Below are 144,179 nucleotides of genomic sequence, written 5' to 3' on the forward strand. Positions count from 1 at the left end.
CGCGATGGTGTTTCTGTGGTGACTCAGCCTTTCCCTATGAAAACTCAAGTGTGTCCTTGTAGGTAACCTTTTCTCTGTCAGGGCTGTGTTTAATAAGGGCCATACTTGGAAAGTCTCATTCTTCATTTACGCTTGACTTGTCCTAATGTCTCCCACCTCCTTGACTCTCATCATGAGGGGGGCGAATGTCATTCTCCCTCTGCCTCCTACACATTCCCAGGCCTTGGCAGCAGCCACTGTAGTGGAGTGACCTCCCTCACTAGTATTTTTACCACCCATTGATCGGTGACTAAAAGTGTCTTATGTAAAAATACAACTTCTCGTGTTAAGGGAGGTTAGACACAAGGGAGCCTTCCCATGCTTTCAACACAAGACAACTCAACTGAATTTAGAGTCAAGCTCAGATAACATGACCTACCTGACCTTGGAAAACTTGCTTAGTCTCTGTGAAATTCAGTTTTCTAGTCCAAAGAATAATAGTAGTGCTTCCTGCCCTGTTTCTCTTATGATGCTCAAGTTATAAGCCAAAAATAAAAGATTATCATCCCTAAACACAGCCACTGTGATGCCCATATGGCTGGTCCATGTAAAGTTGGGAGGCAAACAGAAGTTATTATAATTAAAGGAGAAATGTTCAAAAGCAAGAATGTATCACACCTCAACTATTTAGGTGGATTCCTAAAAGCAATCTGGAAAAACAGATGTGGTACATAGTGCCTAGAGAGTCAGGACCTACCGGCATTTCTTTTATGAGGTCTGTCTAGTTGGCCTCTGTCTTTGCATATTGTCTCACTCAACTGTCTCACCAAACTTGTGAGAGGAAAGTTTTATCTTTATAAGTGAAAAGGGCGAAGGAAGGAAAGAAGGAGGGAAGGAAGGAAGGAAGGAAAAAAGGAAAGAATGGAAAGGAAAGGAAAGAAAAAGAAAGAAAGACCAATTGGGTGCTTCAGAAGTCTAAAACAAAGACTTGTCTTCATGTATGAGTTTGGGCAAATGAATGTCTATGTGTCTCTAAGAAGTGGTGAGAAAATAAAGCTGTTACCATGAACAAATGAACAACCCAAATTTCTATTGTTATGGAATCAGAGAGACATACTAAAAACCTCATACTCAAGCAAAGGGTCCTGTGTTGAGGAAGTAGCCCACTGTCTTTTTATTAAATTCAGCAAAATCATTCATGTGACAATAAAAGTGAGTCCTAGTGCCTTTCCTTGACTGCTACCTGACCAAATCATCAATGCATATCGATTGAGGTTTTCAGTACTACTTTATTAATTAAGGAATGTTCACCAAATGTGTATCATATAGCAGATACAGTGAAAGTCTTTCCATTCTTCCTTCGATTATGTAATTCAAAAGTATCTATTGAGCTGATTTATTTGATACACTTATTCCATACATGTTTATCAGATGTCTACTAGGTACAAGGTATCAAGTTGGGACTGGGGAAACACATGGTTCAGATAATCTCCCTTTTCTGTTATAACCCAAAGCACTATTTCTTTTATTTTCTATAAACCTACTTATCTTGCAATGCTTAACCTCTAGATTCTAAGCCAACAACATACACACACACACACACACACACACACACACACACACACACACAGTTTCAATGGCATTCTCTAGGTTTCTTGGAAAAGAATCTAAACAAAACACTGGTTTTTGTCGACATAAAACATTTAGAAGCTACTATGCTCCATGAATGTTTATTCTCTCTACTATAAAAGAAGTAAATAACAGGGAAAACATAATACAAATATTGAAACACATAGAAAGAAATATGGAAGAATTGGAAGGTCAGTGGATGCAATCTCTTCATCAATATTCATAATTAAATGGAGCAGATTGCAGATGCATAACTTTAGGAGTTTACTGTTCTGGGTTTTGTGTCTATGTGTTAAGTGTGTGCAGTTCCAGAAACAGCTGTGACTTGATTTAGAAATGTGTGTGTGTGTGTGTGTGTGTGTGTGTGTGTGTGTGTGTGAGAGAGAGAGAGAGAGAGAGAGAGAGAGAGAGAGAGAGAGAGAGAGAGAGAGAGATCATCATCATCTTCTTCTCCATCTTCATCAAAATGTCAATTATTTTCCATGAAAGCTGTGGAGTCTATGTAATTTTCTAAACCTGCAGTTATTCATACTTCCTAGTTCTTAAGCCAGGTTCTTGACAGTCCACACAGCCCTTTCTTCTAGGGTAGAAGATGGGATCTATTAAGGTCAGCTTGGGCCAATACCTCTGCATAGAAGCTGAAAGAGCATCTACCTTCCATTTTTGAGGGCTTCCTTGATGTCAGGACCCACAATTCATCATTTCCAAATGTAGAAACTTGGCATTTGTTTCAGAAAATACCAAATGTGTTTTCCTTGCATATCTGCTGCCACATCAGTGATCTGCCCTTAGTTAGATCTTCTCGGAAAAAAAAAAAAAAAGGCAAGCAATGAGCAAGGAAACAGATTTTTTTTCTGACTCTTGCTTCCTGGATGATCTTGAATGAATTATTTAACTGAACCCTGCTAAATTTACATAAACAATAGAAACATTAATACCCATGGAAGCAAAATTTTTATTATAAAAATACATACAGCATCATAATAAATAACCATTATAGATACTATTCATGCTTTTTATTCAGTGACTGCAATATGATATTAGATAATCAATATTAGTTCTTCACATGAAGTTTGAAACAGATTACCTTTCTTATTATTCAATAAGCCTGATAATATTTTCCATGATGGTTTTAAGGTAAGAACTATAAAATATAATTCCCCAGAAAACTTTCTGAAATGTTTTTGATTGCTGGGGCCTACTCTCAGTAAACTTCTGTGATAGAAACTGAATTTCTAATCATTTCCTACATGTTATTGAGGCTAAAAATTTCAGGATATATATCAAGAACATCTATTATGAAGGTTAAATTTCTTGAGCATTTATTGAGTATACGAAGAGCTGTTCTAAGTTAAAAAGGAAAAGTAGTGAACAATACAAAGCCCATTCTTTCCTGGGCTAATTGGACAATAGGCAAAAATTAACCTATAGTAAACAATATTTCAGATTATAATGAACACATAAACAGCACAAGTTAGGGAGCTAGTGAGTGACTGTTTCATTGAAAATGTTATTTCAGTTATAGCAACCAGGTAAGTCATCATTGAGGAAGTTATACAGGATCAGAAACTGTTAATAGAGAGGAAGTAATATTTGATCTAAAGAAATGCCATTACAATTAGACAGATGTCAAGTGGAAGACCTTCCTCCCCACCCCCACACAAAAAAAGAGGAAAAGACCTGAAGATTGTCATGAAGATCTGAATGGCTAGGACCAAAGCTCAATGAACAATGATAGAGACGCTAGAGAGAGGCACACAGTGGAACCAAATTGTTTAGTGCCTCACAGCACACCTTAAGTACACTGTCTCTTAGTTAAAGTGACAGAAACCCCTAAAGGATCCGAAGTAGGGATATGATATAATCTGACCAGAATTTTCAAACATCACTCTGGCAGGCAGTAGAAATAGCTAGTACAGTTCAGAGATTGCTGAGCTGCTCCAGATGAGGGATGATAGGGGTTTGGCCTAAGGAAGAAGCAGAGGAGGTGGAAAAAAAAGTTCGCAGACTCACATCGTACAGATTAATAATGTTTGAGACCGGAACTGATGCAGACTTCCGGCAGTTTATTTTTCCTCTGTTTCAGTATTTGCATATAAGGAAATACCTTGGGGAGTTGGGATATTAGTCCCATACTTTAAAAAACTCAACATGTCATGACTTTAGTTGGAGGTAAAATGAGAAGAAAAGGGAAAAGAGTGACCCTGGAATTTATTAGCTAGTCTAATAAGGTAATATCATCTATAATTAAAAATATGTGGCACATAAGAAGGACTCACTTACTTGTTTGTGCTTTTAGAAATGGAAAATATTTCCACTTCAGGAATTCTAATGCTACCAGAATGACTGCATAGCCCATGCACAGCACAGCTCTAGGGGACCACCATAGTGAGATGGACAGAGTTGTATCGAGAGCTTCTTTGGGAAAATTCCAACGTTTACATGACTTTCTCACCATTTATAAATATTGCCCTTAAAAAACAAAATCCCCTCCCTACCTTTCTTCAACCAAATATAACTCTAACAAACTGATTTGATTGTCTAGGGTGAAAGTGACATGCCAGGAGCTTAGCATGTGTCATCCATTCAATAATTCAAGGGCTTAGCTTTGGAGTACAAGCTTATACCAAGAAAAAGTCTTCATGTCATCAGTGATCAATATTGATGCGGAGCCTTCTTGCGTGGTATTTCCTTGATTCATTGCTCAAGGATTTCAGGCAACTTGCACCCCTCTCTTGTGGGAGGTGTTATCAGAGTGCTTGTGATTTGTAACCTAGTCAAGGAAAACAGCCTGGATACCCACCCTCTCTCCAAGTGGAGCTGGCAAGCTTGCTTCTACACCAGCAGAGATAGAGGCGCATGCATTCTGTGGGAGCAATCACGTCTGGACCCTAGATCTCTCCAAATATCACCAAGAGAAAAAAAAATATGACTCATGGAAATTCAGTTGTATTTTTAAGAAATGTATTCTCATTGTTTATAGCTTAGGATATTCACTTTGTGTTATTCATGTACCAAAATTAGGAAGAAGACACCGTTTCTCGCCATCAGCCTTATCAGCCCACATTGCTTCCTGTGAATAGATGCTTGGATTTCCAAAGTCTACATGGATGTCTGCATCCATTTCCCACACTTCTCTTCCCTGTTCTTATCCAGCTGTCCATGCTCCAGACTTGAATTTATCAACCCCCATTAGCAGTTTTTCCCTTATAAAATATTAATAGAGCATGCTATATGTGTTTCACAAAGCACCCCTTCTAGGTCCTGCTCTAGTTTATAATAGCCAATAGTTATTGAGTGCTTATTATTCCTCAGGCATTGTGCCAAGTGCTTACAGTAAATTATCTCATTTAATCCTCCCGGCAATCTCATGGTTTTAGCTCTATTAATATCTCCATGTGCAAATGAAGAACCCATGAAAGGAGTGAAATAACAGCCATGGTCACCCAGGAAGCTTATAGCAAAACAGGACGCAAAACCAAACCATGAAAATTCACACTCCTGCTCTTAACCACCACCATATTGCCTTTCAAAACAGGAAAAGGAATGACTACTTTCTGGGGAGCACTTATGATGTGCCCTGCCTTTTACAAATACCACTTCATTTGATTCACTGGGCCCTTCTGAGATAGATACTATTGTCTTTATAGGTGATTATTTGGCCTCAGAGAGCCAGAGAATCATAGGATTATACTAATTGAGCTGAATACTAAACAAGATTGCCTGACTTCCTTTCTCCACAGGCTCTTGTCCAAAAAAAAACAATTTTGGGGTAGTGTTAAAGAGCTATGGCTTCTGAAGAGTCTGAAGGATCCTGTGAAACTCAAGTAGGATTACAGTGGATGGGTGGGGCGTGGGATCATTGCCTTTGGATGTAAAAAGAAACATGAATAGACATACCAGACAGAACAGCCAGGAGTGCACACAGGACCTACCACTGAGCTAGATTCTCTCCAGTGCTAAACCAAGGACAGGGATCCTTATTTTCTACATGCTTGTATATCTGTATCCTCTCAAACATTACCTCAAATCCCTCATTGTATGTTGCTTTATCTGTCCTTTCCTGCTTGTCTTTCTTCATGCATAGTCCTATTAAACCTCCTCTCTGGCCTCACTCATATTTCTCTGTATTTTCTCTGTACTCTGCCAGAGACTTTTTTTAACTTATATTTTTTATGACAGGGCTTAGCACAAGAGTTACCTCTTCAGAGTGATCTTCTCTCTGCCATCGTAAGTCATTATAACATTTTATGTGAATGTTTTTTGTGTGACTACATCCACAAACCCTTACCCTTGTTTTCAGTTTCAAAGAAAATAATTAAGTGCAGTTGTATTTTAAAATAGGATTTTACACAAAATTGTCTTAGTCCTGCATAAATACCAAGATCAACACTCAGCTCAATCTTGAGATACTTTACTTTCAAACTTTCATGACATTGAAGTTTGAGACAGAACAATTTCATTAAAAAAATATCCAGGGAAAAAACATTAATGGAAATAAAAGTGATTGTGGGAGTTCAGGCTATAAAATCTTGTCTTCACCAATTCCAATGATAAAAGAAATGTTACAGCCTACAATTTAACTTGTACCGCCAACCTAGAGCCATAGGCAGTAAATTGCAATGATTTCAAACTGCTCCCAGCAACTCTGTAAGGACAACTTTTATAAATGTATTTGCCAAGAGACTGAGTATATTGTTCATAGTTAATATACTTGGTTCACACTATAGCATTCTGTTAATATTTCCCAGACTTTCACTCATTATACCCCTCACTTTTGAACTATGGAAGGAGAGACCTATTAGTTACCTTCACAATTTTACAAGAAAATATTTATGAAGAAAAGGATTATTATCGAAATTGAAAATGAAGGCTCTTTGCCAAACTCATTCTACGAAGCCACTATAACCCCCATCCCAAAACCAGACAGAGATTTATCAAAGAAAGAGAACTATGAACTATAGACCCATTTCTTTGATGAATATTGATGCAAAACTTCTCAACAAAATACTGGCCAACCATCTTCAGCGACTCAGCAAAAAAATTATAACCTATGATCAAACAGGATTCATCACAGGGATGCAAAGCTGGTTCAAAATATGCAGATCAATTAAATAATTCAACACATCAACAAGAACAAGGACAAGAATCACATGATTGTCTCAATAGATGCAGAAAAGGCATTTGACAAGATCCAACACCGCTTTATGCTAAAAGCTCTGGAGAAACTAGGAATCCATGGAACATTCCTCAATATAATAAAGGCTGTGTGTGACAAACCCACACCTAGGATTTTACTTAATGGTGAAAAGCTAAAGCCATTTCCTCTAAAATTAGGAAGGAGAGAAGGATGCCCACTCTCTCCACTCCTCTTTAATATAGTATTAGAATTCCTAGCCAGAGCAATAAGGCAAGAAGCAAGCATAAAGGGGATCCAAACAGGGAGAGAGGAAGTGAAACTTTTCCTTTTTGAAGATGACATGATTCTGTATTTAAAGGACCCTATAGACTCCACTCCGAAGCTGTTTGAGCTGATTCAAAACTTTGGCAAGGTAGCAGGGTATAAAATTAGCCCTCAAAAATCAACTGCCTTCCTATATGCCAACAGTGAGAGGAATGAGGCAACAATCAGGAAAGCAACTCCTTTTGCAATAGCCCCAAAGAAAATAAAGTACCTAGGAATTCCCTTAACTAAGAATGTAAAGGACCTTTTTGATGAAAACTTTAAAACCCTGAAAAAGGAAATTAAAGCAGAACTGAGGAAATGGAAAAACCTCCCATGCTCCTGGATTGGAAGAATCAACATCGTGAAAATGGCAATATTGCCAACGGCTATCTACAAATTCAACGCAATACCCATCAATATCCTAATGGCATTCTTTAAAGAAATAGAAGGGGCAATCCATAATTTCATATGGAATAATAAAAGACCCCGTAAGGCAAAAACAGTTCTTAACAGAAAGAACAGCGCAGGAGGAATTTCAATACCAAACTTTAGACTCTATTACAGAGCTATAATTATCAAAACAGCTTGGTACTGGCACAAGAACAGGCCTGAAGACCAATGGAATAGAACTGACGACCCAGATATTAACCCACAGACCTATGGCCACCTAATCTTGATAGGGGAGCCAAAAAATAGAATGGAAGAAAGACAGCCTCTTCAAGGAGTGGTGCAGGCAGAACTGGTTAAGCACCTGCAGAAAACTAAGGGTTGGATCCTTCTTTGTCACCCTGCACCAGGATTAACTGCAAATGGATCAAAGACCTTGAGGTAAAAGCAAATACACTGAACACTTTACAAGAAGGAATAGGAGATACAGCTAGGTCTCCTTGGCACAGGTCAAAAGTTTCTTAGTAAGAAACACTACAGGAGCTGGGAGTTTGGCCTAGTGGTTAAAGTGCTTGCTTAGCATGCATGAAGACCTGGGTTCGATTCCTTGGTACCACATATGTAGAAAAAGCCAGAAGTGGTGCTAAGGCTCAAGTGGTAGAGCTCTAGCCTTGAGAAAATCCAAGGACAGTGCTCAGGCCCTGAGCTCAAGCCCAGGACTGGCAAAAAAGAAAGAAAGAAACACTACAAATCAGAGAAAGTCTGGAAAAGTGGGACTGCAATAAACTGCAGAGCTTTGGTATGGCAAAGGACATAGCTAGCAAATTAACTAGAAATCCTACAGAGTGGGAGAAAATCTTCACCAACCATACAACGGACAAAAGCCTCATATCTAAAATATACCAACAGCTCAAAAAAATTGAATCAATCCAAAACTAATCCCCAAAGAAACAACCATCCCATTAAAAGATGGGCCAAATACTTAAAGAGAGTCTTCTCTGAAGAAGCAATAAAAATGTCCTATAGACACATGAAGAAATGCTCGACATCTCTGGTCATAAAAGAAATGCAAATCAAAACAACTCTGAGATCCCACCTCACTCCAGTTAGAATGGCCATGATCAAGAAAATTAATAACAACAGATGCTGGAGGGGATGTGGACAAGAGGGATCACTACTACACTGTTGGTGGGAATGCAAACTCATTCAACCACTATGGAAAGCAGTATGGCAGTGCCTCAAAAGACTAAACATAGAGCTCCCCTATGACCCAGCAATTCCACTACTTGGCACTTACCCAATTGTCCAGAAACAAGGACATACTAAATCCACTAGCATAATGATGTTCATTGCAGCACTATTTACCATAGCAAAGATATGGAACCAACCCAGATGCCCCTCAGTTGATGAGTGGATCAACAAGATGTGGTATTTACACACAATGGAATTCTATGGGAACATCGCCCCATTTGTAAGGTAATGGAAAGACTTAGAAAAAAATCATATTAAGTGAAGTAAACCAGATTCAATGGAACATAGGCTCAATGGTTTCCCTCATTTGTCCTAATCAGTAGAATCCTTGCGCTCTCCTAGCAGAGATTTACAATAGAACAAAACCTAGATACATAAAGCCATATAGTATGAGGCTAAATGAAAGGACTTCCAGGATATAGAAACAAAAGACATATAACAAATGATTGTTGTCCTTGATGTACTTTGTTATCTCTCATCGCTTTGGCTGTCCCTTGGTTATCTCATATTGTTACAGTATTTCACCTTATTAACTGATATATTGGATATATGCGTATTTGGTTATGTGAAATTGGATATGGAAGGGGGGAAAACAAAATGAGGGTGGGGGGTGGGAAATGGGGACCAAGACATGAGAATGGGTATCAATGTTTGTGAAGTAATGCACCCTCTATCTGGTGAATATAATGCCACCCTTCTATTAATTACAATAAAATATATGGGAAAAAAAGAAAAGGGCTGGGAGGGAAACGGGTACCAAGACATGTGAAAGGGTATCAATGTATGTGAATTAATGCACCTTCTATCTGGCAAATATCATGTAACCCTTTTACTAATTACAATAAAAAAAAGGGCTATTATGACAAAGTTTCCAACATTTTAAGATCAAAGTAGGGTTGTCCCATAGCTTTGGGCCTCTGGCAAGAGGCCAGGCGGACAAATGGTAATTGTAGAAGATCATGAGAGGTCACTTTTTGAGCAGGAAGAACAAAGATACTGAGAGCCCAGGACCCCAGCTTTGAGAGCTTCCAACTAAGCTTCCCTTTTCTGTAGGTTCCATCACCATCCAATACCCCCTCTCCCTAGGGGATCCTTTCACCTTTGAGGTACATTCAACATTTGAACTATAACAAGGGGGAAATCTATTCCTACACCCCCCACCAGGAAAAACCTTATTATTGACAGAAAGGACATCTCCAACTTCTCAAGTAATGTGTAATTATTTTATCATAAATTCAAAGGTGAAATCACAACTTTTTTATTTGCAAGTATCAACTGAACATGAACTCTGGAAGCAATAAAAAAAACACAGAAATTCTTGGTTTATATTTCCATTCTAGAATCCCCTTGTATGCTTAAAAATATAAATGACACCAAAAAGCTGTTTATATAGGCTCTTTCTGTCAATCTTTATTATGCTATTAATTAATACTGACAATCATTTGAAAATATTCATATGCTCCTTTTAAGAGAAGAATTATAAAGTCAGGACAACTTTACATAATATCTTATTTTTACTTAGAAAGTGTATTCTCCAAGACAAAACAAGCTCTTAAGTATGCATCATTTTGTATTTTTTATTAAAGAATTTATTAACGTTGATTTTTACATCATATTTTAAATGACAAGTTTAACAAACAAGTGTTCAAGAAGGGAATCTCTATAATCACTGGGACTTAGTATTTAGAACTTAATCAAAATTAGGCTAAGGGTTTGTATGTCATAGAAACATATTAACTTATGAAATAAAACATTATGTCTAGAGTCACAGGATTTTATGTCTATATAGTTATGTTTATATTTCCATTACCATGTCCATAGCATTGGGTATGCAGTTATTGAGTCCTCACTCTTGTAGTCTTTGGATTTAATATTTTTGTGCTTTTTGTTTTGTTTTGTTTTGTCGGTCATGGGGCATGAACTCTGGGCCTAGGCACTGTTCCTGAGCTCTTCATTTCAAGGATAGTACTCTACCACTATGAGCCTCAGTGCCATGTTTCTGTGCTTTTTTAAAATTATTTTTCTTATTTAGTTGTACAAAGGGGTTTCAACTCAACATGTTGGTTTGTGAGTATATCTTGTTCAATGTTAGCCCTTTCACCTGTCTCCCCTACCTACCCAATCCCATCCATCCCCTCAGTGTTGCTAGTTTGTTTCATTTATACACACTGAAGAGGATGACTGCATTTCCCCACCCTTCCTCTTGCCATTCATCTTTCTTCCTCCCCTTGACCTCACCTCCCCAGCACACACATATTCTAGCTTCCTGGTACTCATTTTGTTAGACTGTAAGTTAGTTGTTCAAAGAAGTAACTTGTAACCATAATTTGGTTACATTTGTGTATATTCATATGAGCCCATATGCGTTTACAGAGACTTTTTACAATTTAGATCTAACTTCCACATCTGACAGGAAATATTCATCCTTTGTCTCTTTGAGACTTGCTTCACTTAACCTAATTTTTCCCCCAGGTTTATCCATGGCCCTGATTTCAACCCACTGCACTGTCACACACAGATGCCCCTTGTATCCTGAAAACTCACTGTATTTTGAGAATACAGCAAAATGAGTGTGAAAAAATACATGTAAGAGCTTATTATTGTGGAAATTTTTTTATAACCTTGCATCTGTTTGAAAGGATAGAGAAATCTCCAGGGTTTCTCTGGACCAGACTTTGAAGTCCCATTCTGATATAAAAGGTTGAGTGGTAAATATGGATTCAGCCCTTGCTAAACTAAGAGCTAAGCATCTCTAGCTATCTTTGGCTGTTTTACTCTTGGGCAGATTCCTTATCATGTCCACTAGCATCTCCAGATGTAACTCTGGATATCCCCATATGGCTCATCAGGAGTACCAGCAAAAGCTTTATATCTGTCTTCTAGGCCCAAGTTGTACTTATCTTCGAAGCACAACATCACAGCGAGCAGGAAATAGTATATATTGAGTGACACTGCTCATCTACGATTCAAAACTCAATCTCAGGACATCTTCTGAGGTAGAGTACTTTTGTCAAACCAGAAGCCAAATATTTTTTTTAAGTTGGTGGATTTATACTTTTAAACAATTCTAAAACTTAGAAAAACATATGACCCGAAGTTGATATACAAAAAAATACAAGAGCACCTGAAATCCTAACTCTACTGAAAAACCTAGAATCTGTTGAAGCTCACTAAACCTGGGAAATATGATTGGAGTCTTACATTTACAAAAAGTGTTTTCTCCCACCTATTCAATTTACTAGGGACAAAGTTGGTGAGAATACTCTATGATCACAATGACTCTCAAAAACTACATTCAGAAGTGGTAAAGAAAGAGTATCTTTGGTTTTTGACTAAAATTCATCTGAAAAATACCACCTCTCTACTTTTGTTTTCGGTTACTGACAAAAATGAAAGTTTAATTCTAGTCACAATGCAAATTCAGCATATAAGCCTGAAATGTTTTTGTGGTACACTGACCCAATAAGAAGGCTGTCATGGACAGCTAGGAAGGGACTATGAGTGATTCTTTCTTAAGGGATCACCAGGAAAGAGTGGAGGGAAGGGCTCCCCAGTTGTGGACTGGTTAACTGAGAAGTGAGGCAAGTTTGAACGTTATTGTAAAAACAATAGCAAGTCTCTAAGCAAGCTTTAGAAACGTGATGTGGGTTTTGATTACGCCGATCAAGGACACTATGGAAGCTCGCCATTGACCTGTCTGAATCAAGTGAGGAAATTATTGAAGGTACACAGAAAAAGCATGGCTGTGATGGGGCTGGGAGTTTAGCCTAGTTGTAGAGTGCTTGCCTAACATGCATGAAGACCTACGTTTTGTTCCTTGTTACCGAATACATAGGAAAAGCTGGAAGTGATGCTGTGGCTTAAGTGGTAGAGCACTTAGGCCTTGAGAAAGCCCAAGGAGAGTGCTCTGGCCCTGAGTTCAAGTCCCAGAACTGGCAAAAAAATAAAAAAGTGCAGCTGTGGTTGGAGGCAAAGGAGGAGAAGAGCTCATTGGTGAAGCTTGGCGGAGAAAATGTTAGTGAGAGCATTTGGAGGGCTCCATCATGGCCCAGGAGGTAATGGAGAGTGATACAATGAAAGAAGAAGTAAGTCATACTGTCAGTCAGGTTCCTCCTGCCTTGGAAACAGGTGGTCAAAGTTGAGGAATTAACAGAAGAGCATCAGAAATTCATCAAAGGGGACCAGCCCACTCAAATTCATAGACCCTTCTGGATTACAGAGTGAGGAATGAGTTCTTCAACTCTTATGCTTACACCAACAGGTTCATATACCCATGTATAGTTTATCTCTGGGTAAATTCACATAGTTGGGCAATTCTTCCTTTTCCCACTGGTTTTCTTGGATGGAATAGTAGAATGTGAGGTTAAAATAAGAGATTCCTAGAATTTACAAAGAAAAAAAATGATAGATTGTACTTGCCTAGAAGATTTAATCATTGGATCAGTCCATGCTAGATGAGAGTAGATACATGTTGACTAAAACTGAAAGTACTCTGGCCAGAGCAAGCACTCACCCAGATGCAAAAAAACAAGTTAAAAAGACAATTGATCATCCTTGTCCTATCCAACAAATGGAACAATTAAAGTAAGCCTTGGTGGTGTGGTTCTAGGCCTTAGCCTGATGGACTTGAAGAAATGTGGTGCTACTATAAGACCATTCCTACTAGAGATGTGTATCAGATCAAAAATCATGTAAGGTGTTTAAGAAAATGAAAATACAAACTCTTAGCCTTCATTTTAGATCTGAGATACGTTCTAAGCTTCTAAAGTGGTCCCAGAAATTTGGCCAGGGTAGAGAACTACTACTGTATCAGAAAATCTTGAAGTCTGAAATGTATGCAACATCCCATATGTGAATTCCAAGAGCCTCCTATAATCCTCCAGTTATAGTTTATTTTAACATTTAAGTCTCCACATAGAAAAAAACAAGTGATGGTTTTTACCGTATAAGCATTCCAAAGCAAAGACAAAATTGCAATTCTTTTATGAATTAATAAGCTGACATGACATTAGTAACATAATCATAGTATGTATAGTTTCTATAAATCTGTCTTTGAAAGAGTAGTGCTTCTCTCTGGTTTCTGGTTTTCAGGTTTCAGAGACTGAAAATCTTGATCCACATCCTGGACCATGTAACAAGATAATGTCACCATTTGAGACTGTATAGGGGTCATATATCAGATGTTACTGATTTTTTTATAACCTTACAAATAGTTTAACTCTCCCACCCCTCTCTTTTTCTCTCTTTATCTCTCTCCCCAAGCCTACCCCCCCCCAGAAATTCTCAAGGAAAATTATTTGAAACTCAGTCACAGTTTAGCAGTTGAGAAGTAAAGAAAAAAAAAATCAGGTACTAGGACAAAGAACACATTCCTTAACAAGTCCCCTGACTCTACTTAAACTAAAAGCCCCACTCACCTCAAAAATAGTTTTCACCATCAGGGAAAAGTATTCCTTGCAGTGTATTAAGCCTCTCCAGGGCAAGAGGGAAATATTAGAATTTAAACATGGACATGTATGTAAAAGACACATCATAAACTTTACTGACTTAGTCGCAGGTACAAAAAGAGGTCTCTATTTTATTAAAATATTAAAGGACTATTCAATTGACTAAATGGGCCTTAAGCTGAGCTTCAATGGGTATTGTTCTGGTTTTGTTCCAGCAGTCACTAATCCTTTTCAAATGTAAATGCAGGGTATCTTTTGTCATCAACAGAAGTTACAAGGAACCAATGCAGAATGGAAGAAATGTCCTAAAAGCAAATGGAAGAAGGCACAGAAGTGGATAGTTCAGCTACAACATCCTTGAAAACATGCCAAAAAAATCTTTATCTGTAGAAAAAGCTACAGTGGAGAAGGAGGGATCTCTTATCCCAGTGAGGAAGGCATCTTATTTTCCTGTAGAGATGGCATGGGGCCAGAGTAGCCATCTCGAAGAAAATGGAAGAATAGAGTTTACTAGAAGGAGATCCAGGTGAAAGCAGAGAGAGTTGTGAGTGAAAGGGAAGAAAACAATTGTTATCTGTTCAGCATCACCTCCTAAGGAAGGATAGTGCCAGATGCAGGCTGGGCGCCTGTAGGTCCCTGGGGCTTCTACAGGAGACATCCCCAGAAGATAAAAGAAAACCTGATGCCTTTGCACTGGATCCCTTACAAAGAAGAAGCCCGACTTCTTAACATTCCAGTAGTTCCTCTACCCTTAAACATTGCCAAGGTGGAAACCAAAGGAATTGTCACCACACAATACCAAATTATATATGACTCTATGTAACTTAGGTTAGAAATGCAGAAATAAAGTAAGGTGACTTTTATTTCTTAAAAAAAAAAAAAAAAACTTGGGGCTGGGAGTTTGGCCTAGTAGTAGAGTGCTTGCCTAGCATGCACGAAGACCCGGGATCGATTCCTCAGTACCACATACATAGAAAAAAGTCAGAAATGGTGCTGATGCTCAAGTGGTAGAGCTCTAGCCTTGAGAAAGTCCAAGGACAGTGCTCAGGTCCTGAGCTCAAGCTCAGGACTGGCAAAAAAAAAAAAAAAAAAAAAAAAAACTGCCATCTCTGAGCTGACAGTAGTGAGTTGAGTGGATTTGGATTTGGAAGTTAAAAAGCACTGGAGATTGAATGCCAGTTGTGCTGCTTAAGGAGTTGTATGGTCTTGAACACACGCTTCAGCTTCTTATATGTTCCTGACCTCATCTATTCAATCAGAAAATACCTTTTCCACACGGGGTGGTTATAAAAGTGACGTGATGTTGATAAAGCATTTGGCACAGTGTTTGACAAAGAATATCTGAACCAGCAATTGAAGAGATTATCTTGAGCAGTGGCCCAACCTCATCCCACTCCACATCCATCTCATTCCTCAGTTCATTTCTTTCCATAAACACTGAGAGCAATCTTTGGCCCTTGTGGCTACAAGGGAATCACACTCGCCTTAGATCTGCAAGGAAATAGCAAAGACAATTATGAGAATCTTCTTGAATTTCAAGAACTGTGATATAACTAATTCAGGAAAGTTTTATAAGAATAAATGATCAAGTTTTATGCTCTCAGTCTATACTTTAAGTGAAACTTCCAGGACTGAGGGATAGGCATGCTAGTAAATGCCTATAAGCCCAGTATTCAGGAGGTAGAGATAGGAAGATTATGAGTTGAGGCCATCCCAGACAGGAAAAGCTAGGAAGACACAGTATCAAACATTATCAGCATGTTGGTATATATTTATAGTTGTAGCTTCTCAAAGGCAGAGGTACTATCAGAGACAGAAGACTGTCTGGGCAAGAGTATAAGACCTTCTCTAAAAAACAAGAGAACATTTGCCAAGAAATGAGCAGAAACTGTCACACTCCCCACATACATTTTCTCTCCATTCCTGTGAACCCTGTTCACCACCTGATTTGAGTGGTTAGTTAACTCTCTTCTCATCAACTAGTGAGGCTTAACTAATCCTCAATAACTACTGCTTAATGACTTCACTCAATGACTGTCTGAAAGCTAACCCCATTTGTTTCCTCAAGTTTTGTTATAAACGTCTAACCCACTTGGCATCTCCCCTTCAGTGATCAGGACTCAATACCTCACATAGCTCATAAAGCTCAGAAGAGTAACAGTAGTTTAATAAAAGCCCTCCCAACACCAAGCTCAATGACTCAGGCTTGTATACTAGCTACTTGGGAGGCAGAAATTGGAGAACAGCAGTTGGAAGCCAACTTGGGCACAAAGAAGTTCAGGAGACTCTGTCTTAATTGACAAATAGGAATCACAAATAGGAAAAATCACAGCTGAGTCATAAAGCAAGACCTTATCTCAAAAACAACCAAGGCAAAAGGGGACTGGAGGCGTAACACAAATGGTAAATAAGATTCTGGGTCCAAAGTTCAATCCTCAGTACAGAAAGAAAGAAAGAAAGAAAGAAAGAAAGAAAGAAAGAAAGAAAGAAAGAAAAGAAAGAAAGAAAGAAAGAAAGAAAGAAAGAAAGAAAGAAAGAAAGAAAGAAAAGAAAGAAAGGACTTCCATATATTCCCTGGTAAAACTAGATGTCAAACTCTCAGTGAGCTAGAACAATGTGCCATAGTGGCACTTCTTATGTGTCAATATTTACTGTTATTGTAACTTGTATCCATGAAAATCTCCAGGCAAATTCTAGCCACTCTCATTCACTTGAAACAAAATAAGTATTTATGTATTCTGTGACTACGAGGAACTTCCAATAACTTAGAAAAAGGAAAAAAAATAGTATGTAGTTCTGTTTCTGAATCACAAAAGTAGGAACAAAAACACCTATTTCCACAGCAGCAAAGTAACCAATAATGGTCTTAAGCGTTCCTAAAATGTGGAAGAGCTATCAAGGAATGCTATAGGCTGCTTATGCTTATCTATCTGTAAAGGCTTCTACTAAAATCCTCTTAACACCTTAAAGAGGCTAGAGAAATGTCTGTAGAGTAAGAAAATAATCTACTATCCATAACCAAATCAACAAGAAAAAATGAAGAGGAGAAGCAAATCTGGTAGCTCATACTTATAATCCTAGGTGCTCAGGAAGTGGAGATAGAGAGGATATCTCAGTTTGAGGCCAGCCCAGCAAAAACAGGATCAACAGGATCTACTATATCAACCAACAAAGAGTTGGGTATGGTGGCCTAGGCATGTTAATCCCAGCCAGGTTGAGAAACAAACACAGGAGACTCTTGGTTTAGGCCAGCCCACACGTAAATGTGTTATTTGAAAAACAACTTAAATAAAAATAACTTAAACTGGCACCAATGAACAAGAGATTTGTACAGAACCTTAGTTCCTATTTCCTTCCATTTACTCTTAGCAGGTGCTTCAATTTTGCTTTTCTAATTTGAATTGGGTTTCTTGAAAAATCATTTCTTCTTACTTGTTCTTCTTTATCACATACTCTAGGGAAAGCAATTAACTTTGAAACCTATTTTCCTTCTTTGTTGATATTGTACACAAGGAAAGGTCAATACAGTTGATCTTATACTGATCAATTGGAAGATGGCATTTCACTTTCAAAATGATTCTTTGCTTTTCAAAGCAAGATCTAAGTAGGATTTCTTTAAGTAGGTGTGATCTGTAAGATATTCCAGCTACAATATATTACTGACAATTTGATTCAGCATATAGTATTTAAGAAATATCTATTTTATTAATGACCATAACCTTTCTGATTACCATAAATGTTTCTGTATATATCTGTCCCTTCTTTAAAGTCAAGTTGGCAAATAGACATTATTGTTCATTCCAAGTCAGAATGACTGGAAAGAGATATCTAGAACATTGAGTTTTAAAAGGCTTTGAGATTGACTCTAGATTTGTATAGAAAAAAAAGCCTCCACATTGATTTAAAATGTCTGACGTGAGAGTAGGAAGTACAGTGCCTGCAAATGTGTTTTCTAACTGCACCAGGAATAAATATCTTTGGGGAAGGAATAGCATCCATCTTTGAATTAGAGCACAGAGCACGACTGTGTAAACATAGTATATATTCATCCAGTTCAGCTTAATGATAGGAATGAGACTTTAAAGATTATTTGCAATGAATTTTTTTCTTTTATTTTTCTTTTATTATTTTTGTTGTTGTTGTTGGGTCCCAAGGGCTTGAACTTGGCCTGGATGCTGTCCCTGAGCTCTTCAGCTCAAGGCTACATCCCTACCCTCGAGCCAAGCTCCACTTCCCCTTTTCTAGAGGTTAATTGGAGATGAGTCTCAGGTCCTTTAGTGCTTGAGCTGGCTTTGAACCTTGATCCTCAGATCTCAGCCTCCTGAGTAGCTAGGATTACAGGTGTGAGCCATCGAGCTGGGCTATGAATTGTTTACTTACTTATTTATTTATTTATTTATTTATTTTGCCAGTCTTGGGCCTGAACTCAGGCCTGAGCACTGTTTTTAGACCTTCTCAAGGCCAGAGTTCCACCACTTGAGCCACAGCACTACTCCTGGCTTTTTTCTATATATGTAGTACTGAGGAATCGAACCCAGGTTTTCATGCATGCTAGGAAAGCACTCTACCACTAGGCCGAAGTCCCAGCCCCTGAATTGTTTCTTTATACATATATATCTAGTGCTTTTGTTACTCAGCTAGTACATTTATTGAGTGCCTATTAGCTAAAAAAGAAAAAATGAAAGAAAAAAAAAACTTTCCAAAAATGCTCTGTCAAATTCCCTTCCTTCCACTTTGAAGAGACCAAAGTCTTCACACACACACACACACACACACACACACACACACACACACAACTCATTCATGAGCATGCATGTCATTCAACCTATGCAGCAGGTTGAGATCCAGAAGATCATTTTTTTAAGCCAGACTAGGCAAAAAAAAAAAAAAAAAGTTTACAGGACCTCATTTCAACAGAAAAAACTAGATGTGGGATTGTATGTCTGTTATCTGAGCTATGGCAAGAAACATAAATGGAATATTGGTCCCGGTTAGCCTTGGGGGAAAAAATGGAACCCTCTCTCAAAAAATAACCAGACCACAAAGGGCTAGAGAAATGGCTTGATCAACAGATTATCTGCCTAGTAAACACAAACCCTGAGTTCAACACCCAGGGTTGCCAATCAAGATGATGATGATGATGATGATGATGATGATGATGATGGTGAAAAGAAGAGGCCTTTTATCATAATTTATGAGCACCAACTCCTTTCCAGTTCTCCATGTTCCATTTTCATTCATCATTTCTCCAGACAGAATTTATACATCTCCTCCTCCTCCACCCTCCACCCAAGGTATGTATTATCCATGTGAAGCAGGATAACCGGTAACACAGTTTCATCATCTGTATTCAGACAAAATAAGTATTCAGCAAATAACTGAGGAGAGAAGGAATTTAGCCATCTATTTATAACAATGGAGTCATTGAGATGTTAAACAAGATCATTATAGACCTCAGATTTTGGTTTGCTTTGGTGGTGTTGTGTTCACAACCTGACTTCCTTAAGACTTACAGATGAAGGAAGGAATTCATTCTCATTCTGAGTTTAAATATGACAATAGATAGCAATTAGCACAGACATCAAAGGAATGGAGACAATTTCATCCTTAAGAGGGTAAGGATGTTATTATCACCAAAGAAAAGATGATTAGATGCAAGCCTATTATAGCAGCTTCTAATAAAATAAAGCCTCATAAAATGCGTTAAATTACCTCCTTAATATTAAACAAATGCTTTTATAGAGGTATCTTGCAGGAGTTAACTATGAGGGCAAATCAGGGTACATTAGCTCCCCTGTTACTGTAGTCTATGACAAAGAAAATAATCAAAGACATGCAATCATGACTACATCACTGTTCAAGGAGCTCTCTCATTCTCAATACCCTTTTTCAAATAAGCTCATTAGATTGAAAAGTTCATCAACTCAGGTTTGAAATGTAGGAGTCTCAAATCCATGTTTGTTTTACTCATTAACTAATATGTGGACCCAACAACTTCTAGCACCAAGTCTGTTATCTATATAGGGGAAATCTGAATTCCTTTCTTCTTCATTCTCCTCTCATAAACACAGGAATCAATCAGTATGTCAGAAATTTTATGTCATTTAAAGTTACTGGTTTTAGCACTGGAGGGCAGAGGGCAAACAGTATATTTCTAAAAGTTAACTACCTGAAAACATATACTTTAACTGCTCACATCAGTGTTAAAACTTGGGAAAGGTACATAGTCCTTTAAAAGAAGGGAAAGAATGCCATATAAATGAGATGACATCTCTGCTTAAAAGCCAAGGACAGAGAACTTATCCAACTGAAGAGTACAAGAGAACTCAAAGTTGTGAGAATGTAATAATTCTTGCTGGAATTTGCTCAAGCCAGTATCTGATACTTCCAAGTAACGCTCTGGACCTTTGTCTTGAATACAAGGTCTTACGACTGAATTTCACCTCACTTCCATGTACAAACCTACACTTCAAGATATTTATTAGTTTACCACTATCAGGTACGGATTTTCTATCCTAGACATCATTGGGTATAATAACTTTTATTTCACAAAGGGCCACTAAGGCTGAGAAAGCATCACACCATAAAAGCATGATTTCCCTTCTGTGTTCCTGAATCTGCAGGCTCCTCAGTTCAACTTTATCTTTCAAGTATTTATTTGTTCTTATTTCATGCCAGATTATTTGCTGGACATATGAGAATTTAGAGGTGAAATTCCTGATTTCTGCTTTAATTAATGTTTATTTTATTTAGTGTATGTACGACTTGTACAGTGGTTGTACAGTGTATTTATGGCTTGTTCAGGGTTTGGAACTTGTTAGGAAGACATTGTATCCCCCAAGCTTGCCTTCATCTTCTTTCATTCTGTTTATTTTTAAGATAAGGTCTTGCTTCACCCTGAGCTAGCCTGGACTTATATCTTCACATCCGCACTTCCCACCATAGCTGGGATGGCAGGCACACACCACTGAAACAACTATTGATTGAGATGGGTAGTATTGATTGAGTAGGTAGTATTAGGCATTACCCAGCCTTCTAAAAGCTGTGGACCCAAGTAATTCAGAGGGCAGAGTATGTATTCATCAGCTTTCCATCACTAACACCAATATTTGAGATAACCAACTGATAAACTAATATTGAGATAATAAAAAAATGGCAAACACATCTGGCAGAGTAAAAACACTCACTTCACAGCTAAGAAGAGAAATAGAGAAAGATACCGGTGTTCCACAATATCCTTTAATAAAAATGGCCCCGGTGACTTGCCATTAAATTCCACTTCTGAAAGGTTCCAACACCTCCCACTCATGCCAGTTAGATCCAATTCTTTAACATATGGGCATTCAGGAGATTCTTCACTCCAAACTCGAACAGTGTGCTATGCACTGAAATACAGGATACAAAGCCATGGATATATGGCAGAGGGAAGCAATCCCTGCATTCGAGGAAACTAGGGGAGGAGAGAGAAAGACAGAGACAGAGACAGAGAGAGACAGAGAGACAGAGACAGAGACAGAAAGACAGAGAGACAGAGACAGAGAGAGACAGAGACAGAGAGAGACAGAGACAGAGAGAGACAGACAGAGACAGAGACAGAGGAAGGAGACACAGAGTCAGTTCCACCTTTGCCATTATCCAGACCTAAACTTTGATTCCAAACATCTCTCAAATTCATTCTTTTAGAGATTTACTAAAGTTTAGTCACGGAACACAAAAGTAGATCAAGGTACTGTGGAGCCATATCTATATCTATATAAACAGACATAGATAGATATGTATATATATTGGTATATTGGTGTACATATATATATCAATATAATAATACAGTCTTAGATCCAAAATATATATTTATGCAAATTTACAAATCACAAGAAACTGCTAGAGCAGTGGCAGTAAAGTCCTTTTTCCTTGGTTCTGTTTGGCCAGAAATCTTACATAAAATTTCTTCCTGCCTACTACTGTGCTTCTACCTCTATCCCACCCCCAAAACTGCAGCTACTGAAAATTCCTCTCCAGAAGAATATTAAGGTGATGATTTCATTCATTTCACAGCAAATCTGACTTTGTTTAGGAAAATGACTGCCTCAAAGTCACACAGTATAGAGACTGGACAAGCACGTACCGGACCCAGGACTGCGTAAATAGAAGGAGCAATCTCTGAAATTATATAGACATGAGTCTAAGGCTGACCAAGCCCTAACTAGCTCTATCACTTTGTTCAAGTTACTTCTCAGTTTTTCATTCCCTCTGTCTTAAATAGGGATAATAATAAGTGTATAAGGTGGACAAATATCCTAATTGTCCAGCACCTTTTCTGAAATTGTGTTCAAGAAAAGGTTGTCAGAAAGATTACATCTTTTTTTCCCAAAAATGTTTTTCCTTGGCAGTTTCTAACATTTTCCCAGGTATGCAGGTGTCTTGAATCTGGTATATGTTTCTCAGCTTAGGTATCAGTGAGATTTGGCCATGTGATTAATTCTTGGCCATGGTAGGATAAGCAAACTTCTAAAAAGTATCTTTAAAATGACAAAGCATGCTTTTGTCCAACCTTTAGTTGTTTGTTTTTTTTTTAATTTCTCTTCTCTTCTTCTTCTTCTTCTTCTTCTTCTTCTTCTTCTTCTTCTTCTTCTTCTTCTTCCTCTTTCTCTCCTTCTGCGTGTGTGTGTGTGTGTGTGTGTGTGTGTGTGTGTGTGTGTGTGTGAGAGAGAGAGAGAGAGAGAGAGAGAGAGGTGGATGATGTTTCTCCTTGACCCAGGGCCTCACATATACTAAGTGCTCAACCATTAAACTCTACCCCATCCTACACTGTTGTTTCCTATTTTCAGCCACTTGCAGCCAAAAATAATTCTAAAATTCATTAAATCTTGGGGGGGGGGTTCCACTTTGGTATACCACTTCCAGTTTGTGATGTCTTTGCATATATGTCTCTTGCCAAATGTAACTGGGAATTTAAAGGATTTTTTAATTCTTCAGCTGAAATGTCACATCTCAATAGGAAGATCTTGGCCCTTTGGCAGTATGGCCAGAGCAGCTTGTTTGGTGGGGGTATTTCATTCAACTCTACTGGCAGTCATAAGGCTGGCCTTATTTGCCTACTTGAAGCAGCACCAGTCTTATTGCAGTTGTAGTGGCCACTGTTTTGTTGACCTTCACCATTTGCTTAATAATATGGCAGCTAATTAACACATTCAATCCCCACAGAACTCCACACCACATGTACAATAGTTCCTCTTTTACCAATGAGTAAACTGAGACCTCGAGATGTCAAGTGACTTGTGTGAAATAAATCAAGTTACTTGCTAATGGCATTGTTTATCAAAATCTTTTCTCAGCCAGAGCCCTGAACAAAATCCTTCCTTCTTTACTAGACAATTATTTTTTAAAAAGTGCCTAGACAGAATTAATATAAGCATCAATCAGGTCATTCTTAAAATGTGTTTTGCATCATTGTAAAAATGGTGTTTTCTAAAACCTAGAGGTTTCTGTCAATAGCCATATGATATCTGATACTTTTATGGGCTCAGAATTCACAGAGGCTTAGGCTAGGTAACTCTCTAAAACGGTTTTGAAGGGATTGTCTACTGTCCTTCAGCTAGTGGCTGATCTAGTCTGCAGAGTCCAAGACAGCTTTGTCCACACACTCAGCATCTCAGCAGGGTAAACCAGAAGTCTAGCCTTCACCTTCTTCATGTTGACTCATGGCCTCTTCCTTACATGGCAACTTAGCACTTCTTCAAGATCAAGTATTTCACGAGAATGGGAAAGGAAAATTTGAAATTGTGGAGGCCCAGGACCCAGAAAGAGGCACAACAATACTTTACTATAGTCTGATGGTGAAAATGGTCAAAAAAAAACTCATCTAGATTTGGAGTAGAAACACATAAAACTCCCAGTCCCACCATAGAGAAAACTATCAAGGGATTTGCAATCAACGAATCCACCAATACTTATTAAACTTCCTGAAAGAAATTTTAAAGCCGTAAAAAGCCTGGTAATTTAGCTGTTTGAAACGTATATAAATTTGCTAGAGCTTCCAAAATAAGACGACATGCAGGGCGGGTGGTTGGGGGGTGGGAGAGGGGAGGTTCAGCAATAGAAATTTATTTTCTCCCAGTCCTAGATACTAGCAATTAAGACATAGGTGTTTGTGGGTTTGGTTTCTTCTGAGGCCTCTCTCTTCATGACTTGCACATAGCTGCCCTCTTTCTGTGTCCTCACACAGCCTTTTCTAGTGCATGTATGCTCCCTGGAGCCTGGTCTACTGATACGAATCCAGTCATATTGTATTATGGTCCCACAGTAACATCCACATTTTAAATTAAAAACCTCTTCAGGTCTAAACATAGTGACATTCTGAAATATTAGAGATTGGAACTTTAACATATCAATTTGGAGGGACACAATTCAGCTCATAATAAAATGACAACTCTAACACTATTCAGATAAATGGAAAAACTGAGGTCCAGAAAGAGAAAATGGCTTCCCAAGGTAAGACATCCTAACTTGACACAGCATCAGAATCAGAATGAGAATTCTTTCCAGTGTAATCCTCTTCACATGTATTGCACAGTTTTTCCAAGATTTACATTCCATCTTACAGCAAGTAGAAAACAGAGATAGACTCGATGTGGGGGCCTGAAATTACCCGCTTCACAAGCATCTCTATTATAGGTCATAGGATTTATGGTCTCTCAGTAAACCCAGATTTCTGTTCTGCTCATTCTCTTTCCCTTTTCTTGGCTGACATTTCTAGCGTTCAGGTCACTGTTTCGATTCTGAATCACAGTAGTATTGGAGAATATGATGTCCTTGTTTCTGCCTTAACATAGATCTGTCAAGACTTTGGGAACATCTCCACAGTCATTTTCAAGCTCAGACCCATTGTGGGACTCTGAGTCATCCCATTAATGCCCCCTAATTTGCAGCGTATGCCCCATCTATGATTTGCAGCTCATGGATTTCAACCTGCATCTTAGAAAAGAATTGGCTTCTATTCTGATTAGGCCACTTTCTAGGATAGAGGAGGTAAAGGGGGAGATTCCAGAAGTGGTTTAGCCCTTCCCAGATGCAGGACAACTGATGTTGACTACTCTTCATTCCCCTTTTCCTTTCACTACCATCTATGTTTCTATGTTGAAAGAGGTTAGAAAGCCTTACCAGGGACTTAAAAAAAGCAGCTTCATTCTAAGTCATGTAATAAAATTATATTAATTTTCTATTACATACCAGTTATAGTCTTGGAGGTGACAAGAAGACTGGCTTTTCTCAAGGATGCCTACACAAAATAACAACAATATGTAGAAACATTAAAGGAGAAGAAAAGCAGGAAAGAATTAACATAGTCTAGCAATTAGAAATTGTGGACATTGAAAATGTTGGGTTTTACCTCTCCCACCACCATTTACAAGCTGTGTGATTTTTAGTTAACTTCTCTATGCCCTAGTTATCAGAGTAACATTAAGAGGTTAAAATAGAAGGACACAGATAATGTCCTAAATACAGAGCTTCAATAGTTAATGCTCAGTGGATAGCAGCTATTACTTTAATCTCTCTCAATATGGCTATGAGAAATAAGTGACTTAGACTCTTGATTTCCCCTACCCCTCACCTAGACAAGTATGCATCATGTTTCTCCACTCTGTAAGTGATCTTTTGAACATTTCAGATGGACATGCCAGAAACCTTCTCTCTTCTTCATTGTCCACTAACTAAACCCTTATGATTCACTTCCAAAACATGTTTTACAAACATCCATTTCTTGAAAACTGAGCCTCTATCATTTGTCATCTATAGCAATCTCCTACCTAGACTCTAAACCCAAATAATTCTTCTCTTTTGGTCTTCACGAGATAGCCAGTCAAGTCTACTGATGATTGAAGTTCTCATTGGACTTTGACTTCAGCATCGTAAAAGGAAAACTTTTCTCCCTATACCAGAAATGTTAAGCTAAGTAGATTCACAATTCCCTTCCCATTTGGGTATGATTAATGTGAATTTTTATTTAAGCTACTAAGTTTTGAAGTAACTTTTTATACAGCAACATCTAAGCAGTACACCACCTTGGCAGCTTCACAGGGGCTTTTCTTTCCTCTTGGAGTATGCTTACCTACTTGCCTACTCAACCTGACCTTTATTTGTAAGCAGAGGAATACACTGTTTAGGAACAAAAGGGTCATAACCCCATGTCTTGGTGGAGGAGAGGGCAGAAAAAAATGCAAGGTATATAAGCACTGTATATTTATTGAAAAAATTACCAGAGAAAGGGAGATGCTTTGTTTCTCTGAATTATCCATCACTCACAACAATCTGTGACTAAATAAAGTAGTGGAATTCAAGCAATCTCATCCAAGGCTTGTCCTATGACAAAAATACAGGAAAGAATATGAATTTTGACAGAAGGCTAGCATCTTGCACTAATTTATAACATGATTGCCATTTTCCAGAGAGCTCATTGAGGGAACTTGCGAAGTTTCTGGAAAGCATACATATTTGAACCTACACAGATGAAATGCAATGATTATAAGTTCTATAATCTCTATATTCCCCTGATGTAAAATAATGAAATTGGTCAGGTCAACCTGCAGGCCCTGACATCTCTGAGTTCCACCGATCATATGGTGAAGTGGAGACCTCACATTCAAAGTCAGGAATAAGATTTTCCTATAAATTAAACAAACAGAGCTCCTCCCACCCCCAGGATTAATGTGGGAGAAAAAGTAACATAGAGCAATAAACATTGTCATATTACTTTGTAGAACTGATATAAAAGTGCCATTTTGAGTCAGCGATGCTCTGGTGTCTTCAGGACTTCAAATATGCCATTTGGGGAGCAAAAAGTGGCACAGATTTGATATGTTACAAAGCAGATCCCTGAGCCTGGAGAAGGTTTGGTAAAGTTCACCATATGTTAGAAGTTTGGGGCTTCTATTGAATTAATAAATGCCCATTTGAAAATGTTCTCCATGAACAAAGATATTTTCTTATTTCATACCTCTCACATATTTTCTGATCTCAATCCATTGTTTATGCCTCCCTTAGTGAATGATGGAGCTTTGCCAATAGGAGTATTTTAACCAAGAACCTTTAGAAAAGCTACAGCCATTCTTTTAGGCTTGATTTTTTGCCAGGATCCTTTAACTCCTGTTTCCATAAGGCACTCTTGTCGCATCCTATTACTTCCACTACTTTTAGAATGATATCACCTCAGTGAGGTACCATCTTTTCTCTCCTTACAAAAGAAAACAGACCTAGTTTCTTTAACCTTTCAGCAGAAGCAAATTCCCCAAATCCCTCTGTCATTCTGGTTGCCTTCTGCTATGCCTTCTCTAGTTCCAAATAGCCTATTTATAGAAAGGAACCCAGAATGAGCTCAGGACTCATAATATGACCTAACCAATCCTCTTTCCATGATGAGAATAATATTCCTTGACTTCGCTCTCACTTTGCAATGTGCTCAATGTATCCTAAAGTGAGTCTTTTCCCCCCTTCCTTTGCAAAGCATATGAAATGACAAATAATTACATTATGCTTAATGTTATTGACCATAAGAGGTGGACAACACTGGGTTCAGGAACATTCTAGAATTGATAGGTACCACAGCAGGTTAGAGTTTACAAATTGTATGACATTGGGGTTAAAAAAGGGAATCTTTGAATGATTGTTACTATTTTATTAGATGAACATTTACTTCAGTTACTAAAGGGATTAACTAGTCATAAATAAAGCAGGACCAAGAGTATCACACTTTAATGTTTAGCAAGGGCAATGTAAAAATCATCATTGAATATGCCAAATCTTCAAAGAACATAGCTAGAAAGCCCACAGAGTGGGAGGAGATCTTCACTAGCCACATAACAGACAAGGGACTCATATCTAAAAAATACCTACAGTTAAAAAATTGAATCTCTCAAAAACAAATCCTCAAAGAAACTACCATCCCATTGAAAGGTGGGCTAAAGACTTAAAGAGAGACTTGTCTGAAGAGGAAATAAGAATGGCCTGTAGACACATGAAGAAATGCTCAACATCTCTGGCCATAAAAAAAAAATGTGAATCAAAACAACTTTGTGATTCTACCTCACTCCAGTTAGAATGGCCATAATCTAGAAATCTAATAACAAGAGATGCTGGCAGGGTTGTGGCCAGGAGGGATCATTACTACATTGTTGGTGGGAGTGTAAACTCATTTAACCACTATGGAAAGCAGTATGGTGGTTCCTCAAAAGAGTAAACATAGAGTGTCCCTATGACCCAACAATTCCATTCCTTGGCATTTACCCAAATGTCCAGAAACAAGGACATACTAAAACCACTAGCACAATGATATTTATTGCAACATTATTTACCATAGTTAAGCTATAGAACCAACCCAGATGCCCATCAGTAGATGATTGGACCAGAAGATGTGGTACTTATACACAAAGTAATTTTATGCTGGCATCAGAAAGAATGACATTGCCCCATTTGTAAGGAAATGGAAAGACTTGGAAAAAATCATGTTAAGTCAGGTAAGGTAACAATAGCAAGACTATGGAAGTAAATAGACTCAAAGTGTTACCAGACCCAAGTTTTATCTACTCACTGCTCAAAAACAAACTCTCATGAGAAAAATTTGGTGGAAAGAAAATTGGTTTTACTAGATACATAAGGCCATATAGTATGATGTTAAATGAAAGGACCTCCAGGATATAGAAACAGAAGCCATATAATGAGTGATTGTTGTCCTTAATGTACTATGTTATCTCTCATCTTTTCTGCTGTCCCTTGGTTATCTCATATTGTTACAGTATTTTACCTTGTTATCTGATATATTGGATATATGTGTATTTGGTTATTTGAAATCGGATAGGGATGGAGAGAAAACAAGATGAGGGGCGGGGGTGGGGGGAGGGAAATGGGGATCAAGACATGAGAAATGTCTTGTGAAGTAATGTACCTTCTATCTGGTGAATATAATGTAACCCTTCTATTAATTACAATTATAAGAAAAATATATGGAAAAAATCATGTTAAGTGAAGTAAGCCATTTGTAAAGGAACATAATCTCAATGGTTTCCCTTATTTATAATAATTACTACACATTTAGTACTCTCCTAGCAGAAGATTACAATAGCTCAAAACCTATGTACATAAGATCATATAAGATGAGACTAAATGAAATCAACTCTAGGTTATGGAAACAAGAGGTTTATCTTTTTGTTTGTTGTTCTCAATGTACTATGTGAAGTTATTTCTTTTCTCCTTTTTTTTCTACTTATGGTTAATCATATGTGGTTACTGTGTCTGACTTTGTTACCATGTATACTGTAATATACTTATTTGTTTATTTGAAATAGGGAAAGGAAGGGGGAAAACAAGAGGATTGGGAGGAGATGGGGGGAAGGAAACGGACAAAAACATGTGCAAGGGCCGGGAGTTTGGCCTAGTGGTTAAAGTGCTTGCCTAGCATGCACGAAGACCCGGGTTCGATTCCTTGGTACCACATACATAGAAAAAAGCCAGAAGTGGTGCTGAGGCTCAAGTGGTAGAGCTCTAACCTTGAGAAAGTCCAAGGACAGTGCTCAGGCCCTGAGCTCAAGCCCAGGACTGGCAAAAAAAAAAAAAAAAAAAAAACATGTGCAAGAAGTAATGCACCTAGTACCTGATGAATGTAACTGTAACCCCTTTATACAATATCCCAACAATAGAAAAAAAATGCCAAATCTTGGTCCCCAGACTCAGAATCTGCTATTTCACAAGATGCCTGGAATATTTATGTGTATGTACATACATTTATGAGATGCACAACTTAGCAGCTGTTAATAGTCTTCTCCAGTTGCCACAGGCAGATTTGATCTCCTATATATTTTTCAAGGTCCACTACAATATTCTATTATTCCCACTGGGTTTCACCTGTCTTTCTGTGACTTTAGGTGACTTCTCAGAGATTATCTTATTTTATCTAATCCCTAAAATGATTTTACATTTAGTTAAATACATTTTACAATAAAACTCTTCTAATCAGACCTCACATTTAGTTAAGTATATTATCCAATATACTTAGTATACTAAATGTATGACCAATATATTGTACAATATTCTTAACTAAATACAACATACATGTAATTAGCAATTCTAATACTGTATAATATGTAATACATGTAACAAGTCTTGACTTGACATAGCCTTGACCTGTCTCAACCTCTTATCAACTTCTGATTTCAACATCACTTCCTTCTTACTTGTCACCCATATTTCTTCTGATTCATCATTTATCTATAAGATGGTTTAAGAAGAGCCATTCAGTTCTTCCTAAGTATTCCATGTGGTCTTGTTTCAGCCTCATTATGAGGTTGTCTGGTTTTCTGAAATCGAGTTAAGTCACGTCCAGATCTTCTGCCTCATGCTTACTTGTCAGGCTCAGGAATGCACAGGGGTTATTCTAAAGTAAATCCTGAGTTTCTCAAAGCTTTCTCTCACTTGCTTCATTTTGATGCTCTTAGATGGAAGATTCCTTGAGTTCTTTTTTAAATATGAGCTCAACACCAGGTTCTTGGCAATCATTGCCCATTCTTGTTTTTGGAAAGCTTTCCAAATTGTGCATCGTGATTCTTTGCTTCTCCTCCTATTGCCTGTGGAGAACCATTAGAGATCAGGAAATGACTAAGAGAGCCAATCTTTCTTTCTACCTGGTCAGAATCACTTCTTATATCAAAAACAGAAATCTTGCTACTTGATTTGTTTTTGTGTTGTTGTTGTTTTAGGCTCCTAGATCACAAACATACCACCATCTGATGACTCTCACATAAAGCATTCATCTTCACTCATTAGGGAACATTTAGAAATAGGTTAAGGGCCGGGAGTTTGACCCAGCATGCATGAAGACCTGGGTTGGATTTCTGGGTACCTTACATAGAAGAGGCCGGAAGTGGATCAAATGGGAGAGCTCTAGCCTTGAGAAAGCCCAAGGATAGTGCTCAGGCCCTGAGTTCAAGCCCCAGGACTGGCAAAGAAAGAAAGAAAGAAAGAAAGAAAGAAAGAAAGAAAGAAAGAAAGAAAGAAAGAAAGAAAGAAAGAAAGAAAAGGGGTTAAAGGTACTAAATATCTTGACAATAACTAGTCAAGTATTCAAATCTGATTTGGGTATGTTAGGAAATTGATATTTAGGGAATTGTTCACATACACATCTCTAGCCCTTTTCAGAGTACATTGGTTGGTGGCTCAGACCTGTAATCCTAGCTTCTTAGAGGCTGAGATTTGAGGAGCATGGTTCAAAAGGCAGTCAGAGCAAAAAGGTACATAAATTCTTAAACACAGTTAACTAGCAGAAACTGGAAGTGGAGCCATGACTTGTATGATAAAGTGCCAACAGTTGAGAAAAAAAAGCCAAGTGAGAGTCCCATAGGCCCTGAGTTCAAGCCCTAGTACTGGCATGTGCGCGCACGCTCACACACACACACACACACACACACACACACACACACACACACACCAAGTCCTTGGCATAGAAGAGGTACTATAAAGGAAGAAGAGGAAGTAGTAGGATGGAAGGAAGGAAGGTATCAAACACAAAGTGAGGTTAAGAATTTGTCAATAACTATAAGAAAATAGATTTAGTAAGAAGAATTGAGAGAAAAAATAGGAATATTTTATTCTGCCACATATGCCTTGATATACAGGAAATAGTTCCCAAGTCATCATGTTGAAAGTAATGTGCTCAGCTTCTCTTTAGAATAAGAGAGAGGAGACTTTATTTCAAAAAGTTATATTCTGAATATCTGTTAATTTCTAAGTAACCAGGAAGTCTTTTATTTCTGATTTTGTAGACTCCTGTTTGATTACCCCTCTCCCACTACTTTTAAGATGTTTGCCCATTATTTAATCATTTTTTGCTCCTGTACTCTTGATGAGCACTTTCCTTTTCATTTTGTTATCTTCATAAAAAATAGGCAGAAAATAAATCATTTATAACAGTGGTGTTGATAGAAAAGAGTAGGTGAACACCAAAGAAAGCAAAAATCATTCCTTCTGTATTAACAACTCATTTTGCTTTAAGTCTGGCTACTTTGTTAGGTAGTGATCTTTAAGAGAGAACATTCGTTTACCATCCGCTTTAAACATTCTTACCACAGCTGAAAATGAACAGGGTCAGATGAACTTGCAGAAGTGTGATATACATAACAGAGCTGACTAGAGTTGTGTGGGAAAAATAATATGACCTTAGAAATAAGTGCTCCCAAGATTAAAATTGTAGCAGGTACACCATTTGGCATCAATTTTTACAAATGAAATGATTGCAGCCTTTGCTTATATTAGAGACTGAATTTCTGCAGATGAAATTTTTAAAAAAAGAAACAAACAGAAATGTATGTGAGTTTGTGGAGATAAAAGGCTAGAGAGCTAATAATGTACTAAGAGAAGAAAGATTTCCTTCATGCCCCTGAGAAATAAGAGAGGAAATCTATATATATACATGTATGTATGTATTTGTCATATATACCTAGATAGTAGATATATGTGTGTGTGTGTGTATGTATGTATGTAATACCATCTCTTATCCTTAACTCACTTTAGCAAATCACATTGCATAAGCAACTTTGCTGTTCACCTTGGTCCAGAAATTTTAAGCTTTTAGTAACGTCTGTAAGAAATAAGGACAATATCCCTTGGGAAATATTGTTAGCATAAACGTGTATATTGTCCCTTAATGGCAATCTAATCAGCCATTTCTCAGACACCTAAGCCAACAATTTCTGGTCTTCTATAAAATATGGCATTAATTTTTAGATCCAGCAGAGAGGTAACTAATGGTCCCCATATAGAACACAAGTTGTTGACAAAGTCAGGTAAATATACGGTGAAGATGACAACAGGAAATCGAATGTTCATATAGTGATCAGTTCAAGATTGCAGGTCTAACTTAGAGTAACTGGACCTGTCAATGGGCCAGAGAGTTTATTAACAGTATTATGAATTGCATTCTCAGGAAACCAGTTGTGCCCACAGAACCTGTACCCCAAGACCTCTAAGAATGGTTTATGCCAGCTGTCTCAGTCTTAGGGCAGCATCTGCTGGTTAATTCATGGATGGACAAAAAAAAAAAGTGGCAGTTTGTGGACAATGTGAACCGTTCTTTTAGTTGGAGGAAACTGTTGCCTTGGTGATTATGAGGGTGTCTGGTATTCTTTTATGGTGACCTACCACAGATTTGCAAGTGCTTGGTGAATCTATAACTGTTTCTAATAAGGTCCAGAATACCTCTGTATATATTTTACCTTAGAGGAAGCCTAAGATTAGCTGAGTTGGAAGCATACATAGCGAGTGGGGGAACATATAGGTCTATAGAGACATGTATGAGATCAACACTGGACTAATTGCTATTAATTAATGATCTGGTACCAATGGAAGTTCCAAGAAACAGAGACCTGTATACAGAATTAGTTGCTTGAGCTTATCCTTCCATAAGGAATGCATTTCTAGGGTAGGAGGGGGAGGGGAGCTGGACCTTAAAGTAGCCACTGGATGCTAATGGTCTGCTGAGTGATGGCACTCTGGATGTGATAAATGAGGAAGCAAGAAAGGCATCCAAACCCAGCACTTCTGATTAGAATAAGGGAAGTGGAAATAGGAAAGGTCTGAAACTGAAGAGTTATCCACCATCTTCTGCAGCATCTCTCTGCTTCCTCCCAGCAGCCTACAGCGCCACGGCCAGGGCCTGTTGACACCGCTGGGTGGTTCCACCATGGGGGGCGGGGGGATAGGGAAGGGGACTCTAGATGGCAAATAAAATCGTGGTGTCCGTGCCAAAACGGACGAAACCTGAAAAGCGTCTGGGGACTTCCCCAGGGCACCCGCGCTCCTCAGAGCGACAGGCATCTCCATAACAACTGGTTTACATTCATCCTCAGTTCCCGTGCTCAGCGGTGCAGGAGATGGCTGATAGGCAAAAGGACAGCATCAGTGGAAAGATACCTTGGGCTGGCGCCTCCCTACGCTAATGGAGGGCCAGGGCGGGGAGTGTGGGGTGGGGGGAATGTTGTCAGCGCTTATTTCCTGAGTTATTGCTTATTTCCTGAGATTTCCAGAGTTCTCCCCAGGTCTCTCGCGGAGCCTTCCCCCTCCCCCTCCCCGCTCCAGCCCTCCGGCCACCCCCCACCTTTTACACATGGGAAGTAGGGATTGTTTAATGGGTGTTTGGTTCTTCTTCTTGAAGTTCATCATCTCCCTTCCAACTTACTTTCCGTCCACACGTGACCTCTTCCCAGCGTCCGCAGTGGGGAAGCGCAGTGTTAACCACGGGACTTCCTGGGACTGCCCCCCACCTCCCCACATCTCTTGCCTCAACTCCCTCCCCCACCATCATCACCACTACCCCCATTTCGAAAAATGAAGCCCTAGCTTCTTGGAGCGCGCAGGTCTGGTTCCTGACTGCTTTCCCTCGGGCACCCTGGCGGCGGGGGAGCCCCAGGGTGGTGCGGGGAAGAAGTCACCCCCCCCACACACACACACCCCACTCCTCCAGCACACGGAGCGCAGAGCCTGCAATCTCCGGTGGCTGGCTCTCGCCCCGGCCTGTGCTCTCCTTGGCCAACCTCGTTGCACGCAGGGGCTGTTAACTCCTCTTTGAGAAGCCATAACCCATTAGGAGCAAAACGCAGTCGTAACTTCATTCAACTCAGCCGCTCCAAGAGAGCTCGGCTTACACACACACACACACACACACACACACACACACACACACACACACACACACACACACACACACACACACACGGGTTCCTGTGGGCAACTAGTGGCTCGCCTCGGTGCCTCTCGCCTACTCATCCGTCCCTAAGGATGGGGGGGGGGAGAAATAAAATAAAATAAAGGAAAAGTTCTCGGGCTGATGCGCGCTTCGACGCATGCAGTCGTTCCCTAGGACAAGTGACTGGCTCCCCCCCCACACACTCCTCCCCTTCCTCCTCCCCCCCAACACACCCCAAGTCCCGCGCCCAACCCCCACTCTCCATTTGATCATCGCTCACGACCTCGTCGGCTGGAGACCCTTAGTCATGGTGGGGGGAGGGGGACCAACTTTTTTTTCTAAGAAGTTTCCTTCCTACCCAGGGAGTCACAGTGCGTGGGTCACGTAAACAGCACACACGGCCTCCCCCCCACCTCCACCCCTCTGTGGTCGGCGCCCCCCCCACCCGCTTCCCCCCCACACACACTTCCCCGCTGCGCTTTTCGGGTATTCTTATTAAAGCCGTAGCTGCCTGCCGGCGCTGTTCAGCAACAAGTTCCCCAGCGGTCTTCCCGCCCTAGCCTGACCAGGCGAGAAGAAGGCTTTCTTACCTGGAGACAGGGAACTCTCCCGAGCCGAGCTCAGCTTTGCCACAGCCCCAGGTGTGAATTGAGCACTGGGGAAGGGAATGGTGTGCAGATGGGGGTTGATTTTTTTTGGAGGGGTAGCACGGGGGTGGGGGAGGGGGGATTACCTAAAACTCCTTCCTCACTTTCTCTGGGAACTTTCTGTGCCAGGACCCAGGGAGGGATGGCAAGGAGGCTGCCTTGCTGTAGAGCAGGCCAGCGGGGGCTGTCACCGGTAACCTCGCTCATTCATTAGAATCACGTAAGAACTCAAGGGAAACGTATCGCTCACAGGGAAAGCGTTTTGCGTAAATCTATAGGTTCCCCCCACACCTCCCCCCAACGTCGATGCCAGTTGCTTTGTCTTCTGTAGTGCGCCAAGGTGGTTGAGAGTTTAAGCTTGCGGATATTGCAAAGGGTTATTAGATTCATAAGTCACACCAAGTGGTGGGCGATGCACTGAGCAAAGCCGAACTTCTCACATGATGACTTCAAACAAGACACATTACCTTCCAGCATCTGTTGGGGAGACGGGATTTTAAGACACTTGAGTCTCCAGGACAGCAAAGGCACAATGGTGAGTAGCAATAAGCCCTGAATTATAATAGAAAAATCTTGACATGTTGCTTAACAACAGGCATATCGTGGCTCTTTCTAGCACTTTTTTTTTTTTCACGCCAGAGAACAGCAGCTACTCAGGCTAGGGGAATCAGGTTTTTGTTGTTGTTGTTGTTGTCATGTTTTTATATAGTGCAACTTCAATAGGAATCATTTGAGATTTAACAGTGCAACGTGGAACTGCGTGGAACAAACTTGGAACTGAAGGGGGGTGTGTTATATTGGTTTGTCCAAAGCGGATGCTTGTCTGCCAAGCTGTCTTGTATTCCAGTCTTTGCCTTTATGTGTACGATTATATGATTGTAGGAGCCTGTTCTATGATTTATATGTGGGCATGTAATTGGCATCCACAAGGGGGTTAATTATACCATCCAAAACAATAATACTGTTAGAGGCTGGGGGTTAGGGTAAGGAGGGGGGATACAGATGGGGTATCAACACTGAGAGTTTAGGTAAGGATGGGGGTTGGGGACTGGGGGAGAGAGAGAAACAAAATCTGAAGTGCCTATCACCACTGTCATGGAATGGGTAATCATAGAAAAAGAAAAAAAAATAAAGGTCTTATCAACATGTGATCAACTGTTAACTGGATGGCTTTGGCAAAGCCATCCACACGTGACAAAACGTAAGGAAGTGGAAGAAACCGTGTTGAGCAATATCAAGTATCACTTAATTAGAGATTTTTTTTTTAGCCTTTTCCTCCTGCTGCGCGGAGTGTGTGAGTGTGTGTGATCTGGCGAGCAGAGTCCATTCAGTACCTTGGACAGAGCCAACGGATTTGTCCGAGGTGGTGGTACTCCAGGTAGCCTTTCCTCTCCGCTGACAAGCCAACGCTGTGTCGCCCTTCAAAAAAAAAAAAAAGCGTCTTTTCTGAGGTTGGGCTCACACTGAGATCGGGGCTGGAGAGAGAGTCAGATTTTTTGGAGCTGAGCGTTTGGAAAGCGAGTCCCAGTTTGGTCCCCTCATTGAGCTCGCTGAAGTTGGCTTCCTAGCGGTGTAGGCTGGAATAGACTCTTGGCAAGCTCCGGGTTGGTATACTGGGTTAACTTTGGGAAATGCAAGTGTTTGTCTCCAGGATCTAGCCACCGGGGTGGTGTAAGCCGCAAAGAAGGTAAGCAACGGGGCGGGGACCCCTGCATCCTCAGTTCTTCAGCTATTTTGATACTTGATCTTCCGGAAAAGACGCGTGATGGAGGGGAGGAAGTCGAGAGAGAGCATGAGAGAAGGTTGTTTCTTGATATTTGCTCAGTTTAAATTGCCCGAGGTGAGAACCCTGGGGCAAAGAGAGACGGTGTGTGTGGGGGGAGGTGGGTGGGCTCAGTCTTCCTGCGGATATAATGAGTTTAGTTAACTTGGATCTGCAAATGACTGATTTAAATGTAAGATTTCTCTCTCATTTTCTCCCTTTTCCCTCCCTCTTTTCCGTTCTTTTTGCTCGTGTGTGTGTGTGTGTGTGTGTGTGTAGTAATTCATTACTAATTATGAAGCATTGTCACAACATTCGATTTCCTAAAATTTGACTTCGTACCATATAGAATCAGGAGGTGGAGGTTTATTGGGAAAAGGGAGGTGAAGGTTGGGGAGAGGAAAAGAGGTAACGCGAAATTTCCAACATAAAATGAATCAAGGTAATTTCAGCTCTTCTAGTGAGAAGGATTCATTCTCTCAGTATCCCTCCCTCCCTCCCTTTCTCCCTCCCTCCCTCCTTCCCGCCCCCCTTCTTCCACCCCGCCCCCTCCTCCTGCCTCCATCCCTCCCTCATTCTATTTCTCCTTCTCCGTCACCCTCGTTTCCTCGCTGGATGTTTCTTTATGGCTACCCCCTACCCCTCCTCAACCCTGTCCTCCCTCCCCGCGAGTTTCGGGCGCTAGCTTGGAGGGCTCCCGCTTTCTCAAGGGAAGGGGAGCCGCTGAGACCGCGCTCCGCGTTCCCTGCCGGGTCGGATGCCTCACTGAGCACAGGTCCGAGTCAGTCGTGATAACTCCAGGAAAAGAGGGGGGAAGGCCTCCGCTTAAGGAGTGGAAAAGGCCCTTTCCGGACCCCAGTGCCTGGGAGCCGGCCCTGGAGAGGGGGACCGGGGCGACCGGACGAGGTGGAGAAGAACCCTCGTAGCTTGGTGCGGCGGCTGGACGGAGCCGCCAATCAGCTGGGCGCGCTGACCGCCCAGCCAGGGCGAGGTGGCGTCCGGAGGCGCGGGTGCCAAGTGCGGGCTCTCCGACCAGCTTCCGCCGCCATCCCGGTGGGCCTGGGGCCCAGCCCGGAGCGGAGATGGGGGGAGCTTGGCGGGTGAGGTGGAAGCAGGCTCGGTGGAGGTGTGGGGCGCCCAGCCCTTTCCTTTCTCCCCTCCCCTGCCCCTAGGGACCCCGGGCGGCTGGAGCGGAGACTGCGTTCTCCTCTGGTCTCTCCTCCCCGGAGTCCAGGGACTTGTGCGCCCCTGGGCGGGAGGGGGTGTGTGGGGGACCCACCAACCTTTCCTTACTCCGACAAGCTTCACCCCCATTCACTTCTCGGGGGTGGGGTGGGGTGGGGTGGGGGCTTTTTGTTCCGGCAATTGAGCTCGGTCCAGTGGCAGCTTGCGCCCCAGGCTTTGGTGGTTCTGGACTCCTCCCTGGATGGACTGAGTCTTCGCCATGAAGAGGCGAGGGCCTCTGGGTGTGATGGGCTAAGGGGAGTTAGGGCTAAAGTCATTTCCCCAAACTCAAGAGTGGAGATGGCAACGAAAGGAAGAAATTCCCAACTCTGCGCAGGTGGAAATGATGGGATTCATAGGCAACGCCAGGATATTGTGGAAATTGGAGGGGGGGAGGGAGGAAGAGAGAGAGAGAGAGAGAGAGAGAGAGAGAGAGAGAGAGAGAGAGAGAGAGAGAGAGAGAGAGAGAGAGAGAGAGAGAGAGAGAGAGAGAGAGAGAGAGAGAGAGAGAGAGAGAGAGAGAGAGAGAGAGAGAGAGAGAGAGAGAGAGAGAGAGAGAGAGAGAGAGAGAGAGAGAGAGAGAGAGAGCCAGGCACTAGGATCAGATGACGGTGATAGGCTGCTCAGCACACAAAGGGAGCGTAGGGCCGGGTTTACGGAGCCAGCCCGCAGCGAATGGGCACAGATTGTTCCGAGCTCCAGTCGTTTTCTCTGTCAGAGCTACGTGAAGGGAGCCGAGGGGAGGGCCGGGGAGGGGAGCGGGGCGGGAGGGGCCGGGCTTAGGGGTGGGGGGGATTTCTGATCCGTCTGATGCAATTTCAAGCGTGCTGCAGAGGAACTCCAAGGCAGCCCGCTTCACCGTCGCCACCCACCCTTCCCAGATGGTGCCGTTTTAAATACGGATCTGCAGGGCTGAACGCAGAACTGGGAGATTTTTATTGCAAAATCCTGAGAAGGAGAGGAAGGGTGGAGTGGAGTAGGGCGGAGTGTGGAGCGGGGAGGGGGGGGGGGACAGGGCAGAATTTAAAGGTGCAATGCCTGCTTTTCTCCCCAACCAAGCTGCAACCGGTTGGAATCCCCCCCCCCCCCCCCCGCCCATACACACACACTCCTGTCTACTTTTCTCTGGATTCTAATTCACCGAGGAAGAGGTGTAAATATTGTGACATTTTGAGGCGACTTGATGGATTGGGGGGGGGGGGATCATCTGTCATTCTAAATCGCAGACTTCCCTCTCCCTGCGCCGTGCCTAGCTAAAGAATACGCGCCGCTGCCTCATACAGTTGCTAGGGCTTCCAGTGAATGCACCGCGAAGGGAATATTATCCGTTTAGACGACTTGCCAATTTATGTGACAGTTGAACTGAGAAAATTGTAGATACCATATCTGGGTGACAAGGAGAGGGGGGGAAATGCTTAACAGCCTGGTTATCTTCACCCCGAGATGTTTAACAACTAAAATAAACCTCAAAAAATGCCCCCATCACACACACACACACACACACACACACACACACACACACACACACACACCACAGTCATCCTCAACTTGGAAGAGGAAATGGTTTTTCCCAAAATGTCACTTGAATGATGCACCTGGCATTCACTCTATTTGTGTATGAACATAAGCTCTTTCGGCATAAAGCACGAAATCTCAGTTGCTCTCTTTGGAATCCGCCTGAGGACTAAAAAGATAGATAGATAGATAGATAGATAGATAGATAGATAGATAGATAGATAGATAGATATTAAATGAGATATCATTTTCAACCTTAAGCATTTAACAGTAACTCTTTTTGCACTCCTTGGTCTTGCATATTAATGTTTCTGTATGTAAGGTTTTAGTTTAGTCTAGCTCCCCCAATAGGTTTTTATCAATACTTAGATGAGACTGTATGAATCTTCTCCATACTTTTTTCTGTGTCATTGATAACAAGACCTACAACACAGCAATTTTTAGAGGATGGAGGAGAATGTTTGAAATGGCTTTGCACTCTGGAAATGGGAGATATTACAGTGATGCTCTCCTTACACCCAGACTTTCTCTTTGATTAAACCGTCAAATCAAAAACATCATTTAGAACACCCTCTAATGTGTATGGACAAGGTAATGAGAGGAGATTTTTAAGCAACTTTAACAATTGCTTTAAAAGAAAAAAGCCTTCTTGGCTTTTTCAAAATATTGGCTTTTCAAACTATTGTCAGCTGTCTATCAGTGTACATTGAAAAGAAGGCTCTGAAAAAGTAAAAATCAAAGACTTAAGTGTCCTTTTTTGTGTGCTAGATTTCTATTTTTCTAGCTAATCTTTAACCTAAATTCTTAATAAGAAAAGAAGATGTTGAATCGTGTTTCTTTCCTTTTCCTGGCCTGTCCTCTAGGGGAAGCTTTAGTAAGAAACAACCTGCAAAAATTAATCAGTGAGAATGAGAAGGCAAAGCAGAGTGACACACAGCAGATAGTCACAAAACCCAACAGGAAAAATAGAGGGTATATTTGTCTTAAAGCATAACTTACAAAAGGGAGTTTATTTTATTTTAAATTCTGTGATCTTGGGAGCAGGCTCCAGCTTGCCCAAATAATATTCACTTGATCATATTGCTAAAAATCTGGCAGTTCAAATGATGTCTTCACTGAATATAGTTTTCACTAAATATATTTCTACCTCATTTTTGCTTTTAATTAGGACAAACTAAGCATTTAAGTGATTATAATGAATATGAACTGATATCATCTGATTTAAAAAAAACTCTGCTTAGAACTAAATTTGTTCTGAACATCTCTGACTTGCCAGAGAAATAGCTATTTTTGTAGCTTTCTTTTCACTCTATGGATAATTTAATGAGTTGCCTATTTTAATTTTACAACTGCTACCTCAGAAGTATCTCAAATTATCTTTCTTTTGCTGGTGCCTTTCCATGCTAATTCGCTACTGCCATGTGTGTGAATGTGTGTGTTTTCTAGAGAGAATTTAACCAGCATTCAGTCTCTTAAAATTGTATACCATATTCCATGTAAAGAACAGTGTGCAATATTTAGTAATACATACAGTTATTGGCATTTAGTGAAAGCTTATCCTTATTGAATACTATAGAATGGCTTAAGTGATGGAAGATTAAATTATTAAACAGTAATTTTCCCCTTTTGACTTCAATATAACAATACTTTAAAAAAAATATGAACCTTACCTGGCACCGGTGGCTCACATCATAATCCTAGCTACTCAGGAGGCTGTTGTCTGAGGATAGTAGTTCAAAGCCAGCCCAAGCACCAAAGTCCATGAGACTCTTATTTCCAGTTAACCATCAGAAAACTGGAAGGTTCCAGGGATAGGATTATAGCCTTGAGTTGAAGAGCCCAGGGACAGTGCACAGGCTCAGAGTTCAAGCCCCATGACTGACAAGAAAAAAAAGAAAGAAAGAAGAAAGGAAGGAAGAAAGAAAGAAAGAAACTTTCCAGGACTTTTTTTTTTTTTAAGTAAAACAGAATAGTGGCTTTAGTAATTTTTTTTTTGTCAGAGATACATGTTTTATAAACAACATGGCACTGCTCTCCCTGATCTGGTATTTGAATTTTTTATTTCTGTATCCATCATTGGCTGATTTCTTTTTTAAGTGTTTCAAAATAGGAAGAATTCCAAAATTTTAAAGTTTAGGTAAAGTCCTTTTCTCTCTTTTATTCTAATGTCTGAAATTAGTTCTGTATGGAAATATTTGTTACAGCAAAGATTTTACTTATTTTTCCCCTAGTAACAGTACTTCAAATCATACAGTGCTTTGTAAGCTCTTTACAGGTTTCTTAATTTGATTGCCTAACCAAGTGTGTAGGGTAAAAGTCATGAATTGAGCTGGACACCAGAGGCTCATGCCTGTAATCCTAGCTACTCAGAAGGCATTAGCCTTCTGAGGGTGGTGGTTCAAAAGCAGCCCAGGCAGAAAAGTTCCCATGAGACTTTTATCTTCAATTAACCACTCCAAAACTGAAAGTGGTGCTGTGGCTCAAAGTGGCAGGGGGCTATCCTTGTCCCTAAGGACAGAGTCCAGGCCCTGACTTCAAAACCCACAAAGGAAAAAAAAAAAGAAAGAAAGAAAAAAAAGAAAAAAAAAATCACAAATGGCCTTCAATGAATGAAACTACAGTGTAGCTTTGCCAAGACCTATGACCCACTAGCAATAAGAGGTAAAATGATTTGGAATCTGTTTCTTCAAATGCTGCTTTTTTTCTATAGATCAGGTTCTTCAAACCTTATTAAGGCCTCTAAAGGATTTTCATGTATGTATTTCTTCCTGCTTTGATTCTTTTTTTTAAATGAAAAACACATTCAAAAATTTGCAAGACTGCTAGAAAATTTTAACTAGTGATTTTCTTTGCCAGATTATTATTTTCCTCTCATCGTATAGTTGGGGGCTCAACAAAATTAGAATCTTCCTGTAGTTAATGCACTAATTTACCATTAGTAATACCCCCCCAAAAAAAAAAATCCCACAAAGAACAGAAGACATGACGGCCTAAAGCCAAGAAGTACACTACTTTTCCTGATGAGTCATAGAATCTGAGGGCTGGGAAGTTTCTCAGAGGTCACTTAACCCAGCCCATATCCAATGCATGAATTCATGCTGGCTTATTTTCTTTCAACCCTCTGGAATTTCATCCTAGTCTTAGATGCCTAGATACTCATTTACCTTAATAGATATTCTGCAGATGTCTTATGCGGATCATGAGTTTAACTTTTTCACTTTGCTACCCTTCCAAGTATATTGTCTAAAGACATTCTTAATATTCATAATTTATTCTGTAGGTAAATTGACAGTCTATTACATTCAGGGATCTGCTCTGGAATCTGGAGATTCGGACCCTAACAAGAATCAGTGTTTTCTATTTTTGAGGGGCTTTTAGGCTAGAGATGAAGACTGGTCCCTTTGTTAACTTGGACCTCTAGAAAGGCCCATAGGTCTGGAATTTTGTCTTTTTTAAGATGGAGATTTAAAACCCAGGCTCAATCTTTACCACCAAGTTATCAATGAGTAGGAAAATCAGTCACTTGATATCTATTTCATTATGCTTTGAACAAGAAAGGTATTCTCAGATTAAATCCTATATTCCATTTCAACTCCAAGTTTAAGTGATATAAAAGATATGGCCTGTTACTGTTGTAAACAGGTCCTAAATGACACCAAGCTTCAATGATTTACAATTTTAGACACTACTCATTTGTAATTTGCTGAGTATATCGTGAAACTTCAAACAATATTCTTTTTTTTTCTCCCTGCCAATCCTGGGCTTTGAACACAGGGCCTAAGCATAGTCCTTGGGCTTTCTCAAGGCTAGAGCTCTACCACTTGAGTCACAACACCAAAGCCCGGTCTTTGTGCATGCTAGACAAGCACTCTACCACTAGGCTCTCAAGCAATATTCTTGAGACCCAAATAAGAGAAATGTAAGTGATGAAACTACATCACCTAGGTGATGAAGGAGCAATGACTTTACAAAAATTTTAATTTGAACAATGATTACAAACTCCTGCTGATCTATTTTAAAAGGGAAGGATATGGTAGAAGACCCACTATCAAATTTACTTCATGCTGGGAGAATTCTAATTTTTCAGGTCAGTTCTTTTTTTAAAAAAATCAAAGATATTCCATGCTGAAGTTGTCTAGGTCTCATGAATAATGTATTATATGAACACAATAATAGATAATTAGGTGGACCAACCAGTAGAAACATAAAAAGGACCGGGTAGCCCAAGGATTGCAGAAGGTGTGTGGGCATTTAGACATCCAGGAAATGCTATAGATCTGTCCTGAGCTAACTCAGCCTGGTGGAGATAATTAAGAAAAAAAATGTGGGTGTAGAAAAAGACTGCAAGCCATTCCCCAGGATTGGCTAGATTGCTGCAGTAGTTCAAAAACAATTGGCACAGCCACCCACACTGGATACAATTGCCCTTTGATGAGGCAGCTATTGACTTTTATAAAGATGCCATGTTTAAAATAACTTCTGATGTACAAGGGCTGGATGACAGACATCATTCTTGAATTCTATTTTAGACATATGGCAAAATATATCTTGCACAGTATTATTTTGAAAAGGAAAAACTTTGGAGTGTTTTATTTTCTCAAAAAAATCAGTTCATCAATGTGTGCTATGGCCTATGAATTTATCATTCAGCCTGAAGCTGGTGGTTATACAGGTGTGAGCATTCTCTGGAACCTTGTAGGAAGTATTTTGCTCAAGTCTTATATCTCTGAGTGAATGTTAAATGCACTTTAAACCCATCAGAAACTGGGAGAAGAGATCTGACAACTACTGTGCACAGCAGAAGAAATTTCTGAAATTTCAATCTCAGAGTATGTGTTGGATAGTATCTAGAAATCCCTTCAGAATATGGTGAACCCCAGTACAGAATATGCCAAAATCCTCAGTGCCAGAGGGAGCTAAAATTGATTTCTCTCCAACCTCAATGAGGCTAATCAACTACTTACAATCCTTACCTATTCAAGCTATGGAAAGAAATACCTAAGTCAAGTGACTGTGCAAACATTCTAAAAATAAAGGTGAATAAATGGGGAGGGAGGGAAGGCGGGAGAGAGAGGGAGAATGTGTGTGTGTGTGTGTGTGTGTGTGTGTGTGTGTGTGTGTATGTGAGAGAGAGAGAGAAAGAGAGAGAGAGAGAGAGAGAGAGAGAGAGAGAGAGAGAGAGAGAGAGAGAGAGAGAGAGAGAGAGAGGACTGTAGGGAAATAAATATGGAAACCAGGAGCAGACTAGGAGTATACCGGAGCGCTTGAGTCCTCTGTATTTCCAGATCAGTTGACAATGAGACTGATCTCTTGACTTCCTTGCTTATTACTGCTCTGGATACTTTAGTAGGACACAATTTCCTCTTTTCATCTTTATTCTCCACTGAGGATTTCTTTCTCCTCCAGAACTTCCACAATCAATACTTAAGAATTATTCTTTTATTATTATTCTTTGCTGCAAGTTGAACCACCATGAGATTTGTAGTTACTTTTGTGGCACAGACTCTTGGTAGTCTAGTAAAAACCCACATAAACTCTCCTCAGAACAGTTTTTCCAGATGAATAAAATGAAAATTATAAGATGAAAAGGAAAGGCAATTACTCTGATATACAGTTATAAAAAGTACTAAAACAGAGATTGGGGATTTTGCTCAGTGGAAGAGTAGTTGCCTGGCAAGTGCAAGGCCCTGAGTTCAGTCCTCAGCTCTACAAAAAGAATGAAACTAAAACAAGACAGGTATTGGTGGCTTACACCTGTATTCCTAGCTTCTCAGGAGGTGAGACCTGAGGATTGAAGTTCAGAGCCAGACTGTGCATGAAAGTCTGTGAGGCTTTTATTTCCTATTAGCCACCAGAACAAAGTGAAGGTTTGGTTCAAGTGGTAGAGCACTAGCCTTGAATAAAAAAGCTTAGGAATAGCACTCAGGCCCTGAGTTCAAGTCTCAGGAGTAGCATCACACACACACACACACACACACACACACACACACACACACGCACACACACACGGACGTGGGAGGAGGGAGTTCAAACTAAAACAGTACCTTGTTTGACAGTATATGTGTTTTATGTATTTTTTTTTTCTGGTCCTGGGGCTTGATTGAATCCAGGGCCTGGGTGCTGTCCCTGAGTTTCTTTGTGCTTAAGACTGGCACTCCACCACTTGAGCCACAGCAGCACTTCTGGTGTTTTCTAAGTAGTTTATTGAAGATAAGAATCTCACAGACTTTCCTGCCCATGCTGGCTCTGAATCAAGATCTGCAGATCTCACCCTTCTGAGTAGTTAGGATTACAGGTGTGAGCCACTGGCACCTGGCTAATCTGTACTTTGATACATTAAATAAACACCAATTTATTTGGAAATACCTATTATTGACATGTGATATGAAAGTATCTTATTTCTATTGTAGTAAAGTCTAAAAGTACTACTGGATAATATTTCCCACAGGTAATGGAGAACAGAGCACTTTTAACCTAGAATAGATTCAAAAAACCATAATTCAGCCAATGCCAATATCAACTATTTTCCTCTCCTGGCATATATATATATATATATATATATATATATATATATGAAACACACACACATACACACAAACATATATATGGAAAATTTTTTTTTTGTCAGTCATGGGGCTTGAACTCTGCCTGGGGACTGTCCCTGAGCTCTTCAGTTCAAGAACTACTGCCCTGCCCCTGGGCCTGAGCGTTTTCCCTGAGCTCTTCATCAGCTCAAGGCTACTGCCCTACCATTGAGCCAAGCCCCACTTCCTGTTTTCAAGAGGTTAATTGCAGATAAGAGTCGTAGGTCCCTGGGCCTGGAGTTTAGCCTAGTGGTAGAGTGCTTGCCTAGCATGCACGAAGACTTGGGTTCAGTTCCTTGGTACCACATATATGTATATATGTATATATATATATATATATATATATATATATATATATATATATATATATATATATATATATATATAAAGCTAGAAATGGTGCTGTGGCTCAAGTGGCAGAGCTCTAGCCTTGAGAAAGCCCAAGGACAGTACTCAGGCCCTGAGTTCAAGGCCCAGGACTGGCAAAAAATAAAAAAAAGACTCTTAGGTCCTTTTGTGACCGGGTTGGCTTTGAACCGGGATCCTCAGATCTCAGCATCCTGGATAGCTAGGATTATAGGCATGAGCCACCACACCTGGCTAGAAAACTTTTAAAATAAGGAAAAGACCAAACAGTGAGCTGGATTAGGTTTGTCTCCATTGACAAATTGACTAAGTTTGCTATTACCAGAATGCTTATGCATATTGTCACAATAACTCTTAGAGAGAGATTGCATTCTAATTGTATAAACAAGGAAATAGAGCCGGAATAGGTAATTAATTTGTCCTAACACAGCAGATCTTTAAGTGGAGAAGCTGAATTTTTCAAACATCAACTTTTCTCATTTTCATATCCATTATAAAATCTTGCCTCCCTGTTGAGAGCCACGCCCAACTTGATTTTGGTATCTCAGTTTTAGGTGGCTTAGGCACATATTTTCTTGAGAGATCTTTGCCATCATTCTTTGAGATGACTAAGTCTCTCAAAATGAATGGCCACGAATGCTACTTGAGACCCTTTTTAGTTTTGGCTAATTGAGGCGGGGGGCGGGGGTGTGTGGAGACTTTCAAATAGTTAATTATCACCCGCTCCTTTTGAAGCCCAATTTTCATAATCATAAAATTGAGAAAGTGATAATACTTAAAATAAGCTTGTTGAAATCAACAAATAAAAGAGTAATCAACTCTGATTTTGAGTTCACTTTGGAGCGTAATCTGCATTCCTATAGTCCATTGATTCTTACTCCCAGTAGTTTCCCTGGGCTGGGATGGTTATTTTCCATTTAAACACAAGCCCTGTTGTAAACTAGCAGAGCCAGTAAATGGCAAAACTAGACCAAACCTATGACTGTCTAATGACAGTTGTTTCTTTTAATTATTAAATCTGCAACTCTATATGCAATCTTAGGTACTCTTGTTATAATTGTTGTCCTACCTAAAACACCACCACGACATAATCTTGTCCAAAAGTGAGTGTTTAGTCATTGAAGAGAAAGATTAGAAATTAGAATTCTTTACCTGCACATTCTTTTTTTCCATGTACTTAAGTTTTACCCAACGGATGATATCTAACTCCTTTCTTAACTTGTTTAGGGCAGTTCCTAGTTAGTTGACTTCTGAGAGTTATTGAGTAAGAAACCTTATAAATTGTTTAGATTAGGATTTAGTGTGTTTAGAAGCCATTTCATAAGTTTTTCCTTTCCTAACTCTTACTGGCTGGAGTACTGCAGATGCTGTGATGAGAAACGCCCTTTCCAAAGATCCACAGTGGATGACAAACCCCTAAAGCTAACATGTTGTTTACAGATAGGGAGAAGAGAATGGGCAAGCACAGTCTTAAACGTAATTGGAAGGCTTGTAGGCCCTGTTGGGGACTAAAATGTTTATTGGCTTTCCTTGTGCAATTCAATGTTCTTTCTCCAAAGGCTCTACTCTAAACTTAAAACTTCTACGCAAATACATCTCATTTGGGAAAATGCCAGGAATTGGTGTCTGGGTCTCTGGTGTCTTTCCTCCAACTCAGAAGTGAAAACATCAGCTTTAGAAGGAAGCTGGGAATTAGCCTAGGTAAGGGAACCCTATGTCTTTTTGCACCAGTATTTTTTTTTTTTAAGAAAGGAGCTCCTAAAAAGATCCAATGAGGTATTGGATGCAGACTGATAAATTTGAGATAGCACAGGTCAGAAGTCTTTTCAGAAAAAAAAAAAAAGATTTGAAAAATCTGTGAAGAAAAACCCAACTTTACCTCCTTGTCAGATCACTGAGTAGGGCATTAAATGCAAGAATATAAAACCTTAACTTGGCTCAAGGTTCCAACTTAACAAATAATTACATGAGTTTCAAACTTAGTTTACCAGCTCCTGAAAAAAAGTTCAGATTTATATGTGTGGGAGAGAAGTGCCCTAAAGATGAGCTAACTGAATGGTACCCTAGAATGTTGACATCACCTAGATGCTTTATTCCTTCCAGGCTGACATCTGAATGTTATGTGAAATTTGTCAGCAACAGTTTGCAGTCCACTGACTTCCTTGTACTAATAGGGTAACTGAAGGTGTAACATAACAAATACACTTCAGTGCATTTCCTAAGCCTTTTTATAAATAAGCTTGGACTAGCAAACAGGCTTATTCATATCACATGGCCAAGAATATCAGACTTTAAATTAGGCTCCAAGTTCTCCTGATTACTGTCTAGGCCTTGAAATCGTTTGACATGATAATGATCTCTTTGATTTCCCAGTAATTAAAATAAAACAATGGACAGTCTATGGGATGTTAATTGTTTTCATTTTCAAAGTAAGGTATATTGTATATATCTGACTAAAATAACATAACTGAAAAAATAGCAATATTATGCTAATGAACAAATGTTATTATTTCAAAATGGTAAGAAAAAATGAATTGTATTTTAAACATTTTTGTTAAATTTTTGGTGATGATGAACTTTGTACTCAGGACTTCAGACTTGCCAGGTAGTTACTTTATTATTTGAGAAATATCACCAGTTCTATTTACTGTGGTTATTTTTGTCCAGGCTTGCCTGAATGACCATATTCCTATGTTGCACTCTCCACTGTAGCTGGGATGTCAAGTACACATACCATACTCAGCTATTGGTTGACGTAGGATATTGCAAACTTTTTGACTAGGCTAGCTTTCAGCCACCATCATCTTGATCTCTGTCTTCTGGTTTTCCTCCCTTCCATCCTTCCCTTCTTCCTTCCTTCTTTCCTTCCTTCCTTCTTTCCTTCCTTCCTTCCTTCCTTCCTTCCTTCCTTCCTTCCCTCCTTCCTTCCTTCTTTCCTTCTTTCTTCATGTTCTCCCCTCCTTCTCCCTCCCCTACTTTCTTTGCCCAAGACTAGGATTTGAACTTAACATCTGACACTTTCCTTCATTGGCTGGTGTTCCACCACGTGAACCATGCCTCCAACCTCAATCTCAGCCTTCTGAGTAGCTAGTATTAAAGGCATGAGCCACTGGCACCTGACTGTTTTAATCTTTCTGGAAACCTGTAAGTTCTTTATACTGATTAAAATACTAGCCAAGGAGAGATTATAGCCAAGGTCTATAATATGACCTTATATTTTAAAATTACCACCTATGGTTTTCTTATCTAATATCTGCTAGTAGCTTTATGTCATTTTAGTTGAAAACCCAGTTTATGTTGGATATGAGGATCCTAGCTCCTTGGGAGATGGAGTTTGGAAGGCCAGCTTGGTTTGAGATCAGCCTAAGCAAAAGTTTATGAGACCCTATCTCAACACATGAATAAAAGCTAAACACTGGGTGAGGTGGGCGCAGGCCTGTCATCTCAGCTGTGTATCAAGTGTAAATAGGAGGATTGTGATCTAGACCATCTGGGCAAAAAAATAAGGCCCTATCAATAGAGTAATTAATGCAAAATGGATTTGGTATATGGCTTAGGGGCTCCAGTGCCTGTAGAAGGCCCTGAGTTCAAACTCTCATACATAAAAAATAAAACCCTCAAAAAACAAACCTGACCCTTTAAAATAATAAAAAAATACATACAAAGAGGAATTCTAAAATTACTTGTATTTATTAAGATTCCTTAGAAATATTAGGAAATGGTTGCTAATTTAGAATTTATATTTTAAACTATCAATTTCCAAAGAAGTATGCTTTAGGGTTTTTATTTCTTTTTGTTGTTGTTCTTTATATAACATCTATCCATCTAACTCTGCCTTTGTGATTAACTTTTCTTATTAAATCTCATCCTAAAGTAGTACTGTTATAAACATCAATGAACTAAAGTTACATTAGGTATTTTATAAATTTTTTTCTAGGAACAGAAACCGAAATCATAAAATGACAACATGAATTTCTAAAACTACAATGATAAAAAGTAAAATTAGGAAGATATTAGCCTAGCAAATAGTCAAAATTTTGTCAAACCTGGACACATTTTAGAGAAACTGGCACTCTTTAGATTGGCATGATTGTCTTTATGGACTACAGCTTATTTTTACTCACTTTACTCTAATTAGTTTCTGTGTGCAGACAAAATGGAAGGCACTAGGAATTTGGCTTGCAAAGTAGCTCTAACATGATCTACACCCACAATCTGCTTGTCATGCTATGAGAATATGTTTATCATGTGTGAATGGAAATTTAAGTCCACATTCAGCATCAATGTTAAAGCAACAAGCCTTGCAAAGCTAGCTTCAATTGTTTACACTGAGAATACTTTTTTAATTAAAAAGGTAAATTGATGGCTAAACCTTTGATTCATTCTTCCCAAGGCCTTCAAGAAAACACAGCTGTGAAATGAAAAATCCTCAATGTAAAACAGTTGACTGCGTTTGGGAGAAGCGTGAAATTTAGGGATAAAGAAATTGTTGAGTCTTTTTTTCAATTTTAGCATAGAAGCTGTCTTGAGCAAAAATGACTGTAGTCTGTGTTTGCGGCCTGGAAATATATTTAATTTTGTGACACTAACATCGGATTTCCAAAATTGGATATCTAATCACATATCATCCTATTTATACATACACACATACATGAATGTGCACACACACATACATACACAGACTCCCTTCTTATTGCCTACATAGCACAAAAGTGAGTTATAAATACATAAGTTATAGGTAACTAAAGTAATAAATAAAATCGATTCAGGGGGTCTTGGAACTCAAATGCATACTCCTCCCCATTCACTCTCCAATCTACTTTACTTCTCAACTTTTTTTTTTTTTTTTTTTTTTTTTTTTGCCAGTTTTGGGCTTGAGCTCAGGGCCTGAGCACTGTCCTTGGACTTACTCAAGGCTAGAGCTCTACCACTGGAGGCTCAGCACCACGTCTGGCTTTTGTGGTACCGAGGAATCGAACCCAGGTCTTCATGCATGCGAGGCAAGCACTTTACCATTAGGCCATGCTCCCAGCTCCATATTGCCTTTTTTAAAACAATGTTTAAATTCACAAAAAAGTGAACATTTCAAAACTTGGGTAGTGTTTCGTAGATTTTTATGTTCTTAGAGAAATTGTATCAGTATATAGCCCCCAGAGAATGCATAAGTACTCCTCCAGTTTAAGTTACAGGCTTGTAACTAGAGATATTAAGTATAACAGAGGAAAAAATAAAACAAAAAACAACTCCACTTATCCTTAAACAATTTTGTTCCAGGGGAGTAGAAACTAAGTATCATATTCACAAGTGTTTTATTTGGGAAAAAAAAAAAAGGAAAAAGCTTTGCTTACAAGCTAAGGAATAAAAGACACAGCTTTGATAAGAAGACTCATCCTTTTATTAAGCAACCACTGTGTCGCCCAACTAGCAAGGAAAGGATTTGTCAATCTGACTGAATCTTCCCTTTAGTTTTTCCCAGCAGCTGCGTTCAGATAATTCACGACTCCCATGTTTCCTGAACCCTGGATAATCTCACACACATGTCTTGTCCAGGGCTCCATATTTTCAGAAGAATATGAAGACTTTGGCGGAGGTCCCGAGTAGACCTAGGGAAATGATTAATGGGTTGGAAGTTGGAGTGTATGAAGAAGGTGGTGAGATCTGATCTCTTGCAATGAGAAAAGTTGGAGTGGTGACTTAATAACAGGAGGACAGTACGCAGCTGTTCTCCATCTTCATAAAGATTGAACGAAATGAAATAAGATATAAATTGCCACAAGAACAAGAATATGTTACAAGTAGTAGTTTTCAAGCTCTAGTCTTGCTGTACTGTAGTGAAGTCCCTAAAAGGAAAGGCACACAGTCTATTTCTCTAGTCTGTAGTGATGGTGCTGCAAAAGTGAAGATCTCTCAAGATTCCATCCAGATGAGTCTTAAAAAATAAAAGTCTATGGGCCGGGAGTTTGGCCTAGTGGTAGAGTGCTTGCCTAGCATGCACGAATACCCGGGTTCGATTCCTCGGTACCACATACATAGAAAAAAGCCGGAAGTGGTGCTGAGGCTCAAGTGATAGAGCTCTAGCCTTGAGAAAGTCCATGAACAGTGCTCAAGCCCTGAGCCCAAGCCCAAGACTGGCAAAAAATAAAAATAAAAAATAAAAAAAAAATAAAAGTCTAGTAAGAAGGCACCACCCTGATAGCTCCTTCTTGGGGATTCCAGCAATTCAGGAGCCTTATTGTTTAGGGCCAGTCCAGGTAACAAAGTTAGAGAGACCTTATCTCAAAAGGAAGCCTGGATGTTATGTACAATGGGTATGTCCATTTTTCTTTGTTGCTTTTCAAATGTTGTCAAGGCAAATCTGGTAAGTCCTTTGGGTTCTGAGTTGATGACTCTCATATGGGTTGAGAGGTTAGCCTCAGCAATCTTTAATGATTTTTATGTATTTTTTTTTCTTGATTTAGTCAAATATCCTAGATGGGGTCAGTTTTCTACCCTCTTGTTCTGTACTCCAAATCTGGGACCTTCTAAAACTTTCTTCTGTGGTTCCTGGCTTTTGTTGGACACTAATAGCCTTTCCTGGATGCATAACTTCTGTTACAGATGTTGACCAATTAAGTCCCATTTAAGTATGATATCGAGAGATTCTTGTGGTTTATAAAATGTTTACAGAGAACTACTACCAATGAGTATGGCAATGATTTCTTTCTTAAGGACTTGCTCATGGCAGGTATTGTTCAGTGATTTCAAGGAGGATAACCAGTACAGTTCAAGCTTGTGTTGAGCCTTTGGAATTAAAAGTCACACAGAACGAATTTGAGAACAAGATTGCTTCTCTGTTTGTTTCCCCTATTTTCATTATTGATTCCCAATGTTCATTAGTGTTGTAGGCCAATTCATTTGATACTAGGGAGTTTTAGAGTTTTACTTATTTATTTATTTTTGCAAGGAAGACTGAAAGCACAAGTAACTAGGAAACTTAAGTAAACATAATTAAACATAAAATGTTGATAATGATAGTAGACCTGACCTCAGCCAATTAAAAGTATTAATAGAAAAAAATATGACAAAGTCACATCTGAGCCTACTGCCTCCATTCCCATTTGGGTAATGAGGATTAGTTTCTGTTTCCTGACAAGCGTAGATGAGTTAGTCACATTTCTTCCTACTATTGATGCTCCTGGGACATTAGGTTAGGGTAGTATTCAACCAGAACTGTGAAGAAATAGAGACACAAATTTAAAGATAATTTTCAAAATCTCACAAAAGTGACATAAGTAACCTTTTCAAGCTTTTTTTCCCCTCTCCCTCTTTTTTTTTTCTTTCCTTTTTTCTTTTATTTGGTCACTTGTGGGGCTTGAACTCAGGGCCAGGGCATACACTCTCCCTGAGCTCTTTTGCTCAAGGCTACTCTTCCACTGCTTTGAGCTCCGCTTTTGCTTTTCTGGTGGTTAATTGGAGGTAAGAGTCTCATGGACTTTCCTGCCTGGCCTGGCTTTGAACTGAAACCTTGCCATCTCACCTTCCTGAGTAGTTAGAATTATAGGCAGGAGCCACCAGCACCTGTCTCCATCCTCCTCCTTTTTTTTTTTTTTTTTGTGGTACATGGAGTTAGAATTTAGCCTGGGCATTGTCCCTGAGCTCTTCAGCTCAAGGCTACCGACCTACCCTTGAACCAAGCCCCACTTTCCGTTTTCTAGATGTTAATTGGAGATAAGAGTCTCGTGTCCTTTAGTGCCTGGGCTGGCTTTGAACCTTGATCTGAGACCCTCAGATCTCATCCTCCTGAGTAGCTAGATTACAGGTGTGAGCTACCACTCCCAGCCCCCCCCCCTTTTAAATGACAGATAAAATTGTCATATAAACTTTTCATCTTTGCTCTCAAGCTAGCTATTATGTCAGACATCAGTCTTTAAGAAGAATTAAGAAAAAATACTCTTGATAGACACCATTTATTTATTTATTTATTTGTTTATAATTTTAAAGTTTTTATTGTTGGGGTAATGTAAAGAGGAGTTACAGTTACATTCGCCCGGTAGTAGGTGCATTACTTCTCATACATTGATACCCCTTCTCATGTTTTTGGAGAGACCCCATTTAAAAGAAAAGAAAAGAAACTTTTTGTAAAGGTTTGATCACACACACACACACACACACACACACACACACACACACACAATCTGAATTAAACAAAGCAAGGCAATGGTGCTTAGTTTATCTTGGCTTCATTGTTTCCAATGTAGGAATGTCACCTTATTGCTAATAGATAAGTGTTGGGTTTGATCTCTTACTGTTTGGGAAATCAAACACAAATTAGAAAGTTAGAAATGCCCCAAACTATAAAGAAGTCAATTTTGTAAGGCTTGTCTGAATTGATATTTGATCTTTTATTTCCACATATTTCTTGCCTTTCTGACTTTTCTGTCTTTCTCAGTGAAACTGCACCACACACTGGAAAGTGAAGATACAAACATTTATTTCTATAATATCGAGGGAGAATAGGAACAAGATGATTGGCCCTAGACTCATCTATCCAATCACAGCCTCAGAAATGAGCACAAATTCTGACAGATCAAGAAGGATTCAGCAAGTAAAAGGCTTGCTCCAACTTCTAACCAGGCAGTATAGAGAATTGTAGCAGAGTCTGGACATCAATGTGCTATATATATTATATTATGTTATAATGGAAAGTATAACTGAGTTTTGAAACTTGGGAACAGAACTCATTTCCTAGCAAATTTAAAGTTGGAAAGTTAAGCATCAATGAGACTCAAACATAAAGTTAATCCTTAAACGTCTCAGTTGAGATGATTCCAGTCCTTATACAGAGATATGAGTATTTACTTCAAAAATATACCTTCTTAAATTGCAATACACAAGATGACCTTATGTTTGTATCCACCCTACATATATACCCTGGGAACAGGATACAGAGAGTTTTTTAGATGGCCACACCCAGCTTCAGGTCCTCTGTCCTTGTTGCTCTCTGGTTACCCTGCACAATTCACATACATTGACTATTCCACAATAAACTCCACCATCTGTCTGTAGGGGAGTTTGTATTGATCATGTGCTCCATCAAGTTGACAGAGGTGCAAAGCTAAATGTGTGACACTCTAAGAATATGCATATATTTGAATAACTTGACTATTTAGACCAACAATTTGCAAAGGCACTCTGAATGATCACACATTCTGCTAACACTTCCAAGGAACAGTTAGCTCTACTTACTGAAGGGGAAGGGGAGAGGAGGAACAGGGGTGTTTCTAGCTGGAGTTCTTGAGTTCATTGAAGCCTTGTCTCTGACATTTTCCCTGTGTGAGTGATCTTGAGTAAATTACTTTGTAGCCATGAGTCTCAGGCTCTTCATTTATCCAACCAGAACAAAAACAAAAGCAAAAAAAACATTTTTTTAAAGCTCCAAAATAGCTAATAGGAGTGAATTCCTTTTGCTATTTGCCAACCCTGAGGCAAATTGAACCCAGTATGCAATAATGTATATTCAACAGTGCCTTCTGGATAACCACAAGAAGGTCTCCAGGAAAGGAAATTGTTTATAAGTCTTTCCTTTTACCAAAATTAATGTTAGACTGTGTAGGGGAATTCTTACAGCAATGAGTCTTAGCAACGTTTAGTTCAATCCCTTTTGAGATTACAGAAAAATGCGCTCGCGCTCTCTCTCTCTCTCTCTCTCTCTCTCTCTCTCTCTCTCTCTCTCTCTCTCTCTCTCTCTCTGTCTCTCTCTCTCTCACACACACACATACACACACACACACACACACACATACACACACACAGTAGTACCCACTAAACTGAACTTTGAGGGGAAGGTTTTCCTATAATTGCCAGCTTTGCGTCCCTGAGGGAATGTTTCCCCAAATGTCACTTCAGATTGTCTGTCTTGGAATTGCTAAGGATGCTTATTTAAATGCTAATTCCTGCACTCTGCTCCCTCTCCTATACCTCACTGGAGCCTAATTTGGGGAAAAACTTCACATTTTTTTCTTCTAAATCTTAATGTCCATCCTAGTCTTGTAGGTAGTGGTTGGAGTAGCTGAGAAGAACATTCAGCTTTAAAGCAGGAAGCCAGGGAGACAGGAGACAGAGATCATCAAATGGCTTATTGAAAATAGTTTTCTGGCTCCTTGCCATGTAAAGTTTTCTCCAAGGGTCTTGGTCACAGGCAAAATAAGGACCAGGAAGACAACCCTATTCTTCTATAGAGGATGGAGAGGAATAACAAATTGTTCTCTCAACCCAATCACTGCCCCCACTTCTGGTTAAAGCAAGTATATATACAGGTACATGCTTACATATATATACCTATGCATATACATTTATACATACACACATACATATACATATATAACTTGTTTCTCTAGCATCTGTGTATCTATATATTTATGTAGTTATCTCTGTGTGTGTGTGTGTGTGTGTGTGTGTGTGTGTGTGTGTGTCTGTCTGTCTGTCTGTCTGTCTGTCTGCCTCTTCTTGGCTGCCAGGATTCATTCTTCAGAAGGTCTGGTTTCTATGTTGTAAGTTTGCTAGGGCTGGCAATGAAAGAAAATAAAAAAATAAAAATAAAAAAACAAACATCTGCAAGAGCTTGCAATGACTGCCCTGGAACGGAACTCTTCTAATAAAAGATGTATCATTTTAAATGCGCTGAATTTTGATTCTGGTAATTCGTGCACTGGAGTGTCTATTTCGAGGCAGCGGAGGTATCATATGACAGCGCGCGTCAAGGCACCGTGGAGCCCTCTCGTGGACTCCCACCTACTCTCCCATTCACTGGAGAGGACTGCTCGCACCGCCTCCCCCCCACCCTCTCCACCACTCCACCACCACTCCCACCCCACTCCAACCCCCACCCCCACCCCAGAGAGCTAGCATGAAATCTCCCGGAGTCTGCCTAGATCAAATGGAGCTTCCTCGCTCAAGGGGTGCGAGTATTACCTCCACCATGCAATTTCCACTATCAATAATTTAACTTCTTTGCTGCAGAACAGGAGTATTGTGCCGGGCACCAAAGACTCGCCCCCCACCCCCATCCCTCCTTTTGAACCAAAAGAAAGGTGGGGAATATATATATATATACATATATATATCATATATATCTATATATCTCAGGGGTCTGTGAGTTTTGGGGCTGAAATCTTCCCCCCACAGCTGCTGCCTTGATGTTGACTTTGACAAGTAGTGGCTGTAAAAGGTGGGTTGCTTTTCTTTCTTTTAAGTGTATCTCTCTTTCCCCTCCCCTCTCCTTTCTCGCCCCCTCCCTGCCCTCCCCCATCCCGCACCCCTCGTTTGGTCTGCTGGGAAACATGCATGGCTTCAGTGAGGTCTGTCACTGCCGGGGCTTCCTGGCTGGAGCGTGTAACTCGGTGTAACGTTATCCGGCGGGCGTTCATGAATAAAGAATGCTGTTATTATCTTGATTGAATTCCTATTAGGCTAACTCGGGAGAGGTCAGTGCGCGAACTCTGTTTAAGCCGGCATGGTTAAGGTAGCGGGGCGTCCACCAATCGCGTCCACCGCGTGCGGTCCAAACCCTCTCCCCTCCCCCTTCCCCCTCCCCCCGGGGTGCTCGCGCTCCGCCCGTGCGCAAAGGTGCGGGAAGGTGTTCTCCGTAGTCCGGGAAAGTGGTGGGGATGGGGGGGGGGGGAGGACGCCAGCCCCAGAAGTTAGGTACCGGGGGTGGGGGGTGCTGCCTTACTGGGGAATGAGCCCTCGACGTGTGCGATTCACACTCGCTTTCTTCGAGGGGGGGCCCAGTGTGGGGTGGGGGGGATTTCAGCACAACGAAGGGATCCCCAGAATTTGTGGGGCTCGACCACCTCTCTCCAAAGCCTTGAGGACATCCCTCAGAGGCGCAGACCCCGGGGGTCGCAGGGTGGGTGGCCTGGCTCCCGCCCCCTCTCCTCCTGGAGAGCTGGAGCGCAGGATGGGTGGGTACGAGGCGCCTGGAGAGGGGTCCCCGGGGTGGGGGGGGGCTGAGCCTAGGAGAGGAAAAGGCGCGGCGTTCCCTTTAAGCGGCCGCCGGGAACGAGTGTCGGTAGCGCGAGCGAGCCGGTGAGGGGGGAGGGGGGATGGAGGTGGAGGGGAGGGAGGGGGAGGGAGGGGGGAGGGGATGGGGGCGGCGCCGTTTGACCAATCGAAGCTCAACCGAAGAGCTAAATAATGTCTGCCCAGGGCGCGCGGCTCAGGCTGGAGCTTCGGGTCGTCGTCGTCGCCGCAGCCGCCGCCGCCGCGCCGGGGCGCCCCCGCCCGTCCGCCGTCCCGCGCACCCCCGCCGCGCTCCGGGCTCCGGGGCCCGGCCGAGACGCCGGTCCGGCGCGCCCCCCGGCTCCCCTCCGGGAAGCTTGGATGAGACATTGGCACCGCAGTGGCCAGCGCTGCCGCGGCCGGGGCTGCTGCTGCTGCCGGGTGCCCGCTGTGGGACGTCCACCACGGGGACCCGGGCTGGACGCCGGAGCCAGGAGCGCGACGACGATGTGACTCCGCGACTGGGGATCCGAAAGCGTGGTGTGGACCCCGAGGTAGGCGACCGCCGGATTTGGGGGAGGGGGGTTGGTGTGTGTGGGAGCAATGGAGTCGATGCGGGAACCCCAGGGGGGGAAAGTTGGCTTGGGGTGTGTGTGTGGGGGGGTCATCACGAAGTTGTGGTGAGACGGACCGCGGCCGTCGCCCTCTCCTCCCGGAGTAGGAGCGCTGGAGTGCCCGCTGGGGAGCACCTCTCACCATCCAGGGTGGGGAGGCTCTACCCCAGGGGGGGATCCCCGAAGTGGGAGGGCGCAGGCCGAAGAGGAGCGACGCCACTCGGGGTGGCGTCGTGGGAGCCAAGACGGCTTCCCGGGGATCCCCGAAGTCTTCCTCCAGAAGAGGAGAGGGCGTAAGAGCCATTCGCAGGGCGGCCGTGGCCGGTGTCGTGTGTGTGTGTGTGTGTGTGTGTGTGTGTGTGTGTGTGTGTGTGTGTGTGTGTGTGTGTGTGTAGGGGTGGGAGGGGGGCGGCTGGCCGAGGACGAGGTGTCGGGACCGGGAGGCGAACCCCTTCTCCCTGGGCTTGTGGACCCGTGCGCTCGGGTTGGGGCCGGGGCGAGGTGTGGTGGGGCGGCGGGGTCTGCGCGTCCCGCGCTTGCCTGCGCCCTGCCTGCGTTCCTGGAGGTGAGAACCCAAGCGCACCGAGCCGTCCGAGGCCGCCCCACGTCGCCTGGAAAACTTGGGGAGAGGTGGGATGCGGGAGGAGGGGGGTGGTGGTGAGGGCGGGCGGCTTGCCTGCCACTCGGCCCTGAATGGGTCTATGAAACTCCCCGGGGCAGGCCGTACCCAACTCTCCCGATTCTGCTGCGCGCCTCTCTTTGGGGACCCCCCACCTCCCCAACTCCCCCCCCCCACGGGCATAAAAAGTTTTGACTTTCATGAAATAGGTGAGTGTGTGTGGGCGCGCGCGCGCTGATCGGTCTTTTTTTGGGGGGAGGGTAGTGGGTGGGAGTGGTGGTGGTTGGAGAGGATTCAGGGCCAGGATGCTAGATAAATGAGGAGGGGGGTGTGGATTGAGACTGCAGAGAATAGCCTAGGGCTGGAGGCTTTGTGGCTGGTGGTCCGGGGTGGTGGTGGTGGTGGTGGTGGTGATGGGGCTGGGGGGTGGGAAGAAGAGGAAATTGTCCGAAGTTGGGGTTCTCTAAAGGGAAAAAGGCACAAGCTGTTGAGGGGCGAACTGGAGTCAAGATTGGAGGAGGATGCTGTGTGTGCGTGCGTCGGGGGTGGCCCGGGGGGGACCAGCGAGCCGGGTGTGGGGGGGCGGAGGAAGAGGAGGAGGAGGAGGAGGAGGAAGGAAAGAAGGGAGGGAGGGAGGGAGGGAGGGAGGGAGGGAGGGAGGGGGAAGGGGAGTGGGGGACGCCCGGGAAAGCGTACCTAAGGAAGGTGGAGGGCGCCCTCTGCTGGCCTCGCAGACGAAGGCAGCGGCTAAGGGGGCAGAGGGGAGGGGGGCGGGGGAGGCTGGGGGCGGGGCAGTGGTGGCTGCGGAGTTTTGCGGGATTCCCCCCCCCCTCCAGGGCGCTGGTAGGTGGGACTTGTTGAATGCCTCTGCTGACCAGCTGCTGGTGGTCTTGGTTCTTGATTGTGTGGCTCCAATGGGCGGAGGGGGGGACGGCGGGGGGGGGCGGAGGAAGCTTTACTGCCCCTTGGGGTGTTTTTGAACAGCTAAGTTGGGTTCATGGACTTGGTAGGATTCCTGTATCGTCTTTGGGGTTCTCCCGAGTACCTTGCGATTCTGAGCCGTGTACACTTTTCTGACAAGAATGCAGGAATGTTCTTGGCCAGAAGCAACGAAAAGCATATTTCTGAGTGTTTATTATTTCTTCAAATTACAGTTATCTCTTAAAGCAACGTGGTATATAACTGGAGACGTTGGTTATGGTTTCTTTTTTAACTTTCCATTAAACTTTCTATTTCTATGTAAACTTTCTATAATAAATGTGAGTTCCAAAGTCAAAAGCCATTAGGGTCTTACAATTTGACACGCTTCGTTTTGACCGTTTTATTTATCGAGATGTAATTACAGTTTTATTTCGGCTAAACATTACAGCCGTCAATGTTTATCTCGCATAAGATGATCATTTTGGGGTTGGAGATAGAGAAGGTCATGAAATGAATAAATCTCATGGGGCGCTGAAATTACACCATGACAATTGGTTCTGGCGAGCCAGCACCCCTTTAAAAACAACCACAAACCTGTCCCCTCATTTGGCTTAAAACTTTTTCCCCCCACCCTGAGTTTACCTCTGAACTAGCAGCAGAGGTAAAAAGAAAGTAAAGAGACACTTGTTGAAATGTAACCATAACCTTTACTGGAATTTGAAACACGTTGGTTACCATTACTGGAATTCCAGGAGCATCGAGTCTTTTTGCTCTTGTAATTTATTTTGCAAAATGAGATAAATGTTGGTAAATATAGACCAATAGTGTTATGACATGAGAAGCTATTATGTATATAGAACTATTTTAAGTTATTACAGAACATTTTCTATTTATAAATGATATAAGCAGAAAGAAATGATTTCCAGATAAACAAGACTTACGGACATGTTTTGAAGCACTAGAACATTGCAGACACACTTAGACATCACATTTTAAACAGTAATTTTTCACATACCTTTAGAGCCTGTCATGGCCCATTCAGAGCAGAGCTGCTAAGTAGAAATGCCATTTATTTTGAGGTGATGTGTAAGACCAGTTAAGAGGACAGTGTGTCAATATTTGAGTATCCAACACTTAAAGCATTTAGAATTCTGGTTTATGATGTCCTTCCAGTGTATGTTTTAGTTGCAAACAAAAGGAAAAATGAATAAGTAAATAAATTACCATTTGCCTAGATGCAATAATGTCCTCAGACTAAGGAAATCAATGGCTTAAATCTCATCATGGTCTATGGGAGGTGAGAATGGTGGTGGAGTATTGCTGCTTAATTTGACTCACCAGGAAGGGGATGTCATGTTAATGTAAATGCAAATTTCTGCAATCTTGGCTCTACGGTATTGGCTTCCTGTTTAAAGTGGGACCATTAGAACATAAGCTATTCTCTTCTTCCTGGAATCTTTTAAGAGTCCCAGCTTTCTAATAGTCAAAATGTAGATGATTGATAATCTCATTTTGTTTCAATATAAATAACTCCGGTTTGGAGCTCAGCATACAGAGCCAGTTGAGCACACTCACCTGATAATATAGCAAAGAGTTTGTTTACTTTTTCTTACACTCATCTTTTAAAATGCTCTGGAAGCATGTCTTTCTCCTCCCCTCCCCCCCTTTCCCTCTCCCTCCTCACCCCCCCCCCCACACCTTCCCTCTATATCAGAGTAATGAACTTGTGAAATATAACAGAGACAGAAGCTTTAGATATCTTGGACATAATCTTCTACTAAACACCCAGACATTTGAAGACACACACAATGGAAAAGTCATGTACAAGTAACTCATTAAAGTTTTAAGATTTAGTAAGTTAGCTCCAGAGGAGAGAGAAAGAATTTCAGACTTCCTGAGTGAAAACAGCGAGCTTGGAGAGGAGATGACAGCTAAATCCCGATTCTCTTTTATGAAAATGTTTCCCATTTCAGTTGTCCATGATACTGAATTTAATGGTCAGAAGTAACTTTCAGCTTTCATCTGTCTCCTTGTGTGCTAGGCTTTAAATTCAGTTTGCATAAGCAGCTCTTCTAGCCCACTGCAAGGGAACATATCCCTTTAATATGGTAATTGCTCACTTGTCTCAACTTGTTTTCAAACACTTGTTATGGTGCGTTTGGTTTCCACTAATTGCAAAATTGCTGCTTAATTGAAGGACTCTCATCCATCCACTGCAGCAATTCAGCCACTGGCAGGCTCCGTGATCTCAAACTGCGAATTGTATTTGAAAGAGGAATCAGAAGAGAATTCTAGGTTTACAAAGTGGGTTGTTGTTTCATGGAGAAAGTTATCATTTGGTCGAGAATCACAGGAAGTTATGTCGTGATACGTTTCCTTTATTAGGACGAATAAGAAGCATGAATAACTGAGCAAACTGGCTGCTACATCCTGCTTCCATTTACTCTGTCTTGTATGGAGCAATGTGAAGCAATAAATGCTGGTGGCAAATGAAATCCGTATGGTATTTGCATGTGGGACTTAATTCTGGGAAACATTAGGAAGGTTTTGGTGCTTCTAAGCCTAGGTTTGCATGTCCTGAGAGACCCCTGAAACTTATAATTAAGGCACAGAAGCATTTAATTTTGCACTTAAATATATCACTACATTTCCAAAATGCTAATACTAAAGACTCAGAAAAACTGTGACCTAAGTAGTGAGTACATGGAGTCATTGTTATTCACAAATTAAAAAGTAGCACTCATTAGACCTGTGTTGACATTGGAAAATTGTTTGGAGTTGGGGAGGCATCATCAGACACGTTTTCTAAATAGAATGTTTCTAAATATTCTTTTCTGTAAAATGTGTTTGGTTTGAAGTCTGGAAAGTTTCATTTCCACATAAATGTTCAAATAGGAACTGTGACACTGATATACTGGTAAGATAAACCTGATTAAATACACTGGATGGTAAGAGGTTGCTCACTGCCCTGAGATTTGCAGTCACAGATTGCCTGAAGTTTAAGGATGGCTTGCATTAAATGAATTTGGGATGAGAGAATGATGGAGGGGAGGGGTACATAAATTTACAAGCTTCAGTGACAGCCCTAATAAAGTAAAAGTTTATTTCCAAAGAGCCCAGAGAGTAACGAATCTTACGTAGTTTCCCCAAAGCTTCACTTGAAAGGACTTTTCATTGGTTGTCATGGTAGTAATGTTCTGATTTTGAAAGCTTGCAGAACCCAGTAGCTTTTAACTCCCCTTTCATCTTGGTTCCTTTGGTCTGACTGAAACTTTATGATGACCCTCTGTGTTTTTGACATGCCTCTTTATTTTTGGAGGGAGGGGTACCAGCAAAGGAGAATTTCTTAATTCCCAGACAATCTAAGCATTGAAATACATAAGATTGCCTGATTCTTTTTGTTTTTAAGTGCTGTACTTCATGTTGATTTATTAAAACAAACCTAAACTGGCAACTTGTTGTTTAATTATCACTATTAGGCATAGAATTAAGATGTGTATCATTGGCATTTAAGGGGAGCAAAATTTCAAATTATGCTACACAATTCATAAAAAATTGAAGTAATAGTGCCACCTAGAGAACAGAATCACCAGCTTTACCAGCCAAAGACCATTTCTCCTTCCAAATGAGCCATCTTCCAAGGCTACAGGCCCCAGGATTTCCTCTGACCTAATAAGCACATTTATAGATGGGGTGGGTGTGTGAAGAAAATAAGGAGAGAAAGGAGGAGAAGGTACATTTGGAATTGTACATAAAAATTTAAAACCAACAGTTAGAAAGACAGACAGACAGACAGACAGACACACACACACACACACACACACAACCCTTTTAGCCTTTAAAAGTAGTAGCCACATGTAGAGTGCCAGGAAGTCATTTTTTTAACATTTATTATTTTTTAGGGTATGTGCTATTTTAGCATGGAGTACAAAGGTTCTGATTTTATCCATTTGCCACAGGCAATTCATTACACTTTCTGAGATACAATAACACCAAATAAATGGAGTAGAGAGAACATTAAGAATGCCTTTGATCTCTGATCTAATTTTAACTTCAATGACTTGAGAAGACTTAAGAATAAAATGGAGGGAGATATAGGTATATGTGTGTGTATATATATACACACACGCATATACATATGTACATATGCATATGTATGTGTGTGTGTGTGTGTGTGTAGCAGGATTTTAAATGCAGAGAAAAAGTAAGAAACAGGAGCAAAGTGTAAGATGGTAAGAATAGCCTTACTCTTAGAACAGATAAAAACACATGTGTGATCCAATCAGCAAAACACTACACTATGGATGGAGCCTAGAACCCAGTACAAATGGGGCAGAATCCCAGGTGACAAAACCAGCATTTGATTCTATTTTACATGCTTCCATGGTAGCATTCGAGATAAGGTTGGTGGCCCAAGAGGCATTTTGCTAAATGTTCTTAAACAAACAAATTTCTTAGTGCTTGCTTCAGATTCTGACTAGTGATATAGGCAACCAAAGGACTATATAACTGGGAAAATATATATTCATTTTCTGGCAGGAAGGTAGAAATGAGAGGAAATATATTTAATAATACTTATTTTTTGATCTGTGGGGGTTGGGAGGGATGAGAAAGAATGATCAAATGTGTGGTATTGAAGAAGATGCATTGTACTTATAAACTGACATATTGAATGATAATCCTTTGCACAACTACCTAAATATAACAAAAAATAGAATACTTATTTTTTTCTTCCTTGGTATCTATTATAGAAGTCATTTCGCTAGCTTAGTTCTAAATTTTCTTATGTATAATTTGATTCACTCACAAAGTTATGTTTAGGAGGTTTGAAATGTTAGAGATGATTTAGATAGCAACTGTAAGCTTACTGGTGGGTTGTCTTTGAAATGCCTTTTGGATGCTAGTGAAGAGAGTAATTCTGGTGCTTCCGGGACTGAGATAAAGTACGTCATAAATTTCTGCCAATTTCTGGCAAACAGAAAACAGAGAGCATGCTAACCAAATAAACACATTATTTTGAGTTGTTTTATTATCTTTAAGTGGTTGTACAAAGGGGTTTCAATTCATCTTCTCAGTTTGTGAATATAATACATCTTGATGGATATCATCCCTTTCATCATTCTCCCCTGTGTCTCCCAAGAAAACCATTATATGGTCTGTGTGCCATTCATAGAAGCAATCAAGTGTTGAAAACTTTCTTATTCGGAAAAAGGACCCCCCCAATATAATGTTATGTAAAGAGAGAGAGAACCTCTCATTCAGTTATATTTTTGCTGCACAGAATTCAGTCTAGGTGTTGGATCATCTATGTACCTCACCAGTTGCATTTTCTACTGCCTCTTTCTGCCTTAGGGAACTGAATGAGGTCCAAATTGAGGAAAATTTCTCTCTTTTCATATGTTCACTTGTTTCTTGAATGTGTTTTTAAACACAGGCAAATTTCTTTTGCATGACAAACAATCTGAAGGTCGAGAGAGTGCTGCATTCATAATTCTGGGCAAAATCCCAGGCCACATTCCTAGACCCAACTCTCCTAGGTGTTCTCTATTACATAATCTTGGGAAAGTACATCCAGCGCTGTGGTTGGCTGAGGGAGGATGTGTCTGAAGACACAGGTGATACACTTATCATAGTGAAACATGAAGCCAGCAGGCATTGCTGACATTCTGCTCGGTGGTAGAAACTGGATCAGTTACATCTACTTAAATGGAAGATACTGGGATAAAGTTTGACAAAGTCAGTTGGATCAATGCAGGTAGAAACAGGGAATTAGAGGCATAGTTTTAGAGGCTGTTATATCACCATTGAAGAAAGAAAACTGAATTTATTGGTTTAAAAACTATTGTAAGGTTCATGTGAGCTAGAGGTGTGAGTGACTGAAATTTGGGGCTGTAGTAATAGTTCAGTATTCACATAAAAAAGCTGATAATTCTCCATTTAACCCATAAGGAGAGAAGGTGATTTTGCTCAGATTTGTAGTATAAGAATCTGTATGTGCTATTCCTGAATCATGCAAATATAGCTATTCCTGAATCATGCAAATATAGCTAAAGCATAATATGGCATGTTAACTTTACTGGCTAAAGTCATGTAGGCAAGATTGCGCACTTAAATAAATGATCTTGTCCAAATGTGTAGTTTTCTATACATGAATTGAGTGCTGACCTAGAAGCCAAATGAATATATTGTGATTTATCATTCATTTCATTGCCAGAATATTTAGATTAGAGCATGATTTGAAGGGATTTAAAACCTTACAAAGAATCAGACATTCAATGGCGTGGCGATGCAGTCCTGCTAAAGGTTCTCCTGGCTTGAAAGAAAGGTCTCTGTGAAGGCAGAAGACCCGAGTGTGAGTGTGTGTGTGTGTGTGTGTATGTGTATGTGTGTGTGTGTGTGTGTACGCACCACAGTATTAGGGCTTGAGCTCAGGGCCTCAAGCTCTTATTAGTTTGCTTAATTATTTTGCTTAAGGCTGGTGCACTACCACTTGAGCCCCACTTCCATTTCCAGATTTTTGCTAGTTAATTGGAGGTAAGAGTTTCAAGGATTTATCTGCTGGGTTGGCTTTGATCTGCCCTCATCCTCAGATCTGAGTCCTGAGTAGCTTGGATTACAAATATGAGCCAGCAGTGCTGAGCATGAATCAATGTTTCTGACTGAACTAGAAGGATGGAGTTTGGTTCTAGGACCAACATTTACTAAGTCTGTGATCTTGGGGCCTACATGTCCCAAGATGCTTTGGGCCTCAAGTTCTTAGCAGGGCAGTAGTAGAGAGTAAATGTGTTAAGAGATAGAAACTGTTTAGAATAGTCTTACTATAACTACATTTTTTTTGTTGTTGGCAATGGGCCTGGGTGTTGCCCCTGAGCTCTTCAGATCGAGGCTGCCACACTATCCCTTGAGACACAGTGCCACTTCTGGTTTTCTGGTGGTTAATTGGAGCTAAGAGTCTCACGGACTTTTAGTGCCCTGGCTGTCTTTGAACTGTGATCCTCAGATCTCAGTCTCCTGAGTAGCTAGGATTACAGGTGTGAGCCACCTCCCCTTGCCCAATAGAACATTTTCAAAGTAGTTATTACCATAGCAATGTGGCACTTCATCAGCATGCTTCATGCCTAAATTTCTTCATGTTGTAGGAAAGTAGACAAAACTAGAATTTTGTTTTCCTGTAGTGAATTTGTTCTCCTTCCATTCATGTAAATCTTAGTTATTTTTCAAGACCTAGCTGGAAGTCTTCCTCCTTTAGAAACTCCTTCCTGAAGCGGACCTGCCCTCTCTGCATTATATGTGCTCTTTGCATTCTGTGCTACGAACAGGATGCTTTCTAGAAAAATATTCTAAAATGACTGACTCAGAATAGTCTGTTGACTTAAAAAAGTGAATCCTAAATAGAAAGTTTGTGAGATAGAACAAGCATGGTACCTATATTTCTGGGCCATATTTGATTGGGCCAGGCATAGATTCTGTTGGGAAAGTTAGTTCAGTTCTCAGTGCCTACAATAATGTGGCAAAGTTAACCCAAGGGAACCTGCTTCCTGAAAGAGAACCCTATCAGTAATACCCAAGCCATTCTCTTAAGCTCATTATCTCCTTTCCCTGAGAAGGGAGAGATTCATCTGATTGATAAGATCTGTAGTTCTGTCAGTTTCTATACTCTGTGGACCAAAGCAGTGGACCACCATGCTTAAATTAAACTAATTCTCTTATTCTTTATGGAGCTACTATAATCTAAATAGATAAAAAATAGGAAGTTGAATATATGGTCAGGTCTTCATAGGTGCATGAGATGTGGTCCTTGTCCCAAAGATGCTACCTTATAATTTGCCTTTCACCACCCCTATGCAATTGAATAGGCATTTTAATGTTAATGATGCAGTTATATTGTAAATCCTTTCAAAGCAAAAATATTCCACAATCTCCAGAGTTCACAAAAATTTGCTAGGTATATATACTCATAGCAGATGACTCTGAGAATAGCTCTTGCTAAATTTGACATATCTTTTCTTCATAGGTAAAACAAAAAAAAGTATTAGTATGGTCCACTAGGAAGGCAGCTGAGTCAATTTCATGAATAAGCTTTCAATAAGTACCCATAAATACAACTTTTGGTTTTCAGTTTATATTCTCTCCATCACCAACATTGAACTCTTCATGGGCGCTTTGACTTGCTGTGAGGGGCTAGCAAATCAGATAATACCATCTCTTACTCTATACCACATACTGTCTTTTCACAAAGTGCTTCATGGGTAGATTGAGTCCATTTCCATGACTTTTCCAATCAGTGGCCATTTAAAAGTGAAATCATGCAGTGAATCAGTAGAAAGTTACCAGGTTAATTATTTCAACTTCATATGGAATAACCTTAAAAATGATTTCCTAAAGTTAATCTAAGTACATGCAAGGCTGATAATTTCTTAGCAACTATGAATAGTGAACTAGGATAGAACACATCCTTAATTCTTAATTGGAGGCAGTTTAAACCTCTTGTTGTGGAGGCCTTCACTTGATTGGATAATGTGCTCCTTAGAAATATTTCTGGAAAGAAACATGCAATACATTTTGAGGTTGGAGTTGAGAGGACACTGTGTTTGACCCAAGGTGGCTATTGTCAGAGTTGTTCAACTGGGCCTGACATTTAGGTTCTTCTTTTCATGAACAGGTGGTCCCAGAATGCATTGCACTAGCAAGGTGGCTTGGAAACCAGGCACCAGGTACCGGGCATAGGGGCTGTGCCAATCAAAAACAGAATAGTGGGCTTGCCTTGACTTTTTTTTTTCCCCCCTGGGTTCCAAGTAGCTGGTTTCTTAACACAGCATCTGGATAACAGCACCAAGAGAGCATTGTTAGTGAACTCCATCATGTGTTTTTTTCCCACCTCCTGCAATGTTTCACTTAGGAAAGGTGAGGAAAGCAGCTCTTGGATTTCCGTGATTAGTTTAACATTGTGGGCCAGCTTTGACCATCCGTTTAATGGGAGATCTGTGTTCCAGATGACTTACATGAAGATGAGAAGGGGTTTTTTTTTGCGGGGGAGGGGAGAGAGAGGTTCAGGAGAGTGTGTTTTCATTCAGTTTCTGAACTTGGGGTAAAAGGTCCTCTGGGGGAGCATTTTTGGAAGTGTTTGAAGTTTAAATCCCATTCAGAAGGAAGTTAAGGTAACAGACAGACATCTTCACCAAGGACATGCCACCTATTGGAGAGAAAGAACTATCCTTCTGGGCCTTTTGTTCAAAACTGATATTCATACTGAAGTCTTGTTTTCCAAAACTTCCTTCCCTGTCTCCCTAATTCTCCTGTTAGCTTTTACCAAATTAAATGTGTAATGTATTCAACTTCAGGTAGCCACATATGGAATCATTTAATTACACCTCTCTCTTCAGATCAGCCTGTTCTTATTGTCTGTTTATGTTCGTATTGTAGCTTTTGGGGGGCTTCCTTTCTCTTCAGACACTTGTGCATTTGGTCATGGCCCCTCATCCCCACCATATGTTATGTTTTACAACACTTGTTTGTGGAGTTGCCCTTTAGAGGTCACAAAGCCCTTTCCCATTTGTCATTGATTCTTTGATCCTTCTTGCAATGCTGTGAGTCAGGCAGAGGAAGCTTCTGTCTCTTCCTCATATTGCTTGAAATGAGGCTGTGGGGACCTTTAAATGTGTACATTTGTGAATGTATATAATAAAATATCTAGACGCATTCATTCATGAGAGTCAGTGGTGTGAGTGCTAGTAAAAATAGCCAAATAGCCACTTTATAGGGTCAGCATGATACAAAGTGGAAGAGGCAGGATCAGAACCCAGCTCTTCAGCCTCTGCTCCTTAGTCCCAAGAACTGCTATTGTATCCAGTCACCTTATCTTGTACAAATTTCTTGAGGAATTAAATCAAGAATAGACGTGGCTGGTTTCTATAGAGTTATTTCTTTTTTCTTTCGCTCCCCACTCCCCTTTTGGTTGCTCCCCTGTTGTTACTGTTTTTGATTTTGGTAGTCGTCTGTGTCTTGTATATATACTTACCTGAATTGGAGAAGAGAAGGGGAGTAACAAAATGGCGAGATAAAAGACAAAGCATAACCAGTGCAACAGCCATACTCACAATACACTTTGTTAGAAATGAGCTTTACAAATTGGTGGGGGGAGGTGAGTTGGGGAAGGGTGGACACGGAAGAAAATGGAGGAAGGAGTAACATTGTTTGATAAGAAATGTACTTATTACCTTACTTATGTAACTGTAACCCCTCTGTACATCACCTTTACAGTAAGATAAAAATATAATTAGAGTGAAAAAAAGAGGTGGTTACCATTGCACCATAGTGGTATGGGAAGCTGGTATACCAAAATGAACTTTTAAAAACTATAGTTACTTTAAAAAAAAAAAAACTATTATATAGGGGCCTGGAGCATAGCCTGGAGGTAAAGTGCTTGCCTAGCATTCATGAAGCTCTCTGGGTTTGATTCCTCGGTACCACACACACAGAAAAAGCCAGAAGTGGTGCTGTGGCTCAAATGGCAGAGAGCTAGCCTCAAGCAAAAAGTGTCCGAGGACAGTGCCCAGGCCCTGAGTTCAAGCCCCAAGACTGGCCAGAAAAATAAACAAACAAACAACAACGACAAAAGCTATTATATAGGGGCCAGGAGTTTGTCCTACTGGTAGAGTGTTTGCCTAGCATGCAGGAAGACCCAGGTTCAATTCCTCAGTACCATATGCATAGAAAAAGCCAGAAGTGGCACTCAGATAGTAGAATGCTAGCCTTGAGAAAGCCTAAGGACAATGCTCAGGCCCTGAGTTCACACCCTGGGACTGCAAAAAAAAAACAACAAAAACCCAACTATTATATATACACCTGAGCTTTCTACTGTATTATATGAGGGTGGGGGAATGTGTCCTTTACAGTTGTGAAGATTCTACTGTAAGTGTTACTTTCCTGTAGCTGGAAACCGAGATGTTTCTATCATTCTTGCTATTAATAAACACATTTTGGCCTATGCAACTAAATTTGAATATTAGTTCTCAGTGGTGCAGTGGCTGGGTCAGGAGAGTCTACTTATATATTTGATTGATATCCTTTAAATGACCTACCAGGGGCTTGCAGTGTTTGTATGGCCACATCAGTGTAGGAGAGTATCTGTCCCTTTATAGATTCACCAATGAGTATGAGAGATGAGAGGAAAAATTGAAAACTGAGCCTTTTCCTTTATCCCTAGTTTGTAGTGGGATTACTGCTCAGTCCTAAGAGCTGTGTAGCCATCAATTCCAATGGAAATAATAGCTCACCATGGATACGAGCTTATGCCAGCCCTAGGGACACATGGAATGGACCCACGTTGTCACTTGCAGACTTTCCTGTAATGGAAGGTTGATCATGCATTCATTATTAACCCAACTAGCAATGCTGCCTCCCAAGAGTAAAACAGTACTTATTGAAACAAAAAGAAAAGAAAATTGTTCTGCCAAAATACACACCGCACACAGGCTTTTTTCTCAACTATGAACCTGATTTCTAGGGACAGAGTGTAAGAGATGTCTTGCACATCACAGAGGAAGTCTGGCTAAACTTAGAATTTTCCTACCCAAGGGATGCTCTTGTGAAGAGTGTCTCTTCACTTCCCTCAAGGTTTGTAATTAAGTTAATTAGTAATTTATAAGATAAATGAAAACATCCAGAGTACAGTATAAACACTGAACTGTGACACGGGATTGCTAGGTTTCTTCTTTAATGTTGCTAGGCAATTTTGTGTATTATGCAAATCAAGGGGAAATGCCACAATCTATGACTTAGATAAATCCTCCATATTTTGAAGAGCATATATTCCAGGGTGACCTGCAACATTTCACCATTGTTAACAGAAACATTGACCCTCAGGCTTGTTTCCTTTTTTCTCTAAAAACAGTATGTTCTTGTTTAGAAACAAAAATCCCTTTAGTTCTACTGCATAAAAAGTATGGAAATCCAAGCCTGACAGAATAATTATTCAATCAAAATCATCTTTTTTAAAAATAGAGTTAAAAAAGGAGGAAACACCACATTTCTTTCTGTGTGTAAAGTCGTTGTACTTGGAGAGTTGCAATCCTGATTTTGTACTGCAGAAGAGACCTTTCCAGGGCATATGGGTGGATTGTGAAAGTTAGCTGACACATCACTGACAAATACACGTTTTCTTTTGATGATAATGTCTATGAACGCTTCCACAACAGGCATTTCCAGTTTTGCTCTCAGGCTCTTTACAGCAGTTTTTCTGAAAAATCTGTTCTCTCTTAAGGGCAGACAGTGGCAAGAAGCAAGGGGTTCTGACTGCCATCATCACAAATGAAACATTGCATATCGGATGTCAACTCAGATGTATGTTTTGTATCCATTCAGTATGTCTAGGGAATGAGGGTCCTGTTGCCTTTGTCATCCATTCATATTGTCAGCCTCTAAAACCCAGTTTGGTGGGAGATGATTTTGAGATCTTTGTTTCTTGGGCTGTACTGACTTCATTGCTCTTGATGGTACAGTCGGTACTGATGTTCACTGCAGGTTAGACCATTTCTTCTGCTGGCCCCGGGGTCTTCAGGAGTTTTCTCAACTATTCCTTAAGAAGGTGTTTGACAGTCTCTTGTGATAGCTGTGTTTCTGCTCACAACTTACCCTCAAGTATATTCTTTAAAAGACAAAGATCACAAGTAGGTGGCATAGAGTAAACAGACATTTAGATAGGAAGGAAGAATTCTAGGTTAAAGTATTTAAAAATTGTTTTTAGGTCCCATGTATATATTGGTACTGGGAATCTAACCCAGGGCATTGCACTTGCTAGGCAAGCGCTTTGCCACTGAGCTACATCCCAGCCCTCCTCTTACATTTTGAAAAGACCCATAGTTCTTGGTTGAAATCACTGTTATCAAATAAAATTGACAGAGGAATATTTGGTAGCTGTGGTTACTAGTTAGAAAAGTGTATGGTTCTTTTCCAACGCCCAAAGTGATCTCTAGAGGAAAATGTTATAACATGTCCAACAAATTACCTTCATGGATTATTTTGATATGGTCCTATTAAGTATGCATGTCTGCTTAGGACCTTGAGGGAATAATTTCATGTTAAGGAAAAGTAGTAACAAAGATATATTAGTGTTATACTCAACTTCTGTGGCATGAGTTTTTAAACAACTATATAGGGCTTTGATTAAATATATAAATGACACACGGGGCCTGTGCATATTTGTGTGAAGTAGATCTCCCTTCAAACAGAAAATACCAGATCCACATCCACACCCCACTTCCCCATGCCCTGCCAGGGAGGAGGCACTGCAGCCATGGTTCAGATTCCACCTCCATCATGCCGGGTGCATGGTCTTAGGGAATTCACTGAATCCCTTTGAGCTTCAGTTTCCTTTAGCTGTAATATGCTTGCTCAAATTACTTGCCTTAAATAAGTGATAGGCCATTTGGGAGGTGGGGGTCATTTTTAATTGTGATTGTAAAGGTGATATACAGCGGGGTTACAGTTATATAAGTCGGGTAATGAGTACTTTTCTTTTTGAACAATGTCACCCTTTCCCTTGCTGTCTCCTAGTTTTTCCCTCCCATTCGTACCCACATAGTTCATCTTTCAATGTAGCATCTAGAATCACTGCTGCATTTTCTCACTCTGGTCCTGCCCTTTCTGTGTGGTCATCCGTCACCTTCCCAAAGACAGATAAATTAGCAAATACGATAAAAGGTAAAGAAAACTAAAACAACAAAGGAGAAAACCTCTTGTTTCCATTTCTTGGAGTTCTCAATAAATATCATTTTGTATGATTATATGTACATAGCTATTGAGCCTTTGTGATCTTCTCCTAAGAATATCTTCCTTTGATCTCATTATGTGAATATCTATAGTCTTGTATAATTTGTCATTTCCAAGTGTATTTTTAGGCTTTTTACCATCCAGTGTGTTTACTTGTGGTTTTGTAGGAACATTGTAGTAACAACAAACAAGGGAAACCATGCAACCTATGTTTCTTTGGCTCTGACTTACTTTGCTTAATATAGTTACCTGAAAGTCTTTCAATTTCGTTATGAATGGTACAGTATCATTCTTTCAGATGGATGAATACAATTCCATTGTGAAGATACAATATTTTCTTAATCCATTCATCCATTGAGGGGCATCTGGTTGATTCCATATCTTGTTGTGGTAAACAGTGCTGCAATGAACATGGCTGTGCTGGTAGCTTTAGTGTGGCTTTGTTTGTGGTCTATTAGGTAAATGTCTAGGAATGGAATTTTTTTTCATATATTTTTATTGTAATTAATAGAAGGGTTACATTATATTCACCAGATAGAAGGTGCATTACTTCACATACATTGATACCCTTTCTCATGTCTTGGTCCCCGTTTCCCTCCCCCACACCAACCCCTCATCTTGTTTTCCTCCCTTCCCTATTCAACTTCAAATAACCAAATATGCATATATACAATATATCAGATAACCAGGTGAAATACTTTAACCGTATGAGATAACCAAGGGATACCAAAAGAGATGAGAGATAACATAGTACATTAAGGACAAAAAACACTCATTATATGGCTTTTGTTTCTATATCCTGGAGGTCCTTTTCATTTAGCATCATTCTATATGGCCTTATGTATCTAGGTTTTGTTCTATTGTAAATCTCTGCTAGGGGAGCCCAAGGTTTCTACTGATTATGTCAAATGAGGGAAACCATTGAGCCTATGTTCCTTTGGGGTCATAAGGAAGCTATGTTTAATTTTTTTTGAGGAACTTATATACTACTTTCCGTAGTGATTGAATCAGTTTAATTCCCACTAACAATGTAATAGTGTTTCCTCTTAGCCACATTGGGGGATCGTTTTTAATGCAAAGATAAGCTTAGCACAAATCACTTATCCAGATATCTTCCAAGATTTTCCTCCTACATATCATTTCTCCTAATAATAATTACTGTCATTATAGATTCTAGATAGAAATACCGTCTCCAGGGGCCGGGAGTTTGGCCTAGTGGTTAAAGTGCTCGCCTAGCATGCATGAAGACCCGGGTTGGATTCCTCGGTACCACATACATAGAAAAAAAGCCAGAAGTGGTGCTGAGGCTCAAGTGGTAGAGCTCTAGCCTTGAGAAAGTCCAAGGACAGTGCTCAGGCCCTGAGCTCAAGCCCAGGACTGGCAAAAAAAAAAAAAAAAAAAAAAAAAAGAAATACCGTCTCCATCCTAGGGCTTAGATTAAAAGTTTTGGCACTTGAATTTACATGTCATTTGCAGGAATCAATGATTAGAGGGATTAAAAAGTTACAGAAGGGGTGAATTGATCAAAACACATGATATACATACATGGACATATTATAATGCAACTCCTCTGTATAAGTCAGATATACTAATAAATAATAAAATACTTTTCCCTTTAAAAAAAAAGAGATGGAAACAGAACTCTTTCTGCCCTTATATTCCTTCATTCTACTGGCTTAAATGATAAAGGTATTTTTTGTTTAGCCATATGGATCTTTTGTTATCTTAGATGATAATTTCTTTAAATTTTGTAGTAGTTCAGAACATAACCACTTTTTTGAACAGGGGACATGTGTCTCCTTACACACAGATCTAGAACTCTCTTAACTTGTACTATTCTGATAAGGTATGATGCTTAGAAGAATTGGGAGCTGTGCAGGAGGGAAAAGAAACCCAACAACCTATGTACACTCCTACACTAAGCTGCAGATATAATGAGCACTTTCTTGTGTGTCACTGTAAGTAATTAAAAGAAATTATAGAGTTGGATACAAACATAACCCGAAGGACAACTGAGTGTGTGGAACCACCAGTTTTCTCCATGTGTGCAGGTTAATCCTTGTTAATGCTCAGAACACTGGGTTTCTACAGAAAGGGCTACATGTCCACACATGTTGCAGTGCCTACCCACACATATCTGAATGGCATGACTGTGCAACTCAGATGGGCTGTGCAACTCAGATGGGCTGTGCACTTCAGTGAAATGGAACAAACTGATTCCTGAAAATGGTCTCATAAAGGTGAGCAACTGGGAGTGAATAGAATTCTCGTGCTAACTTAATCTTTCCCCTAGATTATAGGATAGTATTTTGAAGAGAGATGATATTCTTTTGATTCCAGAGGCAACTGCTTTTTCTAGTGTCTCCCCCTATATCTTTTTACTTCTCTTATTTTTTAGTGTTCAGAAGATAGAGTATAAGTCATTGTCAGGTGAAAGTTAACTATCTCATTCTCATTTTTATCTTTTCTGGTAAATGATGTTGACACTACTTGAGCCTAACAAAACCAGTATCTAATTGTATACAGATATTCTTTCTACTATTAGAAGTTGTGCACAGATATTCTTTCTATTAATAGAAGTATATTGGGTATGGAGCATTTCAAGAGCATCAACTGTGGGAAAAAAAATGAGAAGGAAAAGCAAAACTTTACTATTGCCCATTAAGAGTGTGGTTTGAGGTTCTAGTATCAGATAGATTGTAGACTGTGAGCTGTAAGATTTCCCATAGCATCTCATGGCAGTAATTCAGGGCATCCAGCAATGCCTTGTAGGCAAATTGTTGATTAAAGTAACCATTTCAGAAGAAAGAGATTGAAACAAGACAGAATTCTCCAACTCTTTTTTTTCTTGATTTAAACAGATTCTGGCAAAATTCCAACCTACAAACATGATGCAAACAACATTTCTTAAAGGAAGACTCCCTCTATCCTCAGTTCTGAGAGTTACCACACACTCTTAGGTACAAAAATGGCGCTCACATCACCTTGAATTTGTTTTTGGTCCAAGCATGCTTACTCTTGGAGACAGTATGCCTTTGTAACATTAGCCTCCAGTAGGTGGTGGACCAATGTGTAATTTAGAGGAGACAGTTCCTTAGCTATGTTGACATTTACATATTTTAACCTAGGTGGAAGGTAAACTACCATCACTTTGAGATACCATCTGGGAAAATAGGGATCAGGGTCACTTCAGCCCCAGCTGTTTGCAAATTATTTGCCAACTGTCAGAGTTCCCACTGAGAGCCACTTAGATGTAAACTGATGGCTCTGGGACTTCTTGGCATTTGAATTCCAGCAATGCAAGGAGACTTTTGTAAAAAAAAAAAAAAAAAAAAAAGCCTGAACAGTGGACTAGTCTCAAGATGTTTACAAAACTGCCTCATCAACTCCCTCACATTTTGTTCCTTTTAAAAATTTTAATTTTATTGTAAAGGAGATGTATAGAGGGGTTACAGTTACGTAAGTCAGGGAATGAGTACATTTCCTTTTGAACACTATCTCCACTCCCTCATTCTCTCCCAGTTCTTCCCCTCCCAACTCCCCTCCCTGCCACACCTAATTAATTAAACAGAAGTCTAAATGTTCATATGGTAAGAACCCAGGAGAATATTCTTAGGGGAGGATCACAAGGGCTCAATAGCTATGTGCATATGGTCATATAAAATGATGTTTATCAAAAGGAACTCCAAGAAATGGAAGTAAGAGTTTTTTTTTTTAATTAATTGTACTGGCATTTTTTCTTTGAGTTATTCCCTTCTGTTGCTATTTTTTGATTTCTATACTCTGATTTGGGGGAGGGAATGGGGAAGCACAGAAATGGTGGGACAAAGGGTTAACTAATTTAGCAGTGAAACTCCCATCTTTGTACTACTTCATTCCTTTAGGATTTCAAACTTTCTTTTTGAGGCATTTAGAGAACTCTAAATGATCTCACATGTTAGCTACTCATTGATAAATCTGGCTAGTTAGAGGGCATAGAGACAGATTTGAGTTGGAGGAAAGTGTTTGGTACTTGATACATACATTAATATAGTTTAGGATTTTGTTACTAATGCTCTTTTATTTTATCTAGTGAAATAGGGACAGGGATGTTGTTGGTACAGAACCTTGGTCTCAGGGCTTTGTGCTTGTGAGGCAGGCCCTCTTCCACTTGAGCCATTCAACCCCTTTTGCATAGTTATTTTCAAGATAGTGTCTTCTTTGACCAGGCTATCCTGTATTGCACTTTTCCTATCTATACTTCCTATTGAAGTTGGGATGTCAGGCAAATAACACCACAAACAACTGTTGGTTGAGATTAGGTCTCACAATCTTTTTGCCCATACTAACTTCAAACCTTGTTTACCTTCCAAATATGGGCAGAATTACAGGCAGGAACCACCAGTGCCCAACCTAGTGTTTAACTTTGAGTTTCATGACACTTGGTAGTAGAGAGTTGGGTCTATGTATGAGTTTCAAGAAGATTGTAGAAATAAGAAAACTACCACTGAGTGAGTAATTTTTTTCTGCATCTTGATGTCATCATTGCAAATCAGAAAGAACTCACAAGGATCACAGACATCTGGCTGAAAGCAATTTGACATCTGGCTGAAGCAAAATGCCTGGAAATCTACCACCTGCTTCAGCTAGTCACATCATTTCCAATGTGATTCTGATGGAGAGCATATTAGGTAGGCTATGTTAAGCGATTAGGGAGCCCAGATATGCTTGCACCTGCCTTGTAGCACTTAGTTAGAAATTAATGATTGAGTAGCAGTCCAGATTTGTATCAGAAGTACTCTATAAATTCTGATTTAACCAGTCACATTTATAGGTATCCTGCACTTTATGGCATGGTCACTGGAGTGGAAAAGCCAGTTACCATAAAGAGAACCCAGGTTTGTCTTTTATACTATTACAAAAGCAAAGACAGTTTCCTACATAATGAGTGTCCCAATAAAACAAGTTGAACCAAAGAGGAAAGATGAAAGGTAACCCATGGCATGCTGAGAAAGTACCATAATGCTTACGTTGATTTAACCATTTCCTTCCTTATCTTTCTTGGTTTCTTTTCTCTTTATCATTTGAGGTAATGCTTCTGAGTTGTAAAGGGAATATGATTTACCTTGAGGGGTATGTATGAATCTGGCTGAAATGCATGAACTGACTGGGTAGGTAGGGCAGAGTAATTAGGGAAAGCTGAGAATCTACGTTTCCTCTAAACTTGTAGGTGATGTTAATGCTGCTTCTCTTGATCCCACTGAGAAAGAAGGAAGGTTTCACTTAATTTCAGCCTCTGGAGTTTTATCCCATGGTTTCATTTCCTAACACTCTAAATTCAAGCCCCATAAATCTTTTTTGCTAGATAATTTTTAGTAACATGATGTTAGTTGCATTATACTACTCCACTTAATTTGTGACACACTCAAAATATAATTCAATATCTGAGATGTTAGGCTACATAAAAATAATGTCATACTTGGGATTTTAATGAATTGAGAATTATATATGTCAGTACAACTTAATTGGGCTTAATTTATTTAGATCAGTGTCATCATGATCTTTATATTTTAGCTTGCCTCTTTTATTTTATTTTCCTTTTTTTTGTATTGAGTAGGAAAGTGCTCTACCACTACAATACCATGCCTGTTTTTGAAAAATCTTCCTGTTTACCATTTCTAAAGTCACTGTCCCTTTTCCAAAGGATTCCCCTCCCATGATTTCATAATATTTGAAGAACACCTGTCATTAAGTGTTATGTTTACAAATTTTCCAGTTTGCTCATTACACAGTGAGTCATTAAAACTTCATGGAACTAAACTGGAATTAATTATCTTTTTAATTAATGTCACTATTTACCATGTATGGGAATTTGGTAAATAATGCACTGTTAACTCGAACTTTATTTTGGTGAGTTATAATTAATCCCAGTGAAATTTTAATGAAAGCAGAATCTATATGAAAGAGGTTACACTTTTTAATTGACCATCAACTGCTATTTAGGCAGTAAACTATCAACTAAAAAGCAGAAGTTCAAAAGGATATTTTAGAAAAATATTTCGGAAAACCTATTCATTTAATAGTCAAGCAACTTGGGTATACTTCTTGGTATTTATTTTGAGATAGGGTCTCCCTAGGTAGCAAAGACTGGGCTCAAATGCCCAATCCTCCTGCTGCAGCCTCCAGAGTGCTGGGATTAGGGGTGTACAGCAGGAAAGGAGGCTGCAAGGCTTCATTAGAACTACAGATTAGATCCTCCATTGATACTGAGAAAGAGCTGTATATCTGAGGAAAGAATAAAGGGAGCACTTAGGCCTCCTTGTGTGGTGTGTCTATGCCAGAGGTTAGGCTGTTAGGTGAATTGTTCTCTGCCCACATCTGGTCCTTTTGCTAGGTGTATATTAAATCCCTTATTCGGGTTGAAGACATAATTTTGACTCATGTTGAGACTTTCCCACTCTTATTTTAATTCACCCCAAATACTATACTACAAAGAGAACTGAGTTATTCAGTGCCCACAGAACCCAGTTTGTATAATGCAATGTACAAGGTTCTGTACGTAATAATTTAGGAGAGAGTGTCCAACCCCTATCCATAATTCTTAAATAAGGGCAATTCTCTGCCAATAGAAACATCCATTTTGTTTGTCCCTCCATTCTCTCTCTCCTCTGTAAGTAGGCTGAGAGAGTAGACCAGAGCTGTGGGGCTTTCTATCAAAGAATTATGTATCAGATAGATGAGAAGAGCAATGTGCATTGTTTTTCTCATGATAGCTACATATATTTACTACTAAATGTACAAATGGAGAGTCAGCAATTTTTCTGGCACTTTTAGTAACACTGAATTGTTGCAAATGCCACCAAGGGAAAATTAGGGAATGAGTAAGTGCTCTGATATGAATGTCTGCTTTTCTTTTATAGAAGATTATATTACTCAGGCAGGGAGGGAGAGAGAGTGTGTGAGAGAGGGAAAGAGACAGAGGAGAAAGAGAGAGAAATTAGAAGATACAGGTATCAGAGAGAAAACTTATTAGGAAAATTAGCTCAGATCATTATGGAAGGCATGAAATTCCATGGCATGCTACATACAAGCTGGAGATCCTGAGATACTGGTAACATGGCTCAGCCAAAGTCTGAAAGCCTGAGAACCTGGACAGCCTCTGGTACAAATCCAGAAAGCCTATAGTCTTGGTGTTCTATGGCAAGCGAAGACAATAGTGCAACTCCAGGAGATTTATAGGTAGGTAGATAGGTAGGTAGGTGGATAGATAGATAGATAGATAGATAGATAGATAGATAGATAGATAGAATTGCTTTTCTTCTATTTTTGTTCTATCTGGGCCCTAGTTGATTGGATAAATGGTGTCCATTGTTGACTGAAGGTGGATTCTCAACTGAGTCCACTGATTTTCCTGCCAATCTGCTCTAGAAACACCCTTATAGATATTTTTACTAGTTTTCTAAACATTGCCTCATCCAGTTAAGTTGACACCTAAAATTAACCACTATGGGAGTATATTTGGACAGTCTGGGACATAACCTACATTGCAGTTTAAATCCTGTACTAATGTTTTGGGTCTACATTAGCTCAGAGGAGTTTCTAAAATATGTGTTGGTTCCCATGGAGTGTTCATCCGAATAAGTAGGTGAGTATCTACAGTGATCATTATATATATTTTTTATTTTCTTGCTGTATTTATGGACCTCAACTTTCAATTGTCATCTTAGAGGAATGTGTGGGAGTTTTTTCATGTTGTCTTGTTTTTTGTTTTAGTCTTGGCTCAGCAATACAAACATAATGAGAAAGTTATATGGAAATAATGTGGATGAATCATGTCCTTGTATTTTAAGGGCTTGCTTCCTTTGGAATCTGGGTTCTGACCTGGTTCTATCAGGGGAAACCACAGTGAGTGGATGTGTTGATTAAAAACTCTGATCCTCTTTCCTCCTGTATGGGATAAGGGCAATTATAGTTACTTGCACCTCTAGGGTCCTATGAGTCTTAATTACTTAATATTTGCAAAGTGTCTGGAGATCTTTGAATTAAAAGTGCTGAGCCATGGAACCAAAGTTCAGTGTAATTATAATTGGAATGAAAGTTTGTATTTTCACCTACCTCCACCACTTTCTGTTCTCTTCATTCTGTCAACCCAGTCATTACAGATCTCTGCTAGCTGGTTCTGTATACCTCTGTAACTTCTTCTCTTGCTACAGCATATTTCAGCTAATAGATAAGACAGATCCAGACCTGTAATTCCAGATTAAGTGACTACTTGTTTACTTCTAAAGCTCACTGCAGGGTGTGGTGGTACTTATTATAATCCCAGCACTCAGGAGGCAGAGTTTGGAGGATTGCAAGCTTGAGGCTAGGCCCCAGCCTATATGGCCAATGGCTATTTCCAAAAACAAAAACAAAATTCTGGTAGTTACTATGAATAAAATCAGTAAATTTTTTTCTTTCAGTCTTTTCATTCTTTCAATTATCCCGCATATGACAATAAATTGGTCTTTTTGTGGGATAGTACTAGAGTTTTAACTCAGGGCGTGGCACTTGCTAGCTTGGCCCTCTATCATATCACTTTAGTCACACTTCCATCCTTGCTTTTGGCTTATTATGTCACAAATGAAATCTACTAAATTTTTCTGCCTTGAATGGCTTCAAACCTCGATCCTCTAGATGTCAACCTCTTGAGCAGATAGGATTTAGAAGCATGAGTTCCTGGTAGCTGGTTAAACTGGTCTTCTTAAAGCATTTCTCTACTTAGAAGCTTTCGCTGATGATGAAACAATATCTAATCTCTTTCCCATCACAGGTAGAGCCTTCCAAAATTGGGTAACCATTCCAATTTTTGCTATTCTTAGTCCAGAACACTTCTTTCCAGACACTTCTTCATGCCTTCCAGTCTTTTTTTTTTTTTTTTTTTAGAAGCATTTCTGCATTCCCTACCTGTAAATAGTTCATTCTCTTTCTGGAATTTCATTCCTACCTTTCTTTGGTCATGTCTTTCCTTATATTTTAGATACACATATTTCTCTTCCTTCCCTTTTACAGTGTGAAACTAGAAAATAGACTCCATGTCTTGTAACTGAACAAACAAAGGAAGGCTAATATATAGATGTGGTGTAGTTAAATGCAGATTAAATACTTTCAATATCTATTGGTATCAGTATACATTTTGTATATTTGGAATTAAAGATCAACATATTATTTCTTCAACCTTATCATTATACTTTTGTTTGTGAGACTGTCTAACACAAACCACTCTATCATTAAACTGCATTTTGTTTGATTGCATATTCATAGACAGATCCAAAGGGACTAGAAACAAATTTTTAAAAAATGTTTTGTTTTCTTTTCCCAGTATAGCTACATTACCTACACAGTTATTTAGTTCCCCTTTTTATAGAGATGTGCTATCCATTGGAAAATTTTATTTTCTTAAATGCCATGAGTAGATTTTTTTAACTTTTGTTTTAAATGGCAGGTTTTCAGAGATCATAATTGTGATCATTCCACATTGCTGGAACAAAATGCCCAAGATGAACAACCTGAAAGATTAAAAACTTATTATTTGGGCTCATATTTTCAGAGATATAAGTCCATGATTGGCTGAATCCCTTACTTCTAGGCCTGCAGGAAGACAGAAATGGCAACAGAAGGTCTACTAGAGTACAGAAGGTTGCTCTCTTCAAAGCAGCCAGGAAGGAAGGGGAAGAGAGAGAAAAGGAAGAAGGATAAGGAAGGAGGGAGGGACTATGGATAAACTTTCAGAGCAAGCCCTCAATAACCTACATCTTCCCACTAGGGCCCTTCTCCTATTTCCAACATGCCTCAAAAGTGCATTCAATCACATGCGTATCTATGTAATTCATTATTGATGAAGTCAAAGCCCTCATGAACAATTACTTCCAGAAAGTCTCTGAACATAACTGAATTGGAGAACAAGCATTCAACACATGAGTTCTTAAAGGATATTTTTGATTCAAACCATAATAAAGTAGCATCTTCATGGTGTTACCTTTAACGAATTGACCTCCATCCCTATTTTATAAGCTGCTTTGCTGAAACTGACAGTTGGTTCTAGTGGTAAAAGCTTAGATCAGGAGATAGGTGATCTACTAGCTTTGTATTAGCTTTGTGACATCTGACAGGTTACATAAACTTTCTGACGTGTAATTCCTTCATCTGTGTAATGAGATTATCTTACCTGTCCTGTTGCTTGTACCCATCAAATTAGATAATGCTTGTGACATTCTGTAGTCTTTCAGACAAATTCGAGTTATTGCTGCAACGTGGCAGGACAGCATGCTAGCTTTGTTTAGGATTTGTGGTTTCAAAGTAAACTTTCTTTCAACCTTGTTGGTTGTCTTTTCAGTACTATGTACGAAGAGTGGGACTACAGAAATCTTCTTAGCATTTTAAGGACATGGTTTGATTGTTGTTAAGCCTAAAAGAAAAAAATTAAGCAGTTACCAATAAATTTGTTTAGTGAAAATAGAGCTCACGATTTACTTGGCAACATGGCGCATCTCTTTCTCCTTTCATCTCAAGGCTAAAAATGTAAGAACTGTCAGGGAAGCTGTGTTCGTTAGTTTCTTGTCCCTGTGACATAAGAACTTAAAAGTTGGAAACACAAGTTTGACTCTCAATTTCAGTCTATGGTTGGCTATCCCGATGGGGGAAGACCTTGATGTTGGAAAATTGTCACTCCATGGCACCAGGAAGTAAAGAGAACAGAGAGGAAGAGGCCAAGGACAAGACATCCCCAGTGGCTTACTTTTTGTAGCCTGACCCCACCTCCTAAAGTAGTACCACTATCTGGGGACTAAACTTTCAATATATTAGCCTCTGGAAAACATTACTTATTCAAGCATAACAGAAACTCTTTGTTCAATCTTTTAGGATTTCCTAACATATAAAATGGCTTATGAGCAGCTTCCAAAAGTAAGAACAAAAATTTAAAAGACTAAAAATAATCCAAATTTTTCTATTTTTATATTAATCCATGCCCTCCTCCAATCTCCCATCAATGAATACATTGGAAACAGAGCTACATAAAATGTAGTAGGAGAGTTAGGATATTTTAGTACTATTTGTTCTTTAACACTCAAGCAAAATTTTTACCTAATTAGAAGAAATCAAAATTTTTTTTTTTTTTTTTTTTTTTTTTTTTTTTTTTGCCAGTCCTGGGCTTGAGCTCAGGGCCTGAACACTGTCCTTGGACTTTCTCAAGGATAGAGCTCTACCACTTGAGCCTCAGCACCACTTCCGTTTTTTTTTTTTATTGTAATTAGTAAAAGGGTTACATGATATTTGCCAGATAGAAGGTGCATTAATTCACATACATTGATACCCTTTCATATGTCTTGGTACCCGTTTCCCTCCCCCCCCACACCCCCCAGAAATCAAAAATTTTTTTCTGGCCAATATTTGTAATTTGTTAAATTCCTTTGAGTTTATAATTTGAGATTAGTGTTCTAACCAATAATTTACTCAAGAATTTCAATGTCTTCACAGATGCTTTCTGAACAAAAAGCCTTCTTATAAAAATTGTGTCAATGGCCTCTTTTCTTTTGGTTTAATGAAGCTATTAATACGTTTTTACTGAATATTATGAGAAATTTTTTGTTAAACTTCTGGGTGATATATGATCCATTTCCTCAGAAATCTAAATTTCTAAAAGAATTGATCGTAACTGGAAAATATCTTTAGCAACAGTCAAATAAAGAATGGAATGCTGAATAAGACAGTATTGCGTAATTTTAGAGGGGAAAGAGTTATTAGAGAAGGTTGCATGAAAGATTTGATGCTTAAGAAGGCAATGAAAGAGAGTCTCCAGAAGAGTATAGGTCACTTCTTAGCACTAACACATAGAAGGCTTCAAGGATTCTGGACATGTTAGAGCACAGATCATGATGTTTTGAGCAATATGAAAAAGTCATTTGAGTGGGATAAGGCCAGATTTTGAGGGGATATGGAATAACAGATAGGGGAAACTAGGTTTGATCTGAAGGAATCAAACATCTGCCACAATTTTCAGGTGAGGTAATAAGTTGAACATGTTTACTTTACTGCACATCGAGCAGGAAGATGTTCAGTTCAGCAGGAAAATAACTGTAGATGGTAAGGACTCAGCCAAGGTGGTGACAGTTGGGTGGAGAGAAAAGAGAAAAAAATAGAGTGGTAGGAGAAATACTTTAAAAGACAGTTTTCTTGATAGAGTATCTTTACTAAGTAACTTGGAACTATGCACGAAATGTACAGTCCAACTCCATTCTAAAATATCTAGCCAACACCAGGAGTACCTAAAATATTGGGAAACAATTGTTAAAAGCAAAACCATTGTTTTGACCGTACTGGCTTTGTTGTTAAATCTATTTATCTCAAGTAGGCCATCAGCATTTTAGAAGTTCTGCTCAGAGGGCAGCATTGGTGGCATGGAGTTAGACTTCATCATCATTTAATTACTGAATCTATGCTTGTTCTCAGCTTTGAGTGATACCCATGTGTGGACTTTAATTAATGCCAAGTAATATTTACCCAGATGCCAATTGTTCCATTGGAATATTTGCATGGGGAACTGATGAGAAAATGATACAAAGCATTAATTGCTTTTCTAAGTAGTACTTCAAGTCAAGTATATAAAGAGATATCAGTGAAAGACTCATTACTGTAGTAGTGATAATAAAACAATTTCCTAACTCTGCTTTTAAAAGGCTTCATTGCCTCCAGGCATTTTTGGCAATTACTGTGGGCACTTGGTGAATATGTACTTCCAACTTACATTTCATTAATTCTAAAGCTCATTTTTTCCTATTTTAAGTTTTCCCCCATATTTTAACATTTCTCATGTTGGCTTGTATCTTCTAGGTGATGTCACCTTGTTATTTTTGGCTTACTAGTCATGATGTGGTTGTCATTGCCGTTACCAATTTCTTTTTCCTCCTCCTCCTCCAACTCCTCCTCCTCCTCCTGCTCCTCCTCCTCCTCCTCCTTCTCCTCCTCCTCCTCCTCCTCCTCCTCCTCTTCTTCTTCTTCTTCTTCTTCTTCTTCTTCTTCTTCTTCTTCTTCTTCTTCTTCTTCTTCTTCTTCTTCTTGTTTGCTTAATGCATCCATAAAATGTTACCTAGGGAAAAAATGTGTCCAAAGAAATCTAAAACAATTCTCTCTGTAAGTATATAGTAAAATTTTAAGCAACAAGGCAATATTGTCTGCAATTTTGTATTGGTGGTGCATAAATGGATGAGTTTCTAAGTCATGGATGGTGACTTACAATTGATGAAATATGGCATTGAAATAGTCAGCCATGACAAATATGTACCAGCACAATGCAGAAGAATGAAGTATTTAAAATTTATATTCTTTCATCCACCTAAATTGGAGGAGGCCCTGGGTTGTTTAATTTGGACTGGGAATATTAGAAGAAAGACTTTTCATTCGGTAGTGTAAATACCATCTACCCAGAATAGAAACCTCCTTAGAGGATCCATTTCTCTGATGATGCAGAATCCAGACAATTCACAAAACTTTAGGTATCAGCAGAATGAACAAATGCATTTCACACAAACCAATTTTCTCTTCCTAACCTTAGGTCACTGTGTAACTCTTGCCTTTCTGAGCATGCTCATTATTCTGCAGAGCAACTTTGAATCTATATGGGAATTTTATATTTAGGAATGATATTGAAACCTCTCTTGATAGTAGAAAGTGCTATTATCTTTCCAGAGTGGAAAATATAAACCCTTCGTTTTTAGTACCAGAGTTTTCAGCCATTTCTGCACTTGACCTATTGGCTTGGAGGTAGGTTGCCTATGTGGTGTAGAGGCACTTAAAGGGCAGAGACCAAGTCTCATCTCCTGTGGACATACACAGCATTAGTGATTGGAATGTGTGTCTTTTTTATATGTCTGTGCTCCAGAATGGAGAAGTACACATAATGTTAGAATATCAGGGCTGGGGGCAGCTTCACTGTACAGGTAAGTGATTGTGAAGACTTCTACCACCTGGCGATAACTTGGGTTGGTCCATTGGTATGGTATGTTTCTATTTTATTCATTTACGCTAATTGGCTTCCTAGAGCATGCTTGTAGATGTAAAGCCAGATTTTGAGTACAGTAACCCTCTGGCAAACAGGAAGAGATTAATTTTGTAGTGTGCTGTTAAGGGACTTCCCAGAAAACTTCAAAAAGCACAGAAAGAAGCACTAGCTGCTTATTCCAAGCTGTAAAACACCACTCATCTTTTTCAAAGGTTTGATAAACTCAGAGTAGCATGTGCATGGACATACACATACATTCATAAACACACACACACACACACACACACACACACACACACACGCACTCCCCAGAGGGCCTTTCCAATGAAAAGAGAAGTTGAGCCTTCTTATCCAGATCTGGGTTATCCAGAAAAAAGCCAAAGGGTGAGGGGCTTTAGGGTGTCGGTGGAGAGCAATGTGGCCTCTGCATATGAAAGGTATTTGAAATTGATTAAATGTCTTCTTAATTCTGACTTTTCCAGTTTTTTTTTTTTTTTCTAGCCAGATACATTGTTTTCATGACTTTAGCCTCGGGCATAGGCACATCATTAAAATGAACCTATAGAAAATTTCTGTTTTGAAATAAGTACACCCTTTTTTGGGGGGGGGTCATGACCACCCAGATGTAGTAGAAAGAACATTGAGGTTAGGAGCTTAAGTACTAATATAAACTTTGTTTATGACAGGAGATGAGTCCTATATGCTCTTTGGTTTCTTTATCTGTAAAATATGGTGGGTCCATGAGATTCTCTTTCTTTTTTCTTATAATAGATTATCTCAATGGGAGAAGAGGGGAAAAAATCAGCATAAAGGCTCCTTACAGCTCTCTGACATCATTTCTAGACATCACTTAGCTAGAAAGACTCATGAGACCACTCAGGCCAGTCTGTCTTTTGCCACATACTCTAGTAAAGGACTATAGAGCTAACTTGGGGAGAAAAAGATTGCTACCATACTTGCACTTGTTGCTTAGTAACATTTCAGATTTTCTGTTTCTCATGACAGCCTGAGCAGAGATCATTAAAAATTAAATTCACAAAGCTGTTAAAGCAGGAGGTGGGGGGGAAATGAAGCCATCCCCCCACCCCACCCCATACACACATACACATCCTTTGCTTAGAAGTCATGTTATCTCAGGTTTCTAAGTCTCAGGGAAACAAACAAGCAACTCCTTGCCTCTGGTTCACATGAAAGCACATACAGCCCACTGCGGACATCACTTTACTGTATCCAGCTGGAGCAGATCACCAGAATGGCCTGGAATGCTAATGAGATGGGCCGCACGGTATCCCTGTGAGGGAGACGCCTAACCTGTCTTCTGCCTCTTTCTGTGTTTTCTCCTCGCAGTTCCACCAGGTGAGAAGAGTGATGACCATCCTTTTCCTTACGATGGTGATTTCATACTTCGGTTGCATGAAGGCTGCCCCCATGAAAGAAGTAAACCTCCGAGGACCAGGCAGCTTGGCCTATCCAGGTGTGCGGACCCATGGGACTCTGGAGAGCCTGAATGGGCCCCCGGCAGGTACCCGAGGCCTGACATCCTTGGCTGACACATTCGAACATGTCATCGAAGAGCTGTTGGATGAGGACCCGAAAACCCCACCCAAGGAAGAGAACCCGAAGGACGCGGACTTGTACACTTCCAGGGTGATGCTCAGTAGTCAAGTGCCTTTGGAGCCGCCTCTCCTCTTCCTGCTGGAGGAATACAAAAATTACCTGGATGCTGCAAACATGTCCATGAGGGTCCGGCGACACTCTGACCCGGCCCGCCGCGGGGAACTGAGCGTGTGTGACAGTATCAGCGAGTGGGTGACCGCGGCTGACAAAAAGACCGCGGTGGACATGTCAGGTGGTACTGTCACCGTCCTGGAGAAAGTCCCTGTCTCCAAAGGCCAACTGAAGCAATACTTCTACGAGACCAAGTGCAATCCCATGGGCTACACGAAAGAAGGATGCAGGGGAATAGACAAAAGGCACTGGAACTCTCAGTGCCGAACTACCCAGTCGTACGTGCGGGCCCTTACCATGGATAGCAAAAAGCGAATTGGCTGGCGATTCATAAGGATAGACACTTCCTGTGTATGTACACTGACCATTAAAAGGGGAAGATAGTGGATTTGTGTTGTATAGATTATATCGAAACGAAAATTATCTATTTGTATATATACATAACAGGGTAAATTATTCAGTTAAGGGAAAAAAATTAATTTTATGAACTGCATGTATAAATGAAGTTTATACAGTACAGTGGTTCTACAACCTATTTATTGGACATATCCATGACCAGAACGGAAACAGTCATCTGCGCACAACTTTAAAAACAAAAAACAAAAAAAGTCTGCATTACATTCCTCGATAATGTTGTGGTTTGTTGCCAAGAATTGAAAACTTTAAAAAGTCTTAAAAAAATGATCATAATAAATTGCATGCTGCTTTAATTGTGAATTGATAATAAACTGTCCTCTTTCAGAAAACAGACAAAAAAAAAATCCAGAAACAAAAATTGAAACCAAAACATTCCGTTTACATTTTAGACAGTAAGTATCTTCGTTCTTGTTAGTACTCTGTTTTACTGCTTTTAACTTCTGATAGCGTTGGAATTAAAACAATGTCAAGGTGCTGTTGTCATTGCTTTACTGGTTTAGGGGATGGGAGATGGGAGGGGTATATTTTTGTTTGTTTTGTGTTTTTATTTTGTTTGTTTGTTTGTTTTGTTTTTTTTCAGTTCCAACAGGGAATAGGGATGGAGAATTTCTTCAGTATCTATTTTGGTTGATAAATAGATACATTTGTATGTTGTAAAAGATGTTTGCAATATCAGATGACTGGAAAGTGAATAAAAATTAAGGCAATTGAATGAAGAGCTCACACTCCACTTCCCATGATGCATTTCCCAGGTACCCCTGCTCACTCTTGGTTGTGGGTCAGGGAAAGCTGCTTTTATCAGAAAGATCTGCACTTGCTCAGAGCACATTCTTTCCCTCCCTCCTCCTCTGTCTGGGTGCCCTTTCTGCTTTATCTTAAGGAGAAAAATCAGTTAATGCTCTTTGAAATCGTTTACCACGGTTGTGATTACAGTGTGTCATGGCATGACACTATGGAAATCAGTGACTTTTTTTTTTTAAATAAGAAGTAACCCAAAGATAAAGACTTTTTTTTTTTTAATGAGGGGTAAACACTGGTTAAAAGAAAACAAATGTCTTGCAAGTAATTAGAGCAGGAATCTGCAATGCCAGTGAAATGAAACTGAACAGCCTATGAAGGCCTGGAGGAGCTGACATATCATTTATGGACAGTGCAGAAGGAATTTCTGAGAGCCCAGCTCTAGGTAGAGATGGGAAATGATACTTGAAACATTCCAAAGGTAAAGCCTTAGGAGACCCCTCACAGTTGGCTCTGGAATGACATATGTCAAGTTGCTTGGACCTCGTGCTTTAAGTGCCTACATTATCTAACTGTGCTCAAGAGGTTCTCGACTGGAGGACCACATTCAAGCTCACTTATGTTCTCCATCCCATTGCCGGATCAGTGTGCACAAAGTCTGATTCGCCCTAAGCAGGATATGGAGCCAAGGGTTGCATTTGTGATCATGAGATTGGTGCAATGAGATAAATATTTGCTACAAGAATACTTATTTGCTTTGAAACTAGATTTGAGGAAACCAGGGTTTTATCTTTTGAGAGCTTTTGGTAGAAAGAAAGAGAAAAGGAAAAGGTCCCAAAACTCAGGCTAAACAATGAAGGCCTAAAAGGTTAAAAATCTTCTCCAGAGATAAGGTATGGGAAGATGCCTTGCTCCTTAGAAGAGACCAGGACAGATTTCCTCAATGAAGGTCCCGACATCCTCTTGTCCACTCTGTCTGTTAATGGAGAGGGTCTCTGCTGTAGCTCTGCCATCTGGGATTAGGAGAAGTTAATCTGGGAAAAATGGACCCAATGAAAATTAGTGCTATGCCCATTTATCTATCCAACCCACATCATATCTGAACTTGAGTATCAGAAAAGGCTGCATGCAATTGCTGCATTTTGGTAGGGTAAGAGCAAGAGAGGATGCCCACGTGACTCAGGGAGTGAAGATACCATCAGCAAATAATTTGTTTGTTCAGTCTTTCCTTTTGAACTAGCCTGTCTTTTACCATACCAACTCAATACCTGTCTTTAAAAGAAAGACTTTAGATTGTGTGTGTGTGTGTGTGTGTGTGTGTGTGTGTGTGTGTGTGTGTGGCATTTTGATGATATCTTTGTAATTGTTATTAATCTGCAAGGAAAGCATAGAATATCTGCTGAATCTTAACTTTACACAGCTTCTTTTGGAGGGACAACAGTTAAAAGAAAGGGCAAAATAAGAAACAGCAAAATAAAAGTCCCCCCATCACCATCTGAAAGTATGTCAAGGGTCAGCTCTGTTAGGAGTTTCACAGGAGACATTCAGCAGTTGTATGGTCCAAGGTTCTCTCTTACCCAATAAGATACATCACAGTCACATGCTTGGTGGTTTATGTTGACCTAAGATTTATTTTGTTAAAATCTCTCTCTGTTGCTATTTGTTCTCGTTCTGTTCTGTTTTGTTTTTAAAGTCTCGCTGTGGTCTCTGTGGCAGAAGTGTTCCATGCATGGCAGCAGGCCTGTTGCTTTATTATTATTTTTTTATGGTGATTTCCATTGAAAATGTAAGTAAATGTCTGTGGCCTTGTTCTCTCTATGGTAAAGATATTATTCACCATGTAAAACAAGAAAAAATATTTATTGTATTTTAGTATATTTATATAATTATGTTATTGAAAAAAATTGGCATTAAAACTTAACCGCATCAGAAGCCTATTGTAAATATAAGTTCTATTTAAGTGTACCAATTACCATATAATATATGTTTTAAATATAGAATTTTTAATGTTTTTAAATATATTTTCAAAGTACATAAAATCTGGGGGTTCTGGGTTTTTTCTCTTCACTATAAAATGAACATGAGAACATGTTTTATTATAAATATGTGTGTTCCTTGCTTTAAGATTAACCCGATTAGCAGTAGCAGTTGCCCATCCTCCAGAGAGGATGCTTATCCAAGCATGAGGAGGCCAATCCTGCATTCTGGAGCTTCTGAGACACTCTAGGATTGGGCCTGTCTTCCACAGTGCAAGATAGGAGTGTCATTTTCTAGGACACTTGAAAGTTTTCCCCTTTGAAGTGATAATGCTTTCATCAAATACCAAACCATGTATCCTAGCAACATCAGGATCCATGAATCAGGGCTGGCTGGCTCTATTTGATTGTAAAATAACTGTTAAAAAATCAAAGTAGGTTTAGTTAGGGATAATGAAAATAAATTGGCTCGAATTTAGAAAGTGAATGGCTAAAAGAAATAAAAAAGAAAAACACAAATTCAATACTTGGAGACAGGTCATGTACTCTTGGTTTGGAAAGAATGGCATTTGCTCTGTGTATTTGTATCCATTGCACTGATTTAATTTTTGTACGTGGTGCACGCAGATTTTGTATCATAGCATCCATGATCTAACAGATTGCTAGGATTTCTAAAAAGATTTGCTTCCATGATGGCTGCCAAGCCGCTGGGTAATTTACTTAAAGTGTTTAAAGTTATCAGTAAATCTTAGGGAAATAAATGGAAGGGTTTTAAATTAGAGAAAGGGCCATTAAGGAAAAAAAGCATCTGTTCCTACTCTCCAGACTACCCATTTGAACACTGACAACCCATCCCAGAACGTGGTGAACTATATCTGTGCAATGTATCATTTCTATTTCAAACATACACACATGGTTTCCTCTGTATTGTCTTATAAATAAGGATCAGGAAAGTCATAACAAACATTGACTGGTGTTGTATATATGGAAGAACAGATCAGATGAGATGAATTACTCTATTCTAATCTGCCCAGTCCATTTGCAGAGTATATTAAACTCTAGGAAAAACCCTCAGCCATCAGTCATGACAGCTCAGCAATGGAATTAGAACTTTGGTATATTTCAGGCTTACCCAATTTTCACAGCTGATGAAAACTAAAATATTTTCTGACAGAGTTGAATAATAAGAAATGAGAATTAAGTGTGACATCTAAATTACTTAAAAGTTAGGATGAGAAAGTGGCTCAAGCAATAGAGTATCTGCCTGGCAAATGCAAGACTTTGAACCCGAACCTAGTACCCTCCCTGAATTCAAACCCTACTACCCTCCCACCCCATCAAAGTATTTAAGGGGAGTTTGATACATATGAAGAAATCTTCCTTAGAAGAGAAAATCAGAGGAACAATAATAATGATAAAAAATGAAAGTATCGGCTAAATCAACCAACTTAGAATTAACAAAAGTAACCAACCAGTTTGTACTGAATTCATTGGGTTAATACTGTTCAGAACCTTGGAAAGGACTCAGATCACTGACTTACTGCTATCCACCATATTTCTATGACTTCTGCGGTCATTAGATGTGCCTATAAAGTTTTTCATGTTAGCTATACTAATTCTACAAATAATATAATTATGAGTGCAATTTAACTCTTAGAGTGTATTACTGAAAAGTAATACTTACCAGGCTCTAGAGAAAATGTCACTTTCTAATTTGCAGTAGACAATTCAGATCCTCCTTGTTTCAGCCAGCATTTCCATTTCCATCAGAGTTTAAGCATCTCTCTAACATATTCTAACCTCAAGGCTGTTCTATGGTCAGTTCAAGTGAAATGCATTTTTGTGTGAAGTAGAATAAGGAACAATATATTGAGCCATAGAAATGTAGATAAAGTCCTTAGCGTAGAGAACCACCCATGTATTCTTTTTTTTTAAAAAATTTTTTAACTCAATTAATATTTGATACAACCTGGGTCATTCTTTCAGTTGTAGGTTCATTGTGACTTCAAAGGTTTGGTTGAGAATGAAGAGTGGTAGAAAGAAAGATGGGGACTCTGGTCTATATTGATTACATTGAGCTCACTGGTGGCTGGTGACTCCTCCTCAACTGAGAGCCAAGTACAGTAACCAAAGTGACTGCATCCACTTGAAACCAGTTCCATGAATGGGCAGTCCAGCTAGGAAACACTTCATTGGCATCTCTAATTCAGCTTTTGAACATCAAACATTTGTTTGCCCAATTCCAGCTAATATTCTTTATCAAGAAAAACATGCAACTTCTCCCCCCACCCCCTCTGTCAATCGTGAACCCTGAGCCTGGGCATTGTCTCTGAGCTCTTCAGATCAAGGCTACCATGCTACCCCTTGAGCAACAGTGCCACTTCTGATTTTCTGGTGATTAATCAGAGATAAGAGTCTCACAAACTTTAGTGCCTGGGCTAGCTTTGAACCGTGATCCTCAGCTCTCAGCCTCCTGAGTAGCTAGAGTTACAGGCGTTAGCCACTGCACCTGGCTCTTTTTTTGTATTCAGTTGAAGTACTAAGTCACCTCAATGTTAAGAGAAATACTATAGTCTCTATCACATTGTATTTCTCACCAACCATAAGCTATTTATAGGGCATAATGTAGTATTTCCTAGGGCCTTTACCTTTTGGAGTTTCATAAGTACAAACCACCAGATCAGGTTCCCAAACCTGGTTGCTTTTCTGAATCACTACTGTCTTACATGCTTAGAAAGGGCAAAAGCCCAGGAATTGCAAAGACTTAATGAATCCTATCACCCGCATACCAAGCAGGACCTTTGCATCCACTATGTATTTAAGTGTGAGCTACTACTTTTCACCTGGCAAAACAAAGGTGAGTTTCCTTTGGAAAAGTGAATGCACTGTACTGAAAAATGATGTCATACAAAATGGTGCAAAAGTGCCATGGCACAAAAATGACCAAGATGTAGTGGATGAAATACTGGACCTGAAGTATGCACTCTGCCTTTAGAAAGGATAGAAGATCCTCTTGCAGTGCCATACTTGTATTGTCTACCTTTTCAAATGGTTTCCATTAAAACAAAATAAAACAGGAGCTGCTCTACATACAGTGGTTGAACCCAAGGGAAATAGTTTGTCTAGCTTAAGAGTTCACATTTTAGAAAAATCAGTATCAAGTATTGCAGTGCACTTCAAATATAGTTCATCAGGATACATATTCCATTGAGCTCCAACATTAAAAAAAATAGTTTCTAAGGTTAAGTTTGAGTCATATGCAAAGAGAAAAGGGAGGGGGAGACATAAAATTAAAACCTTACACATTGAAGACCTGTGAAATTCTAAGCAATGCTTCCTTGGAGGATTAGTAGCATCCTGCTTTACTCTCTGGATGAACTGTGGCCTCTAAGCAGTCTCAGAACTATACTTTCTCAGGCCTCTTCCTTCACTTAAGTAATCAGAAGCTGTGGGAATAAGGCCCCAGCAATCTGCTTTTTCAAGCTCCTGCCCCCTCCCCCACCCAGGTATTTCTTGTTTTTTTTTTTTTTTTGTGATTAATAGAAGGGTTACATTATATTCACCAGATAGACGGTGCATAACTTCACAAACATTGATACCCTTTCTCATGACATGGTCCCCATTTGCCTCCCCCCTCCCCCCGCTCATCTTGATTTTCCCCTTCCCTATCCGATTTCAAATAAGCAATTGAGCACATATAAAATATATCAGATAACAAGGTGAAAAATTGTAACAATATGAGATAACCAAGGGATGGCAAAAGAGATGAGAGATAACATAGTACATTAAGGACAACAATCATGCATATGGCTTTTGTTTCCTTATCCTCCCCCCAGGTATTTCTGTGCTCGCTCCAACTTGAGAATCAGTAGGAAAAAAAATAAAAATAAAAAGGAATTAGACATCAGTCTTCTACAAAGTGTTTTAAGTAAGAAGTTAGCAAAATCCAAGAATGTGAAACAGAGCTTCAGTTGTTGCCACAACACTGCTTCTTTGCCTAGCTCTAACATCACCACCCAAACCAGACAAGGTGGAGCAGTTCTTTGTGTTGCACTGATCATTTTAAAGGAAATGTGGAACTGTGTGCCCCAAAAGCCCGCCGAAGTTATAGTCAACATTTCTTTTTCTTTCCTGTCAAAGAAACAGCAGTAGTGGATTAGGGACCCTGGGCATGTAGTCGCATGTAACACATTTAGATTGACTACCGTAAGAGATGAAGAGCAACATGCCGCAAATTAATAAGGAAAAGCTTATTCCATCTGTGGAACTGGGCTCTGCACATGCCAGTATTACCCTGAAATAGATTGTATTGGTCATAAACAAACAACTTGAACTATTCAGCCATTTATATCCAACGGAGGAGTTCTAGTTTCACCACTCCACAATGATCAGAATTGTTTTCAGAAAATGAGGACCTGTATATAATCTATGCCCATTGCACTCTCCACACGTGTGTGTGTGTGTGTGTGTGTGTGTGTGTGTGTGTGAGTGCATACATGCACAAGCCTCCCCACTTATTTTAGATTTCAATTTATATTTTAAGGTTTTTTTGTTCATGGGATGAAAGGGGGTACCTAAATCTATTAGACATATTGACCATTAGCAATATGGAAAATTAAATTTGATAAGCCCAGCTTAGAAGTCAGTTGTCCTAGCAGCTTAGTTTTTAATTAAAGCATCAAACCCATTTTGGGATTCAGTCTCCAAGCTTTCATCTGTCACAGGAAGAGACTGAATTAGACAATATCAGAGGCAAATTCCAGGTTTTAGATATTACAGTTTCATTCTTCTCATTTTGCTTACAGTAGCAAGAGAGTTCTAAGTCACTTTAAGGCCGTGTAACATTCTGAAATAACTCAGCATCTATCTCCTGCCCCCCTCCATCACCAGTGCCCGTACTACTTGGCCCTCGCTGAAAATCAGGGAGCATCTTGGATCAGGATGAGGTGGAGTGGTGTAGCCCAGAGATACTTTTCACTTCATGCACAACTAAAATGTTTTTCAAATCCCTTACAACCAGGCAGAAGTGACCTTGAAGGTGATCAACTATTTTTTACAGGTGCATACTTTTTATCCCTGTGCATACTTTTTATACTTTTTATCTAAGTGCATTTTTTTCAATGCCAAGCAGAATCATTCACCTATATTGTTTTTCCACCTTGCCTTCTTGCATGCCATATTTGCATGGTGCCTGGCAACAAAAAATCCCATGTGTCTGGCTGGGTTGTAGATTAGACTACTGGATTTGTACATGACAGGGTAGCTCTTTCTAGAACTCTCTGAAAGAAAATAAGCTTACATCTTAGATTCTGTGAGTTATTTGTTTTCACAAGGATGTGTAAGATCTCAGCTTACTTCACTGTCACCTCCACATATACTGGATAGATGCTTTTCTTGAGAGGATGACTTTAAGGACAAGTGTGTCTCATGATTAAGTCATGGGAAGGTTATTTTGAGTGAAGTAATGTCCAGCTTAGGAGACAAACCTCACCGGCATACCAGAGTCTGGAATTCCTCATTCCTGTCACCTGACTTTGGTTTATTCCTGGTTCACCGTCCTTTAGGCCTGAATCTCTGAGCAATTTACATTTTCTTTCTAAGATTATACACCTCTCTCTCACTGATCCCTGACTTTTCTCCTGATGACTTCAGGGCTCTATTTCCTCTTGAAAAATATTTCTTATTTCTCATGGTATAGTAGTTACATAGTATGCATAGTAGATACATATTATAGTAGTTAAGGCTATAGATTTTGGTTGGTGCTACTAGAGCTATGTGTTTATGGAAAAGCCATTTAACTTCTTTGTGACTCTGTTTCCTCAACTGTAAAAGAAAAGCAGAAAAAAAATTATCACATCATCTCAAGATTTCACAGAAGTCAAATGATGCAATACATGTAGCACTTAGAAAAGTGATGAGCTCATGGAAAAGCCTCAAAAAGTTTACCTATGCTTCATGTCACTCTGGTGACTGAAAATAAGCAGGCATCACCTAGTACAGAATTCAGAGTCCCTTCTCAAATGTTCTTGAGTCCTCAGAGGGACTCCATATTATCTGCATCAGCATCGAGGACCGTTGTCTTTTCTAGGAGGAAGATTTAAAGAAGCAACTCTTGTTTAATCCACTAAGAATATTTCCTGGAAGATATGCCATGGCCACTAATACATACATAGTCAAGTGGAAAAGATACACTAAATTAAAAGGTGTTTGTTTGTTTTTCCTAGACTGCACATGATAAATGGAGTCCATTATCCCTAAGAATCTACCTATCTGAGTGGCAATGATCAAAGCCAGGGTGGAATGAGAGACTTTGTCTAAAAGAGAAACAGAGCCACAGTCAATATTTCTGAAAAGACTCACGGTGCATCAAGAAAACCCTGCCTCCATCTTCTACCCCAGTTTTAGACAGACAGACAGACAGACAGACAGACAGCGGGTTCAACAGTGACTTGAAGGGATCTGAAGTAGAAAGTATTCCAGGTATATACCCACATCACAGCAATCCACTATACTACCACTCTTCTTGTTTTAGAGATACAGGAATGGAAGCACAAGGAAACTGATTAAGTCGCCATGGCTACAATATTAGTGAGTAGCAGTGTAGAGACTGGAATCCATGCATTTTGTGCCTGGAGTCACTGCACTGCAAAATCAAAAGAGTGTGAAAGACACCTGGAGAATAAAGTTTTTTTTTTTTTAAAGGGAAGTAAAAAGAGGTATAACTGTGTATCACAGATGATTTAGACTTCCATCAGGCAAAAAGAACACAAGTGGTGCTTTCCATATTTAGCTTTCAAAAAAGCACTGATTGGCTGTTTTAAGGGTTAACAGGCAAACAGGCTCACATTGCATGGAAGCCTCTCTCAGAGTGGATATACAGCACTGCTCTGGGCTATGTAGGGTTCTTGGAGCTTTGGGCCAGCTGTTTCCAATACCTGGAAATGAGGCAGCTGTCATCCCTTTAACGTCATAATAGATCTGAAGGGGTCCTATGAATTGCTGGGATGGAGGAGACAGGTCTCTGCCAGTTACTGAACTCAGAAATGCCCAATCCTACTTGGAACAATACTTCCATCAGTATTTTGTCTTGGAAACTGGTAGAGAAGAGAAGGGTTAATGAACCAAACCCTGCTAGGTTTGCATAACTCTCGGACATCGGTGCTAGCCATTTCTTCCTCATTGTCCTATAGATTGCAGATATCAAAGTCCTTGCTGAGTTTACCTTCAGCCTCCAAATCTGTCTCAAGGCCTCGCTGCCTGTAATCACTGACAACTGAAAAGAAAGTTTGCTCTTGTAGTTTTCCAGTTCTGGAGAACAGATCTCTTAGGTGGTCGTGGGTAGATCAGGAAGCAGGGAGGCTGTCAGTAGAGAGAACTAGATGGGCCCTGAGGTTTAGCGGAAGGTAAATGTGCAGGGGCAAAGCATGTTCTATAGGCATGGAACTTGAGAGTGTGGTCCTTAGGCTTCTGAAAGACAATCCATCTGTGAGATGCAGGCAAAGAGGGACTATCCTAAGAATTGATTGACCAGGGTAATGGGGAATAATATTATTTCATCCCTTGTGTTCCAGATATCATGCTAAATGCTTTGCATGGTATGTAAAATACTCATCATCCACAAGACAGATGCGATTTTAGAGACAAGGAAATGGAGAATACAGGAACCTAAATAACTTCTCTAAGGTCACGCAGTTAATATGACTATAGTTAATGTTTGAAGATACATTTCTGTTATCTCAAAAGCCCCAATCTTAAACTACTAACCCAATGGCTTTTGATTCTTACCTGCACATTTGAATCGCATAAAGAGGTTAAATACTTTTTTGCCTAAGCTCAACCTCAAGTGAGTTAACTCAGAAAATGTCTAAGAAGTGGAGCCAAAGCACTAGTAATTTAGCAAAGTGGAGTCAAAGTATCTACATTTTAGTAAATCTTCCCATGGGGTCTAATGACAGGCCATGGTAGACTTTCTACCCTAGATTCCCCTATTCCTGATAAAGAAAAGAATTATTTCCAAAGAAAATGAGACCCAAACCTGGTGAGCACAATGTGAGCATGGGATTCTAATGATTAGAGAGTAAACAGGCAGTACCTTGGTCCCAGGATACAAATTGAAGCATAAACAGAAAAAGGAAAAGAAATAATTTTAGAGTCATTCGGAGTCAGAAGTTCAGTCTAATACCAGACACCTGAACCTGGATCCTCAAATTCCCGTAGATTCCCTGTAATCAGAAACATCACAGAAGCAAGCGGCTACAAAAATGTGACTGCAGATGAGGGTCTGCTGGCCCACGGTTAGAGACAACAAGCTCATAAGACTTCTCATTTGTTCCATCATCAATTTGCCCTGGAACCAGAAAAAAGGCCCCCAAATGATTTCAGTAATGCTCAGAAGGTCTCTGAAGGACTTTTAAAAATTTAAGTAAAGGAAAATTAACTGACCCGACTGAAGCGTTTTCTGTTTTCAGAGGTAGTTAAAAAGCAAATATGGCTTTGTCAATTTCCCCCTTCCTTACTTCCAATGGTCAAGTAGCCGATAGTGATTGACAGTAGTAAAGAAAAAAAAGTCCTGGAACCTCTCAATCCCTTCCTGGGAGGACTTCTTTTAGCAGCAATGCAGGACATGCCTGGCTTAGCCAAGCCACAGGACTAATAGAATTTGGCAGATCCTCCGTGTCAGCAGGCCCCAGGGTGTTAATGCCCCTGGTCAGCTGGTGGGAGGGTAAGTGGGCAAATGCCTGGCTTCTTCCCCAATGTTTTCAGAATAGGAATCTGAGTCCCAGTAACCACTGGTCTATGGGGCAGAGGCTATTTTGGGCTTCACCTTATCCAACGGAAAGTTAGGGGTGTTGTTATCTGAAACTGCCAAGGAGTATCCAGTTTCACCCTTATCCAGGACATGTCCCCAGAGGAAATGGAACAATGTCAAGGAGACCAAAATGCAGGTATCAGAACTTCTCTTTGTTTTTATTTTTGGATTGTTTCTTTTCATCTATTTCTCCCACCCCCCCCCACACACCTTGCTGCTCTCTTTCAGGTGTTCATCTCACCTGGAATATCATAGCAACCATCTAGCTCTCTCAGTCTCTCCCATTTATTACTCCTAGTCATTTTCACCTTAGCCTCTAATGATAGCTGGATGATTTCTCTGAAGATTCAATAGGAATAATGAGTGTGAAAACACTTGGTAACACATCACACAAGTCGCAATGCCCATCTATACACATATGAATGCTTTTGCAGAAGAAGTGAGGCAATGTAGCTCCTTTCTTCACAATGACTGCACAGTGTTTTGAAAGAATGAAACAGAGTGAGAGAATGTTTTGTGGCAACAAGGTATCTATTTGTGCACACAAGACTGAAGATTCCAAGAAACATTCCGGGTGACCTTGTCTTCTTTCTCCATGAGCAACATAGAAGGTAACTCTACTTATGCCCACTTCCTGCGGAGCTAAGGCTGAGAGAGGCTGTGAGTTGTAGAAAAGCACTCATTGAGCACTAGCACAACAATATAAATTTAGAAGGAAGATGCTTTCCACTGTGCCATATTGTTACAGATATATTGTATAGATAGTTAAGTAAAACATATGATTTCACTACTTTTCACCTGCGGGAAGGAGCCTGGTTTCCAACAGAGTAAAAGTCAGTTAGCTGACACTCAAGGTCTTCTACAGTGTGGTTTCAGTTATTGTTGTTGCTGTTTCCTATTTAATGACCAGACAACTCCATGTACACCTTTGCATTGCACTTCCACTCTACTTCTTCCTCTTCTGTGGGAGTATTTTACCCCCTCCTTCTGTGCATTTGTTTCCTATATCTTGCCCTGATCATAAATGCTCTATCCAATCATCATAATTGTGAGTAATAATAGGATTGCTAGATAAAACACACAATGCCCAAAGAAGTTAGAACTTCAGATAGGAAATTGTTTTAAGTAAATCTATCCAAATCTTCATGGACTGGGATATGGTTTGGATCTGGTCTGGGTGTCCCTCAGAGGTTTATGTGTTAGTAGGCTTGATTCTGTGGTAATGGCATTGACGGTGCTAGAACCTTTAAGAGATGAGATCTTCTCAAAGAAAAACAAACAAACAAATAAAAACCTTAGGAATTAACTTAACAAAGGAAGTGAAGAACCTCTATGGTGAGAACTTCAAAGATCTGAGAGAGGAAATTAAAGGAGAACTATGGGAACTTGGTAAACCTCCCATGTTCCTGGATTGAAAAGATTAGCATTGTGAAAATGGCAATCCTGCCAAAGGCTAGCTATAAATTCAATGCAATACCCATCAATATCCCAATGTCATTCTTTAATGAAATAGAGGAAGCAATCTGAAAATTCATATAGAATAATAAAAGATCCTGTGTAGCAGAAACAATCCTTAGTAGAAAGAATAGCACTGGAGAAATATCAACACCAAACTTCAAATATTATTACAATGCTATAGTAATAAAAACAACTTGGCACTGGCATAAGGACAGTCCCGAGGACCAATGGAATGGAAGTGAAGACCCAGAAATTAAACCACAGATGTATGGCCACCTAATCTTTTATAAGGGTGCCAAAAAATATTGAGTGGAACAAAGCCAGCCTCTTCATCAAATGGTGCTCGCAGAAAACTAAGGTTGGATCCTTATTTGTCATCCTGCACCAGAACCAACTCCAAATGGACCAAAGACATTGAAATAAAGGCAGATACCTTAAAAAGTTTACAGGAAGGAAGCCTGGCATGATGGCTCATGCCTGTAATCCTAGCTACTCAGGAGGCTGAGATCTGAGGATTGTGGCTCAAAGACAGCCTAGGCACTAAAAAGACTTAGAGACTCTTATCTCCAATTAACCACTAGGAAATGGGAAGTGGTACTGTTGCTCAAGGGATAGAGTAGTAGACTTGAGCTGAAGAGCTCAGGGAAAAAGCCTAGTCCCAGAGTTCAAGCCCCACAACCTAAAAAAAATAATGTTTATAGGAAAAAATAGGATATGTACTAGGGTTCCTTGGAACAGGTCTTTCTTAATAAAGGCCCAGAAACACAACAAATCAAAAGCTGGACAAATGGGACTGCATTAAACTGCAGAGATTCTGCATGGCAAAGGTTACAGCTAGCAAGCTAAACAGAAAGCCCACAGAGTGGGAGAAGATCTTTACTAGCCATACAACAGAAAGGGCCTCATATCTAAAATATACCTAGAGCTCAAAAAATTGAATCTATCAAAAATAAATCCTCAAAGAAACAATCATCCCATTAAAAGATGGGCTTAAGACTTAAAAAGAGACTTATCTGAAGAGGAAGGAAGAATGGCCTATAGACACATGAAGAAATGCTCAACATCTCTGCCTATAAAAGAAAAGCAAATCAAAACAACTTTGAGATTTCACCTCACCCCAGTTAGAATGGTCTTATCAGGAACTCTAATAACAACAGATTCTGGTGGCAGGGATGTAGCCAGAAGATAACATTACTACACTGTTGGTGGGAATGTAAACTCATACAACCACTCTGAAAGCAGTACAGATGTTCCTCAAAAGATTAAACATAGAGCTCCCCTATGACCCAGCAATTCCACTCCTGGCCATTTATCCAAATGTCCAGAAACAAAGCCATACTAAACCTACCAGCCCAACCGTGTTCATTGAAGCCTTATTTACCATAGCTAAGATATGGAACCAACCCACATCGTTTCCCTCATTTGTAACAATTTAGTTGGGGCCTAGGATTTCTAGCACAGGAGCACAATGCACAAAAGGTATGTGTATATGGCCATAAAGGATGAGGCTAAGCAAAATGAACCCCAGGAAAGGGCAACAAGAGATTTATCCGTGTGGTTGTTGTTTTTAAAGTGCTATGTGAACTTATTTCTTAATTCTTCTCTCCCCCCTTTTATGGTTTATCCTCTGCTGCTACTGTATCTAACTTTGGTACCTGTTGTATTGTGTGCACATTTATTTGTATATTTGAATCAGGGAGGGGAAGAGGAAACAAAAGATGATGGGACAAATGACAAAGGATGAACTAGTGTAATGATATTCACAAGACAATATCTTGGAAATTAATTTTACAGCTTGGGAGGGGTGGGGGAGGGAAAGTGGGAAAAAAAGCTGGGAAGGCATAACAATGTTCAAGAAGTAATGTACTCACTACCTTAGGAATGTAACTGGAAACCCTCTACACATCTCCCTGATAATAAAATTTAAATTAAAGAGAGAGAGTGAAAGAGAGAGAGAGAAAGAGAGAGAGAGAGGCCTTGAAGCAAGTCCTTAGGGCAAGGGAGCTGGAGTCCTTGAAAGGAATTGAAATACTTTTTTAGGAGTCTGATAAGTTCTGAGGAAAAGAGTGTTATAAGCCCCTGGTCCAGTGCTGCCTTCTGCTTCAAGACGTGGAACTTCCTTATTGACACGTTCTACTGTTTGCTATGGGGCCCTCGCCAGAGCCTGTGGTATGCTATTTGGACTTTAAGACTCCAAAACCATGGCTAATGAAACCTCTTTGTAAAGTTACCCTCTGCCAGGTATTTCATTATAGCAAAAAACTGACTAATACAGAACACATTTACATTAAAATATTATGTCATTTAAATTCATATTTCACTTGGGTACCCTATAATTTTCATTCCAACATCTGGCAGCCTTGCCCACAAGTGGCTGTTCCACGGGCCTTCTCTGAAATAAAGTGGGATTTGATGCTTCTTTGTATTTTCTGTACAGAAGTCACTCTTACCAAATTACTAATTAAAAATGTGTATTTTATAGAAAATGTAGCAGTAAACTTGGAAAATGGAGCTTACATTCCCTACTACCCAACCATTTGGGGTTCTCAGTATTGAAATTTGAATTCAAGACTTGATAAAATTGAAACAAGCACTATGCCAATTGAATCATTCCTCTACCCTCTTTGTACTTTGTTTTCTATTTGGTCTTCATGTTTATGCCCAGGACAATCTGGCCCCATGATTTTCCTATTTATACTTCTCCATGAGGATAAAAATCACAAGACATACTGACTTTTAGTGGTTGAGATAGGGCTTTTTGGTACTCTTTGCTCAGGCTGTCTTCAAACTATCCTCCTATTCTCTGCCTTCTAAGTAGATAGGATTACAGGCATGAGTCATTATACCTAGCTCCCAACATTAAAGTTCTTATTTAACATGATCTCATAATGGCTACACATATAGTACAGCTGAGAAGCAGAGTACATACCTCCCATGTATGAGCCTTTGGGTTCTATCCATAGCACCACATTAAAAAGGCTACATGAGCCTCTTCTCTTTGTTCCAAAGTCACTTACTATTCTTTCACTTTTCTTCTGTTCCCTTCCCCATCCAAACACAGATACTTGCCCAAGGCTCATTATACACTACTATGGACTTACCAAGACAACATTTCAATTAAGTTGGTCTCTTTACAAAGGAATCCTTCTCCCCAAAAGATTTTAAAATTCTGTTCGTACATGTTACAAAATCTTCAAAGACCTCTACAAATCCTTTAAAGTTTTCCCAGAATAAAAGTAAATGTGCCCAGTAGTTATTTGTACAGGTACCTGACCCCCTTTACCCTATAATTTTCCAGAGCAACTGACATTTCTATTATTATACCCACTACAATCTATGGAGCCACACACCAGAAAGCACCCAACAAATGTGTATTAAATTGAATGGATGTAGTGTGAGACCATACTTAGCCTCAAGTGGCTAAAAGTTAAAATAAGAATAGGTACCAGTAATCGGGAGGATCTATTTAAAAGTTTAAGTGAGTTAATTATCTATCACACTTGCATGTTATACATCCAGGGAATTTTTTAAAAAGTATGATGTCTAGACCCCATTCCCACTCACGTAAATCTGAATCTTTCATGTTGAAACGTTGGGTTTAATATTATTTTGAAAACTGAATGCTTTTTTTTTTGCCAGTCCTGGGCTTGAGCTCAGGGCCTGAGCACTGTCCTTGGACTTTCTCAAGGCTAGAGCTCTACCACTTGAGCCTCAGCACCACTTCTGGCTTTTTTCTATGTATGTGGTACCAAGGAATTGAACCTGAGTCTTCATGTATGCTAGGCAAGCACTTTAACCACTAGGTCAAACTCCTGGCCCCCTGAATGCTTTTTTATATAAAAAAAAAATCAAGGTTGAAAACTATGGGCAGATGTTAGAGATCTGGAGATTTTTTCCTGCATCTAATTCATGCTACAGGAGAGAGAACAGGATAATAAAATAATTCTGGGTTTCTTTTTGTACATGTTTTTGTGATTTTTCTTCCTTTTGTATCTGTTTTATATTTTTTTCACTGACAAATGCACATTTATTCAATACAATGCCCACCAAATAAACTAATCACTGAATCTTTACTCATGTTCACCTCAAGTCTGTGAAGGTCAACGTCGTTCTACAACTTCTGTGCAAACATATGACCTGGGATTTGGCTGGACTGGTATTGCTTCACTAGGATCTAAACTCCTGGTTTGAATCCTTTTCCTGTTTTGGGTTCTCATTTCACTAAGAATTCAGTAACCGTAGCACTTTCTGAGTGTGAAAGGAGAAAGAGCTTGCTGAAGCACAACTGCTGAGCACTCCACACCCCACCCCTACCACACACTGACCTGAACTGACCATCCAAAGGAAAATTAAAGGAATAGTTGCTTCCTGGTTTGGATACGTTCCACTTGAGGATCTTCCAGGCATTGCGAAGTAGAATTCCTTTCAGTACATGTGACTGTCAAGAGATGGATTCTTGAAATGGAGGCTTTAAGAATAAGAATGAGTATCTGCAGAGAAAATGTGGGTCTGAGCGTCAACACAATGGAATCCTTGACCTTTTTCTGCCCTTCTCCAGCCATATATACTGGGTATGTCTCCCTTTCTTCTTCTTCTTCTTCTTCTTCTTCTTCTTCTTCTTCTTCTTCTTCTTCTTCTTCTTCTTCTTCTGCTTCTGCTTCTGCTTCTGCTTCTGCTTCTGCTTCTGCTTCTGCTTCTTCTTCTGCTTCTGCTTCTTCTGCTTCTTCTGCTTCTTCTTCTTCTTCTTCTTCTTCTTCTTCTTCTTCTTCTTCTTCTTCTTCTTCTTCTTCCTCCTCCTCCTCCTCCTCCTTCTTCTTCTTCCTCTTCTTCTTCTTCCTGTTCTCCTTCTCCTTCTCCTTCCTCTCCTCCTCCTCCTCCTCCTCCTCCTCCTCCTCCTCCTCCTCCTCCTCTTTCTCCTTCTTCTTTTCCCCTTGGGTCATGGGGCTTGAACTCGTCCTGGGCTCTGTCCCTGAGCTCTTCAGCTCAAGGGTACTACCCTACCCTTGAATCAAGCCCATTTCCCATATTCTAGAAGTTAATTGGAGATAAAAGTCTCAGGTCCTTTTGTGCACCGGCTGGCTTTGAAACTTGATCCTTAGATCTCAGTCTCCTGAGTAGCTAGGATTACAGGGAGCCACCATGCCTGGCAATCCTTTCTTCTTTCAGTTTCAGTCTTCTCTGAAAAAGGAGTATCCTAACTCAATGAATTTTGAGGGACCCATTGGAGCCAAAGCCATATAATGAGTGATTGTTGTCCTTAATGTACTATGTTATCGCTCATCTCTTTTGCTATTCCTTGGTTATCTCATATTGTTACAGTAGTTCACCTGGTTATCTAATATATTGTATATATGCATATTTGGTTATTTGAAGTCAGATAGGGAAGGCGGGAAAACAAGATGAGGGGCGGGGGTGGGGGGAGGGAAATGGGGACCCAGATATGAAAAGGGTATCAATGTATGTGAATTAATGCACCTTCTATCTGGTGAATATAATGTAACCCTTCTATTAATTACAATAAAAATATATGAGAAAAAAAAGAGGTAGTTGAGGAACCAGGAGTGGTAGAGTGTTTGCCTAACATGCACAAAGACCCAGGATCTATTCCTCGGTAGCACATACATAGAAAAAGCCAGAAGTGGTGCTGTGGTTCAAGTGGTAGGGTTCTAGCCTTGAGAAAGCCCAAGGACAGTGCTCAGGCCCTGAGCTCAAGCCCAGGACTGGCAAAAAAAAAAAAAAAAAAAAAAGATCTGATAATTTTCAGGTTCCCTCTGTCTATAAGTACAGAATGGCCTGTAACTCTAAAAGCAGTAAATGATAAATTTGTTGAGAGTCTGGGAATCATTTCAAAGAAGCTGATTTCCTTCCCAAAACACAAGTTGTACATGAAATCATTAATGCATTGGAAGCTCAAGTTCCAGATCTACCTTGAATTGGCACTCATGCTTCAAGTGGTCATGTTTCCTTTCTTGAGACTGTGTCTTTTCAGCTGGAATATTATTATTAGATGTAATCTTCTATTGTTCCTTTTGACTCGGCTTCGAAAGGGATGTTAGATGTCTGTGTAGCTCAGAGTTTTTGTCGTAACAAATGTGAAATTTGAATATTGGGCAAAATCTAACATGTGAAGAAGTCAGAATTCAACAATGAGAAAATAATTGTTGTCTAGGACAGGTAATTGAACAAATCTCAATTACAAACAGAAATGGAAATAGAAGGAAAGAAGGAAAGGGAAGAGGGAGCGAGGAAGAAGAGAATCCACAAATAAAATTCTAGATCTATTTTATCCAACCAGGGAATAAACCTATAATTGTATTTTAGTTTAAGTATAAAAAGTGGATCATATTTTATTTTAAAAATACTTGAACTTTTAAAGTGAACAACATGTTGCTGGCAAAACCCATGTACTTTGTGGTATAAAAAAATCTTTTTCTCTGTAACCAATGAAGCTTTTTTTTTTCCCTGAGATAAGGTCTTGCTAATTTTTCCCAGGCTAGGCTCAAACTCTTGATCTTCCTATTTCTCTCTCTCATGTAGCTGCTATTATAGGTATGTGTTACTATGTCTGGCTTAATGTAGAATTTTTTTTTCAAAAAAGAACAAGCCATAGCAAAGATATGGAACCAATCCAGATGTCCCTCAGGAGATGGTTGGATCAACAAGATGTGGTATTTATACACAATGGAATTCTATGCTGCCATCAGAAAGAATGACATCGCCCCATTTGTAAGGAAATGGAAAGACTTAGAAAAAATCATATTAAGTGAAGTAAGCCAGACTCAAAGGAACATAGGCTCAATGGTTTCCCTCTTTTGTCATAATCAGTAGAAAACTTTGGCTCTCCTAGCAAAGATTTCCAATAGAACAAAACCTAGATACATAAGGCCATATAGGATGATGCTAAATGTAAGGACCTCTAGGACATAGAAACATAAGCCATATAATGAGTGATCGATGTCCTTAATGTACTATGTTATCTCTCATCTCTTTTGCTGTCCCTTGGTTATCTCATATTGTTACGTTATTTTACCTTGTTATCTGATATATTGTATATATGTTTATTTGGTTATTTGAAATTGGATAGGGAACGGGGGAAAACAAGATGAGGAGTGTGGGTATGGGGAGGGAAATGGGGACCATGACAGGAGAAAGGGTGTCAATGGTTTGTGAAGTAATGCACCTTCTATCTGGTCAGTATAATGTAACCCTTCTATTAATTACAATAAAAATATGGAAAAATAATAAAGTACTGGGGAAAAAAAAGAACAAGCCATGTAAAGAAGTCCATGTTTTGCCAATTCTTTTTTCTTTTTCTTTATGGCTGTGCACAAACTTACCATCTCTAGCCTCCCTTACCTCTTTTCCTTTGAGTCAGAATATCGCTAACTTTCCTGGCAAGCCTTAAGCTGTTTGTATAACCCAAACTGGTCTTGAACTTAGGATTCCCTAGGCCTGTAGGCAGCAGTCCCAACTGACTAATAACCATTATGCCTCAAAGTCTTAGGCATTATTTTTTCGTTTAGCTCTTTTGCCATTTGGCATTTTTTAAAAGACATTTAAAAATATTTAAATCTAAACATAGTGCTGGTTGTCCACTTTTGTAATCCTAATTACTCAGGAGGCTAAGATCTGAAGATCACAGTTCAAAGTCAACCTAGACAGGAAAGTTTGCAAGACTCTCATCTACAGTTAACCAGAAGTGGTGCTGTGGCTCAAAGTGGAGCTAGCCTTGAATGAAAAATTCTGAGGCAGCAGCAAGACCCTGAATTCAAGCCCCATAACCAACAAGAAGGAAGGAAGGAAGGAAAGAAAGAAAGAAAGAAAGAAAAAGAAAGAAAGAGAGAGAGAGAGAGAGAGAAAGAAAGAAAGAGAAAGAAAGAAAGAAAGAAAGAAAGAAAGAAAGAAAGAAAGAAAGAAAGAAAGAGAGGAAGGAAGAAAGGAAGGGAGGAAGGAAGGAAGGAAGGAAGGAAGGAAGGAAGGAAGGAAGGAAAGAAGGAGGAAGGGAGAGAGGAAAGAAATAAAGAAAAGAAAGGGGAGAGAGAAAAAAGGTACAATTTTTAGTTTGATATTGGAATCCCTTTGCACTGGCTCCATCTATAGCTTTCAGGCCTTACTCTACCCCTACCACTCCAGTACAGACCACAGGATTCAGTTAGTCAGTCACCTGCTGCCTACTTCATAACTAAATGGTACCTTTCCCACTCCTGACCCTTTACCCTTTTTTCACTGCTACTTTTGCAGACAAGTTCTTCTAGACTCTACTTCAAATCCATCTCCCCTTCAAAGAGTCTTGACTTCCCAGGGTAGAAACAACTTCTCAAAGGCCTTAGACTGAAATGCCCATCTTACATTATTTCTGGCTCTTTCGTGGTACTCAGTATTTCCAGCCAGGAAATACTTCTAGAATATTTCTAGAATTTTTGAAAGCAAGGTTTATGTTGGCAGGCTACACAGGCAGACTTCGAGAGGCCAGGGGTCTCTATGTCACACAGACCAGGGGTTTGAATCTTGATTCTGGGTAAACTTAGACAAGGTTACTGGACCTCTCAACTTCTGCTTATGCCTCTGCCAAAGATAGATGGTTTCAACATCATAGAGTTAGAGTATGCCCCAGTGAGATCATGTACAAAATCAGTAACTCTAACGTTTACTCTAAGAAACTGTAATACACTTACTTGCTTTTTCTTAAAATCATGCCCCTCACTGCAATTGACTGAAAGCTCGCGTTTGATGAAGCCAAAACTAGAAGCAGAAAGAGCATAAGAACACATTGCTACCAAATATTTAGGCTAGTGCTGTGGTTCCAGCTTTTGGCCAGTGTGCTGCCCAGCCTGTGTTGTATAAATGTCATTTATTTTTTATCTGTAAGTCAAATGTATGTTTTTACAGAATGTGACACAGAATGGGCATGAAGTACACTGCCAAAGAATAACTATTTCAGTAAAATGACCTACTATTAATTTGAAGGAGTTCCCCAGATTTGACATCTTCACAATTCTTCAAGTGATGCATTTGTGTTGAGACATAGAATTTCTGGGCCTAGGGGCCTTTCCTGTTTTCCTTCCATGGGCTCCATTGCTGAGACTGAAGAAAGAAAGATTTCTTAAAAAAAAAAAGAATTTAATATCTTTGAGTAGTGGAATTTCAATTCAACATGTCAGTTTAAAGTACAATGTTCTTTTTAAAAATAATTATTCTCTCTCCAAGGAAATGTCAACAATGATGAAGATGGCACAATACTTCATACGGCAGATAAGGAAAAGTTACAGTTTTGCTATGTGACCTTATGCAAGTCACTTCATGTGTCTTAGACATCTGACCTATCTATCAAATGATGGGGCTGAACACAATAATCTTCAAAAAGTAACACTTTATGCTTCCATGTTGTATTTTTCCCTTCTTTTTTTTTGATATATCACTAGATGTACCTTAAGGCAAACAGGATGTAGAAATGTGTTGATCTGTGTAGAAATGTAGTTGCCAAATTTAAGAGAACCAAACAAATAAAATTATGCTTGCTTATACAGTTTATTGTTTCCATCAGTAATCATAGATTTACATTATGTTAGTAGCAGTAACACTTCCTATACATTTAACAGAAACTTTGCATTAATGCAGGGCTTTTTCAGATATTTTAGACTTTGTTAAGAAGTCTCCAGCATGTTGAGAAATAGTGAAACAAAAAAAACATGAAAGATAGATGTAAGGAAAAGCCGAATATTATCTATACATGAAACATTTAGTAGGTATCCGTCATCATTTAGTTCTGTACAAAAGCTTAAAGGATACACCCTAAACTCAAAATTCCTGCTGCCTAAAATAACATATAAACATCTCCAGCTATAAATTAAAAAGAGTGTGAAAATGCTGTGCAAACAAAAGGCCTTTCTAAGCATCCTAGGAATCAGGCTATAGATCAAAAGGTCATTTCAGGGCATTATGCCTTAAAATAAATTGAAGTTTTGTACCTTAGAGCTCAGAACATTTTACATGCATTCCTTATTTGATCCATAGGACACACACATGCACATACACACACACACACACACACACACACACACACACACACCCCTCACCACTATAATTCCACATACTAATTTACAGTTAGGAAAACAGATTCAGAAGTATAAAAAAATAATTGTCTTTGTTCAAGCATTAGTGTCCTGTTGGTAAAGAAAAAAAATCTAGTTCTTCTTATTCCACATCCTACTTTTCAAATGCTCCATAAAGGCTTAGCTGGTAGGTGATGATCTGAGTGAGATATGAGTGGAGAGCTCTGGAGATTTTGGTTAAAGTTCAAGCAGTATGAGTAAAACAGTAAGGTCCAGATACGTAGCGGTAAATACTTCTTGTCTTTAATTGGTAAGCTTAAACAGCTTTAATTGGGTAGATGAGGTAAGGAAATCGAAATTGAGGTTCAGAATGATTTACCCCAAATCACATTAGCCAGAGGCAACTTCAACATTTGAGTCTTCATTGTGAAAAAGAAAAAAAAAAGATGGTAATTCTAACTCCTGGGGATATTGTTGTATATTTAATGGATGAGTCTATTCCTATGATGCAGTCAGTCCAATGTCTGGAACAAAGGAAGTGCTCAGCAAATATTAGCTACTAAGTTCAGCCATTATATATCACTTCTTGAGCATTGTTTCTTAACTCCTTAACATCTTTGTAGAGTTGGTATGTTTATGGATGTCCAGCTCATGTTGATCTCTTTGGATTGACTTTGGCCTATAGGTGCCACAGACTCTATGAGTAAGAAAGAGCTGATTGGATCAATTGTGAACACTGATCTAACTAGGAATTTGATATTGAGCTTAGAAAAGGCACAAGTCTTGCATAGTTGTGCAGTTATTACATGTAAACATAAGAGGGATGAGGATGCCTGTATTTGATCCTGTGGACTAGGATGAAAAGAGAGATAGATTTCAAGAGGGAAGGATGAAAAAAGTCTTCAAAGGAAGACACACATAAGACAAAGTTTACCCCAGTCTCTTTTGAGACACAACTGTAACTGTCCTCAGATTCCACTTCTATCTTCATCTTGGTTTTTTTTGTAATTAGTAAAAGGGTTACATGATATTTGCCAGATAGAAGGTGCATTAATTCACATACATTGATACCCTTTCACTTCATCTTGTTTTTTTAAAAAATATTTTTATTTCAATGTACAGAGGGGTTACAGTTATATTCACCAGATAAAAGGTGTGTTACTTCTCTCACATTTCATCTTGTTGTTTACATCATCTCACACAATCCCACAGATTGCTGCCATACATTAGGTTACTTAACCTACATAGTGTTTGAGTCTAAATTCTGAAGTCTCCATTGACTCACAAGGCTTCTTTAGGAAAGAGGACATTGAAGCTGCATACCCAGCATGAAGAAGAACACTTCAACCACCGTAGGTCTGAACTGAGTCTGAGTGATAAAACTCTTCTAGACAATTTGAACTTCAAGTGTACAAAACCATATAATATTACCAGCAAAGATTTCAGAGTTCCAAACTGACTTGGCACTACATCTGTCACGTCTTATTCAGATCCAGTTGTGCTCAGAGCAGGCAAGATAGCATTTGCTATCTTGCAAAGAACCACCTGGAAGAAAACACAGTTTAAGAGAAAGGGCATTAGATATTCACTCTTCATGCAGTAATAAAGCCTTAGTCATTACAGCAAAAGAAAAAGGAGAGCAAACTCTAGTTTAGGATTGTGCCGAATGGCCCGGATTTCTGAGGCATGTCCTTTGAATTCTATGGAGCAATGTAAGATGTATAAAGCCATAGGGGTTCTGTCACAAGTGCCAGCCAAGTTAAGGCTCTGAGACATTGGGCTACTAGCAGTTTTCCTACGATGTTGAAACAGAAGACAAAACATAAAGCAGTCATTCTATCATTCACTGCATACCCTATACGACCTTAAGGCCTCTTGACAGTGGTGGAAGACTGTAATTCTCTATAAAAATGAATCACTATACAGATCTGACAGAATAAGGTGGATGCCACGTAGAAACCCAAAGGACAAAAAAATGTCTGATAGACTGTGGGAAGCAGCCATGGTCTGAGGCGGGCGCCTCACCTGTTAGCCGGGCGGGCTTGGGCGCTCGCGGATCTCGGGGCGCAGGTGGCGGCGGGTCCGGGTCACCATGATACATTTCATCTTGCTGTTCAGTCGACAAGGGAAATTACGGCTACAGAAGTGGTACACCACTCTCCCTGACAAAGAGAGGAAGAAAAAATAACCCGGGAAATTGTTCAGATTATTCTCCCTCGAGGTCATCGAACAAGCAGTTTCATTGACTGGAAGGAGCTGAAACTTGTTTATTAAAGGTGTATGCTAGTTTGTATTTTTGCTGTGCAGTAGAGAATCAAGATAATGAGCTCTTGACACTAGAGATTGTACATCGTTATGTGGAGTTGCTGGACAAGTACTTTGGAAATGTCTGCGAGCTGGATATCATCTTTAATTTTGAAAAGGCATATTTTATCCTTGATGAGTTTATAATAGGTGGAGAAATTCAGGAAACATCCAAGAAAATAGCTGTCAAAGCCATTGAAGAATCTGACATGTTACAGGAGGAGAGAGAGAAGGAGGAGAGAGAGAGAGAGAGAAAGAGGAGAGGGAAGACAGTGTAGAGGATGCAATTCCTAGTGTCTCCACTAGGGACAGCAGCTGGTTGAGAAGAGAAGCTCTAACGACAATGGAAGAATCCATGAACAAACCTACATTTTAACCGACTTGAAAACTTCAAGTGCTGCAAGTGCTGAATTTTAAATCCTCATTGTTTTGTATCCAGTGCAGAACCATGCCATAAGTAACTTAAAGAAAGGGATTCTTAGTTAACTAGCAAATGTTCACGTTGGCTAGCATAGTATATTTGAAATGTTTATGTCTATAGTATACTGTATATGATGACTTAATCTGCCTCTGTGTTGGAGATAACTGCTGTATAACTTGGCAGACTGAATAGTGTGTAAAATTTTAAAATTCCATGAGATTATTTGTAAGAAATAATTGCAATATATATTTTTGGAATTTGATTTTCTGAGGGATGAAAAACCATATATATTGTAATAGCTTATGCTTATGAATACATTGTAATATCTCCTGTTTATGAATATAAAGTAAACCTGATGCCTTTAATGCCTTTCCTAAATGTTTTGTTTGTAAAACTTGAAATATTATTAGCAGTTAAGAGTTCCCGTATATTGCTGAACTTTTAAAAATATATACAGAGATCAGAGACAATGTATCTCGTATGAATGTCCTAAATTGATTTGTATGTTTGGAATTGGAAGAAAGGAGAATAACCAAAGATGGTAGAGGAAATATTCAGTAGTTTTGATGTCTTAAAAGCTGCTAGCTAGGCTGGGATGGAAAAATTTTAAACCTTGAATATAAAGGCATTCTTTTTTTTCTATTTTTTATTGTAATTAGTAAAAGGGTTACATGATATTTGCCAGATAGAAGGTGCATTAATTCACATACATTGATACCCTTTCACATGTCTTGGTACCCATTTCCCTCCCCCCCCACCCCCCACCCGTCTTGGTTTTCCCCCCTTCCCTATCAAATTTCAAATATCCAAATACAAATAAATTCAATATATCAGATAACAAAATGAGATACTATACCAATATGAGATAACCAAGGGACAGCAAAGGAGATGAGAGACAAACATAGTACATTAAGGACAACAATCATTCATTATATGGCTTTTGTTTCAATATCCTGGAGGTCTATAAAGGCATTCTTATGGGGTTATATTTTCTATAAATTATTTACCCAGGTTTTCAGACATCAGAAATGATGTCTATGACATCTCTTACTATGATACAATTCAGTGGTAGGGATTCATAACAATGGCAGCGATTATTATTGCTACCACTATTTAAAGATAATCTCTTCTATTCCAAGCAATCTTAGTTATAGTTACTTGAGAAAGTTTCACATGTTTTGAATGTAAATCTAATATGTTTTGTTTCTTACTTTGGGCATTGATTACTTTGGCAGCATATATAGGAAGTACGTGTCTCCTTTTTATCTTCCTGCCCTTCCTACCCCCAAAGACATTATTATTGCTGCTAGACATTATTGTGAATCTGTGTCACCTTTATACTTCTGGGCTGCAGATTATGCATTACCAGGTATTAATGTACTCAGAGATATTATGAGGTCCTGGTAGTTGTCCTGGTGCTTCATCATGTCTTTCCATGATTCTTGCACATGAGTTTTGAGGTATTGTGTCACTTGAGTGGCCTGGTCAGGGATGGGACTTTCTAGGATTTCCTAGAACAAGTGCATGCATGGCTTGGGGGCTCTGGGGAGAACTCCTGTGGCAGACCCTTAGAGGATACAATGAGAAATGATAGCGTTGCTCCTACTCAGAAGATATTGAGGAGGAAAATGCTAAGCCAAGAGGAGAAATTGACCAATTCCAATTTATTTGAAGGAAATAATTCAGATAGTATATGAAGTAATCACTAGGCTTTGAATTTCTAATAGTTTCTCAAATGAATGATTTAGAAGTATAATTATGGCCCCAGATAAAAATTTAATCAAATTTGTTTAGATGTTCTTCAGTTGTATATTTAACTGTATCTGTGAGTGAGTGTGTGAGAGTGTGGGTGTGCGCGCGCGCGCGCGTGTGTGTGTGTGTGTGTGTGTGTGTGTGTGTGATCTGAGGTTCGAACTTGAGGCCTCATACTTGCCAGGCAGATGTTCTACCACTAAGCCATGGCTCCAGTTCCTTTAACTTAAAAGACTTGGTAAAACTTACTTTTCATAACAATTCATGTTGTGTAAGTGTGTACATTCATCACAGTTTTTATGATTCTATTTTTGGATAAAAGTATTTTTCATACCTCATTAAATGCTTTACAAATATTCTTGATAATTCCATATTTGACACTTTGCTATGCACAGGGGTTCTCAAATGTGCTGTGAGTCACATACAGAAGATGATCATCTTCACGTGGCACACTGGGGTAAATTTTGAGGGGCTTGGGGATACACTTTATATGGGCTGTGGTGAAACTAATCATCATGTTTCTTTATATTATATAATTATAAGAAAATTGCCAAGTGAAAAGATAATATTTAATTTGCATAAAATTTTCAAATAAAATATTTTTAAAATTCCAAAAAAAATGTCTGATATACATTCATTCAGCAATCCCCATGGGCTCATCGAAATAACTTGGAAAGAGAAGCCTTTTAAAATAATGGCTAACGGAAGTACTGCAAGAGCAATTAAGGGTGAGAAGGAGGTGGGATCGGTAAAGCACAGGTTGGAAATGACAATAACTCATGCGATTGCACTCAGGCAATCGCAAAGATTGGGACCAGATGACCTGAAAGAATTTAATGAAGCTGAAAATTCAGGCCAGTGATGTGTAGTGCAGATGGCTGCTGAATTGCCCAACTGAGATTCATCTAACCTCTTGTCCCTTAATGCAAATAGTAACCTCCGTGATATACAAAGCAGTCTCCTATCCTATTTGAATGTCATGGCACACATTCTCATTAGAGACTCAGCGAGCAGACAGGAGGCCATCCAGAGGAGAAAAAAAGACTCTACTTGGGTTCTCCTTGCATTGCAAAGGACACATGGTAGAATATGGACTCTGAGAGATTTGATAAGTCATCAAGGGCCATGAGGATGGAGAAGCAAGAGAGCATCCTCTAATGGGCTGAGCTGAGTCAGGCCATTGTGAAGAAAGGCAGATTGGAGACTTTTGAGGTCATGTAACATAGATCTGAGGAGATCTGGCTTTGAATGTCAGCTCTACCACTTGCTCTCCATGTAAAACCGAGTGTGTCAGTGCACTGCTCTGGTCTCCAATTTCTCCTTCTTTTTTTTCATATATTTTTATTGTAATTAATAGAGGGGTTACATTATATTTACCAGATAGAAGGTGCATTACTTCACAAACATTGATACCCTTTCTCATGTCTTAGTCCCCCTTTCCAGTTTCTCCTTCTGCAAAGATGGAATAATAATATAACAAATCAATCATTACACAAAGTGCCAAAAAGAAGGAAGGAAAGTTTTCAAGGTGGTATTGGTGGCCTGCTGTAAAGAAGTTCCTGATTATCCCCTGGGACCTCCTGCAGCTCCCAGAATTCCCAAGAATGTCTTGCTCTAGTCTTACCCTCCCTACTGGGCTTAAATATCATGAGGCTGGAGTTATGGATGCATGACATTTCATGTTCTAGCAAGTTGTCTTCCTCCCTTCCCTCCCTGCCTCCCTCCCGCCCTCCCTCCCTCCCTCCCTCTCTTCCTTCCTCCTTCCTTCCTTCCTTCCTTCCTTCCTTCCTTCCTTCCTTCCTTCCTTCCTTCTCTCCCTTCCTCCTTCCCTCCCTCCCTCCCTCCCTCTTTTCCTTCCTTCCTTCTTTCTTTCCTCCTTTTATTTTTCTTTGGACACTCATGGGGCTTGAACTCAGGGCCTAGGTGCTGTCCCTGAGCCCTTTTGTGCTAAAAGCTACCAACACTCTACCACTTTGAGCCACTGCATCACTTTTGGTTTTGTAGTGCTTAAATGGAGACAAGAGTCTCATGGGCTTTTCTGCCCAGGCTAGCTTCGAACTATGATCCTCAGCTCCCAGCCTTCTAAGTAATTAGGTGTGAGCCACCAGTGCTAGGCTAGCAAGGTTTTGATTCTCCCAGTCCTCTTCTCAGTGACCCTATACTCGCATGAAAATTGGACAGTACATAGTCTTTATGCAAAGATGAGGGATTGTATTTGTAAATACAATCAATCCCTTGTCAAGGGATTGATTGATTTTGACATTATCTTTCAGGCTGCTGAAACTCAAATGAGAAACAAATTACCTTGGGAATCAGGTAAAGGAGGAAATGTCACTGAGAGAGACAGCTACAAACAAATGCAGATGGAGGTCCCTTGAGACACACTGGCGGCAGAGAGAAGTCAACACATTGCAACATGACCTCAACGGACTGTGAGGCTATCAGATACACACACACACACACACACACACACACACACACACACACGTAAAATGCATCCTAATCCAGTAGAGAGGGAATATTCTTCCAAGGGATTATCTTTAATAAGCAAGTAATTAAAAATCATGTAGGGTTAACTTTGCAGGCAGAATACTCACATGTATTGAACACTAATCATGTTCCATCCAATACGTTTTATGAATTTCCTATAGATATAGGATTAAAGCATAAGTTACCTAGTCATATTGAAATTCAATTTCCATCTGCTAAATAGAATGATTCTTATCTTGCAAACTACCCATAAGAGGTAAGACAAAGTATGGGAAGGCTCTTAGAACTATGTCTGGCACATATTAAGTATGCCATTGTTACTATCTTATCTTCTTACCTTAATGATTCCTTACAATAGTCCAGGAATATCGTGTGTATTGCATGATGAAAATTTAGGTGAAGAAATCTTGCTTGTCAAATGACCTCAATTCTTCCCATTAGTCAAGAAGATTGGATTCAAATCTAGAATTTTCTTTTCAACAGTTTCTTTTTCAAGTTAGTGACATTAGAAGCCAGTGTTCATTTTTTCCTAACTAGATTGTTTTCCATTTTAATAAAAAGACAATGCTTTATAGCTTATTAAACCCTTCCCTGACCCTTCATATATGGTTCATGTCTTATATCTTGATACTGGTATTAGATCTTGATGCTGTGATTGCATTTTTGCTCTATTCCTGGCTAGCTCACTCAGTTACCACACAGCTCTTCTCTTGCTCCATTCTTGAACTTTGTCTCCTGTTATCCACATTGTTTGTGAATCTATCCTCCTGGTGCCTTTGTTTTGAATGTCAGACTTCTATTCAATATGACTTCTACATGGCTCTTTGTCACCCTTTTCTACTTTGGGATTCCATCATTCTGCCTTGCTCATGCTTGATCTGGGATGAAATTGACACTGAGTACTGCTTGGTAGAATCCATTCCTGATGCTGAATTAGGAGAAAGATGGGGAAATGAGAACCATAGTATGGGTGAGGCATCCTGGGAGTCTGTGTTTTTTTTTTTTTTTTTTGGAAGATGAGCTGAAAATGATTCCAAAGTTATCCTTTACTTTGATGTTTCAACTGTGCATTGTCAGTTTGAATTGCAGAGTCTGTTACTTATTTAATAACAATTTACATTTTGAAATAAAGGCAAATGGGGTAAAAATAGTTTAACATGAAGATTTCCTCGACCTGATTTCAGAGCATTGAAATGTGGTATGTTCATGTGTTGTAAGAAAAACAGTGTGCATGAGAGTAAAGGAAGTTTACTGCTACACTTCAGTGACATTTACATTTTACTTCAGGTGAAATTTAAAGCAAAGAATGTGTCCGCATACGAGTTAAATTGAGATCTCTATCTCAACTTAAAGGGCAATCTAGGCCCTCGACTAATCACTGGGATGTATGACTTAGTAACCCCTCCTGGGTTAATCTGTGTGGAACTCATTCCCCTTAGGAGAAGATACACTTGTATATGGAAAATGCCACTAAGGAATGTTAAGAAGAGGCCCGGGCCATTTGCCCAACCTGGATCTTCAAAGGTCATTTCTTCAAGGCACTATCACTCCCAATGGATACTGAAAGGTAATAAGAGTAATAACTGACATATATTAAAGACTTACTAAGTGGTGGGCTCTGTTAGCACTTTCAGTCATTGTTCTATCAACTGTTACATGAGAGCAGAACTATCACTATGACTCTTCATCTTATCAGAAAACTGATGTACAAAGAGCATAAGTAATGTGTTCAAAATCAAGTAGCTGGCAAGCAGAAGAAGCAGGCTGCAAAGCTACAGAGTATACAGACTATAAATCCATCAGGAAAAAAAAAACATGGAGAAGAAAACTAATAACAACAGATGCTGGAGGGGATGGGGCCAGGAGGGATCACTACTAAACTGTTGGTGGGAGTGCAAACTCGTTCAACCACTATGGAAAGCAGTAGAGCAGTTCCTCAAAAGACTAAACATAGAGCTCCCCATGACCCAGCAATTCCACTACTTGGCATTTACCCAATTGTCCAGAAACAAGGACATACTAAATCCACTAACACAAAGATGTTCATTGCAGCACTATTTACCATAGCAAAAGATATGGAACCAACCCAGATGTCCCTCAGTTGAGTGGATCAACAAGATGTGGTATTTATACACAATGGAATTCTATGCTACTGTCAGAAAGAATGACATTGCCCCATTTGTTAGGAAATGGAAAGACTTAGAAAAAAATCATATTAGGCAAAGTAAGCCAGACTCAAAGGAACATAGGCACAATAGTCTCCCTCATCTGTCATTTCAGTAGAAACCTTGGGCTCTCCTAGCAGAGATTTACAATAGAACAAAATCTAGAGACATAAGGCCAAATAGTATGACACTAAATATTAGGACCTCCAGGATAAGGAAACAAAAGCCATATAATGAGTGACTCTTGTCCTTAATGTTCTATATTATCTCTCATCACTTTTGCCATCCCTAGGTTATTTCATATTGTTACAATATTTCACCTTGTTATCTGATATATTTTATATGTGCTTAATTGGTTATTTGAAATTGGATAGGGAAGGGGGAAATCAAGATAAGTGGGGGGAGGGTGGGAGGAAAATGGGGATCATGTCATGAGAAAGGGTATCAATGTTTGTGAAGTTATACACCATTTATCTGGTGAATATAATGTAACCCTTCTATTAATCACAATAAAATTATTTTTAAAAGAATATTTAAAAAATAAAGAAGATAAAAAAACATGGAGAAATAGTAAGGTTAGCAAAGGCATAGAAGAGTACACCAACACAGGTGCCAGATTTTCTGAGTTACTAGCAGACAGTTTGTACCATACCTGTGTCTTCTACTTGTGCTTGGGAGAACCCTTCTCATACCGCTGACATGAAGGCTCATCTCTAAGCCAAGGCAGGCAGCTTTTACCTCCCCCTGACAGGTTAGATGTGCTGGCAGGCCGGATCTTGGGATGTGTTGATGGGGCTGCTTCCCCTTCTACTTCAGGTAGAGGTATTTCCTGGTATGGCCTTTGATTTTTGCTTTGATTGCACATTTTAACTAGGCTACCTTCATTGTATCATTTTCCTGTTTCTTACTGATCTTCCATATACTTTACTTTTGTTTGTTTGTTTTTTGGTCTTTTCTTTCTTGGTACTGGGAATCAAACTCAGGACATTGCACTTGCTAAGCAAGCACTTTGTTATTGATTTACAGCCCAGCCTTTCCTTGTACATCTTAATTAGAAACTTCTTCATCTTGAATCCTTGTCCAGGGGTCTGCTTCTGGCAAAAATACAAGTTATTGCAAATTAGTACTGCTAAAAGATCAAGTTGGAATCTAAAGAGGTGTGAATGAGTCAATCAATGTATCCACAGAGAGACTCTAGGCCATTGTGTGTTTGTGAACTCCACGAACACATACTAACTATATCTGTCAGTTTGATATCTATAAGGAAAGTTCCTGAGGGGCCAATAGTTTGGCCTAGTGGTACAGTGCTGTATGCATGAAGACCCAGGTTCCATTCCTGGTATCACATACATAGAAAAGCCAGATGTGGTGGCTCAAGTGGCAGAGTGCTAGCCTTGAGGAAAAAGCACAAGGACAGTGCTCAGGCCCTGTGTTCAAGCCCCAGGATTGGCAAAAAAGGGAAAGTTCCTGGGATTCTGTCTGTCTGTCCCATCACCACTTAATCAACGACCCACCCAAGACTTGTCCAACACTGCTTAGCTAGATAGTTGTAAAGCTGAGGTTCCTGAGATTTATTCAGGGGCTGGAAATGTGGCTTAGGAGTAGATTGCTTGCCTAGCACACATGAAGCCCTGGGTTCAATTCTAGTGCTCAAGGCTAGCACTCTAATCTGTCCTTGAGCTGAAAGTCCTGAATTCAAGCCTCAAGACTGGGAGAGAGAGAGAGAGAGAAAGAGAGACACAAAGAGACAGAGGCAGACACAGACAGAGGCAAGGAGAGAGAGAGACACACACACACACACACACACACACACAGAGAGAGAGAGAGAGAGAGAGAGAGAGAGAGAGAGAGAGAGAGAGAGAGAGAGAGAGAGAGACAGAGACAGAGACAGAGACAGAGACAGAAAGGAGAAAAAAAGGCTATTCATTGACATGCTATGGAGATGTCTGGAATAATTTCTGTACCAATGTAACCACCTTTGAAGAATTTATTTTTACTTCCTATCTTTATTAAGAAGACAAACATGTACTAACCAATGTACAGCACAACCAAGGCCCACAGTGTTAAGAAATAAATTATGTTGTAGTTTTCTTTCTTTTTTATTGTAATTAATAGAGGGGTTACAGTTATATTCACCAGATAGAAGAAGCATTACTGCATACACATTGATACCTCTTCTCATGTTTTTGTTCCATTTCCCTTCTCCTACTCCCTCCCCTCATGTTGTTTTTCTCCCTTCCCTTTCCTATTTCAAATAAACAAAAAAACATATATACAATATAGCAGATTACAAGATAAGATGCTGTAATATTATGAGAATAACAAAGGGACAACAAAAGAGGTGAGAAATAACCTAGTACAATAAGAACAACAATCACTTGTAGTTTTCAAATAAATCCAAGCACTTAAGATTTCATAGCCACCAGAACTTTATACATTAACACACATCTTTTACTCTAGTACTTCAGTGGTGGATGCAGGAAAATCACACATCTACAGTGAGGCTGGCCTTTATGGAAAATTCAAGGCCAGATTAGGCTACATAGAGAAATCATGGTGTATGGGAGAGCACCAAGGTTAAGAGTACACTAGTATTCTTACAGCATGCAAAACAAAAGGTCCTGAGTTCAATCTCTATTAGGTCAAAACCAATTATAATGATTACTTGATCAACCTAGCCATTGCACTCTGGAAACAGTGATAGAAATATCACACAAAAACACAGACAGATAAATAGATAGATAGATGATAGATAGATAGATAGATAGATAGATAGATAGATAGCAGAAGCCATCTGAAGAGCCATCAAGGAAACAACATGCAATGTCATTGAAGGATGGTCTAGGAAATGACATTGAAGGATATTCTAGAAAAATAACCACGGTTTACTAAATGGAAAAGAAAAGCAAATTGTAAACATACCTATATAGCATCATCCTTTTTATTTAAAAAAGAAAAATTTAAGCTGGGCTCTGGTGGTTAATGCCTGTAATTCTAACTACTCAGGGGGCTGAAATCTGAGAATCATGATTCAAAGCCAGCCTGGACACAAAAGTCTGTGAGACTCTTTATCTCCAATAAACCACCAGAAAACTGGAAATGGCACTGTGGCTCAAGTGGTAGAGTGCCATCTTTGAGCTGAAGAGCTCAGGGACAATGTCCAGGCCCAGAGTTCAAGCCCCATGACCAACAACAAAAAAATGTAAGTGGATGTGTGGATCAGCAGTAGAGCAAACCCCAGTGTCCTCCCCAAAAGAGAAGAGAGAAACTGTAACATCTGAAGAAAATGGAAGCATATCACAGATAAACTACAGACAACATAATAAAAATGTGGAAAAGAAAATCTTATAGGTCGATGGATCTCTTTTTGCTTTGTAAGCAGGAGAAAATTCTAGAACTCTACTTATCAAAATGTTACCAGTGTCAACAGTGTGTGGCAGTACAATTGAAGGGATGTCCACTTGCATTTGTTGTCCCTGTGTTTCTTCCTTCCCATCATCTCTAGCAGATGGTCAGAGTATTTTGTGGCCTCTTGCCACAGGGAGATATTTGTCATAGGGCCAGAAGCCAAAGTTGTCTGCAAGACACTTCCGATTCTGATCTCAGAATATAAAACTTAAACCCATTGAGGAAATGATACTAGATGTCCTGGAGATTCTGGAGCGAGAAGTCTGTGAATCCTGGAGTACTCTCAAGAGAAAGAGGACCCCTAGGAAGCTGACCTAATGGCCTCTTCAGAGATTTTCCTGTCTTTAAAAGAAGCAGCTGAGGACTCAGACCAAGGGATCTGAGAGTAGAGACATCTCAGAGGTAAATACAGTAGACAAGTCCAATGTTGATGAAAAGTCCTTGGCATTGATGGTACATGAAAATCTGGGAATTTGCCCATCATCCCAGAGAGTGAAATCAATGACTAATGATGAATTCCTATTCACCTCATAGAATCAAGAGGATGACCCTTGGCTCAGCATTAGCATGATTTTATGTCAACATCATATATCTGAGTCAGTAGAGCAAAGTGAAAGTGATCCATATATATATATATATATAGGCATATATATGTAGATGAATGTTTCTAGTAAAAAAGTAAATAAAATTGAGAGTGAAGATTCAAAGAGAACACTTTTTATACAGCATAATTATTAAGTGGTAGAATCACAGATAATTTTTAAAGGATCTGAGACTATTTTTAATTGTATTTATTTTTTGTAAGTCCTGAGCCTTGAGCTCAGGGCCTGAGCACTGCCCTTGAGCTTTCTCTAACCTGGCACTCTACCACTTCCAGCCACAGTACCACTTCCAGCTTTTTCTATGTATGTGGTACTGAGGAATTGAATCCAAATGGGTAAAAGGTTAGGCAAGCACTCTACCACTAGGCCAAACTCCCAGCCCAAATTAGAGATAATTTTAATCTTTTAACTTTTTTACTGTTCTCCTTCCTTTAAAAAAAATTATATGTAAGTCTTTGGCCCATCTTTTAATGGGATGGTTGTTTCTTTGGAGATTAGTTTGGGAATGATTCAATTTTTTGAGCTGTTGATATATTTTAGATATGAGGCCTTTGCCCGTTGTATGGTTGGTGAAGATCTTCTCCCACTCTGTAGGCTTTCTAATTAATTTACTAGCTATGTCCTTTGCCATACAAAAGCTCTGCAGTTTAATGCAGTCCCACTTATCCAGCCTTTCTCTGATTTGTTGTGATTCTTGGTCCTTATTAAGAAAGTTTTGACCTGTGCCAAGGAGGCCTAGTGTGTCGGCTTTTGCCTCGAGGTCTTTGATCCATTTGAGTTAATTCTAGTGCAGGGTGACAATGAAGGATCCAACTTTAGTTTTCTGCAGGTGCTTAACCAGTTCTGCCAGCACAACTTGTTGAAGAGGCTGTCTTTCTTCCAGTCTATTTTTTTGGCTCCCTTGTCAAAGATTAGGTGGCCATAGTTCTGTGGTTTAATATCTGGATCCTCAGTTCTATTCCATTGGTCTTCAGGCCTATTCTTGTGCCAGTACCAAGCTGTTTTGATAATTATAGCTCTGTAATAGTGTCTAAAGTTTGGTATTGAAATTCCTCCTGCGCTGTTCTTTCTGCTAAGAAGTGTTTTTGCTATACGGGGTCTTTTATTATTCCATATGATTCTTCCAATCCAGGAGCATGGGAGGATTTTCCATTTCCTCAGTTCTGCTTTAATTTCCTTTTTCAGGGTTTTAAAGTTTTCATCAAAAAAGACCTTTACATTCTTAGTTAAGATAATTCCTAGGTACTTTATTTTATTTGAGGCTATTGCAAAAGGAGTTGATTTCCTGATTGTTGCCTCATTCCTCTCACTGTTGGCGTAGAGGAAGGCAGTTGATTTTTGAGGGTTAATTTTATATCCTGCTACCTTTCCAAAGTTTTGATTCAGCTCAAGGAGCTTGGGAGTGGAGACTTAAAGAGAGTCTTCTCTGAAGAAGAAATAAAAATGGCCTATGGACACATGAAGAAATGCTCAACATCTCTGGTCATAAAAGAAATGCAAATCAAAACAACCCTAAGATTCCACCTCATTCCACTTAGAATGGCCAGGATCAAGAAATCTAATAACAGCAGATGCTGGAGGGGATGTGGCCAGGAGGGATCACTACTACACTGCTGGTGGGAGTGCAAACTCCTTCAACCACTATGGAAAGTAGTATGGCAGTTCCTCCAAAGACTAAACATAGAGCTCCCATATGACCCAGCAATTCCACTACTAGATTTACCCAATTGTCCAGAAACAAGGGCATACTAAATCCACTAGGACAGCGATGTTCATTGAAGCACTATTTATCATAGCAAAGATATGGAACCAACCCAGATATCCCTCAGTTGATGAGTCGATCAACAAGATGTGGTATTTGTACATAATAGAATTCTATGCTGCTGTCAGAAAGAACGCCATCGCCCCATTTGTAAGGAAATGGAAAGACTTAGAAAAAATCATATTAAGCAAAGTAAGCCAGACTCAAAGGAACATAGGCTCAATGGTTTCCCTCATTTATCATAATCAGTAGAAACCTTGGGCTCTCCTAGCAGAGATTTGCAATACAGCAAAACCTAGATACATAAGACCATATAGCATGACACTAAATGAAAGGACCTCTAGGATATAGAAACAAAAGCCATATAATGAGTGGCTGTTGTTTAATGTACTATTATCTCTCATCTCTTTTGCTATCCCTTGGTTATCTCATATTGTTACAGTATTTTACCTTGTTATCTGATATATTGTATATATGTTTATTTGGTTATTTGAAATCGGATAGGGAAGGAAGGAAAACAAGATGAGGGGTGGGGATGTGGGGAGGGAAATGGGGACCATGACATGAGAAAGGGTGTCAATGTTTGTGAAGTTATGCACCTTCTATCTGGTGAATATAATGTAACCCTTCTATTAATTACAATAAAAATATATGAAAAAAATTATTTGAAATATTTTTCTGACCGCATAGATTCTAATACTTACTAACTTATTCTACCTTGTCAGTATGGCAATGACCTTTATAAATCCCCATTTTTGGCCATGTGATCATGACACAACTTATTCATTGAAACTTCACCGGAAAGTTCCATGTAGTCTAATGGTCTATGGGCTTTGCATAGAGACCTCACTCCTCTGGGGCCTAGATTTTTGGATCTTTTGGACTCTATAAAATTCTGTGCTGTTTCAGAAAGAAATAAGTTTTTCAAATCCCCCCCACATCATGACTTTGCTTTCACATTCATTCATTCTGAAAGTCTTCTTCATGAGATACTTGTTAGATTGTTTTGGCAAGGTTCCATCTTTGGAGCCTAAGATACCTCTGGGGATGGCAAGAAATGACAGGATATAGTCATGGCCAGGGACAGCTGTAGACAACTTGAAGCACGCTCTATTTTCTCACAAAGATAGAACAGACAAATCCACTGTGAAAAACACGATTGTTCTAAGCCTCCAGCATGAAAGAAAAAGGATTAGGCCCTGTTTTATACATGTGTCCTTGAGGTCCCACCAATCTGTCTAGTCTTACTTAGTGTTGTTTTCACACCTACAATCTCCCAGCCATTAGACCAGGACCCTTTATGGTCTCTTGTGTGGTACAAATCCAGGGATGGTCTTTTTGTACATCTCTTCTTTATGAACCACATCCCAACTTTTTTTTTTTTAATGCTGGAGTTGAATTATCGGTCTCGTGCTTTCTAGGCAGATATTCTACCACTTGAGCCATTTCCTATCTCCTTTTGTCTTTATTGCTTTTATGAGATAAGGCCCTATATTTCTTTGTTTTTTTTCTTTTGTGTGGGTCTGCTTAAAAAGGATATTCTTCTAATATGTCCCTCATACCCTGGATGACAGGTATACACTCAGGCCTGACTTTCTTTGTTGAAACAGAGTCTTCATAACTTCTAAGACAGGTTGGCCTTGAACTTCAATCCTCCTAAATTTCACTTTTTTGAGCAGCTGAGATTATTACCATGGGTCACCAGCCTGGCCTAGTGTTCGTTGTAAGGGCCCTCAATTGATTGGCTGCAGCCTATCCATAATGTAGGTATTAGTCTTTACCCATTAACTCCCTACTGACTTAAATATTATCATATCTAACAAATATACTTTGGCAGCAATATTTAAACTAGTATATGCTCAACCAACAAGGCACCATATCCTAGCCATGTTGACACATCAAATAACTATTCCTTTATCCATACCATTCTATAATTTAAAGATATGAATCTTCTGTCTTCCATAAGATTTTCAGCTGCTGAAGAATGGGAAACAGAATGACATCATGACCTGAGCCAAAAGTGTGTCTTCACATTTTTTCCAGAGTCTGATACCCTATATTTCTTGTGGCTATGAACACTCAGCTGACAAAGGATAGAAAGTGGGGCTCTTCACTGGTTCTGCTATAGCCTGAAAATGGGATATAATTGCGTTTCAGATCAGCAGTCTAACAGGAAGCAATGCTCCACTAAACCTTAACTTATCAGCTATAACACAGGGCCAGAGGGGTCACAGATTAAAAGTTGAAAAATGTATGTTTATCCCTGGATGTCCTAAACTATGGTTTAACCAGCCATACTCACATAAATACCCTTCCCCCCTCCCACCTACCTATTCATACACTGACATGAGCAAATCTCTGCCTGAATTAACTAGATGTTTAATTAATTACTTTAAAGTCAACTTGGAAGTATGCAACTTAAAGACTGTCTTCATGAAGGACACTGAGAATCTGAAATTATAGAATGCTGGACACCAGAAGGAAAAGGAAAAGGAACAGCTGGTCTGCCTCATAGCTTTGCTTCTGCAGTCCTCTGGAGCAAACCACAACAAGGGTCTCCACATCCCGAGGGGTCAACACTTCTGTTGATAGGGACTGTGAACACAAACTCACTGACATAACTCTAGTGTGGCAGAAGCAGAACATGTCCTGGATATTCTTGTTCTTTCCCTGTAAGCTGTCATCCCCAAGAAGGCTGAGATATATAATATTTTAATATCTAATGAAAAATACACACTGGTAGTAATTCATCTATCTGCCTGTATCATATTCTTAGAAGTATATTTAGAATTTTGAGCTGTTCCCACAATCACACATTTTGCCAAATTCTCATCATTGAGAGAGTGGCTTAAACATCTGCTGACTGCAGATGTTAAGCAGTGTGAAATATTCTTTGAAGATGCCAAATTGCAATTAAAATCATAATATTTTCCCTACTAACACATCATGCTACATCAGTGGAAATTAAAAATGATAAAACATAATGAACAATGAATAGCAGTAATTCTCTAAATAAATTAGCTGTGGCTCATGGCAGTTAAATTAACTTTTAACTAAATTATGTTAAATCACCAATACCAATTTTCTCATCTCTCAAAGAGAGCTGTATTACATTATTATTAACTATTATTATTATTATTTCAAGCCAGGCTCAGTCAGATGAAAAAAGTACAAAAAACACCTTTTGGCTCAGATAGGAAGGCAGGGTAACACACTATCTTACTTTTGGCTGGGCCTATGAATGAGATGTCCATGTTTAGAATGCTGAATGTCAACTCTTGTCTTGAAAGGCAATGTGGAGGTGTTTGATTTATACCTGAGCTCTAGATTCAGAGAAGTGTGTGGAACATAGCCTGGACATGCCTCAACCTGGTTGATGAGCTCCTTTACAAAGAGTAGAAGAAACACATCCGACAGTATGAATGCAGCAGGCTTCTTTTTCTTTTCTGTGCTCCTAGGACTTGAAGCTGACTTATTCTGGTTCCCGAATGGAGCTTCCAGAAGATAGAAAGAGCTGCCTCTTGAGTATGAACTAAATAGTACAAAGAAGCCCACAAATAGCTGTCTACCTTGCCTGACATTCTACTGGTAGGAATTCTACTGGTAGCACAAACGGTCATAACATAGTGTGGTAACTGACCATCACACGCAAAATCACAACTAACCTTAATTGAGGACATTGAGTTAGGAGTTGATAACAATTTTCTTGAATTTCCAAGTATTTAAAAAGATGTAACAATTATCCAGAACTCTAGCCATGCATACACAGTGGATCCAAAGTAGGATATTCTTAGGAGAGGACCATTGAGTTGCAATGCCATATAAAAATATTTATAAAAATGAATTCCATGAGGGGCTGGGAGTTTATCCTAGTGGTAGAATGCTTGCCTAGCATGCACGAAGACCCAGGTTTAATTACTTGGTACCACATACATAGAAAAAAACCAGATGTGGTGCTGAAGCTCAAGTGGTAGAGCTCTAGCCTTGAGAAAGTCCAAGGACAGTGCTCAGGCCCTGAGCTCAATCCCAGGACTGGCAAAAAAAAAGAAAAGAAAAAAAAAAGAATTTTGTGGCCTGGGAGTTTGGCCTAGTGGTAGAGTGCTTTCCTAGCATGCACGAAGACCTGGATTTGATTCCTTGGTACCACATACATAGAAAATCCAGAAGTGGTACTGTGGCTTATGTGGTAGAATTCTAGACTTGAGAAAAAAACCCCAAGGACAGTGCTCAGGCCCTGAGCTCAAGCCCAGGACTGGCACATTAAAAAAAAAATTCCAGGAAATGGAAACAAGAAGTTTTCTTCTTTGTTATTATTTTTGTTTACTTTCTTATTGTCTTATTTACTCATTTATCTTTAGGAGGGTATGGGAAATGGAGGTACAACAGGCAAACAAATGCAGTAGTAGTAGTTACTAGATACTATTTTGAAGATAACTATACAAATTGTTGGTAAGTATGGCAGGGAAAAACCTGGGACAGAGGGCGAAAAGGGATGACATTGTCCACAAAGAAATGTACTTGTTATCTGACTTATGTGGCTATAACCCCTCTGCGCATCACCTTTATAATAACCATAAAAAGATCAATATGTTCAAGTTATTTATTAAATGGGTGAAAACATGTAAATAAGAAATGTTAAATTAGTAGGTAGCATTTTTATAAGGCTCCAGTATGTCTATTTCTGTGCCAGATATTTCTGTGTAGGTAAGTGTTGGAAAAGAGAGGATAGAATCGACACAAGAAAGGAAGAAAACACAATTCCGGCCATTAGAGTGTTTAACTAGGGGAGAAAAATAAAGATACAGTATAAATAAAGAATTGTCAGCAATAAATACAACCTACAATTTTGTGAAGTATATGTATGGGCAAACAGCAAGTGACACAGACATTAGAAAGAAGAAGAGGTGAAGAAGGGTGAAATAGGTTTCAAAAGGCTGGGGGAGCTTTTCCAGAAGAAAAAAATGAAGATCTCAGGTGAGAAAAGCATGCAAGAAGTGGTGCACCTTACACTGAGAAATAAAAGTTTAAGCCACCCAAGCAATGGATCTGACCAGGAGCTGTCAGTAAGGGATGGCTCTGCATGTGTCAGCTATGTGGGAGCAGGAGCTGCCAATAAAACTGGCCAGCTTGAAATTGAGCTTTGTGCAAGTTCTTCTATTCACCCACTATACAAGGCCAGGCAGTGAACTACTGTCTACTATAGATATCGGAAATAATTTTCTGCCATATTGAAGTTTGTAATTCTGAGTCTCATGTTTTACATTCACATTCATACATGTGTATAAAGTACTTAGATTGTATCCACCTACCTAATATAATTCCCTTTGGCTCCTCCCCTTCCCAAATAGTAAGGACATTAATCAAAGGAGGCTAAAATACTGAATATTCTTGAGTGCAGCTATGTTGCCATGGTTGTGGATGAAAACAGTATGTTGGGGAATGACATGAAGTTTAACATTGATTTAAAAACCTTTCACAACAATAATGACAGGAAAAGTGGAAAGATTAAAGCATGGGAAGTACTTGCAAGTTTTTAAAGCTGGATGATGTATATAGAGGGGATTATCATATTAATCTGTCCATTTTACTGCATATTTGAGCATTTATTTATTTTGATGTTTGTACTATGTTCTTTTTTAATTAAAAATTTATTAATATTGATTTTCATATCATATTTCAAATGTCATATTTAACAAAGAAGTATTTAAGAAGGGACTCTGTATACAATCACTGGCACTTAGGTTTTAGAACATAATTAAAATTAAGCATTAATCTATGTAATAAAACAGTACAAGAGTGATGACTCAATATTTGGGTCCCCAATGTTATGAACATGGTCTTGGAGATATAAACATAACTACACAGACATAAAAATCTATGATGGGCTATTTATTCTATAGACATAATGTTTTATTACATTTATTTATTTTTAAAAATTGTTACATTATTTCACTTTGTTATCTGATATATTGGATAAATGCTTATTTGGTTATTTGAAATTGGATAGGGAAGGGGGGGGAAACAAGATGAAGGGTGGGGGGTGGGGGGAAGGGAAATGGGGACCAAGACATGAGAAAGGATATCAATGTATGTGAATTAATGCACCTTCTATCTGGTGAATATAATATAACCCTTCTATTAATTACAATAAAAAAATATATGAAAAAAATCATGAAGGCTCAAAATGGATCCATTTATGCCACTCAGTCCAGCTCTTTGTACACAGTAGGCACTTAATAAATGACTAGTGAGTTCCCTGCATCAGCGCAGGAAACACTTCTGCACTTCTAAACATAAAAACAAATAGCACTATAGGTTCCACATGGGGAGTCTCTCTTCTTTTCCATACTGCTCATATTGCATGCTTGTCTTCCCTTTGCCTCCAAAGCTGGTTTTTTGAAAAGTGAATTGTTATACTCTTCATTAAAAAAAATCATTTCAGCCAGGAGTTTGGCCTAGTGGTAGAGTGCTTGCCTAGCATGCATGAAGACCTGGGTTTAATTCCTCAGTACCAAATCTAGAGAAAAACACCGTAAGTGGTGCTATGGCTCAAATGGTAGAAATCTAGCCTTGAAAAAGCCCAAGGACAGTGCTCAGGCCCTGAGTTCAAGCCCCAGGACTGGCAAAAGAAAAAAAAGAAAGATAAAAATTATTTCATTTTTATTTGTTTTTATTACCTTTAAGTAGTTATACACAGGAGTTGCCCTGTAATAAAGCAGTTTATGAATACAGTGTATCTTGATCCATGTCACCCCCTTTCAACATTCTTACCGGCCCCTCCCCACCCCATTCCTTATTCTTCTTAAACCAAATCTGCCTTCAATATCCATTTTTTATTCCTTAATATTTAAATGGTTGTACAAAGGGATTACAATAAACATGTCCAGTACTTCTTAGTAAGAATCATCCCTTCGCAATCCACTCAGCCTCTTCCTTCCTAGAGTTATTTCAGGTTTTCCAGTTCCATTATCACATGTGTACACTGAGCTCTTTGAGTGCATTTGTTTCCTGTTCCTTTTTCCATTCATCCATCTCCGTTTAACTAACCCCTACCCCCACACCCCACATACATTCAAATTGTCTATCTCCCTGATAACTCATTTTGTTAAACTGTCAGTTAACTGGTCAAAGGGCTTGCCCCATGGAGCTTCACTTCTCCATACACTATCCTTTAGTTAACCTGACCATATCTATCGATATCGCTCAGTGCTTTCATGGGAGATTGTATTTTGCATCTAAGACCCATACGTGAGAGGGAAAATGCTCCCCCTTTGTCTGTCTAGGCCTGACTCAATGTTAATTTTAATCAAAATGAATGTATATAATATTTAAATGTGAATGGGAAAAACTTGTGGTGAGTTCATTTCATGAGTCTGGCTTCCTTGGTTATGAATTGCAGCTGTGAGTGCAGGCTGAGACATTGGCTTTATGTAGCAAAGAACAGCCACAATTTGCCAGGGCATGATGTAATCAAGGCTTTGAAGAGATCGGTTTCCAGCTCCTCTGCTTCAGCCTACCTCCTTATCTTCCTCTCAGAAACACATTTCTCTGATGTTAGGGTAGAGTATAGGCCCCAACAAATAGAAAAGCACTACCAGTGCTACACAAAAATAACTCTGAATTTGATCAAGCCTTTCATTGCCAGCCTATGGGGGATATAAAATGACGTCAACAAATAATCCTCCAGAAATTGACTCATTAGACCAAATATGAAAGTACTGATACTCTTCCAAGGAGAAAACAGAATAAAAGCTCCTACATATAGGCTGCTTATAATAAGATATTTGTGTCTTACTTCCAGAAGCTGGTGATTGAACTCCCAGAAATGAACTGGCAACACTTCCCATGAATGAAATGACCGTGAATCATTTCATTCTTGAAAATTAAACAAAGATGTGACTTAACAGGTGATGAGTTGGGTGGATATGCAATATTTCCACAAACACTCAGCTACAAGATGTACTCATATTATTGGTATGATTTGGAATCTTCTAAACATTCCTACACCTGAAACTTATGAGAGAGAAGAAAGCCAGCATATCTGTATAAACATGTCTAATGAATTTTTTTATGGAAGTCTGTCTCTCTGTCTCTCTGTGTTTGAGATGAGGCAATTGGTAGCTTTTAGGGAATGGAATGTTCCACATATTTATGATATTCTATTGGAAACAAATGCCCATTTTTGAATTGTCCCCACACCTAATTAAGAAAATCAACAATCACTTTCAAGTATTCTACAGATCCAGAAGCCTACTTTCCCTCACTTTGAGTAGATAAAGTTGTGTATGAATTGTGGTAGCCATTAACCATGTGACTGTAAATTTTAAAGTTAAATAAAAATGCAGTTTTTCAGTGGTATTAGTCATATTTCAAGTGCTCTTTAGCCATAGAGGGTTATTGTTACAATACTGAGAATCCAAGGTTTGAATTCATTGTTCCAGAGAGAGTGGGATTATTGAAATCATACCCATCGCTCCATTTTTAAACTTACAAAAGAACTATTATGCCAGTAGAGGATCCATAAGAATATATCTGAAATTAAGTTTCTCCAAAAGTTATTGTGAAACTCTGTAGCCTCTGTTTAAATAGTGTTGAGATTGTAAGTCACTAAATCTCATACAGAAAGAATAACCAAGAATTATAGAGGGCACTTGAATAACTAATTGGATTTTTGACATCTGATGTGAAATATTACTTTATTATGTCTCATATGAAATGACAAGTATCACCTTTCTGCATACTTACATATATAAGTAGCTTACTACTGGGAATGTATTTTGAGAAATGTTTCCATAGGCAATTTTGTCATTTTGCTACAGCCATAGCTTATATAACTACATAAACTATGAGGGCTACTGTTGTGGTTTATATTAAACAGCTATCTGAAAGGCTCATTTGTTGAAGGCATTGTCTCAAGCTGGTTGATTTGTTCATAAGATTGCTAATGTCATCAATAGATAAATTACAATGAGTTCATAACTGAATGGACTATTTGGAAATGAGGCTTCTCTTGAAGGACAAAAATGCTCCTGAGGGACATTGATCATCCTTTTCCTCCCTCTCCCTTTCCCTCCTCTTCTCCTTTCTCTCTCCCCCCATTTCCTCTCCCCCTTCCTTTTCCTCACATGCTCCTCATGAGGCCGACTTGGTGTATTTCCAGGCCACAGCCATGAAGCCGCAGTAAATCTGTCCTTCATTATGCTGGGTTCCCCCCCCCCCAGGTATTTTGTCACAGTAATAAAAACTAGCATAGCTACGATGTCACTACAAAAATAATTTTATAGGATTACGGTAGCATATGCAAATTATCATTAAATACTATGTGATATAGCACTGTATTTATCTGGAATAGTGTTTGGAAAAGCTTAAGCATGACAAATCCATGTTCATATATTACTTATCTTTTATTTTACATGTTATCCTTGAGGAGCTACAGCTCTAGAATATAGGACAGGACACAAATGAGCAAATGAGAGTTTCTTCTTAAATATTTCCTGATAGGAGCAACTAACTTGCTTGTTAAGAGACATGAGACACAGCAGGGATGAGAAGAAAAAAACAGAAATTCAATTATATGTTCAATTATGTGTTGACAAATCAGAATTAGAGCAAAAGTACCACTCTAAGAAAAAAATATACAGTGATCTTTATTTATTTAAAATTGAAAGGAACATTCACTAGGACCAGGTACAATGTCAGGACCTTCAGGAGCAATAGGCGTTGGAGAGATAATCAGGTAGCTAGGTACAATTGAAATAGATTTCATTAAAGGAAAAAAGGGCCCTATAAAACAAATAACATAAGGACCACATCTTTTTTTAAAAAAACTTTTAAAAATATTTTATTGTTATTATGATGGGTTACAATTACATAAGTCAGGTAAAGAGTGCATTTTTTTGACAATATCACCACTTCCCTGGTTCCCTCCCAGCTTTTCCCTTCTATCCCCAACCACGATTTGTATAGTTCACTTTCAATATAGTCAATTAGCAGTTAGTTTGAACTTGTGAACTAACCATATGTAGAATATTTATGCTTAGGGCCTCAAGAGTGGATCCCCTGGGTTCAATTCTCAAAACATACAAACACACCCATTTACACAGAGATACATGCAGAGAGAGAGACAGAGACAGAGACAGAGACAGAGACAGAGACGGACAGAGAAGGAGGGAGGGAGAAGGAGGGAGAGAGAGAGGATGAGAGAGGGGGAAATGCAGATATAAATTCCACCAGAGGCTTTTTGAAAAGAGAGAGGGAATAAACAATTGTTCCACAATTCATTTATGGACTTGGGGTGGGTGGTTTAACAGCAGATTAGGAGCTAAGGCTGGGGCAGATGAGTTGTTGCCTTCCTTCCCTGAAGTCAGTTGTGACATAGATACTTGTAAGTTTTCCAAAATGGTCATCTGTTGTTCTGCAAGCGGAGTCTGAAGCTGGAGGTTGACATACATTCAGTCTAGGAGTCCTAGGCATTCCTTAGGTTTGGGCTCAGCTCCTGAGGGCAGTTTTGTTGTTTGGAGGTTCAGAAAAGTGGCTGGTAGAGAAGTTGCTTGAAGATTAATAAGACTGGGAGAAGGTTTTGCTTGACGAATAGGCACATCATTATTTTCTTCTTTGGCTTTTCTGTTAGTGGGATGACTGGTGTGCTGCTCCATCGAACACCAAAAAGTATGGTGCCTGTCATGCCGTTCTCAACCTTCATGGGTCAACAGAAACCAACGTGCTACTTCCAGGTTCCTGACTCAACAGGGGGGTTGATTATAAGCCTCCAAAGACCACATCTTTTGAGAATCAGAATAAGTTTCTCTAAAGAAATGACTTTTGAGGAGACACCTAAGGATAAGTAGAGTTAATCCCAGAAAAGAAATCAGCAAAGAGCATTTCAGATGGAGGATTTGTACATGGATTCTATGCACAAAACAGAAACCAGCCTGAAGCATTTGAAGTGTGGTGGACAGAACAAACAAGAAGAAGCGGGGAGTGACCTGGGGCTGGTAAGTAGTTATAAACCATGATAAATCCCATGAACTAGGATTAGCAAATAACCTGATGAATACAATATGCATTTATGTGCATATTTCAGTTGTAATTCTCTGAAAAAGGCATAAGTATGCAAAAGTGCATGATATAGAATGTTATTTAGTTATCTGGGTCTATGAAAAGAAGGATATCCAGATGGAAGGAAAGAGTGTTTTCAAAAGTTGTGGAGGTAAGAAGAAATATGGTGTTTTCTTGAATAGGGAGCAAAATGACAAAAATGAAAAAAAGTACACTTGTAGATGAGATCAGAGTGGTGAAGTTTTTAAATGACAGGATAGAGTGAGTGAGCTTCATCTGATGAAGTAGGTATGTTGAAATAATTTTTCATGGGCTAGCCAGAAATATGAGATTGTTGGGGACTTCCTCAGAAAAGAAGTGTCTTCCTAGATTCCTGGTGATGGTCTTTCTCCTTTTGAAGAGAGTGGGGTGAGGATAAAGAGTGTGGCCTTTCTAAATACGAATATAGAACCAGGCTATGATGATCTTATCATAGGAGACAGAGCAGAAGCAACGGATCATAGAGAAGTCTATCTAGGTCCCCAATGATTGCGAAGTCCTGAATCAACTGCTGCACTCTAGTCACATGATCAGTAAATGTCAGGCTTTATGGGGGGGACACAGGTCCTTTGTGAGGGGACTTCTGTAGTATGACATCCCCATATCTCTTGATGACACCAGGAAGAGACAAAAATGAGCTAATTTTGAAAAAAAAAACCAGAACATTAATGAAGATTCTTACCAAGAAGAACTAATTTTTTTCCAAGAAGAATTAATTTTATCTCAACTATTTGAAGATATGGGAAGAGGATAAAAATTTTCATCTAAAAGGATCCTATCAACTTCAGTATTAGAACCAAAGATCCTACAAGTGGCTAATAGTAGCCATTCATTGTTACTCTAAAATTATTGTTTGTGACTAAAACAATACTACCTGCATAATTAAATTCAAGAAGAAGAAGGAGGAGGAGGAGGAGGAGGAGGAGGAGGAGGAGGAGGAGGAGGAGGAGGAGGAGGAGGAGAAGGAGAAGGAGAAGGAGAAGAAAAGAAGGGGAAGAAGACGACAACGACTAAAGTCACAGCTTATCAGTATTAGCATTAGTATTTTTTCAGCCATTTTGGCAGAGAGAAATTTATTCTGACTAAATATTCTAATGCAAGAGCTAGTTGTATTACAATTACACATAATGATATATAACATTCATAAATACCTTTTTGCTGTCAGCTTTATGTGCATGTACTATGCAGGCAATAAAGTGCCTACCACCATAACATATGCTCAGAGCTTAGCCTTGACCCATATCTATCAAATACTCTCCGGTTCAATATTTGTGTTTTGTAGTTTAAAGCAAAAGATACAGTCCTTGGTACAATGCTTGGCACAGAAAATGAGTTATTGCTATCATATTTTATTCTTTTACAGAAGGGTTACAGTTATATAAGTCAGGTAATGAGCCATTTCTTTTGAACAGTGTCACCCTTCCCTCATTTTCTCCCTCCTTGCTCCCCCCCCCAAGTTGTGTAGTTCATTTCCAATGTAGTGTCTAGTGAGTAATGTTTTATTCTTTTGTGCTGATACTGGGGCTTGAACACAGGGTATGGGCACTGTCCCTGAGTTTTTCTTTACTCAAAGCTAGTGATCTACTACTTGAGTCACAGCTGCACTTCTAGATTTTTGGTAGTTAACTAAACATAAGAGTTTCTTGTACTATCTATCCAAGCTGGCTTTGAACCTTTATTTTCAGATCTCAACCACCTAACTAACTAAGATTATAGGCATGAGACACCAACACTTGGCTATTTTTAATATTTGTAACATCTTGCATGCTGCAGAGGGCCAAAGTGAAGAGATATAAAAGACATAAAGAGAAATATAAAGATAGACTAGATATCTAGTTATAAAAATTGAATATAAATATTAGTTCTTTTCTATAAACAACAGAAAGAAATCATGAAGAGTAATAATAAAGAAACTAACAAGATGTTATCCTATCCTTCCATATAAAAATTGTATTAGTAATCTGAGGGTGAAATAATTTTATAACATAATTGATAGTAAAAGCCAAGCCATGAGATTATTCAGATAACCGAATGATGGAGCCCCTTATTTGGCAACTTCCCATCTTCCACAAACTAAGATGAACAGAAACAGAAGAGTGGAGTTTATGGTCTTTATGAAAAAGTGATTTTCTCTGTGTCCTTAGGCAAAATGCCTTCAATTGACACAGGCTCCATCTGTACTCCAGGCGAAGCTGCACGATCTTTTTTTAAATGTGTGCTGTTAAAATACCACTTGGCACTTATTCTACAAAGCTTAAAAATTAGCTTTTGGGAAAAAAAACACCTCACCCAAAATGTTGCCTCTCGTGTACAAGCAAGCAAATTAGATTCATGTAAATGCCTTAAGAAATGCCTTTACGTCTGTATTCCAACAAGTGCATGTTTAAAAATACACATTGACTTGCTTTAAAATTTTTCGCTTCTTTATATTTCTTTCCTCTATTAGAAAGGATTCTGAATTGCACAAGAATGCCTTGCATTAAGAAGACTAGTAAATGCAAACTCTTTTTTGAATGATAGGAAAATTAAAAAGTCATTATTTACTTTGAGAAATGATTTCTTTAGAAATCTGAAGCAAAACCTCTTTAAACAGAAAACTTGCCACGGCAACTAAACATGATTTAAATTTAATACATTTATGAAACTCATCTACTGTATACATATATATATATTTAGTAACACAACAATGAACATTTTTTTCATATATTTTTATTGCAATTAATAGAAGGGTTACATTATATTCACCAGATAGAGGGTGCATTACTTCACATACATTGATACCCTTTCTCATGTCTTGGTCACCATTTCCCTTCCCCCACCCCCGCCCCTCATCTTGTTTTCCCCCCGTCCCTATCCAATTTCAAATAACCAAATACGCATATATCCAATATATCAGATAACCAGGTGAAATACTGTAACAATATGAGATAGCCAAGGGACAGCAAAAGAGATGAGAGATAACATAGTACATTAAGGACAACAATCAGTCATTATATGGCTTTTGTTTCTATATCCTGGAAGTCCTTTCATTCTCTATTATACTCCCAGCAGTATACATACTTCTGTAAATATTTTGAAATAGGAAAAGATGGCGGTATCTCCTTTGTGAACATCCCTGGTGATTCAAGAAGCTGGCCACATCTAATGCACAATGGCAAAATGGCAATTCCTGGGTCATTTGTGCATTAGACTGTAAGATCTTTCAACTAAGAGGCCATGTCTTATTCATGCTTAAAATTTGTTTTACCAGCCAACTAATCATTTGCATTCTAAAATATATTCTGTGAATTCATCATTACAAATGTCATGTTAACTAAATGATGATAGACAATAAAGCACTATTCCAACTTTACCTTTATTCTGAACTCACATCATATATAAAATAGAAATCATTGATTGATTAATGACCTCTGAGAGAAATAAAAGTTTAAAAAACTCTGAACATTATAGAAGAATGTATTTTAGTTTGGTTCTAAAGGAAATTTTCTCTAAAACAGGCACATAAATGGAAGAGATGAATAAATTAAAACTAAAAAACATTCATGAAAAATTACCTTTAAAAATGGAAAATAAAAATACCTACATGAAGACTATGAGACATCTAGAAGTGAACCTGCCAAAGACTCCTCTATTGCCCCTTTTCATTTGCATTTTTTAGGTTAGAACATTAATTTTGATATACTAGCACTAAGACCCAACAATACTATCTAAAAGATTGTCAAGTGTCACTACAAATCTATTTAATGAATTTCAGTAAAGAATTGTTCTAATTTAGGCTTGACAATATCCTTTGGGGATTTCTTCCATTAAGTCATTCATTGTGAATGAATTCATGAATTCCAGGGAATTGGGATTTTGTTGTACTTACAGACTTTTTCAGGCCTATTTATCTATAATACAACTTTCAAATTTGGCCTGAGTCTGAGTTAAAGAGTCTGAGTGTAAAGTATCACCTGGTAGAGAAATTTTGGAAGCAGAAACCTACAACTTTCTATCTGTAACTACTGTAGGCTTCCCATTATATCTCAATTAAGTAATTCATTAGAGGAGCTAATATTTGTGAATAAGTAAATTTGCTTAATTCATTTTTCACAGGGACATGTTATTATCCTATTTTGAAA

At 39.4% G+C, this 144,179-nt stretch overlaps 1 protein-coding gene and 2 pseudogenes across 6 annotated transcripts; 2 read left to right on the forward strand and 1 right to left on the reverse strand.

Annotated features, from left to right (window-relative positions):
• Window positions 1-35,412: 35,412 nt before the first annotated feature.
• Bdnf (brain derived neurotrophic factor) lies at window positions 35,413-93,783 on the forward strand. 6 transcript variants are annotated; one of them, XM_090347970.1, is made up of 2 exons: window positions 35,413-35,502; window positions 90,227-93,783. In XM_090347970.1, the coding sequence occupies exon 2, from the start codon at window positions 90,248-90,250 to the stop codon at window positions 90,989-90,991; it is 744 nt and encodes a 247-aa protein (XP_090204096.1). In that variant the 5' UTR covers window positions 35,413-35,502; window positions 90,227-90,247; the 3' UTR covers window positions 90,992-93,783. The 6 variants fall into 6 exon arrangements, with proteins under 6 accessions (XP_090204096.1, XP_090204094.1, XP_090204098.1 ...); XM_090347968.1 differs by lacking the exon at window positions 35,413-35,502 and adding an exon at window positions 35,910-36,043; XM_090347972.1 differs by lacking the exon at window positions 35,413-35,502 and adding an exon at window positions 36,840-36,886.
• A 22,285-nt stretch (window positions 93,784-116,068) lies between these two features.
• Window positions 116,069-116,639, forward strand: LOC150053040 (AP-1 complex subunit sigma-3 pseudogene; annotated as a pseudogene).
• A 22,593-nt stretch (window positions 116,640-139,232) lies between these two features.
• Window positions 139,233-139,616, reverse strand: LOC150053041 (TSSK6-activating co-chaperone protein pseudogene; annotated as a pseudogene).
• Between the last annotated feature and the right edge of the window lie 4,563 nt (window positions 139,617-144,179).

The sequence above is a fragment of the Megascapheus bottae genome, chromosome 16 (assembly GCF_031878675.1).
Source record: "Megascapheus bottae isolate mThoBot1 chromosome 16, mThoBot2.hap1, whole genome shotgun sequence".
NCBI classification, from domain to species: Eukaryota; Metazoa; Chordata; class Mammalia; order Rodentia; family Geomyidae; genus Megascapheus; species Megascapheus bottae.